We start from the raw sequence: 122,361 nt of genomic DNA, 5'->3' as shown, positions 1-122,361 counted from the left end.
ATGCCATTGGCCATGTAAAGTTTGTGACAGAACCCGTTCGCCACACCCTCCTCCTGCCACCCTCACCTTTGTGTCCTTCACTCGTATCCCTCCAAATACCACTTTCACCCTCGGACTGGGCCTGCCCCCTCGCCCTGCTCTAATCCACCTCCTCCCTCTGACTAAATGTTCCCTCCGCCAGCCGGCAACCCCTGAGATGGACACAGATGTGACCCCGGGTTTCAGCCCTCTCATTTTCTACCATGACTGAGTGTCCTCCTCACCCCCACCAGAACAGATCCAGGGAGCCAATCCCTGTCTTGTTCCATTCCTCGGAGCCCCTGAACACATTCCCACTCCCTGTTCCCCCAGCAACTCCCACTAACCCCGACTCACCCTCGCCACTTGTGAGGCTCCAGGCAAGTTGCCATTCTCCTGCTGCCCTCCCTTGTTCAACAAAGAAAAGCAGTGAACTCAGACACAACTGCACAAAGCTGGCTGATTCACATCAGCTTTCAGTAACTGTTAAAGGCCTGTCGTAGGGTTCCCATTGACTTCATCTTCAGGTGGGATTTCATTACAAAATACCTTAAACGACTGAGTCTTCTTGTCAGGCAAGTGTACCACAAATAAACTGGGGGGAGTGTTGGTGTCGTGGTAACGTCACTGGGCCAGCAATCCTATGGCCCAGGCTAACTGCTCTGTATGGCAGGTTCGAATCTCACCATGGCAGCTGGTGGAATGAAACATCGAGTCTCAGTAATAGTGGCCGTGAAGTCATTGTCATAAAAAAACAATCTGGTTCCATTGCCCTCTTTCGGGAAGAAAAGCCGCTGCCCTCCCCTGACCCTGGCCTACATGTGACTCCAGACCCACCCAGCAACGTGGCTGATGTTAAATGGCCAAGCGAGCCACTCAAATTGTTTCAAATCTGACACCAAGTAAATGAGCTGGACGGATCACCGGGCATCTGAGGGTGGCAAGGGCACAGAGTGTAGTCAATGTCCATCTCAAAGTGTGGCACGGTGGCATCAACTCTGACTGGGAGGACTAAGTTCTAAAGGACATTGTTGCGGGATTGCTGATTTCTGGCATGGAGCTGACACCCCTGGAAATCTGGGGGTCAGGAGATGCACGGAGGCCCTGGTGCCCAGTGGGGAGCCTGCTAAATGGACTTGCTTATGTCCCCCGGCCCGCTGCACTGCTCGAGCTGGGAGAATCACCCCTGATTTGTCCTCATCCTCATCAACCTGCCTGCCCCAAATTCATCTGTCCATGACAGTATCAATCGGAGTGTTAAGTCACGGGTCAATAGATTTCTGATCAATAAGGGAATTAATGGTTATGGGGAGAAAGCGGGAAAGTGGAACTGAATCACTATCAGATCAGCCGTGATCTTATTGAATGACGGGGCAGGCTGGAGGGGCTAGATGGCCGAGTCCTGCTCCTATTTCTTATGTTCTTCTGAGTGACCAGCGCACAGTCAATGTGGAGACAAAGTCCCATCTTCACACTGAGAAGATTCTCCATCCTGTTGTGTAGAGAGTGGGCCAGAGCTGGAACACACACTCAGCTCACTCACATTTTATCATCTTGATCTCAGCAACACCCATGCAGAGCACAGCAAGGGCAATGGACATGTGATCTGATATCAGCAACTCTCCAAATCTCTTCACACCCCGAATTGTGTCGAAATGCTGTTGCACTTAGTGGTGGTGACATCAAATTAGATGGATAAGAAATTGATGAGAGGAGATAACATTTCAAAGCAATATTCTTGTACTCTTGCAAAAAAAGAATTTGATTCTTCAGCAGCACTCAGAGAGACGTGAGACAATCTCACTTTACCCCTTATCTCCCATTTCTCAATCAAAGGTGTTGCCATAGGTCTGAAGGGATGGCTTGTGGATGGCTGTGTGTGTATATAATGTGGGAGTCTATCCGCCGCCGTTCAGTGGAGCTGTTCAGAGGATCACTCCAAGGTGAGTTTGTCTCACTCCTTTTTAGTGTATATTGATTAATGAGGTGGAATGTGCTTGTTTCACTCTGCTCTGTGTGTGTATACGTCCAGACAGAATGGATACAAATGCATCAGTTTTAGGATTTTGGAGAATTGGTTCAGTTTTTTTCTTTCAAATCATCAGGTGGATGAGTTTCTCCTCCTCTGTGCTATTTTGTATGAGTTATTTTCAGCATGTGTCCAGTTCTGGTAAGGCCAACGTTTCTTGCCCATCCCTAACTGCCTTGAGAAGATGGTGGGGAACCTTCTATTTAAACTGCTGCCGTCCTTGTGGTGAAGGTGCTCCCACAATACTCTGAGGTAGGAATTCCCAAGGCAATGACGAGAGAGCAGCAATATATGTCCAAGTGAGGATGGGGTGTGACTGGGAGGGGAATGTGGAGGTGAGCTTGATTCCAAGCCACTGCTGCTCTTGTCCTTCTTGCTGGTAGAGATTGTAAGGGAAGGAATAACCTTGTTAATTTGCTCCAGTACATCCTGTAGATCGCACATACTGCAGCTGCAGCGTGGTAGACAGTACAGGAGAAACTGAGTCTAATAGTAGGAGCACCAATCCAGTGAAATGCTGTATCCTGGATGGTGTTGCGTTGTTGTGGCTGCAGTTTCCAGATGAGTGGTGATTATTCCGTCACACTCCCGACTTGAAGCTTGTAGATTTTGGAGAGTTTCTGAATGGTCAGGAGGTGAGACACTTGTCTCAGAATACCCAGCCTCTGGCCTGCATGTATAACCAGAGTGTTGATAGGGCTGTTCCAGTGCAGCTCCTGTTCAATGGTGAACACTATAAATTGGCAGCAAGAGAGCATAAGAAGGGTTTTATTTTTCAACAAAGAAATCAAAGTGAAAGGTTAATGGCCAGGAAACAGAACAGCAAATTTGTAAAAAAAAAATGAAAATGGAAACTAAATTGAGGAGCACTTGGAAATGTCAAACTTCTATTCTAACCACTCTGTAGGTAAAGAGGTTTCTACAGAATTCCCCATTCAAATAGTCAGTGACAATCTTATATTTATATTTCTGTCTCAGTTATCAAACCCTTTCATAATCTTGAAGTATCTGTTAAGTCACCTCTCGGTTTTCTGTTCTCTGGAGACGAGACCCTGCAACATCTTCACTGGTTGAAACCTCTCCGTATTATCATCCAAATCAATATTTGTTGCAATTTCTCCACTCTGTCCACATTGAAACGGGTCAGATTGAGGAGAGGGATTGATAAGAAATCAAAACAAATACAAGAAAAACAAAAGAGGAGAGAGATCATCGGAAAGGATAAAGTCAGGGAGAACATTGAAAAGTGTAATTAGAATGAGGGAAGAGAAATCTGATCTGATCGTTAAACATAAAATGAGAGTTAAGTCTTTTAAAAATGAGTTAAGCTGCGGGAACAAGCACCCTCTTTAACAAATCAATCACTAAAATATGCACAGATTAGGAAGGGATAGAATTGAAACTTTGGAAAGTGAGGGGAAATCTGCATCAATCCTTTGTTAGGCTGGACTTAAAGGATGGAATAAAGTTCTGGTCACAATAAACAAAGAAACAGAGGCGGTGATGAGGGTACAGAGAGGATTTACAAGAGATACCATTGTTCCGTGGGAGCATTGAAGAGAGGCTGCGATTTGCGAGTGGAGAGCTTGTGGGTGAGTTCAGCGACTTTTTCTTTCTTTTAAAAATTAACTTTGTTTAGTGAGTTTAGTGGGGGGTTTTTTTTGATTGTTTTAAGTTTGACCCCGGAAGTAGTTGCGAGGGCACTCGGGTCACGTTTTTTTTTCACCCTACTATAAATTAGACCGGAGGGGATTCCCGATACTCTACACAGGTAGAGTATCCCAGCCCTCCCCCCTCTCCTAACCTAAAAAAGAGAGAGAGAGAGAGGCTCTGTCAGAGAGCTGCGGAGACTGTTTTTGTTTTTGTGCGTGCTGGAATGGCTTTGGCTCACAGGGCCAAGAGGTAAGGTAAGTTGTAAGTATGTTTTTTTTACTTTTTCCTCTGGGTTGCTATAAGGGGTAAGTATGGGTGTGAGACCTGTATGTTGCTGCCAATGCAACATGTGGGAGGTCTTGGAGGCTCCTGGCCTGCCAGACATCCACACCTGTGCTCGGTGTGTGGAGCTGCAGGCCCTACGAAACCAGGTTAAGGAGCTGCAAATGCAGCTCGAGGACCTTCGGCTCGTTCAGGAGAGTGAGGAGGTTATAGATAGGAGCTACCAGCAGGTAGTCACACCAGGGCAACGGGATGAGGGCACTTGGGTAACGATTAGAAAGGGGAAAACACGGGTGATGGAGAGCACTCCGGTGGATGTCCCCCTTCAAAATAAGTACTCCGGCCTGAGTACTACTGGGGGGGACAGCTCATCTGAGGGAGGAAGCGGTGGCCAGGTCTCTGGAGCTGAGCCAGTGAGCCAAAAAATCAAAAAGGGAAGCAGAAAGGTAGTGTTAATAGGGGACTCCACAGTCAGGGGCGGGGACAGGCGTTTTTGTGGACGTAGAAGGGAGTCACGGATGGTGGTTTGTCTCCCTGGGGCTGGGATCCGGGATGTCTCTGGGCGGGTCCCAGACATCCTGAAAGGGGAGGGTGAGGAACCGGAGGTAGTAGTACATATAGGTACTACTGACGTAGGTAAGAAGAGGGAGGCACTCGTGAAAAGGGACTATAGGGATCTGGGTAGGCAGCTGAGGAAGAGAAAAGCGAAGGTAGTAATCTCAGGATTGCTGCCTGTGCCACGGGAGAATGAGGGAAGAAATGAAATGAGGTGGAGGGTGAATGCGTGGCTGAGGGACTGGTGTAGAGGGCAGGGATTTCGGTTCCTAGATCACTGGGACCTCTTTAGGGGTAGGTGGGACCTGTATAGTAAGGACGGGTGGCACTTAAATACCAGGGGGACTAATATCTTGGCGGGAAGACTGGCTAAGGCTACCGGGGGGACTTTAAACTCGAAAGGATGGGGGGAGGGAACTGTGATGGGGAAACTGGGACGGAGGAGGTTCGCTCCCAGGTAGGGGAGGACCGCAGGCATTATGGGAGGGAGGTTAGACAGGCGGTGGAGATGGGAAATGCCCAGACTGAGGGGCTGAAGTGTATATATTTTAATGCAAGGAGTGTAGTGAATAAGGTAGATGAGCTTAGGACGTGGATTGCTGCTTGGGAATGTGATGTGGTGGCCATTACGGAGACTTGGATGTCTCAGGGACAGGACTGGGTACTTCAGGTGCCAGGTTTCAGATGCTTCAGGAAGGACAAGGAGGGTGGCAGAAGGGGTGGTGGAGTGGCACTGTTAATCAGGGACAGTGTCATGGCTGCAGAGAAAGAGGATGTCGTGGAGGGACTGTCTACAGAGTCTCTGTGGGTGGAAGTTACAAACAGCAAAGGGTCGAAAACTTTGCTGGGTGTATTCTATAGGCCACCCAATAGTGACAGGGAAGTTGAAGTGCAAATAGGGAAACAGATTCTGGAGAGATGTTTTAATAACAGAGTTGTCGTGATGGGAGACTTCAATTTCCCAAACATCGACTGGAATATCCCTAAGGTAAGGGGTTTGGATGGGGAGGAGTTTGTTAGGTGTGTTCAGGAAGGTTTCCTGACACAGTATGTGGATAAGCCTATGAGGGGAGAGGCTGTACTTGACCTGGTACTGGCGAATGAACCAGGGCAGGTGATGGATCTTTCGGTAGGAGAGCATCTTGGAAATGGTGACCATAATTCTATCTCCTTCACAATTGCATTGGAACGAGATAGGATCAGGCAGGCTAGGAAGGCGTTTGTCTGGGGTAAGGGGAGATACGAAGAAGTCAGGAAGTTACTTGGACAAATAAACTGGAAGGAGGCGTTCTTAGGGAAAAGTACCGAAGGAAGGTGGCAGATATTCAAGGAATGTGTGTCTGGAGCTCTGAATGACAACGTTCCGATGAGACAAGGGGGTTTTGGTGGGTCGCGGGAACCGTGGTGCACAAAGGCTGTGTTGAACCTCGTCAGGAGGAAAAGGAAGGTGTACAAGAGGTTCAGGGAATTAGGAGAGGTTAAAGATTTTGAGGAGTATAAGGACTGTAGGAAGGAACTTAAAAGGGAAATTAGGAGAGCCAGAAGGGGTCATGAGAAGACCTTGGCGGGTAAGATTAAGGAGAATCCCAAGGCCTTCTATAAATATGTGAAAGGTAAAAGGATAAGAAGAGAAGAGATAGGACCTATAAAAGGTGAGGGGGGAAAGGTTTGTGTGGAACCAGAAGAAATGGCAGAGGTGCTTAACGAGTACTTCGCCTCAGTATTCACAGTGGAAGCCGATCTGGGAGATTTTGTTATGGATTTGCAGCAGATGGAAAAGATTGAGTACGTGAATATTAAGGAGGAGGATGTGTTGGAACTTTTGAATTCTATCAAGGTAGATAAGTCACCGGGACCAGATAGGATGTACCCCAGGATACTGTGGGAGGCGAGGGAAGTGATTGCAGAGCCCCTGGCGATGATCTTTGCGTCGTCAATGGAGACGGGAGAGGTTCCGGAGGATTGGAGGATTGCGGATGTAGTTCCTATTTTCAAGAAAGGGAACAGAGATAGCCCGGGAAATTACCGACCGGTGAGTCTGACCTCAGTAGTTGGTAAGCTGATGGAGAGGCTTCTGAGGGACAAGATTTAGGAGCATTTGGAGAGGTTTGACATGATCAGGAATAGTCAGCATGGATTTGTCAAGGGCAGGTCGTGCCTTACAAGCCTAGTTGAGTTCTTCGATAATGTGACTGAACACATTGACGAAGGAAGTGCCATGGACGTAGTGTACATGGACTTCAGCAAGGCGTTTGATAAGGTCCCCCATGCAAGACTTCTTGAGAAGGTGAGAGGGCATGGGATCCGAGGGCCTTTGGCCTTGTGGATCCAGAACTGGCTTGCCTGCAGAAGGCAGAGAGTGGTTGTGGATGGGGCTTTTTCTGAATGGAGGTCAGTCACCAGCGGAGTGCCTCAAGGAACTGTTCTGGGACCCTTGCTGTTTATCATTTTCATAAATGACCTGGATGAGGAAGTGGAGGGATGGGTTAGTAAGTTCACTGATGACACGAAGGTCGGTGGTGTTGTGGATGGTCTGGAAGGATGGCAAAAGTTGCAGCAGGACATAGATAGGATGCAGGACTGGGCGGAGAAGTGGCAGATGGACTTCAACGCGGATAAATGTGTAGTCGTCCATTTTGGCAGAACCAACGGGATGAACGAGTACACTATCAAGGGCAGAAGTCTGAGTAGTGTTGAAGAGCAGAAGGATCTTGGGGTCCGGGTCCACAGGACTCTTAAATCGGCCTCGCAGGTGGAGGAGGTGGTCAAGAAGGCGTATGGTGTACTGGCCTTCATTAATCGAGGGATTGAGTTTAGGAGTCGGGAGGTAATGCTGCAACCTTATAAGACCCTTGTCAGGCCTCATTTAGAGTATTGTGCGCAGTTCTGGTCGCCTCACTATAGGAAAGATGTAGAAGCTATTGAGAGGGTACAGAGGAGATTTACAAGGATGTTGCCTGGACTGGGAGGCATGCCTTATGAAGTTAGGTTGAGGGAGCTGGGACTCTTCTCCCTGGAGAGACGAAGGTTGAGAGGCGACCTGATAGAAGTTTACAAAATGTTGAGAGGAATAGATAGGGTGGACTCTCAGAGGCTATTTCCCCGGGTTGAAATGGTTGCTACGAGAGGACACAGATTTAAGGTGCGGGGAGGGAAGTTCAGAAGTGATGTTAGGGGTAAGTTTTTCACTCAGAGGGTGGTGAGTGAATGGAATCAGCTGCCATCAGTGGTGGTGGAGGCGAACTCGCTGGGGTCTTTTAAAAGACTTCTGGATGAGTATATGGGCTTTAATGAGATTGAGGGTTATAGATAGGTCTGTAGGTTGGTAGGTGTTGATGTGATCGGCGCAACTCGTGGGCCGAAGGGCCTGTTTGTGCTGTAGTGTTCTATGTTCTATGTTCTATACCAGAAATGCGAGGGTATGTCAGGGAAAAATAAATTGGCTCTACTCTGAAAGAAAGAAGGATGATCAAAAGGAGATGTTTAAAATGATTCAAGTTTTTGACACAGCGATAGAGAGAATGTTTCCCCTTATGGGGAAGAGGAAAACTAGGCGCCAGATAAGAATGTCATCAAGAAATCCAATCGAGGATTCTGATAAAACTTCTGTATTCAAAGATTGGTGAGGGTATGGAGCTCACTACCCCATGGATTGGTTGAAGTGAATTGTCTCACAATGTATAAGGAGAAATGAGACAAAGATATAAGGGAGAAGGAATCGAGAGTTGAATTGATAGATTTAGATGAAGAAAGATGGGAGGAGACTGGAGTTGAAGATGAACACTAGATTGGGTTGGATGTGATGAATGGCCTGTTTCTGAGTTGTATGTTCGATGTTATCCAATGGAATCTGATGTCATCCTTTTAATGATGTGGATTTCAGAACTCCAAGTGTGGGTTATCCAAGGTTTTATCCAATTTTAACAACTCAGTTTCTCAGTTCTCGCCTTGTTGAAATGAACACTTGGCTTTTTTTGAAACCCCATTCACCCAAACTCCAACCTTTTGTATAAAAGCAAAATCCTGCCGATGCTGGCAATCTGAAATAAAAACGGAAAATGCTGGAAACACTCAGCGGGTCGGGCAGTGTCTGTGAAGAGAGAAACAGAGTTAATGTTTCAGCTGAATGACCTTTCATCAGAACTGGGGAAAGTCAGAGGTGTAACAGGATTTAAACAAGGGACAAGTTGGACCAGGACAAAAGGCAGGTCTGTGATAGGCTGGAAGGCAGGTGAGATTGAATGATATCTCACCAGATCTTTTGTTCATTTCTTTTGCTGCCCAGTCACCTTTCCCTTTGGCTGTGTGAGACTAACCCCCACTGTCACTCTGTGCACAGTGAGTGTAATTATTGTTTAGAATGTGTGTGTGTGTGTGTGTGTGTGTGTGTGTGTGTGTGTGTGTGTGTGTGTGTGTGTGTGTGTGTGTGTGTGTGTGTGTGTGTGTGTGTGTGTGTGTGTGTCAGTCTGTGTGAAAATGACAACAATCAGCATTGCCTAATTGTGATACATTTACCATGAAATATCACAGTCTAGTTCTCAGAGGCTGATGTTCCCTTCTGCTGTTTCCTGGAGCTGTGATGGGGAGGGAGAGGAGGTCTTTGTTCCCAGTGATTACCAATATAAGAAGATCCTGAGAGGCAGGATTTATGAACATTTGGAGAGGGATAATATGATTAAGGATAGTCAGCACGCCTTTGTCAAAGGCAGATCACGCCTTACCAAACTGATTGAATTTTTTGAAGATGTGACTCAACACACTGATGAAGGAAGAGCAGTAGATGGAGTATATATGGACTTCAGCAAGGCATTTGATAAGGTGCCCCATGCAAGGCTTATTGAGAAAGTAAGGGGGCATGGGTTCCAAGGGGACATTGCTTTGTGGATCCAGAACTGGCTTGCACACAGAAGGCAAAGGGCGGTTATAGATGGGTCATATTCTGCATGGAGGTCGGTCACCAGTGGAGTGCCTCAGGGATCTGTCCTGGAACCCTTACTCTTTGTGATCTTTATAAATGACCTGGATGAGGAAGTGGAGGGCTGGGTTGGTAACTTTGCTGATGACACAAAGGTTGGAGGTGTTGTGGATAGTGTGGAGGGATGTCAGAAGTTGCAGCGAGACATTGATAGGATGTAAGACTGGGCGGAGAAGTGGCAGATGGATTTCAACCCAGATAAGTTGAAGTGGTTCATTTTGGCAGGTCAGATAGGATGGCAGAATATAATATTAATGGTAGGACTCTTGGCAGTGTGGAAGATCAGGAAGATCTTGGGGTCCGAGTTCAGAGGACGCTCAAAGCAGCTGTACAGGTTGAAGCTGTGGTTAGGAAGGCGTATGGTGTACTGGCCTTCAGCAATCGAGGAATTGAGTTTAGGAATCGAGAGATAATGTTGCAACTATATAGGACCCTGGTCAGACCCCACTTGGAGTACTGTGATCAGTTCTGGTCGCCTCATTACAGGAAGGACGTGGAAGCCATAGAAAGGGTGCAGAGGAGATTTACAAGGATGTTGCCTGGATTGGGTGGCATGCCTTCTGAGGACAGGTTGAGGGAGCTCGGTCTTTTCTCCTTGGAAAGACGAAGAATGAGGGATGAGCTGATAGAGGTGTATCAGATGTTGAGAAGTATTGATCAAGTGGAGAGTCAGAGGCTTTTTCCCAGGGCTGAAATGGTTGCCACAAGAGGACACAGGTTTAAGGTGCTGGGGAGTAGGTACAGAGGAGATGTCAGGGGTAAATCTTTCACCCAGAGGGTGGTGGGTGTGCGAGGAATGGGCTGCCTGCAATGGTGGTGGAGGTGGATTCGATAGGGCTTTTTAAGAGACTTTTAATGAAGTACATGGAACTTAGTAAGATAGAGGGTTATAGGTAAGCCTAGTAATCTGTAAGGTAGGGACATGTTCGGCACAACTTTATGGGCCGAAGGGCCTGTATTGTGCTGTAGTTTTTCTATGTTCCTAATACTTATTTGGATGTTAACTCCATGTTCAGAGAACGCTATTCTCTGCTCTGGTGGGGGCCTTTTCAATTTTATTGTTGGAATGTAGCTGTTGCTGATAAGGCAGCCGTTTCTTCCCCTCCCCCAGTTTCTCTCATCCAGCAGAGAGGCTGAAGGGGCAACTCAGAGGGTAATTAATAAACCACCAGACTGTGGACGGGAGTCACATATAGACGAGACTCAGATGGTTGCTGAGATAAGAAAGGACATTTAGGGAAAGTGACAGTTTGATTTTCGTAACAATCCAACAGAGTTTTGGTTACTTGAATGTCTATGTTTGATCGTTTGTGTTAATGTGTCAAGACAATTCAATAAACTTCTTTGCAGGAATATTCCAATCCACAGATTATCACCATGAAATATCTTTCTCTGCTCAGTGAGGCTAAAATGTAAAACAGTGAGAGCAATTGGAAGTTGATTGTGGAGGATAATATTTGTACATTGGCAGAATAATTTTCCCAAACAGCTATTTTCCCATCAGTGTGTGAATATTGTCCACTCCATGTCTAATGCCATTGGTTTTGCTCCATTAGATTGTCCAGCATAAAGCTCTCTCTGTTTCTGGGCTGTGCGCTGCTGTCTATTCTGGTTGCAGCCTCAGGCCACACATTTGATTCAAGACTGGATGAAGACTGGAAGACGTGGAAATCACAACATGAGAAGCAGTACACCGAGGTAAAAGGGGGATTTGTTCCATTCTGGAACCTATTCCAAACATTCAGCTCACTCTCAAGGGGAAAGGGATTCCACACAACTGGTAAATTATTGAGAATTTTTACTTGGAGTCAAGGTGGGAGAGATGAGTTCACAGTTGGGTGGAATGAGTGTGTGAAGTGAAATTGAAAAGATATTGGACCTGAAATTCCATGGGAATTCTCCCAGTCTCTAACTCCAGTCGAGGCTGCATCAACTCTCAGTGAAACAGCAGAGAGTTTGGTTCCACTGGATTCCTGCTTTAGTTACCATAGATACATAAGAATATAAGAAATAAGATTATAAGAAATAGGAGCAGGAGTTGGCCATCTAGCCCTTCGGGCCTGCCCCGCCATTCAATAAAATCATGGCTGATCTGAAGTGGATCAGTTCCACTTTCCCGCTTTCTCCCCATAACCCTTAATTCCCTTGTCTGTCAAAAATCTATCTACCCGTGACTTAAATATATTTAGCGAGGTCGCCTCCACCACTTCAATGGGCAGAGAATTCCAGAGATTCACCACCCTTTGAGTGAAGAAGTTCCTCCTCAACTCCGTTCTAAACTGCCCCCCACTTATCTTGAGGCTGTGCCCTCTAGTCCTGCTATCCTTTCTGAGCGGGAAGAATCTCTCTACCTCTACCCTATCCATCCCTTTCGTTATCTTATACGTCTCTATAAGATCCCCCCTCATCCTTCTAAACTCCAACGAGTACAGACCCAGTCTATTTAGTCTCTCTTCATAGTCCAACCCCCCCATCTCCGGAGAAGATGACTACAGCTTGAGAAATTGAGGATCATTATTTTTAAATATATTGAGATTGTCCTCACACACACCAATCAGAATACATCTCCAAAATCATAGAGGCGACAAATCCCATCTGTAAACTATATGAGCTTTATTGTTCCCCTATTATCCAACTTTCTGTTGACAATCCAATATCCAGAATAAAAATATTGTTCTTGTTCAGCTCTTTATTCTTCTGTTATTTCCCTCTGTTTCCCAGTACAGGTATTCAATCTGGTTTTTTTATGTGTGTGTGAAGATGGATGAGTAACTTGTCCAGTAAGGATGAGAGGATAGAAACATTATTGCATTTCTTTTTCTTCATTCATGTGATGTGGGCATCACTGAGTATAGATCAGCAATTACTGCCCAAACCCCAATTGTCCACATCCATGTCATTGTGTTCCCATGTCCCTGCTGCTCTTATCCTTCTAGATGGCAGCAGTCGTGGGTTTGGAAGATGCTAAGAAGCCTTGGTGAGTTCCTCCAGTGTGTGCTGTAGATGGTACACTCTGTGTGTCAATGATGTTTGTGGATGAGGTGCCAATCAAGCGGGGCTGCTTTGTGCTGGATGGTGTCAACATTCTTGAGTGTTTTTGGAGCTCCACTCATTCAGGCAAGGGGAGGGTATTCCATCATACCCGTGACTTGTGCCTTGTAGATCGTGGACAGGCATTGCAGAGTCAGAGATGCCACAAGATTCCAAGTCTCTGGCTTGCTCTTACAGCCACAGAATTAAGATATCTAATTTAGTTGAGTTGATTTTCTGGTCAATGGTAACTCCAGGACGTTGATCAGGGGACATTCAGTGCCATTGCATGTCAAGGAGTGACGGTCAGATTCCCTCTTGTGGGAGACGGTCATTTCCTGGCATTTTGCATCTCGTGAATTTTACTCCAGCGTTTGTACCAGGTTTTTAAAACTATTGTATAATTTTACTCATGAAAGATGTGAGAATCTGACTGAATAAATGTCTTTACTCAGGAAGAAGAGATCCACAGGAGAAAGATATGGGAGGACAATGTGAGATACATCGAACAGCACAACCTGGAGTACTCAATGGGGAAACACACATTTACTATGGGAACGAATCAGTTTTCAGACCTGGTGTGTATAAGATGTCTAGTCTGGGATCTCAATTAAATATTATTTATAGAACATAGAACATTACAGTGCAACACAGGCCCTTCGCCCCTCGATGTTGTACTGACCTGTGAAACCAATCTAAAGCCCATCTAACCTACACTCTTCCAATATCATCCATATGTTTATCCAATGACCATTTAAATGCACTTAATGTTGATGAATCCACTCCTGTTGCAGGCAGGGCATTTCACGCCCTTTCTACTCTCTGAGTAAAGAACCTACCTCTGACATCTGTCCGATATCTATCACCCCTTAATTTAAAGCTTTGTCCCCTCGTGTTAGCCATCTCCATCCGAGGAAAAAGGCTCTCGCTGTCCACCCTATCTAATCCTCTGATCATCTTGTATGCCTCTATTAAGTCACCTCTTAACTTTCTTCTCTCTAACGAAAACAGCCTCAAGTCCCTCAGCCTTTCCTCATAAAACCTTCGAACAAAACCAGGCAACATCCTGGTAAACCTCCTCTGCACCCTTTCCAATGCTTCCATATCAATGCTCCTTATAATGTGGTGACCAGAACTGTACGCAATACTCCAAGTGCAACTGCACCAGAGTGTTTTACAGCTGCAACATGTCCTCACGGCTCATAAACTCAATCCCTCTACCAATAAAAGCTAACACACCGTACGCCTTCTTAACAACCCTATCAACCTGGGTGCCAACTTTCAGGGATCTATGCACATGGACACCGAGATCTCTCTGCTTATGCACACTACCAAGTAACTTACCATTAGTCCAGTACTCTATTCCTGTTATCCTTCCAAAGTGTATCTCTTCATACTTTTCCATATTAAACTCCATTTGCCACCTCTCAGCCCAGCTCTGCAGCTTATCTATGTCCCTCTGTAACCTGCAACATCCTTCCGCACTGTTCATAACTCCACCAACTTTATTGTCATTGCAAATTTACTAACCCACCCTTCTACACCCTCATCCAGGTCATTTATGAAAATGACAAACGGCAGTGGCCCCAAAACAGATCCCTGCGGTATACCACTAGTAACTGAACTCCAGGATGGACATTTCCCATCAACCACCACCCTCCGTCTTCTTACAGCTAGCCAATTCCTGATCCAAACCTCTATATCACCCTCAATCCCACGTTTCCGTATCTTCTGCAATAGCTTACCGTGGGGAATCTTATCAAACGCTTTACTGAAATCCATGTACACCACATCAACTGCTTTACCCTCATCCACCTGTTGGTCACCTTCTCAAAGAATTCAATAACGTTTGTGAGGCATGACCTACCCTTCACAAAACTGTACTGACTATCCCTAATCAAATTATTCCTTTCTAAATGATTATAAATCCTATCTCTTATAATCCTTTCCAAAACTTTGTCCACAACAGAAGTAAGGCTCACTAGTCTATAATTACCAGGGTTGTCTCTACTCCCCTTCTTGAACAAGGGGACAACATTTGCTATCCTCCAGTCTTCTGGCACCATTCCTGTAGCACCAAACCAAGTGACAATTTAAACGTGTTGGGATAGTGTTGAGTGTTTGACACACCAGCTGCATTAATCTCCCCTTGGCCCTAACCTTCCCGCAGGGATGGACTGAAACCCAACACTGGGACCAATGGCAATTTCAACTCCAATGTCAGATCTTGTCATCGAAATCATTGGGAAATTGATGAGACAAATTGGATTGTGAATGTGAAACAATAAAGTCTGAAGGTGAAATGTTGGATCCCAGTTCAAAATCGCACCTTCCCCACTCCCAAAAAAGACAATAACTGATCGGAGATCAGGTTTTCTCAGGTTTGATGTCAAACTCAACAATTCCTGTGGACAGGATATTCGACCACGGGGAGCATCAAAACCAAATCTGATCTTTGGGTAACAGCTACTTCCCCATCGATAACAGAAATGGGAATGCTGCCCAACTTTCTCCCCGAAATCCAAGGGTCCTGAGGCCAATTCTGTACCAACTGCAGCCTGTGTTTTGAGCAGGAATTAAGACCAGGTTGGTGATGGGATGTGAGAGCTTCCTGATGTGGATGGTTCAGTTAAACATCAATAGATTCAATCATCATGGGCGAGCTTTGTTTGTGGTGCCCTAGACCAGAGAGATACTTTATCACCTTCAGACTCTGCACCCACCTTTATCCTGGAACGTACAGAAATGGACAACCCATTTTCCTGTGGTTATTTGAGTCAAACATTAGACATGTCAGCAATGCTTGTTAGTTTGATCTCTCTTTTTGCTAACATCAGTGAGAATGTGGCCATGTAATGTTATCCACTCTCCTCCTACACATTCTCCATTTAAAACCAATCACTTCATTCATCAATATCTCTGTGTTTGACTTTCTAGACCGACAAAGAGTTCAGTGAACGCATGACTGGATCCCTCCCATTCGAAGCTGTTAAATCAACTGAAGAAGCCATTGATGAAGATATTGAATTTGATGAAGATAAAGGAAATGATGATGATCTGAGTAACGCACCTGTCGATTGGCGTACCAAAGGCGCGGTTACTCCAGTAAAGGACCAGGTAAAAATTCAGCAGGCCCCTCCGTGTTGTAGAGGTCACAGACGTTCCCGCCTCCACCTGATGTACGTTATCAGATGGGTCGTGCTCACCCAGAAGCCTCACCACTAACTGGTCCCATTGAGGTGATAGTGTCTGGGATGGTGAACCAAAGGTTAAAGTTTATTTATTAGTGTCACAAGTCGGCTTACATTAACACTGCACTGAAGTGACTGTGAAAATCCCCTAGTTGCCACCCTCCAGTCCCTGTTCAGGTACACTTGAGGGAGAATTTAGCATGGCCAGTGCACTGAACCCCCACATCTTTGGAGTGTGGGAGGAAACCGGAGCACCCGGAGGAAACCCACGCAGGGAGAACGTGCAAACTCCACACAGGCGGTGGCCCAAGCCGGGAATCGACCCCAGGTCCCTGGCGCTGTGAGGCAGCAGTGCTAACCACTGTGCCACCGTGCCACCTGAACGGTGATGTGGAAGCCTGTGTCGAGAAACTGGCGCCGGCCTCGGAGGTTTCCTCCCGCTCTTCCTCCGAGGAGACTTCAGTGCTGTCTCGGGGAGTTTTGGCGTGAGAAAGGAGGTGGGCAGTGGTGATGCCAGAGGGCCCGGTGAGTCTGGGTCCTTTCCTGCAACACAGGACAGAAGGTTGAGTGCAAGGGAGGGACAGGAATCTGGGCTCCATTCGGAATATTGGCAGATGCTCACGGCAGCCCAGCCTGGCTGTCACTCACAATGCGGTTCATATCCTCGCCCGCTAGATCGCGTGCCCATTCCTCAAACGGTGCTGGTAATCTGAGACTGGGCACACCACCCCCTGCCTTTCGCCGCTCCTCTTTATTATGGGCATTCTCCTCTTGTGGGGAAGGAGGCAGGAGCAGGCTGGGTGGCAGGAAGCACGCAGGATGTCAGAGGGCAGGGGCTGTGTGGAGACTCGGGGCAGGGGGGGAGAGGGTTGGTGGAAGGTGCGAGGGGTTCAGGGGCTGCAAGCGTGCAGGGTATCGGGGAGGGTGGGGAAGGGCGTCACAGGGCGACGATGCCCGACAGGATGTGCTCGTACCCATGCTGCCTGAATGAGATCATTCAGCTCCTCCCTGCGTTGGTGGCCTTATTCCCCGTGCCAGTGACTGTCCTCCTGGCAGCCACCTTGCTGCTCTGCCTGGCTGTCTGTCCGTCCTTGGGGTTTATCTCCAGCTCTCCCTTGTGACAACAGTTCAGCTGCAGGCAGTTTGGGCGAGTCACACTCCCTTTTAGGGCGTTCCAGCAAGATTCCGGGCAGTTTGCTTTGTTGTATTGAGAGGGAAGGCAAGGCAACACTTGTAGGTGTGCAGTTGGGGGTGGGGGTGGGGGGACAGCTGGTGAATGGGGGGTGGGGGGGACTGGGTTGCTGAGCTGTGGGGGATGGTGACACAGAGACTTCGCAAATGGAGGGGGGGGTGTGAATGCGATTGGGGACATGGGGGTGAGGGACACTCTGTGATTGGGGACATGGGGGTGAGGGACACTCTGTGATTGGGGACATGGGGGTGAGGGACACTCTGTGATTGGGGACATGGGGGTGAGGGACACTCTGTGATTGGGGACATGGGGGGGTGAGGGACACTCTGTGATTGGGGACATGGGGGGGTGAGGGACACTCTGTGATTGGGGACATGGGGGGGTGAGGGGGTGAGGGATACTCTGCGATTGGGGACATGGGGGTGAGGGACACTCTGTGATTGGGGACATGGGGGTGAGGGGGTGAGGGACACTCTGCGATTGGGGAGGGGAGGATGAGAGGGAGAGCGTGCGAGGGTGGGGTCTGTGGGAAGGGAGTCAAGACTGTGGGGGAGGGTCTTCGATGTCCGTGGAGGGTAAGGGGAGGCTGTATCCCTGGTGGGGGGGTGGAGTGAGGGGGTAGGAGAGCTGCTGTGTCTAAGCTTCCTGAGTGCATGCACATTTGGGGCCTCCGACCTGAGCTGCTGGCTCTTGGGCAACTTTAGCCCGGCTCAGTCCCCATCCCCCTCCAGGCGAGGATCAGTTTGTGCTGGTTTTTATCTCTGAGTGGGGAAGTTTGGGGATTTGAATGCACCCAAACACCAGTCAGAAATTTGCCTATTTTAACTCCCGCCCTGGACTCAGAATTTTTTCTTCTTCACCCAACACCCCCAACACCCCCCCCGCCAAACCCCCCCCCAACACCCTCTACTCCCCACTTCCCCCACTCTCCCCACACCTACCCCCCCAACCACCCTACACCCCCAATCCCTCCACCACCCGACCCCCTTCCCTCCCACCACCCCCAACCCCCCCCCACACACCTCCACTCCCCACACCACCCACCCCCCCAACCTCCCCACACTGCCCCACACCCCCCACCGCCCCAATTCCCCCATCCTCCCCCATCCTCCCCAATCCCCCCAACCCTCACACACCCCGTCCCCACACAGCCCACCGCCCCCACTCCACCCAACGCCCCCGCCCCCACCACCCCCTGACACTCCCATTCCCCATTCCCCCCCATCCCCCAACCTCCTCACACTGCCCCATCCCCACAAACCCCCCCACCCCCACTGCCCCTAACTCCCCCACCCCCACCACCCCCCTGACACTCCCATTCCCCATTTCCCCCAACCCCACCCACACCCCCCACACTTCCCACCCCCCCAACCCCACCCACACCCCCCAAACTCCCAACCCCCCCAACCCCACCCACACCCCCCACACTCCCAACCCCCCCAACCCCACCCACACCCCCCACACTCCCAACCCCCCCAACCCCACCCACACCCCCCACACTCCCAACCCACCCAACCCCACCCACACCCCCCACACTCCCAACCCCCCCAATCCCACCCACACCCCCCACACTCCCAACCCCCCCAACCCCACCCACACCCCCCACACTGCCAACCCCCCCAACCCCACCCACACCCCCCACACTCCCAACCCCCCCAACCCCACCCACACCCCCCACACTCCCAACCCCCCCAACCCCACCCACACGCCCCCCCACTCCCAACCCCCCCCACCCCACCCACACCCCCCTTACTCCCAACAGCCCCCAACCCCACCCACACGCCCCACACTCCCAACCCCCCCACCCCACCCACACCCCCGTTACTCCCAACAGCCCCCAACCCCACCCACACCCCCCACACTCCCAAACCCCCCCAATCGCACCCACACCCCCCACACTCCCAACCACCCCCAACCTCACCCATACCCCCCACACTCTCAACCCCCCCAACCCCACCCACACACCCCACACTCCCAACCCCCCCAACCCCACCCACACCCCCCACACTCCCCACCCCCCAACCCCACCCATACCCCCCACACTCCCCACCCCCCCAATCCCACCCACACCCCCCACACTCCCCACCCCCCCAATCCCACCCACACCCCCCACACTCCCCACCCCCCCAACCTCACCCATACCCCCCACACTCCCCACCCCCCCAACCCCCCCCACATCCCCCACACTCCCAACCCCCCCACAGCCCCCACACTCCCAACCCCCCAACCCCACCCACACCCCCCTCACTCCCAACATCCCGAACCCCACCCACAACCCCCACACTCCGAACCCCCCCAACTCCACCCACACCCCCCACACTCCCAACCCCCCAACCCCACCCACACCCCCCACACTCCCAACCTCCCCAACCCCACCCACATCCCCCACACTCCTAACCCCCCCAACCCCACCCACACCCCCCATACTGCCAACCCCCCCAACCCCACCCACACCCCCTACACTCTCACCCCCCAACACCACCCACACCCCCCACACTCCCAACCCCCCCAACCCCACCCACACCCCCCACACTCCCAACTGCCCCAACCCCACCCACACCCCCCACACTCCCAACCCCCCCAACCCCACCCACACCCCCCACACTCCCAACCCCCCCAACCCCACCCACACACCCCACACTCCCAACCCCCCAACCCCACCCACACCCCACACACTCCCAACCCCCCCCACACCCCCGCACTCCCAATCCCCCCAACCCCACCCACACCCCCCACACTCCCAACCCCCCCAACCCCACCCACACACCCCACCCCCCCACCCCACCCACACCCCCCACACTCCCAACCCCCCAACCCCACCCACAACCCCCACACTCCGAACCCCCCCAACCCCACCCACACCCCGTACACTCTCACCCCCCAACACCACCCACAACCCCCACACTCCCAACCCCCCCAGCCCCACCCACACCCCCCACACTCCCAACCTCCCCAACCCCACCCACACCCCCCACACTCCTAACCCCCCCAACCCCACCCACACCCCCCATACTGCCAACCCCCCCAACCCCACCCACATCCCCTACACTCTCACCCCCCAACACCACCCACAACCCCCACACTCCCAACCCCCCCAACCCCACCCACACCCCCCACACTCCCAACTGCCCCAACCCCACCCACACCCCCCACACTCCCAACCTCCCCAACCCCACCCACACCCCCCACACTCCCAACCCCCCCAACCCCACCCACACCCCCCACCCCCCTTTTTATTTCTGTAATCAGGGTCCAGATTGTGGTTCGTGTTGGGCTTTCAGTGCGACCGGGGCCATCGAAGGACAGTGGAAACTGAAACACGGAAAGCTGGTTTCTCTGAGTGAACAGAACCTGGTTGATTGTGATCCACAGAGCCACGGATGTAAGTCTGGAAATCCAATCGATGCCTTTCAATACGTGATCAAGAAGAAAGGCACTGAATCTGAACAATCTTATCCATACACTGCAGTGGTAAGTCTCATTTTGATGTTTTAGTGGGGAATTTTCGATGGGATCTCTTAGGAAAAAATTAAATATTCTTTTGAAATTAAATCTCACAAAGGCAAATTCTCAGCTTGAAGCGTACTAAAACTTACTTAAACATATCGAAGATACAAAAAGACAAAAGCATTAACCTACGGCCCAGGAGAGACCTTCAGATTGCCAAGCGGGACAGAGAGCCTCAAAGCCTTTCCAAAGACCTCAAACTGTGTGCCAAAATTCAATACAATTATACCTTTTCTTCTCTAAGTTTTTCCTACTCATTTGCTGAATACAATTCCATTTCTTATTAATGTGTCAATCCTTATTGTGACGGATTACCTCAGCCAATTGCACCACCTGATAGAGTGACATTCTTTTCACCTATTTCAAAACCGGATCTCCACCTGTTTGGCAGAACCCATTCCTTTGGGTTTCTAAGGATACCATTCCTTGTCTACCTTATCACCGGCAAATTGCCAAATCATTGATAGGACCAATCTTGGGCCCAAAGTTTGATACCATTTTACGCCTGGACAACAAAAGCCTTACTGTTATTAATATAATATGTTTCACCAACTGTTTCCAATTTAAAACATTTATATTTCTCTGCTGACTACATAGAACATAGAACATTACAGCACAGAACAGGCCCTTCGGCCCACGATGTTGCACCGACCAGTTAAAAAACAATGACCACTAACCTAAACCAATCCCTTTTCGTCCATAAACCTATCCACGGATCTCTTAAACGCCCCCAAACTAGGTGCAGTTACAACTGCAGCAGGCAGGGCATTCCAATCCCTCACCACCCTCTGGGTAAAGAACCTACCCCTGACATCCGTCCTATAACTACCCCCCCTTAATTTAAAGCCATGCCCCCTCGTGCTAGCTTTCTCCATCCGAGGAAAAAGGCTATCACTGTCCACCCTATCTAAACCTCTAATCATCTTATATGTTTCAATAAGATCCCCTCTTAGCCGCCTTCTTTCCAGCGAAAACAACCCCAAATCCCTCAGTCTCTCCTCATAGGACCTCCCCTCCATACCAGGCAACATCCTGGTAAACCTCCTCTGCACCCTCTCCAAAGCCTCCACATCCTTCCTGTAATGTGGGGACCAGAACTGCACACAATACTCCAAGTGCGGCCGCACCAGAGTTGTGTACAGTTGTAACATGATGCTGCGACTCCTAAATTCAATCCCCCTACCAATAAACGCCAAGACACCGTATGCCTTCTTAACAACCTTATCTACTTGATTCCCAACTTTCAGGGATGCATCTCCATACAATACCCCCAGTCCCACGCGCTTTGATTTCCCATGCAAACCCCTAATATGGGACTTTGTTGAAAGCCTTCTGAAAGTCTAAATAAACCACATCCACTGGCTCCCCCTCATCAAGGCTAATCATTCTATTCTGGGAGAATTCCAGGAGCAGCAGCTCCATCCCAGTCTCCAGACTCATTGAGACCTGGAGGGTGATGACAGTGAAGGGACATTAAGGCCCACAAACTAACCCCTCCACCCCCCCATTCTGCCCCCACCCCAGCAAAATGCTGAAACTCAACCACATCCCCCTGCTCGGAATCCCACTTATCGGGGTCTCCCTTCAGATAAGGAAGTTTCAGTTTGGGGTGTGACCGATACACAGTTGGGTGGGAAAGCTCAAAGTTGCTTTGCAAACTATTTGAAAGGCCAGCGTTTGTGTAAATCAGCTGATTTGGTCAGAGAGGTGTTTACTCTTTGGGGATACACTTAAAGCAGCAATTTGATGGTTTGAAGTTTTGAATATTGGGCTGTGATTAAGAAGCGAGTTGGTTTGGAAATGTTCTCTGGTGAATATTTGTGTGAACTGTCTTTCGTGCTGCCGTTGTTTCTCCTCCTATCTTCCCGATACCTGCAGCTCCGGCCAGGCTCTGAATAAGTTTGAGCCTTTCCACATCTCCCACCCCGTGCCTCTCTCCATCAACCGCAAACAACCCTGCTTGTCATGCTCCCAAAATGGCAAATCCTCCAAACCGAACACTGGGTTAAGACAGGATTCCCACTCAGCACCCACCCCACCCCCCAACTCCTGCTCAATGAATAACCCAGCACCAAACACACCACTGGGGAGGGCATTAAACCCCACCCTGTGTTCCTGCAGCTCCTCTAACTGCAGCATCGATGAGAAGGTAACTGAGGAACACACCGACCCAAATCTTCCCACCAATAGACAAGGAGATTCTTCTCCAGTTACCACATTTATAATTCTCCCATTTTCATTTAAACAGGGGAACGATGGTTGTGTTTACAACGCCTGAGACACAGAATCATTTTTAGTATCCAAGGAGCTGTTCAAGATCCTGTAAAGGTATCACTGGAACTTTGTAAATCATCACACTGCATTAATCAACCTTAACTTTTCACATTTTCTTCAAAACTTAGGAAGGCAACTGCAGATTTCAGAGACGGAATGTTGCTGCCACAATCAGGAGCTTCAGAAGGGTCCAAGCGAATGAAGCAGCTTTAGAACGGGCTGTGAGAGATATCGGACCAATATCTGTTTCTGTTGATACAAAACCGATCTCTTTCCAGCGTTATAAAAAAGGTAAGAGACAGAAGCTGTGGATGATCTGTAACAATCAGTCTATTAACCAATTCTCTACAACACATTAACACATTCTTCCCGTTAGCTGTTTTTATTATTAATTCTTTTTCAATATTTCTAATGGAAACGACCATTTCCCTTCACCTTGTTTATGTTTTACTCCCTGCCCCAGTGCTACACACTCTCCAGTGCTGTCTGCAGCACGGGGTTAATATTGGGTCAGGCTGCTAATGGAGTGTGGGAATCGTAATGGACAATTTAGCCGCACCCATTCGTAATGATACAGGCAGCTCACAGACTCTGCGCTGCCCACTAATTTAACCGCTAGTGATGTGCAGCTCAGTGCTGACATGTTGCAAAGTGACTGCACACCTCAGCAGGGACCAAGGATAGTGTGAGATCAGCGCCGTTTAATGGGAGTCTGTGCGACTTTAATCCAACCTGTAGCTCTTAAAGGAGCAGGATCTGGGATTCAGGCAGAGACTCTGAGCTGAACGGGAAGTGGAAATGGTACAACAGGCCAGGCAGCCGAGATTGTCTGGTACAGCACTGGAGGCCTTGGTGCAGGGGGTGGGCAGGGGGAAGAGAGAGCCCCTTCCCCCAGGAGACCAGGAGAGCCCCCAGGCTGACATTGAGAAGGCGGTGGGAGCAGAAAGTGTCTCAGTCAATGCCAGGAATCTGGTTCCGAGGGTCTAGAGACAGTGCTGTAAAAAAAGGTCAATGACCTCAGGGTCAAGGTGAGTGAACGCATCTTCACAAAGTGTATCCTTCCAAAATCTCTGTGATGTAGGAATAGAGCACACGGGATAGACAAACATTCCAGCTCAGTGCCCATTTATTCCACCAGCACCAAACACTTTACCCGGAACTTTATGCCCCACCCACCACGGGAATTGGAACGATGGAGGGGCGGAGCACGGGAAGGTGTGTTCACCTCGGGCGGGATTTTACCGTTTCGGGATGAGCGACGTTATAAAGTCCCGCCCTTTAATTCAAATTTTCAACCTTTGATCCCACCATTTCTGAGCCAGCCCACCATCAGTTCCCACAATCCCTGCTCTGCCCCCACAATCCCAAAGAAACCCTCTCCAATCCCACGGGAATCCCAGACACACAAACTCTATCTACCTCGCGCCCTCCACTGCTACCACCAAGATCCAGCGGCACAGCGTCTGAACGGTGGGGTAAGCGTCCAGGCCACACAGGAGCCCGGCGTTGGAAGTCGGGAATCAGCGCACCTCCCACGCGACGGCACCACTCGCCTCACACCCTGTGTCCCATCCACCAGAGCCACTCCACTCACTCTCCAACAATGTCTATCACACAACACCCAGCCCTCACATTCACAGATTCACCTCACCCTCAAACATCAACATCAACATCATTTCTACAAACATCAAACCCGTATCACACAGAGAACACCCACAGCCAGCTATTCAACCGTGAAAGCCACAACAGCCAAGCACGTTGCACCAAACTCTGTGAGCCCCCTCCCTCCCTCTGGCAGGACAACACAAACAGATACAGCAGCACCAGACCAGCAGGGATGGGCACTATGGACGGCTCAATACCCGTAATCATTGGCGTAGCCACAACTGAGCTTCTGAATAGCATCAAGATAGATAAGTCACCAGGACCAGATGGAATGTACCCCAGATTACTGTGGGAGGCGAGGGAAAAGATTGCAGAGCCTCTGGCGATGATGTTTGCGTCATCAATGGAGACGGGAGAGGTTCCGGAGGATTGGAGGATTGCGGATGTGGTTCCTATATTCAAGAAAGGGAATAGAGATAGCCCAGGAAATTATAGACTGGTGAGTCCAACCTCAGTGGTTGGTAAGTTGATGGAAAAGATCCTGAGAGACAGGATTTATGAACATTTAGAGAAGTCTAGTATGATCAAAACATAAGAACATAAGAAATAGGAGCAGGAGTAGGCCATCTAGCCCCTCGAGCCTGCCCCGCCATTCAATAAGATCATGGCTGATCTGTCGTGGCTCAGTTCCACATTCCCGCCCTCTCCCCATAACCCTTAATCCCCTCTCTTATCAAAAACCTATCAACCCGCGTCTTAAAAATATTTAGTGAGGCAGCCTCCACCACTTCAACGGGCAGAGAATTCCAGAGATTCACCACCCTTTGAGTGAAGAAGTTCCTCCTCAACTCCGTTCTAAAACCTCCCCCTTTATCTTGAGGCTGTGCCCCCTAGTCCTACTGACCTTTCTGAGCGGGAAGAGTCTCTCCACCTCTATCCTATCCATCCCATTCATCATCTTATACGTCTCAATGAGATCTCCCCTCATTCTTCTAAACTCTAACGAGTACAAGCCTAGTTTATTCAGCCTCTCCTCATAGCTCAACCCCCTCAACTCTGGTATCAGTCTAGTAAACCTCCTCTGCACTCCCTCCAAGGCCAAAATATCCTTGCGTAAGTGCGGCGACCAAAACTGCACACAGTACTCCAGCTGTGACCTCACCAGTGCCCTATACAGCTGCAGCAAGACCTCCCTACTTTTATATTCAATCCCCCTCGCTATGAAGGCCAGCATCCTATTCGCCTTCCTGACCACCTGCTGCACCTGCAGGCTGGGTTTTTGCGACTCATGCACAAGGACCCCCAGGTCCCTCTGCACCGTCGCCTGCTGCAGCTTTTCGCCACGTAAGTAATAGTCCTTCCTACCATTATTCCTACCAAAGTGGACAACCTCACACTTGCCGACATTAAATTCCATTTGCCAGTTAGCCTATCTAGATCCTTCTGCAGACTTTCCACACCCTCCGCACAATTTGCCGTTCCCCCAATCTTGGTGTCATCAGCAAATTTCGACACCATACACTTGGTTCCCTCCTCCAGATCATCTATATAAATGGTAAATAGCTGAGGCCCCAGCACCGACCCCTGGGGCACTCCACTAGTCACCAATCGCCAATCTGAATAGCACCCATTGACCCCCACTCTCTGCCTCTTATTTGACAGCCAATCCGCTATCCATGCTAACACCCTACCCCCAACTCCATGCCCCCTTACCTTCTGCAATAACCTCTTGTGCGGCACCTTATCAAACGCCTTCTGAAAATCAAGAAACACCACATCCACCGGCTCTCCTCTATCCACCGCCCTAGACACATCCTCATAGAACTCCAATAAATTCGTCAGACACGACTTCCCCTTAACAAAATCGTGCTGCGCCTGCTCTATCAAACAATTCTCTTCAAGATGCCTCGCTATTTTCAAGTAATCAGCGTGTCTTTGTCAAAGGCAGATCGTGCTTTACGAGCCTGGTTGAGTTTCTCGAAAATGTGACTAAACACATTGATGAAGGAAGAGCGGTGGATGTGGTTTATATGGACTTCAGCAAGGCGTTCGATGAGGTCCCCCATGCAAGGCCTATTGAGAAAGCGAGGGGGCATGGGATTCAAGGGGACGTTGCTTTGTGGATCCAGAAGTGGCTTGCCCGCAGAAGGCAGAGAGTGGTTGTGGATGGGTCTTTTCCTGCATGGAGGTCGGTCACCAGTGGAGTGCCCCAGGGATCTGTTCTGGGACCCTTACTGTTTGTGATTTTTATAAACCTGGATGAGGAAGTGGAGGGATGGGTTGGTAAGTTTGCCGATGACACAAAAGTTGGAGGTGTTATGGATAGTCTGGAGGGATGTCAGAAGTTGCAGCGTGACATTGATAGGATGCAAGACTGGGCGGAGAAGTGGCAGATGGACTACAACCCGGATAAATGTGTAGTGGTACATTTTGGCAGGTCCAATGGGATGAAGGAGTATAATATCAAGGGTAAGAGTCTTAGCAGTGTAGAGGATCAGAAGGATCTTGGGGTCTGTGTTCATAGGACTCTCAAATCGGCTTCGCAGGTAGAGGATGTGGTTAAGAAGGCGTATGGTGCACTGGCCTTCATTAATCGAGGAATTGAGTTTAGGAGTCGGGAGATAATGCTGCAGCTTTATAAGACCCTGGTCAGACCGTACCTGGAGTACTGTGCGCAGTTCTGGTCGCCTCACTACAGGAAGGATGTGAAAGCCATTGAAAGGATGCAGAGGAGATTTACAAGGATGTTGCCTGGATTGGGTGGCATGCCTTATGAGGATAGGTTGAGGGAGCTCAGTCTTTTCTCCTTGGAGAGACGAAGGATGAGAGGTGACCTGATAGAGGTGTATCAGATGTTGAGATGAATAGGTGGATTCTCAGAGGCTATTTCCCAGGGCTGAAATGGCTCCCACAAGAGGACACAGGTTTAAGGTGCTGGGGAGCAGGTACAGAGGAGATGTCAGGGGTAAGTTTTTCACTCAGAGGGTGGTGGGTGAGTGGAACCGGCTGCCGTCGGTGGTGGTGGAGGCAAATTCGATGGGATCTTTAAAGAGACTTCTGGATGAGTACATGGGATTTAATGGGATTGAGGGTTAGAGGTAAGCCGAGTAGGTAGGGATATGATCAGCGCAACTTGTGGGCCGAAGGGCCTGTTTGTGCTGTAGTTTTTCTATGATCCTAAGATTCTATAACTGAGGCTGTGGCTCGTGGTGGGGTTTAAACAGCAGAGGATGATAACTTGTTGCTCCTGAATCCACCTTCTCAAATCCCGCTACCCCCAAACCCCACAATTTCTCTGGTTCACAAGCAGCAGATGGTGTAAGTTTGTACCTCTCAATTTTCTCCACTTCCTTCTGACCCAATGCTAATGCCCTCAGCAAGATGCTATTTTATTTTCCAAACTGTCCTCCCCACATTGAGCTGAAACTCCAGCCAGTCCAGAGCCCAATTTTGCTGCTCCAAACTCCATCCCAGTTTTCACAGTCCCAAAACCTTCCAGTAGGTGTCAGTACCGCCTCCTCCCCCACAACCCAAACAACAGGCTGAGTGACCCTGTTCACATTCTAGAGCGTATGTAGCTTACACAACCCAAAAACACCAAACTATAGCTCAAAAGATAAAAAAAAAGTTTGTTTATTCTCATCTGAATTGTCAATTACTCACTCTTACCTCCAGATCACAAGGTTCAGGATTCATGGCCCAGTCCAGGATCTGAGAACAAGAATCACAGAGTGACAGGATTGCTTCAGTGCAGAAAGAGGCCATTTGTGTCTGGACTGGCTCTCTGAATAAACAACTCACCCAGTTCCATTCCTCGCCATCTCCCTCCGACTCTGCGCGCTTATTCTTCTCAAATAATTGTTTAATTCTGTTTTAAATGCTTTGAAAACAGCCTCCACCACAGTATGCCAGTGCATTCAGATCCTAAACACTCACTGTTTGAAAGAACTTTTCCCGATATCACTATTACCTCAATCCGTTCACCATTGTTCTCCATCGTTTGACCAGTGGGAAGAGTTTCTCCCAATCTATCTGACCCGACCCCTCATGGGGGAACATGTCAGACCCCCTCTCAGCTTTCTCATCTCCAAGGAACACAGTCCCAACTTCTCCAATCTTTTTGATTTTGATTTGATTTATTATTGTCACATGTATTAGCATACAGTGAAAAGTATTGTTTCTTGCGCGCTATACAGAGAAAACACACTCTTCAGAGAGAAGGAAACGAGACAGTGCAGAATGTATTGTTACAGTCATAGCTAGGGCGCAGAGAAAGATCAGCTTAATGCGAGGTAGGTCCATTCAAAAGTCTGACAGCAGCAGGAAAGAAGCTGTTCTTGAGTCGGTTGGTACTTCTTCCCCAACGGAAGAAGGTGGAAGAGAGAATGTCTGGGGTGCATCAGGTCCTTAATTATGCTGGTTGCTTTGCAGTGGGAAGTGTAGACAGAGTCAATGGATCAGAGGTTGGTTTGTATGATGGATTGGGCTACATTCACAACCTTCAGAACTGAAGTTTCTCATCCCAAGAATCATTCCCATGAATCTCCTCTACACTCTCTCCAACGCCTTCACATCCTTTCGAAAGTGCAGCCCCCAGAACTGGACACAATACTTCAGGTGACTTGTAGAAATTCAATTTAAAATCATAGAATCCTGACAGGGAAGAAGGAGGCCATTCAGCCCATCAAGATTGTACCAACCACAATCCCACCCAGCCCTATCCCCATAACCCCACATATTTATCCTGCTAATCTCCCTGACACTAAGGGGTAATTTAGCACGGCCAATCAACCTAATCTGCACATCCTTGGATTGTGGGAGGAAACTAGAGCGCCCGGAGAAACCCATGCAGTCACGGGGAGAATGTGCAAACTCCACACAGATAGTGACCCAAGTTGAGAATTGAACCCAGATCCCTGGCACTGTGAGGCAACAGTGCTAACCACTGTGCCACAATGTTGTTCCAACTCTTTGCTTTTCTAACCGATCCCTCTATTAACAAAGCCCAGGATACTGTATACTTTTTGTTATAGCACGAGACCAGAACCCCAACTTATATTATGAAACCAGACTGGGCCTCAACAATTTTTTTATGTTGACATTAATTTCAGGAAAGGATATTTCCTTCCAGGAATGATTCCACTGATAGATTAGGGATATTTTATAGTAAAAAAACTTATATTTAAACTGTGTTATTAAATAAACTCAAACAAATGAAGCAGCTTAACTGTTCACAGTTGAATATTATTTAAAAATGAAAGGTAGCAACTTTCTAGCTTGTCACTGTTTCAGTTCCAAATAAGCAACGTTTCTCTTAGAGAATTAACTGACACTTTAAATACAGCTAGCAACTAGAAATGTGCTTGCTATAAATGGTGATAACTCTCTTGAAGCTTTCAGAGAGAAACTGAGCATTAGAGCACCTTGCAAATTGGCATTGTGATCATGCAGCTTGATGGGCCAAATGGCCTCCTTCTGCACTGTAGGGATTCTATGTTTCTATGATTATCACACAACTTTGTCAATCAACTGTAATCAGAAATCCAAGAGGAAATTCTTCGACAAACAGAAGTCCATTAGCTCTATCTAAGTAATACATTTTGAGCTGAAAATGAGTTATTAACTTGCTTTCACACCCTCGAGCGAAATGTTTTACAGAAATACCTGTTGCCAGCAGACTAAATCTGAAATTGTAAAGGTTCCCCTTTAAAAATTATATATATTTATTTAATTGCACATGTATCATCCTGCGGTTGTTAATGACTTGTATACAAATATACTATGGTCCCTCCACACTTGCACTGCCTTTAGAGATGCCCAGGGGTTAAAGTTGTACAATAATAAATCAAAGCTGACACTCCAGTGCCATTCTGAGGATGCACTGCACTGTTGGAGGTGTCAGCTTTCAGATAAGACATTAAACTGAGACCACGCGGGTAGCTGTACAAGATCCCATACATGCTTTTAAAAGAGAGCAGGGAACCTATCCCCAATGCTGTGGCAAATATTTATCAACAACAATATCACAAAAAAACAGATTATATGGTCATTGTCATGTTGCTGTATGTGGGATCTTGCTGTGCACATGTTGGCTGCTGTGTTTCCTACATTACAACATTGATTAGACACCAAATACTTCATTAGTTGCAAAGCACTTTGAGATGCCCGGTGGTTGTGTGAGGTGCTATGTAAATGCAAGTCTGTCTTTGCTTTTTGAATTGAGAGGAACTGCGTGCTCGAATTTTAACAGGTTTCCAGTACATTGCCCCCAGTGCTGCCCCCAGTCAGTCGATGAATATAATACAGACAATGGAGCTGGGAGACTCAGAGAGAGTGACCCCACAGAAACACTCAGTGATCAGAGCCCACTGTTACATTGTGCTGTGTGACAGCAAAACTGAATGGGAAATGTGGGCAATGAGAAACATTGAGACAAAAACATGAACAAACATGAGAGCAACTGGAAATGTGGAACCGAGATTCTTAATTACATATCAGTTGATGCAAATGGCTGAATTTGGTAGGAAGCGAGGCTAAAATTTACAGAATAAAACCAGAAAATGCTGCAAGTGCTCAGCAGGTCAGGCAGTGTTTGTGAAGTTAACATTTCAGATCAATGATCAGAACTGGAAAAATTAGAGGTGAGACCGGTTTTGTACAAGTGGAAAGAGGGAGTGTGGAGAAAGGCAAAGAGGAAAGGTCTGTGACAGAGTGGAAGAAACAAGACGAAATGAGTAAAGAGTTTGGTGGCGCAGGGTGAGAGGGTACGATAATGGGACAAGTCAAAAAACAAAAGATGAGCCAAAGGAGGTGTGAACGACAGGATGTGGATATGGGGAAATGGATCAAAGTTACAAATGGGTAACGGTACTTTTGGTTTTGGAAAGAGGTTTGTAGAGCGGGAGATTAATTGGAGAGGAAAAGATGAGAAAGAGGAAATATTTACAGAATAATAATAGTTATATTTTACAATTCTATCACAACAATATGTGTCTGATTACAGGAATCTACTATGATAGTGCTCCCAAGAAAACCATAATCCATGCAATGCTGGTGGTTGGATATGGAGCTGAGAAGAACACGAATTATTGGCTGGTTAAAAACAGGTATGTACTTTCTAAACACAACAAATAACTGATCACAGCCAAGGCCAACTGACACTGCCAGGGTACCTGGTGACCACTGCCGGCCTGCCAGAGTGCTGGCTTTCCACTGCTGGAGTGTTTTGTGGGCACTGACAGTGTGCGAGGTGGGCACTGCCCATCCATGCCCCCAACCACTTTGGGGATTAGAATGGCCTCTGAGCCCCCAGTGTGACCATTGTGCCTGGTAAGAGTGGGAATATTTGGAAATCGGTTGTTAGGATAGAATATCCTTGGGGGGCAGGATGTGTGTGTACAATAATGGACAGGCACAGGGCAACCTACACACACCCTCACCTCACCCCCCACAATGTCCTGTGGGAGACAATATTCGGATAATATGGATAAAAACTCTGGGAAGTTCTTTTCTCCCATAAGACAAGTGGGCAATCTCCAGGAGAGCAGAGTAACTGATCTCATTCATTCCTCCCCCCTCCACCGAGCTGCCATAGCTTGAGATGTCCCCCCGGTGTCTCCAGTCACTCTATTTTGAAGCTTGTGGTGAATCCACTCTCACCGTATGGACTGGCAACTGATGTCAGAGGTCACACGGAAGTACTTCCTGGCACCTTACCCAACTTCATGTCTCACAACTTATCCTGCTGGAGTCTGGGTCCACTCAGTGATCACCATAGAAATCATAGAACAGTACAGCACAGTACAGGCCCTCGATGTTGTGCCGAACTTTGTCTGAACCCATGATCACGCTATCCCATCCCTATCATTCTGGTGTGCTCCATGTGCCTATCCAATAACCGCTTGAAAGTTCCTAAAGTGTCCGACTCCACTATCACAGCAGGCAGTGCATTCCACACCCCAACCACTCCCTGAGTAAAGAATCTACCTCGGACATCCCTCCTATATCTCCCACCATGAACCTTATAGTTATGCCCCCTACTAACAGCTACATCCATCCGGGGAAATAGTCTCTGAACATCCATTCTATCTATTCCCTCATCATCTTATAAACTTCTATTAAGTCATTTCTCATCCTCCTCCGCTCTAAAGAGAAAAGCTTCAGTTCCCTCAACCTTTCCTTAAAAGACCTACCCTCCAAACCAGGCAGCATCCTGGTAAATCTCCTCTGCACTCTCTCCAATGATTCCACATCCTTCTTATAGTGAGGTGACCAGAACTGCACACAATATTCCAAATGTGGTCTCACCAAGGTCCGGTATAGTTGCAGCATAACCCCACGACTCTTAAACTCAAAGCCCCTGTTAATAAACGCTAACACGCTATAAACCTTCTTCACAGCTCTATCCACTTGAGTGGCAACCTTCAGAAATTTGTTGATATGAACCCCAAGATCTCTCTGTTCCTCCACATTCCTCAGAACCCTGCCATTGACCCTGTAATCCACATTCAAGTTTGTCGCACTTATCAGGGTTAAACTCCATCTGCTACTTTTCAGCCCAGCTCTGCATCCTATCAATGTCTCTTTGCAGCCTACAAGAGCCCTCCACCTCATCCACTACTCTGCCAATCTTGGTGTCATCAGTAAATTTACTAACCCACCCTTCAGCCCTCTCTTCCAAGTCATTGATAAAAATCACAAATAGCAGAGGACCCAGCACTGATCCCTGTGGCACACCACTGGTATCTGGCCTCAAGTCTGAAAATTTTCCCTCCACCTCCACCCTCTGTCTTCTAGAAGATAGCCATTTACTTATCCAATTGGCCAAATTTCCTTCTATCTTACACCTCCTTATTTTCTTCATGAGCCTACAATGGGGAACCTTATCAAACACCTTACTAAAATCCATGTGTACAACATCAACTGCTCTACCTTTGTCTACACACTTAGTTACCTCCTCAAAGAATTCAATCAAATTTGTGAGGCAGGATTTACCCCTCACAAAACGGTGCTGACTATCCCGGATTAAGCTGCATCTTTCCAAATGGTCATACATCCTATCTCTCAGGACCCTTTCCATTAACTTACTGACCACCGAACTAAGACTAACTGGCTTATATTTAATTGGGTCATTCCTATTTCCTTTCTTGAAGAGAGGAACAACATTCACCACTCTCCTGTCCTCTGGCACAATCCCCGTGGATAGTGAGGACCCAAAGATCAAAGCTAAAGCTCCGCAATCTCATCCCTTGCCTCCCACAGTATCCTAGGATGTATCCCATCTGGCCCAGGGGACTTATCAACCCTTAGGTTTTTCTAAGTTGCTAATACACCTTCCCTCAGAACATCTACCTCCTCCATCCTATCAGCCTGTATCTCGCACATCCTCAAAAACATGGCCCCTCTCCTTAGTGAGCACTGAAGAAAAGTATTCATTCAACGCCTCTCCTATCCCTTCTGATTCCGTGCACAAGTTCCCACAACTATCCTTGACTGGCCCTAACCTCACCCTGGTCATTCTTTTATTTCTCACATAAAAGTAAAAAACCTTGGGGTTTTCCTTTATCTGGCTTGCTAAGAGGAGTCAGAGAGTAGTTGTGGAGGGGTCTTTTTCTAGCTGGAGGTCTGTCACTAGTGGTGTGCCGCAGGGCTCGGTACTGGGACCTCTTCTCTTTGTAGTGTATATAAATGATTTGGAAGAGGGAGTAGGTGGTGTGATCAACAAATTTGCTGATGACACCAAGATGGCTGGATTGGCGGGCAGTGAGGAGCAGTGTCTGGCAATACAACGGGATATTGATAGGCTGGTTGATTGGGCAGATACATGGCAAATGGAGTTTAATCCGGATAAATGTGAGGTGATGCATTTTGGCCGGAATAATGTAGGGGGAAGTTATATGATAAAGGGTAAGCCCGTAAGGAGTATAGAGTCGCAGTGAGACCTAGGGGTGCAAGTGCACAAGTCTTTGAAGGTGGCAGTGCAAGTGGAGAGTGTGGTGAAGAAAGCCTATGGTATGTTAGCCTTTATAGGAAGGGGTATAGAATACAAGAGCTGGAGTCTAATGTTGCAGTTGTACAGAACGTTGGTTAGGCTGCATTTAGAGTACTGCGTCCAGTTCTGGTCACCTTACTACCAGAAGGACGTGGAGACTCTGGAGAGAGTGCAGAGGAGGTTTACCAGGATGTTGCCTGGTATGGAAGGACAGGGGTATGAGGAAAGATTGAAGAAATTGGGGCTCTTTTCCCTTGAAAGACGCCGACTGAGGGGGGATCTAATAGAGGTATATAAGATTATGAAGGGTATAGATAGAGTAAACAGAGGTAAGCTATTTCCTATAATAGAGACACGAAGGACAAGGGGCCATGGACTTGAGGTGAGGGAGGAGAGGTACAACACAGATATTAGAGGGAGGTTTTTCACACAGAGGGTAGTGGGGGTATGGAATGCTCTGCCAAGTAAGGTGGTGGAGGCAAACACGCTAGAGTCCTTTAAGAGTAACTTAGACAGGCACATGACTGAGTTGGAGATGGGTGGATATAGGAGAACCTTTAATTAAGGGTCATTAGCATTGGGGCGTCCCTGGTAAGGTAAATGGGTATAGTATGATAATAATGTTTTTTCTCTTTTCATTCACAGGTTTTAAGTCGGTCCACCTCGTGTCCAATGAGGGACATACACACGATGGGTCGTACTGGGGCTGCTCTTGGTTGTTCGAGATTGGCCTAGTGCTTCATGTCGTTAGTGTGTGCCTAAACTGGACCAGACACTGGGCAAGACGACAGCTCAGTGACTATCGCTGATTGCTGTGCAGACACATGGATTTGGGCCGGTGTCTGTGGGAGTTTGCGCATTCTCCCCGTGCTTGCGTGGGTTTTCTCCGGGTGCTCCGGTTTCCTCCCACACCCCAAAGATGTGCTGTTAGGCTGATTGGCAGGAATAAATTGTCCCTAAATCAGTTTCCCTCAGTCTAGATGGCCATAAAACATTAGATAGGGGTCATGGGTAGAGAGGTGGTGTTGAGATGGCAGTGCGGGCTCGTTGGGCCGAAGGGCCTGTTTCCCGGGCTGATTTTGTTCTTTGTTCTTTGACCCGCCAAGGACTTCTCATGCCCCCTCCAGCTCTCCTAAGCCCTTTTTTTAACTCATTCTTAGTTGCCCAACTAAACCTTGTTTTCTCATCCTTACATACGCTTCCTTTTTCCTCTTGACAAGACATTCAACCTCCTTTGTGAGCCATGGTTCCCTCACTCGGCCATTTCCTCCCTGCCTGACAGGGACATACCTACCAAGGACACGCAGTTTTTGTTCCTTGAACAAGCTCCACTTTTCATTTGTGCTCTTATCTGACAGTTTGATCTGACTCAAATAACCCAAATGCTTGGACACAATCGAACCTCTCAATTATTTTTAAGATCTCAATCACATTCCCGCAGTACCATTGAATTTCCAGTGTTAAAAGCATCAGTTCTCCAATCCAGTTTGGGGATGTGATGGCCCAGTGGGATAATCGCTAGACTATTAAACTAGAAACTCAGCTAATGTTCTGGGGACCCGGGTTCGAATCCCGCCACGTGGATGGTGGAATTTGAATTCAATAAAAAATATCTGGAATTAAGAATCTACTGATGACCATGAAACTCATGTTAATTGTTGGGAAAACCCATCTGGTTCACTGATGTCCTTGAAGGAAGAAAATCTGCCATCCTTACCTGGTTAAAAATCCTGCCAATTGAACAGAACTGTGACGTCAATGTCATTCTTTACCTTATTTTCCAGTTGGGGAACAAACTGGGGTGAAAACGGTTACATCAGAATGTCAAAGGACAGGGGGAATAACTGTGAAATTGCTTCTCATGCATTTTATCCAATCGTGTAAGGAGGCCGGCGTTAAACCAGAGATTCATCAAACTCCCTCTGAAAGAATGATGGAACATTGCTGCCGCTGTTTACCCCTTTCTACACCATTGCTTTAACTTCCTGCTGCAATCTTAAAACATGGAATAATAACAGTTTCTGCACATTCTTATAGCTTCACGTAAAGAGCAATCCCATTGTGTATTTAATGTATGAACCACATCATCCAACCTGTGTAGGGACAATGGGCTGCATGTACTGGTGATGTCGAGAAATATAATAAACGCTGTCAGCAATCACTTTGAGAGTCTTCCTGTTCCAAATCAACAAGATGATCTTTTCCTTCCACGAATTTAGTTTCATTTGAAGTGATCGGTTCCTTCAAATAATGTGCCCAAATGCACAAAACATTGATGCCAGCGCAATGAAGGAATGAATGGACTGACTCTGACCAATAGCCGGCAGTTAGACTTCACCAACTCACTGATTCATACCGGTCAGTTTGCAAATCGGGTTCTTAAGCAATAAAAGTGGACGTTAATTGTCAGTGTAATGTTTCAGGAAGCCTGACTGGAAAGGGACGTAGTTTATTACAGAATGCAAAGTAAAACCCACTCCCGTGCTGTACGCACACTACTGTCCGCCTGGGACTGCAGGTCAGCAGGCCCAGTCCTGGGCCTGCCTTATAAAAGACTCAGGTAATGAGTTCCAGCTGGCCAGGCCACTGCCTGTTACCAGGGGAACTCACACTCAACCAGCCTCACAGGGAGGTCAATCAGTGATTCCCCCATGGACCTTGTGAAAAGGAACCTTGCTATTGCAGTGAAGTGGGACAGGGACAATCTCGTTTCTGTTTTTGAATCTCACGGGAATTTGCCTTCTTGAACCCACATTTGCACAAACGGCCGTAACATTCCGGCCTCTGGAACCATTAAGGGTGTTTTTTTTAATTCCATTGACTTATTTACAATTAACTGAAGAAAACAAAGAAACAAGAACTTTTATACTTACTTTTTCGAACTGATGGTGTCAACACTGCAGGATTGATCCTGGCTGATATCACTGATATCGTTCGAGGAAGATTGAACACCGTTCTGAGTTTATCCAGAACTCGTTACTCAGCCCTCTAATCATCCGGAAGTGTCAAATCTCCAGTACTGATTCCCCATTGATCCTGTTTTCCCTGTAAGTGGGCTGAGAAGTCACTCTGTGGGAAATGCTAAAATACAGGTGGAATATAAAAGTGAGGAGGTCTTGCTGCAACTGTACAGGGCACTGGTGAGGCCGCAGCTGGAGTACTGTGTGCAGTTTTGGTCGCCGCACTTGCGAAAGGATATATTGGCCTTGGAGGGAGTGCAGAGGGGGTTCACTAGGCTGGCACCGGAGATAAGGGGGTTGGACTATGAAGAGTGACTAAATAGACTGGGTCTGTACTCGTTGGAGTTTAGAAGGCTGAGGGGGGATCTTATAGAGACGTATAAGATAATGAAGGGGATGGATAGGGTAGAGGTAGAGAGATTCTTCCCGCTTAGAAAGGATAGCAGGACTAGAGGGCACAGCCTCAAGATAAGGAGGGGTGCAGTTTAGATCAGAGTTGAGGAGGAACTTCTTCACTCAAAGGGTGGTGAATCTCTGGAATTCTCTGCCGTTGAAGTGGTGGAGGCTACGTCGCTGAATATATTTTAGTCACGGGTAGATAGATTTCTGATAGACAGGGGAATTAAGGGTTATGGGGAGAAAGCGGGAAAGTGGAACTGATCCACTTCAGATCAGCCATGATCTTATTGAATGGCGGGGCAGGCTCGAGGGGCTGGATGGCCGACTCCTGCTCCTATTTCTTATGTTCTTATGTACAAGTGGCTTTCTCCACATGTTCGTCCCATCTGAAATTAAAATGAGACTAAAGTTAGCACACCGTGCTAACAATGAGTTAAACTGTAAGGGTTGAGGATTAGAGAATTACCCTGATATTTACCGTTCCTTTTGTAAAGTTTATTTATTAGTGTCACAAGTGGGCTAATATTTACACTGCAATGAAGTTACTGTGAAAATCTCCGACTCGCCATCTTCCAGTGCCTGCTTGGGTACCTGAGGGACACTTTAGCACGGCCAATGCACCTAACCGGCACGTCTTTCAGACTGTGAGAGGATAGTGGAGCACCCAGAGGAAACCCACGCAGACATGGGGAGAATGTGCAGACTCCACACAGACAGTGACCCAAGCTGGGAATCACACCCTGGTCCCTGGCACTCTGAGGCAGCAGTGCTAACCACTGTGCCACCGTGCCACCCTGGATAATAAAATAAAGTACAGATTATGCGCATTGGGAAAGGAGCGTTGGCCAATTATGACTTGATATTTTTCTTTGGCATTCTTACAAATCAGTGCTGTCGATGGATTTTTACAACGTATGCCCAGTGGCACAGTGGGTTAGCACTGCTGCTTCACAGCTCCAGGGACCTGGGTTCAATTCCCAGCTCGGGTCACTGTCTGTGTGGAGTTTGCACATTCTCCTCGTGTCTGTGTGGGTTTTCTCTGGGTGCTCCGGTTTCCTCCCACAGTCCAAAGATGTGTGGGAGTAAATAAAGATAATAGAGAGAATAAAAAATAACAGAGAGAAATAAATTGATTAGGGAAAGTCAACACGGTTTTGTGAAGGGTAGGTCGTGCCTCACAAACCTTATCGAGTTCTTTGAAAAGGTGACCAAAGAGGTGGATAAGGGTAAAGCAGTTGACGTGGTGTATATGGATTTTAGCAAAGCCTTTGATAAGGTTCCCATGGTAGGCAAATGCAGAAAATGCAGATGCATGGGATTGGGGGTGATTTAGCAGTTTGGATCAGGAATTGGCTCGCTGATAGAAGGCAGAGGGTCGTAGTTGATGGGAAATATTCAACCTGGAGTTCAGTTACAAGTGGCGTACCTCAAGGATCTGTTTTGGGGCCACTGCTGTTTGTCATTTTTATAAATGACCTGGATGAGGGTGTAGAAGGATGGGTTAGTTAATTTGCTGATGACACCAAAGTCGGAGGAGTTGTAGACAGTGAGGATGGATGTTACAGTTTGCAGAGGGACATAGATAAGCTGCAGAGCTGGGCCGAGAGGTGGCAAATGGCGTTTAATGCGGAAAAGTGTGAGGTGATTCACTTTGGTAAGAGTAACAGGAGTACAGAATATAGGGCTATTGGAAGGACTCTTGGTAGTGTTGACGAGCAGAGGGATCTCGGGGTACATGTGCAGAGCTCCCTGAAAGTTGGCACCCAGGTTGATAAGGTTGTTAAGAAGGCGTACGGTGTGTTAGCTTTTATTGGTAGAGGGATTGAATTTCAGAGCCGTGAGGTCATGTTACAACTGTACAAAACTCTGGTGCGGCCGCACTTGGAGTATTGCGTACAGTTCTGGTCACCGCATTATAAGAAAGATGTGGAGGCATTGGAAAGGGTGCAGAGGAGGTTTACCAGGATGTTGCCTGGTATGGTGGGAAGGTCTTATGAGGAACAGCTGAGGGACTTGAGGTTATTTTCATTAGAGAGAAGAAGGTTGAGAGGTGACCTAATTGAGGCATACAAGATGATCAGAGGGTTAGATAGGGTGGATAGTGAGAGCCTTTTTCCTCGGATGGTGACGACTAACACGAGGGGGCATAGCTTTAAATTGAGGGGTGGTAATTATAGGACGGATGTCAGAGGTAGGTTCTTTACTCAGAGGGTAGTAAGGGCGTGGAATGCCCTGCCTGCAGCAGTTGTGGATTCGCCAACTTTAAGGGCGTTCAAATGGTCAGTGGATAGGCATATGGATAACATTGGAATAGTTTAGGTTAGAGGGTCATGAGATTGTTTCCACCAGTCGGCGCAACATCGAGGGCCAAAGGACCTGTACTGCGCTGGAATGTTCTATGTTCTATGGGTTAGGTTGATTGTCCATGCTAAGAAATTGCCCCTTAGTGTCCTGGGATGCGTAGGTTAGCGGGATTAGTGGGTATAGTATGTAGGGAGATGGGGGTAGGGCCTGGGTGGGATTGTGTTCGGTGCAGACCCGATGGGCCGAAGGGCCTCTTTCTGCACTGTAGGATTTTCTGATCTATGACCGTCATAGGCTGGCCTTTTCTCTGCAACCGGTTCCAAACTGACGGCTGCACTGGACTTAGTTTCTCCGCAACTTGATTCCTTCATGAGATAAAATTGATGAAATTCTCCTCACACAGACAAACCTGGCCCACAGTTAAGACGAGGGAGGAACTCAAACATCTACGTCTGTGCTTTTGGATGGATTAGACGGGGGGGGGAAGGTCATCAAACTCGATTGAATCTGAGAAAAATGCGCTTGTGGAGGTGCACTGGAATTTTAGTCATATCAACAGCCCATCAGGGAGTCAGAAAGTCCCACGGGTCAGGCTCCAGGCCTAGAATTTGATCAATCAGTCCTGGTGATTTTATCTCCAGCCCGCCTTAGAAAGAAAGAATGTAAAATATCCCGAAAGATTTCAGAATGCTCGAGTATTTGTTTCTAAGTGTGGTTAGCCCAGCTCCCCCATTCAAACCCGTTCTAAAAACATGTTTTCATTCAGCACCAATGAGGAACATTCTCCGAATGGAAAGGAGTTGAGGAAAGGGTGACTTGGATGATTCCTGGGATGAAGGGGCTTAATCTCATGAGGGAATATTGGGCAGGATGGGCCTAGATCTGCTGGGGTTTAGAAGATGCTCTTATTGAAACAAAGAAGATCCAGAGAGGATTGACAGGGTAAATACTCAGAGAAACCCTTTTCAAAGACTTTAATGAGAAGAAATGAGGGATCTCCAGTTTAAGCTGGTGATGCGGAGATTTCTTTTCTCTCTCAGTGAGTGAATACTCTCTCTTTCCCATCGAAAGCTGAGTTAGATTTTTAAAATTCATTCAGGGGATGTCGGCAATGCCAGCATTTATTGCCCATCCCTAATTGCCCACGAACTGAGTGTATTTCAGAGGGCAACTTAAGAGACAACCACATTGCAGTGAGGCTGGAGTCACGTGTTGGTCAGACCAGGTAAGGGTGGCAGACTTCCTTCCCTGAAGGACGTTAGTGAACCCAAATAGGTTTTTACAACAACCATCATTAGACTTTTTAACTCCAGATTTTCTTTAGCTGAATTCAAATTTCACCATCTGCCGTGGTGGGATTCGAACCCAGGTCCCCAGAGCGTTAACCTGGGTCTTTTAATTACTCGTCCAGTGACAAAACCACCATGCCACCATTCTCCCACCCCCCAGCTTCTGGATTGAGAAAGGAAATGAAGAGGCAGATCGGAAAGCAGAGTTGAGGCCACAATCAGATCAAATGAGTCGGTTCGAGGGACTGAATGGCCTCCTCCTGTTCCGAATTCAGACATTCTAACACTGCTACCTCCATTTCTGTTTATGGCCCACGCTCAGTCTGTTTTACATTCACGCGATTCAATCATACAAACTGTGTCGCTCACATCAAAAAATTCAATCAGTTCAGAGGTAGACTCGGTAATCAAGTTCAAAACAGAGAAATATAACAATGACGGAACAATCAAAATGGACAAACCAATTCAAAGATTAGCCAGGTGTTTAACAGTGAGGTGGGGTGTCTTGGGCTACGTGAAATGGGTATGAATTTTTGGTAAAATCGGACCCCATATCCCCCAAACCGGACAACATCCTGATAAATCTCTTCTGCGTCCTTCCCAACGCATCAACATCCTTCCGGTTGTGTGGGGTGTGTTGGGATACAGTGACACATACTATTTCTTGTGGGCTATCCAGATAAAACATACCATTTATGGAACACAGAGGAGAAGGAAAGGAGAGGGTGCAGAATAGAGTGTTTCAGTTACAGATAGGGTGAAGACTAAGATCGTTTTAATATAAGGTAAGTCCATTCAAAAATCTGATGGTAGCAGAGAAGAAGCTGTTTTTGAGTCAGTTGGTGCGTGATCTCAGACTTTTGTATCTTTTTCCCCGACAGAAGGAGGTGGAAGAGAGAATGACGGTGTGTGTGGAGTCCTTAATTATGCTGGCTCTTTGCTGAAGCAGTGGGAAGTGTAGACAGAGTCAATGGGTGGGGGAGTTGTTTGCGTGATGGATTGGGTTACATTCAGAACTTTTTGTAGCTCCTTGCAGTCTTGGATAGAGCAGGAGCCCATACCAAACTGTGATACAGCCAGAAAGAATGCTTTCTATGGTGCATCTGTGAACGTTGGTGAGAGACGTAGTGGACACGTGAATTTCCCAAGCCTCCTGAGGAAGTAGAGGCATTGGTGGGCTTTCTTAACTATAGCACCGGCTTGGAGGGACCAGGACAGGTTGTTGGTGATCTGGATATCTAGAAGATTGAAGCTCTCGATCATTTCCACTTCATCACCTTTGATGTAGACAGGAGCGTGTCCTCCATTATGTTTCCTGAAGTCGATGACAGTCTCCTTCATTTTACTGACATTGAAGGAGAGATTATTAAGAGTATTCTTGGTCCACTTCAACTTAATACTGCAATGAAGTTACTGTGAAATGTTTAATGCAGACAAGTGTGAGGTGTTGCACTTTGGATCTTACAGCCATTCACACCGGTGGGACTTTCTGCTCTCGCTGCAGTAAACAGAGATTTGGCCGAGCACCAAGTTCTCCATCCTCGCTACAGCAGGCGTGACCGATCGGTAAGATCACGCCCTGAGTCTCTTCATTCTCAGTCAGCACGCAATCGTGTTTGTTAGACGGATGGGAAATGTATGGGGTTAGGATAGGGGAGAAGGCCTGTCAGGGAGTCAGTACAGACTCAACCGGCTGAATGGCCTCTCCTGCACTGTAAGGACTCTCTGATTCCATGCAGTGTGTGCACCCAATGGGTGAAACAGTCAGGTGTCGAGCTTCCTCCACCGTTGTGCCAATGGGTAGCTGAGTCTCTGAGGTATTTGGTTTCACCACAACAGGTGCAGGAAATAATCACAAAGGGACTGGAATGGTGGTCTGTCTAACAAGTGGACTAGAATTCAGGGTGCAGGAGGCGTGTGTCAGTTAAAGAAGGTCTCAGTTAGAACATCCCTGGAATATTGTGAGTGGTTCTAGGGACCACACATTAGGATATAGGCCTTGGAGTGAGTGGGCTGGAGATTGAGCAGAGTCACACGTGGTCACCAAGGATTACTGTGTGCGATTGTTTTGCTGAAACAATTCTCACCAAAGTTTTGAAGATGGGGAACAGGTCAAGAGCTGGAGAAAAGCCAGTTCCTTTGGGTCGGGAGTTGAGACCACGGCCCATCATTTAAATTTAGATTCAGATGTTTCAGGAGTGTAATTTTGAAATCCTTTGCCACACAAAGTGTGCTGGAACTTTGCACTCTCTTCCTCAAACAGCCATTAATGTGAAATAAATTGTTCATTTTAAATCTGGGTTTGATGGATTTTTATCATCTGAAGATCTCAACTAATGGGCTGATTCCACCCCCCTCCCCCATGACATGTTTCCCGGTGGAGGGAAGCGTCCCACCAGTGTCGATGGGCTTTCCCGTTGAATCCGTCCCACACTGCCGGCATTTTGAAAAGGCATTGGATTTTGGTCACAGATCAGCCACAGTCTCGCGAAATGGGCTGGCACAGTGGCACAATGGTTAACACCGCTGCCTCCCAACACCAGAGACCCAGTTCATGACTGGCCTCGGGTCACTGTCTGTGTGGAGTTTGTACATTCTCCTCATGTCTGCATGGGTTTTGGCTGGGGGCTCCGGTTTCCTCCCACAGTCCAAAGATGTGCGGGTTAGGTGGATTGGCCAGGATAAATTGCCCCTTTGTTTGCCAAGATGTGTTGGTTAGGGGGATGAATGGAGTCAATATGTGGGGTTACAGGGATAGGCTGAGATAAGATGCTGTGTCAGAGAGTCAGTGACAAAGGCCTCCTTCTGCACTGTAGGGATTCTATAACTTCCTCCTGTTCCCATGTTCCTACACAGACAACGAAGGATCCATGGAATGAATGATTGGTTAGAGAGGAGGATGACACACTGGAATCATTTCACAAACAATTCTGGCTGCGTTAACTAGGGAGAACCGAACACACTTCCTGATGTGAAAAGATAAGGTGAGCTAAAATTATATTTTCACAAGCAGCAACCTCATTTCTTTTTCAGAGCAATTATCAGTTTTACTGTCACCATTATTTTTGGTAAAATGTTCCATGCTCTCTCCATCATTATTTTGGCAATGATTATGAACATGAACCAAACTTTCTCCACTTTATTGCATCTATCAATGTCCAATGACAACATTCTGTTCCCATCCCAACCTAATCTGTCAATTCACTGAGTCCCAACAGGAAACTTGGATTTCTGACTCTCTATTCCTTCATCTCAGTCATTTATCAATGGAATGAAAAGCTGAGGCCCCAATACAGATCCCTGGGAGAAACCACGAGCCACATTCTGCCAATTGGAGCACAGACTGATTATCCCCACCGTCTGCCTCCTACTCCCTCACTCATTCCTCACTCAAATCAATAGATTGTCTCCATTTCTGTGTGGAGTTTGGGTCACTGGAGTGTGGGCTTGGGTGACTATCTGTGTGGAGTTTGTACATTCTCCTCGTGTCTGCGTGGGTTTCCTCTGGGTACTCCGGTTTCCTCCCACAGTCCAAAGATGTGCGGGTTAGGTTGATTGGCCATGCTAAAAGTTACCCTTAGTGTCCTGAGATGCGTAGATCAGTGGGTAAATATGTAGGGATATGGGAGTAGGGCCTGGGTGGGATTGTGGTTGGTACAGACTAGATGGGCCAAATGGCCACTTTCCGTACTGTAGAGTTTCTATGATTTCTATGAATTCCCTTGACCCTGTTTGTACTGATGAAGTCTCCAAGTCTTTTCTCAGAACTAAATCCTCTCATCCCTTCACACAAGTGGGAATCATTTCCTCAGGCTCTCTCCCGCTCCAGCACCATTACATTACTGATTCCACTGGGAGAAACTCCAGGGAATTTTACCCCAAACGGGGAATGGGCAGAAAGTGTAACAGTTATAGAAAGATCAGAAGAATAGAAATAGAGAACTGGCAGTAGAAATGGAGAAATTTTGGTTACCGGTTATAACAAACTCAGTGAACTAATGTTCAGAATGTTGCGAAGTTGCCTGAATTGTAAAACTTGATTTCTCCAGGTCTTGCAGCAGCAGTTTTGTTGCAGAATCAGAATTCTCTAAGGCATGTTCATGTTGATGTTCTCAATGTGCAGAGAGCAAACAAGTCATTCCATCTTCCTCACAATTTTTGCCTGGAGCAAGTGACCTGTTCTTTCAATGGTTGTTCTTTGAATATTTGTAACTACGTCAGGAACCTTATCCCCAAATTTGGAAGAACTCTGTAAGGACACAGAGAAGGAAAATACAATTAGGTTTGACTCTCGTCAGCTTTGCTGGGATTGAATGTGTGTTACTGTAGAGAGCACAAAACCCAGTCCATTCTGTTCAAACGTGATAAATCAACATTGCCACAAATTGTCTCTTTTTAATCTCATTGAGCCAGACCAGGTGCTAGACTTGGAAGTTGGTGTGCATTTCGGTGATAGTGACCACAATTCGGTTACGTTCACCTTAGTGATGGAAAGGGATAGGCACGAACCTTGGGTCAGTAGTTTTAGCTGGGGGAAGGGTAATTATGAGGCTATTAGGAGAGAATTAGGAAGCATAGGTTGGACTAGGAGACTACAGGGACTGGGAACGTCCAAAATGTGGAGTTTTTTCAAGGAGCAGCTACTGTGTTGTTCATTTTGGTAGCAATATTAGGAAGGCAGGTCATTATTTGAATGGGTGTAAATTGAGAGAGGTGATACTCAGCGATACCTTGCTGCCCTTCTGCATCAGTCGCTGAAAGTAAGTGTGCAGATACAGCCGGCAGTAAAGAAGACAAATAATCTGTTGGCCTTCATAGCGAGAGGATTTGAATTAAAGGAACAGGGATGTTTTACTGCAATTATATAGGATGTTAGTAAGGCCACAGCTACTAGGGTCCTGAATATCAGTAAAGGGAACTAAGATAGTATGAGATATGATGGACTTGGAAACATTACTGAAAGGGAGGACATGGGACAGGCAATGGCAGGCATTTAAAGAACAAACAGGTGAACTCCACAAGGTGTTTTTTCCTATTCTTTGAGGATGTAACGAGTCGAGTTGAACTGGTGGATGTGATTTCTTTAGATTTTCAGGAGGCTTTCGACAAGGTCTCACATCGTAGACCACCATGTAAAGTTAAAGCACGTGGGATTTTGTGTAGTGCCCTGAGATGGATAGAAATCTGGTTACCAGACAGGAAGCAAAGAGTTACAATAAATGGGTCTTTTTCTGATGGGCAGTCAGTGACCAGTGGGGTTCTGCAGGGATCTGTGCCAGGACCACAACTGTTCACATTATACATTAATGATTTGGAACAGGGAACTGAATGCATTATCTCCAAATTTGCAGATGATACAAAGTTGGGTGGGAGGGGGAGCTGTGAGGTGAATGATCAAATTATAGAATTCCTACAGACCAAAATGCACCAACAACAATCCCATTCAGAATGGAATGTACAGTTTTGGTGTCCTTATCTAAGGAAAGGTGTTCTTGCTATGGAGGGAGTGCAGTGTGGGTTTGCCAGGATGTTTCCTGGGATAGCAGGAATCCTGGAATTCCTATGATGTCTTCCCTGGGTAGGTTCATCCTGACCAGGCTCCTCCTGTGGTGCTGCCTGTTGCTGGCTCTGAGGCCTCTGTGTGTTGAACAGCGAGAGGCTGCCTTTGTCACTCCCTCTCCTCCTGCTCCTGATTGGAACATAGGAATTAGGAGCAGAAGTTGGCTCTGATCCTGCTCTGTGGGTCAATCCTAAATCGTGGCTGATCTCTTCCCACCTCTCTTTCGCTGCAGGGATATTGGTTGTCTGAGACACAGAGCTATTCCAGCAATTAAACCGTGTGATGGAGGCAGACAGTGAGATGATGAGTGTCCATGGCTTTCACCCACACAACCGATGAATATTTTCAACTCCTTTTGTTGTCCTGAACTGAAACTCTGCCCACCACACCCTGAGCTCCTCCCACTTCAACCTCCAATCCCGGCACCTCACGTGCTTTTGGAGACATTGTGAAATGCCATTGGCCATGTAAAGTTTGTGACAGAACCCGTTCGCCTCACCCTCCTCCTGCCACCCTCACCTTTGTGTCCTTCACTCGTATCCCTCCAAATACCACTTTCACCCTCGGACTGGGCCTGCCCCCTCGCCCTGCTCTAATCCACCTCCTCCCTCTGACTAAATGTTCCCTCCGCCAGCCGGCAACCCCTGAGATGGACACAGATGTGACCCCGGGTTTCAGCCCTCTCATTTTCTACCATGACTGAGTGTCCTCCTCACCCCCACCAGAACAGATCCAGGGAGCCAATCCCTGTCTTGTTCCATTCCTCGGAGCCCCTGAACACATTCCCACTCCCTGTTCCCCCAGCAACTCCCACTAACCCCGACTCACCCTCGCCACTTGTGAGGCTCCAGGCAAGTTGCCATTCTCCTGCTGCCCTCCCTTGTTCAACAAAGAAAAGCAGTGAACTCAGACACAACTGCACAAAGCTGGCTGATTCACATCAGCTTTCAGTAACTGTTAAAGGCCTGTCGTAGGGTTCCCATTGACTTCATCTTCAGGTGGGATTTCATTACAAAATACCTTAAACGACTGAGTCTTCTTGTCAGGCAAGTGTACCACAAATAAACTGGGGGGAGTGTTGGTGTCGTGGTAACGTCACTGGGCCAGCAATCCTATGGCCCAGGCTAACTGCTCTGTGTGGCAGGTTCGAATCTCACCATGGCAGCTGGTGGAATGAAACATCGAGTCTCAGTAATAGTGGCCGTGAAGTCATTGTCATAAAAAAACAATCTGGTTCCATTGCCCTCTTTCGGGAAGAAAAGCCGCTGCCCTCCCCTGACCCTGGCCTACATGTGACTCCAGACCCACCCAGCAACGTGGCTGATGTTAAATGGCCAAGCGAGCCACTCAAATTGCATCAAATCTGACACCAAGTAAATGAGCTGGACGGATCACCGGGCATCTGAGGGTGGCAAGGGCACAGAGTGTAGTCAATGTCCATCTCAAAGTGTGGCACGGTGGCATCAACTCTGACTGGGAGGACTAAGTTCTAAAGGACATTGTTGCGGGATTGCTGATTTCTGGCATGGAGCTGACACCCCTGGAAATCTGGGGGTCAGGAGATGCACGGAGGCCCTGGTGCCCAGTGGGGAGCCTGCTAAATGGACTTGCTTATGTCCCCCGGCCCGCTGCACAGCTCGAGCTGGGAGAATCACCCCTGATTTGTCCTCATCCTCATCAACCTGCCTCCCCCAAATTCATCTGTCCATGACAGTATCAATCGGAGTGTTAAGTCACGGGTCAATAGATTTCTGATCAATAAGGGAATTAATGGTTAGATGGCCGACTCCTGCTCCTATTTCTTATATTCTTCTGAGTGACCAGCGCACAGTCAATGTGGAGACAAAGTCCCATCTTCACACTGAGAAGATTCTCCATCCTGTTGTGTAGAGAGTGGGCCAGAGCTGGAACACACACTCAGCTCACTCACATTTTATCATCTTCATCTCAGCAACATCCATGCAGAGCACAGCAAGGGCAATGGACATGTGATCTGATATCAGCAACTCTTCACATCTCTTCATACCCCGAATTGTGTCGAAATGCTGTTGCACTTACTGGTGGTGACATCAACTTAAATGGATAAGAAATTGATGAGAGGAGATAACATTTCAAAACAATATTCTTGTACTCTTGCAAAAAAAGAATTTGATTCTTCAGCAGCACTCAGAGAGATCTGAGACAATCTCACTTTACCCCTTATCTCCCATTTCTCAATCAAAGGTGTTGCCATAGGTCTGAAGGGATGGCTTGTGGAAGGCTGTGTGTGTATATAATGTGGGAGTCTATCCACCGCCGTTCAGTGGAGCTGTTCAGAGGATCACTCCAAGGTGAGTTTGTCTCACTCCTTTTTAGTGTATATTGATTAATGAGGTGGAATGTGCTTGTTTCACTCTGCTCTGTGTGTGTATACGTCCAGACAGAATGGATACAAATGCATCAGTTTTAGGATTTTGGAGAATTGGTTCAGTTTTTTTCTTTCAAATCATCAGGTGGATGAGTTTCTCCTCCTCTGTGCTATTTTGTATGAGTTATTTTCAGGATGTGTCCAATTCTGGTAAGGCCAACGTTTCTTGCCCATCCCTAACTGCCTTGAGAAGATGGTGGGGAACCTTCTATTTAAACTGCTGCCGTCCTTGTGGTGAAGGTGCTCCCACAATACTCTGAGGTAGGAATTCCCAAGGCAATGACGAGAGAGCAGCAATATATGTCCAAGTGAGGATGGGGTGTGACTGGGAGGGGAATGTGGAGGTGAGCTTGATTCCAAGCCACTGCTGCTCTTGTCCTTCTTGCTGGTAGAGATTGTAAGGGAAGGAATAACCTTGTTAATTTGCTCCAGTACATCCTGTAGATTGCACATACTGCAGCTGCAGCGTGGTAGACAGTACAGGAGAAACTGAGTCTAATAGTAGGAGCACCAATCCAGTGAAATGCTGTATCCTGGATGGTGTTGTGTTGTTGTGGCTGCAGTTTCCAGATGAGTGGTGATTATTCCGTCACACTCCTGACTTGAAGCTTGTAGATTTTGGAGAGTTTCTGAATAGTCAGGAGGTGAGACACTTGTCTCAGAATACCCAGCCTCTGGCCTGCATGTATAACCAGAGTGTTGATAGGGCTGTTCCAGTGCAGCTCCTGTTCAATGGTGAACACTATAAATTGGCAGCAAGAGAGCATAAGAAGGGTTTTATTTTTCAGCAAAGAAATCAAAGTGAAAGGTTAATGGCCAGGAAACAGAACAGCAAATTTGTAAAAAATAAATGAAAATGGAAACTAAATTGAGGAGCACTTGGAAATGTCAAACTTCTATTCTAACCACTCTGTAGGTAAAGAGGTTTCTACAGAATTCCCCATTCAAATAGTCAGTGACAATCTTATATTTATATTTCTGTCTCAGTTATCAAACCCTTTCATAATCTTGAAGTATCTGTTAAGTCACCTCTCGGTTTTCTGTTCTCTGGAGACGAGACCCTGCAACATCTTCACTGGTTGTAACCTCTCCGTATTATCATCCAAATCGATATTCATTGCAATTTCTCCACTCTGTCCACATTGAAACGGGTCAGATTGAGGAGAGGGATTGATAAGAAATCAAAACAAATACAATAAAAACAAAAGAGGAGAGAGATCATCGGAAAGGATAAAGTCAGGGAGAACATTGAAAAGTGTAATTGGAATGAGGGAAGAGAAATCTAAAATGATCGTTAAACATAAAATGAGAGTTAAGTCTTTTAAAAATGAGTTAAGCTGCGGGAACAAGCACCCTCTTTAACAAATCAATCACTAAAATATGCACAGATTAGGAAGGGAGAGAATTGAAATTTTGGAAAGTGAGGGGAAATCTGCATCAATCCTTTGTTAGGCTGGACTTTAAGGATGGAATAAAGTTCTGGTCACAATAAACAAAGAAACAGAGGCGGTGATGAGGGTACAGAGAAGATTTACAAAAGATACCAGAAATGCGAGGGTATGTCAGGGAAAAATAAATTGGCTCTACTCTGAAAGAAAGAAGGATGATCAAAAGGAGATGTTTAAAATGATTCAAGTTTTTGACACAGCGATAGAGAGAATGTTTCCCCTTATGGGGAAGAGGAAAACTAGGCGCCAGATAAGAATGTCATCAAGAAATCCAATCGAGGATTCTGATAAAACTTCTGTATTCAAAGATTGGTGAGGGTATGGAGCTCACTACCCCATGGATTGGTTGAAGTGAATTGTCTCACAATGTATAAGGAGAAATGAGACAAAGATATAAGGGAGAAGGAATCGAGAGTTGAATTGATAGATTTAGATGAAGAAAGATGGGAGGAGACTGGAGTTGAAGATGAACACTAGATTGGGTTGGATGTGATGAATGGCCTGTTTCTGAGTTGTATGTTCGATGTTATCCAATGGAATCTGGTGTCATCCTTTTAATGATGTGGATTTCAGAACTCCAAGTGTGGGTTATCCAAGGTTTTATCCAATTTTAACAACTCAGTTTCTCAGTTCTCGCCTTGTTGAAATGAACACTTGGCTTTTTTTGAAACCTCATTCACCCAAACTCCAACCTTTTGTATAAAAGCAAAATCCTGCCGATGCTGGCAATCTGAAATAAAAACGGAAAATGCTGGAAACACTCAGCGGGTCGGGCAGTGTCTGTGAAGAGAGAAACAGAGTTAATGTTTCAGCTGAATGACCTTTCATCAGAACTGGGGAAAGTCAGAGGTGTCACAGGATTTAAACAAGGGACAAGTTGGACCAGGACAAAAGGCAGGTCTGTGATAGGCTGGAAGGCAGGTGAGATTGAATGATATCTCACCAGATCTTTTGTTCATTTCTTTTGCTGCCCAGTCACCTTTCCCTTTGGCTGTGTGAGACTAACCCCCACTGTCACTCTGTGCACAGTGAGTGTAATTATTGTTTAGAATGTGTGTGTGTGTGTGTGTGTGTGTGTGTGTGTGTGTGTCAGTCTGTATGAAAATGACAACAATCAGCATCGCCTAATTGTGATACATTTATCATGAAATATCACAGTCTAGTTCTCAGAGGCTGATGTTCCCTTCTGCTGTTCCCTGGAGCTATGATGGGGAGGGAGAGGAGGTCTTTGTTCCCAGTGATTACCAATATAAGAAGATCCTGAGAGGCAGGATTGATGAACATTTGGAGAGGTATAATATGATTAAGAATCATCAGCACGCCTTTGTCAAAGGCAGATCACGCCTTACCAAACTGATTGAATTGTTTGAAGATGTGACTCAACACATTGATGAAGGAAGAGCAGTAGATGGAGTATATATGGACTTCAGCAAGGCATTTGATAAGGTGCCCCATGCAAGGCTTATTGAGAAAGTAAGGGGGCATGGGATCCAAGGGGACATTGCTTTGTGGATCCAGAACTGGCTTGCACACAGAAGGCAAAGAGTGGTTATAGATGGGTCATATTCTGCATGGAGGTCGGTCACCAGTGGAGTGCCTCAGGGATCTATCCTGGAACCCTTACTCTTTGTGATTTTTATAAATGACCCAGATGAGGAAGTGGAGGGATGGGTTGGTAAGTTTGCTGATGACACAAAGGTTGGAGGTGTTGTGGATAGTGTGAAGGGATGTCAGAAGTTGCAGCGAGACATTGATAGGATGTAAGACTGGGCGGAGAAGTGGCGGATGGATTTCAACCCAGATAAGTTGAAGTGGTTCATTTTGGCAGGTCAGATAGGATGGCAGAATATAATATTAATGGTAGGACTCTTGGCAGTGTAGAAGATCAGAAAGATCTTGGGGTCTGAGTTCATAGGACTCTCAAAGCAGCTGCGCAAGTTGAAGCTGTGGTCAAGAAGGCGTATGGTGTACTGGCCTTCAGCAATCGAGGAATTGAGTTTAGGACTGGAGAGATAATGTTGCAGCAATATAGGACCCTGGTCAGACCCCACTTGGAGTACTGTGCTCAGTCCTGGTCGCCTCATTACAGGAAGGACGTGGAAGCCATAGAAAGGGTGCAGAGGAGATTTACAAGGATGTTGCCTGGATTGGGTGGCATGCCTTATGAGGATAGGTTGAGGGAACTCGGTCTTTTCTCCTTGGAGAGACGAAGGATGAGGGATGAGCTGATAGAGGTGTATCAGATGTTGAGAAGTATTGATCAAGTGGATAGTCAGAGGCTTTTTCCCAGGGCTGAAATGGCTGCCACAAGAGGACACAGGTTTAAGGTGCTGGGGAGTAGGTACAGAGGAGACATCAGGGGTAAATCTTTCACCCAGAGGGTGGTGGGTGTGCGTGGAATGGGCTGCCTGCAACGGTGGTGGAGGTGGATTCGATAGGGCTTTTTAAGAGACTTTTAATGAAGTACATGGAACTTAGTAAGATAGAGGGTTATAGGTAAGCCTAGTAATCTCTAAGGTAGGGACATGTTCAGCACAACTTTATGGGCCGAAGGGCCTATATTGTGCTGTAGTTTTTCTATGATCCTAATACTTATTTGGATGTTAACTCCATGTTCAGAGAACGCTATTCTCTGCTCTGGTGGGGGCCTTTTCAATTTTATTGTTGGAATGTAGCTGTTGCTGATAAGGCAGCCGTTTCTTCTCCTCCCCCAGTTTCTCTCATCCAGCAGAGCGGCTAAAGGGGCAACTCAGAGGGTAATTAATAAACCACCAGACTGTGGACAGGAGTCACATATAGACGAGACTCAGATGGTTGCTGAGATAAGAAAGGACATTTAGGGAAAGTGACAGTTTGATTTTCGTAACAATCCAACAGTGTTTTGGTCACTTGAATGTCTATGTTTGATCGTTTGTGTTAATGCGTCAAGACAATTCAATAAACTTCTTTGCAGGAATATTCCAATCCACAGATTATCACCATGAAATATCTTTCTCTGCTCAGTGAGGCTAAAATGTGAAACAGTGAGAGCAATTGGAAGTTGATTGTGGAGGATAATATTTGTACATTTGCAGAATAATTTTCCCAAACAGCTATTTTCCCATCAGTGTGTGAATATTGTCCACTCCATGTCTAATGCCATTGGTTTTGCTCCATTAGATTGTCCAGCATGAAGGTCTCTCTGTTTCTGGGCTGTGTGCTGCTGTCTATTCTGGTTGCAGCCTCACGCCACACATTTGATTCAAAACTGGATGAAGACTGGAAGACCTGGAAATCGCAACATGAGAAGCAGTACGCCGAGGTAAAAGGGGGATTTGTTCCAGTCTGGAACCTATTCCAAACATTCAGCTCACTCTCAAGGGGAAAGGGATTCCACACAACTGGTAAATTATTGAGAATTTTTACTTGGAGTCAAGGTGGGAGAGATGAGTTCACAGTTGGGTGGATTGAGTGTGTGAAGCGAAATTGAAAAGATATTGGTCCTGAAATTCCATGGGAATTCTCCCAGTCTCTAACTCCAGTCGAGGACTGCATGAACTTACAGTGAAACAGCAGAGAGTTGGTGTAACTCAGAATTCTTGGGTTTCACTGGATTCCTGCTTTAGTTACCATAGATACAGAAGAATAAAAGAAATAAGAACATAAGAAATAGGAGCAGGAGTAGGCCATCTCGCCCTTCGAGCCTGCCCCGCCATTCAATAAGATCATGGCTGATCTGAAGTGGATCAGTTCCACTTTCCCGCTTTCTCCCCATAACCCTTAATTCCCTTGTCTGTCAAAAATCTATCTACCCGTGACTTAAATATATTTAGCGAGGTCGCCTCCACCACTTCAATGGGCAGAGAATTCCAGAGATTCACCACCCTTTGAGTGAAGAAGTTCCTCCTCAACTCCGTTCTAAACTGCCCCCCACTTATCTTGAGGCTGTGCCCTCTAGTCCTGCTATCCTTTCTGAGCGGGAAGAATCTCTCTACCTCTACCCTATCCATCCCTTTCGTTATCTTATACGTCTCTATAAGATCCCCCTTCATCCTTCTAAACTCCAACGAGTACAGACCCAGTCTATTTAGTCTCTCTTCATATTCCAACCCCCTCATCTCCGGAGAAGATGATTACAGCTTGAGAAATTGAGGATCATTATTTTTAAATATATTGAGATTGTCCTCACACACACCAATCAGAATACATCTCCAAAATCATAGAGGCGACAAATCCCATCTGTAAACTATATGAGCTTTATTGTTCCCCAATTATCCAACTTTCTGTTGACAATCCAATATCCAGAATAAAAATATTGTTCTTGTTCAGCTCTTTATTCTTCTGTTATTTCCCTCTGTTTCCCAGTACAGGTATTCAATCTGGTTTTTTTATGTGTGCGTGAAGATGGATGAGTAACTTGTCCAGTAAGGATGAGAGGATAGAAACATTATTGCATTTCTTTTTCTTCATTCATGTGATGTGGGCATCACTGAGTATAGATCAGCAATTACTGCCCAAACCCCAATTGTCCACATCCATGTCGTTGTGTTCCCATGTCCCTGCTGCTCTTATCCTTCTAGATGGCAGCAGTCGTGGGTTTGGAAGATGCTAAGAAGCCTTGGTGAGTTCCTCCAGTGTGTGCTGTAGATGGTACACTCTGTGTGTCAATGATGTTTGTGGATGTGGTGCCAATCAAGCGGGGCTGCTTTGTGCTGGATGGTGTCAACATTCTTGAGTGTTTTTGGAACTCCACTCATTCAGGCAAGGGGAGGGTATTCCATCATACCCGTGACTTGTGCCTTGTAGATCGTGGACAGGCATTGCAGAGTCAGAGATGCCACAAGATTCTAAGTCTCTGGCTTGCTCTTACAGCCACAGAATTAAGATATCTAATTTAGTTGAGTCGAATTTCTGGTCAATGGTAACTCCAGGACGTTGATCAGGGGACATTCAGTGCCATTGCATGTCAAGGAGTGACGGTCAGACTCCCTCTTGTGGGAGACGGTCATTTCCTGGCACTTTGCGTCTCGTGAATTTTACTCCAGCGTTTGTACCAGGTTTTTAAAGCTATTGTATAATTTTACTCATGAAAGATGTGAGAATCTGACTGAATAAATGTCTTTACTCAGGAAGAAGAGATCCACAGGAGAAAGATATGGGAGGACAATGTGAGATACATCGAACAGCACAACCTGGAGTACTCAATGGGGAAACACACATTTACTATGGGAATGAATCAGTTTTCAGACCGGGTGTGTATAAGATGTCTAGTCTGGGATCTCAATTAAATATTATTTATAGAACATAGAACATTACAGTGCAACACAGACCCTTCGCCCCTCGATGTTGTACTGACCTGTGAAACCAATCTAAAGCCCATCTAACCTACACTCTTCCAATATCATCCATATGTTTATCCAATGACCATTTAAATGCACTTAATGTTGATGAATCCACTCCTGTTGCAGGCAGGGCATTTCACGCCCTTACTACTCTCTGAGTAAAGAACCTACCTCTGACATCTGTCCGATATCTATCACCCCTTAATTTAAAGCTTTGTCCCCTCGTGTTAGCCATCTCCATCCGAGGAAAAAGGCTCTCGCTGTCTACCCTATCCAATCCTCTGATCATCTTGTATGCCTCTATTAAGTCACCTCTTAACCTTCTTCTCTCTAACCAAAACAGCCTCAAGTCCCTCAGCCTTTCCTCATAATACCTTCTCACCAAACCAGGCAACATCCTGGTAAACCTCCTTTGTACCCTTTCCAATGCTTCCATATCAATGCTCCTTATAATGTGGTGACCAGAACTGTACGCAATACTCCAAGTGCGACTGCACCAGAGTGTTTTACAGCTGCAACATGTCCTCACGGCTCCTAAACTCAATCCCTCTACCAATAAAAGCTAACACACCGTACGCCTTCTTAAAAACCCTATCAACCTGGGTGCCAACTTTCAGGGATCTATGCACATGGACACCGAGATCTCTCTGCTTATCCACACTACCAAGTAACTTACCATTAGTCCAGTACTCTATTCCTGTTACTCCTTCCAAAGTGTATCTCTTCACACTTTTCCGCATAAAACTCCATTTGCCACCTCTCAGCCCAGCTCTGCAGCTTATCTATGTCCCTCTGTAACCTGCAACATCCTTCCACACTGTCCACAACTCCACCAACTTTACTGTCATTGCAAATTTACTAACCCATCCTTCTACACCCTCATCCAGGTCATTTATGAAAATGACAAACGGCAGTGGCCCCAAAACAGATCCCTGTGGTATACCACTAGTAACTGAACTCCAGGATGGACATTTCCCATCAACCACCACCCTCTGTCTTCTTACAGCTAGCCAATTCCTGATCCAAACCTCTATATCACCCTCAATCCCACGTCTCCGTATCTTCTGCAATAGCTTACCGTGGGGAATCTTATCAAACGCTTTACTGAAATCCATGTACACCACATCAACTGCTTTACCCTCATCCACCTGTCGGTCACCTTCTCAAAGAATTCAATAACGTTTGTGAGGCATGACCTACCCTTCACAAAACTGTACTGACTATCCCTAATCAAATTATTCCTTTCTAGATGATTATAAATCCTGTCTCTTGTAATCATTTCCAAAACTTTGTCCACAACAGAAGTAAGGCTCACTAGTCTAGAATTACCAGGGTTGTCTCTACTCCCCTTCTTGAACAAGGGGACAACATTTGCTATCCTCCAGTCTTCTGGCACCATTCCTGTAGACAATGATGGCCTAAAGATCAAAGCCAAAGGCTCTGCAATCTCCTCCCTAGCCGCCCAGTGAATCCTAGGATAAATCCTAGGATAAGCCCAGGCGACTTATCTATTTTCATACTTTCCAGAATGGCTAACACCTCCTCCTTATGAACCCCAATCCCGTCTAGTCTAATAGTCTGTATCTCAGTATTCTCCTCAACTACATTGTCTTTTCCCTGTGTGAATACTGACAAAAAATATTCATTTAACGTCCCTCCTATTTCTTTGGACTCCACGCACAACTTCCCACTACTGTCCTTGACTAACCCTAATCTTACCCTAATCATTCTTTTATTCCTGACATTCCTATAGAAAGCTTTAGGATTTTCCTTGATCCTACCTGCCAAGTACCCTCCTGGCTCTTCTTAGCTCTCTCTTTAGGTCCTTCCTGGCTAACTTGTAACTCTCCAGTGCCCTAACTGAGCCTTCACGTCTCATCTTGACAGAAGTCTCCTTCTTCCTCTTCACAAGAGATTCAACTTCTTTAGTAAACCACGGTTCCCTCGCTCGACCACTTCCTCCCTGTCTGACAGGTACATACTTATCAAGAACATGCAGTGGCTGTTCCTTGAACAAGCTCCACATTTCAATTGTGCCCATCCCCTGCAGTTTCCTTCCACATCCTATGCATCCTAAATCTCACCTAATCGCATCATCATTTCCTTTTCCCCAGCTATAATTCTTGCCCTCTTTCTATCGCTAATGTAAACGTAACTGAATTGTGGTCACTATCACCAAAGTACTCACCTACCTGCAAATCTCACACCTGGCCTGGTCCATTCCCCAGTACCAAATCCAATGTAGCCTCACCTCTTGTCCTATCCACACACTGTGTCAGGAAACCCTCTTGCAGACATTGGACAAAAATTGACCCCTCTAAAGTATTCAAACTATAGCTTTTCCAGTCAATATTTGTAAAGTTAAAATCCCCCATAACAACTACCCTGTTACTTCCACTTCTATCCAAAACCATCTTTGCAATCCTTTCCTCTACATCTCTGGAACTTTTCGGAGGCCGATAGAAAACTCCCAACAGGGTGACCTCTCCTTTCCTGTTTCTAACCTCAGCCCAAACTACCTCAGTAGACGGGTCCTCATCAAACGTCCTTTCTGCCACTGTAATACTGTCCTTGACTAACAATGCCACGCCTCCCCCTCTTTTACCACCTTCCCTGATCTTACTGAAACATCTAAACCTCGGAACTTGCAACAATCATTCCTGTCCCTACTCTATCCATGTCTCCGAAATGGCCACAACATCAAAATCCCAGTTACCAACCTACGCTGCAAGTTATTATGGCGCTATTACTGGATGAGCTGTGATTGGTTAGTGATATCCCAATGCCTCATCCTAATAAACAACCTCCCTCACCAAGGTATGTTTTGTTAAAATCGATTCTCCTTTCCATTTTAATATCTAAATTCATTATTTTTCCTCTTGTCAGATGGACAGCACCATGGGCTGGGACACCGCTCATGTGTCTGCTGTACTTTCTGAATAAAAAGCAAGGGATGGGTTCACCTGCACCAAACCAAGTGACAATTTAAGCGTGTTGGGATAGTGTTGAGTGTTCGACACACCAGCTGCATTAATCTCCCCTTGGCCCTAACCTTCCCACAGGGATGGACTAAAACCCAACACTAGGACCAATGGCAATTCCAACTCCAATGTCAGATCTTGTCATCAAAATCATTGGGAAATTGATGAGACAAATTGGATTGTGAATGTGAAATAATAAAGTCTGAAGGTGAAATGTTGGATCCCAGTTCAAAATCGCACCTTCCCCACTCCCAAAAAAGACAATAACTGATCGGAGATCAGGTTTTCTCAGGTTTGATGTCAAACTCAACAATTCCTGCGGACAGGATATTCGACCACGGGGAGCATCAAAACCAAATCTGATCTTTGGGTAACAGCTACTTCCCCATCGATAACAGAAATGGGAATGCTGCCCAACTTTCTCCCCGAAATCCAAGGGTCCTGAGGCCAATTCTGGACCAACTGCAGCCTGTGTTTTGAGCAGGAATTAAGACCAGGTTGGTGATGGGATGTGAGAGCTTCCTGATGTGGATGGTTCAGTTAAACATCAATAGATTCAATCATCATGGGCGAGCTTTGTTTGTGGTGCCCTAGACCAGAGAGATACTTTATCACCTTCAGACTCTCCACCCACCTTTATACTGGGACGTACAGAAATGGACAAACCATTTTCCTGCGGTTATTTGAGTCAAACATTAGACATGTCAGCAATGCTTGTTAGTTTGATCTCTCTTTTTGCTAACATCAGTGAGAATGTGGCCATGTAATGTTATCCACTCTCCTCCTACACATTCTCCATTTAAAACCAATCACTTCATTCATCAATATCTCTGTGTTTGACTTTCTAGACCAACAAAGAGTTCAATGAACGCATGACTGGATCCCTCCCATTCGAAGCTGTTAAATCAGCTGAAGAAGCCATTGCTGAAGATATTGAATTTGTTGAAGATAAAGGAAATAATGATGATCTGAGTAACGCACCTGTCGATTGGCGTACCAAAGGCGCGGTTACTTCAGTAAAGGACCAGGTAAAAATTCGGCAGGCCCCTCCGTGTTGTAGAGGTCACAGACGTTCCCGCCTCCACCTGATGTACGTTATCAGATGGGTCGTGCTCACCCAGAAGCCTCACCACTAACTGGTCCCATTGAGGTGATAGTGTCTGGGATGGTGAACCAAAGGTTAAAGTTTATTTATTAGTGTCACAAGTCGGCTTACATTAACACTGCACTGAAGTGACTGTGAAAATCCCCTAGTTGTCACCCTCCAGTCCCTGTTCAGGTACACTTGAGGGAGAATTTAGCATGGCCAGTGCACCGAACCCCCACATCTTTGGAGTGTGGGAGGAAACCGGAGCACCCGGAGGAAACCCACGCAGGGAGAACGTGCAAACTCCACACAGGCGGTGGCCCAAGCCGGGAATCGAACCCAGGTCCCTGGCGCTGTGAGGCAGCAGTGCTAACCACTGTGTCACCGTGCCGCCTGAACGGTGATGTGGAAGCCTGTGTCGAGAAACTGGCGCCGGCCTCGGAGGTTTCCTCCCGCTCTTCCTCCGAGGAGACTTCAGTGCTGTCTCGGGGAGTTTTGGCGTGAGAAAGGAGGTGGGCAGTGGTGATGCCAGAGGGCCCGGTGAGTCTGGGTCCTTTCCTGCAACACAGGACAGAAGGTTGAGTGCAAGGGAGGGACAGGAATCTGGGCTCCATTCGGAATATTGGCAGATGCTCACGGCAGCCCAGCCTGGCTGTCACTCACAATGCGGTTCATATCCTCGCCCGCTAGATCGCGTGCCCATTCCTCAAAGGGTGCTGGTAATCTGAGACTGGGCACACCACCCCCTGCCTTTCGCCGCTCCTCTTTATTATGGGCATTCTCCTCTTGTGGGGAAGGAGGCAGGAGCAGGCTGGGTGGCAGGAAGCACGCAGGATGTCAGAGGGCAGGGGCTGTGTGGAGACTCGGGGCAGGGGGGGAGAGGGTTGGTGGAAGGTGCGAGGGGTTCAGGGGCTGCAAGCGTGCAGGGTATCGGGGAGGGTGGGGAAGGGCGTCACAGGGCGACGATGCCCGACAGGATGTGCTCGTACCCATGCTGCCTGAATGAGATCATTCAGCTCCTCCCTGCGTTGGTGGCCTTATTCCCCGTGCCAGTGACTGTCCTCCTGGCAGCCACCTTGCTGCTCTGCCTGGCTGTCTGTCCGTCCTTGGGGTTTATCTCCAGCTCTCCCTTGTGACAACAGTTCAGCTGCAGGCAGTTTGGGCGAGTCACACTCCCTTTTAGGGCGTTCCAGCAAGATTCCGGGCAGTTTGCTTTGTTGTATTGAGAGGGAAGGCAAGGCAACACTTGTAGGTGTGCAGTTGGGGGTGGGGGTGGGGGGACAGCTGGTGAATGGGGGGGTGGGGGGGACTGGGTTGCTGAGCTGTGGGGGATGGTGACACAGAGACTTCGCAAATGGAGGGGGGGGTGTGAATGCGATTGGGGACATGGGGGTGAGGGACACTCTGTGATTGGGGACATGGGGGTGAGGGGGTGAGGGACACTCTGTGATTGGGGAGGGGAGGATGAGAGGGAGAGCGTGCGAGGGTGGGGTCTGTGGGAAGGGAGTCAAGACTGTGGGGGAGGGTCTTCGATGTCCGTGGAGGGTAAGGGGAGGCTGTATCCCTGGTGGGGGGGTGGAGTGAGGGGGTAGGAGAGCTGCTGTGTCTAAGCTTCCTGAGTGCATGCACATTTGGGGCCTCCGACCTGAGCTGCTGGCTCTTGGGCAACTTTAGCCCGGCTCAGTCCCCGTCCCCCTCCAGGCGAGGATCAGTTTGTGCTGGTTTTTATCTCTGAGTGGGGAAGTTTGGGGATTTGAATGCACCCAAACACCAGTCAGAAATTTGCCTATTTTAACTCCCGTCCTGGACTCAGAATTTTTTCTTCTTCACCCAACACCCCCAACACCCCCCCCACAACCCCCCCCCAACACCCTCTACTCCCCACTTCCCCCACTCTCCCCACACCTACCCCCCCAACCACCCTACACCCCCAATCCCTCCACCACCCGACCCCCTTCCCTCCCACCACCCCCAACCCCCCCCCACACACCTCCACTCCCCACACCACCCACCCCCCCAACCTCCCCACACTGCCCCACACCCCCCACCGCCCCAATTCCCCCATCCTCCCCCATCTTCCCTCATCCTCCCCAATCTCCCCAACCCCTCACACACACCATCCCCACCACCCCACTACCCCCACCACCCCAATGCCCCCACCCCCACCACCCCCCTGACACTCCCGTTCCCCATTCCCCCCATCCCCCAACCCCCCCACACTGCCCCACACCCCCCACCGTCCCAATTCCCCCCATCCTCCCCCATCTTGCCCCATCCTCCCCAATCCCCACAACCCCTCACACTCCCCATCCCCACACCCCCCCGCCCCCACTCCCCCCAACTCCCCCACCCCCACCACCCCCTGACACTCCCATTCCCCATTTCCCCCAACCCCACCCACACCCCCCACACTTCTCACCCCCCCAACCCCACTCTCACCCCCCACACTCCTAACCCACCCACACCCCTCACACTCTCAACCCCCCCGACCCCACCCACACCCACCACACTCTCAACCCCCCAACCCCACCCACACCCCCCACACTCCCAACCTCCCCAACCCCACCCACACCCCCCACACTCCCAACCTCCCCAACCCCACCCACACCCCCCACACTCCCAACCCCCCCAACCCCACCCACACCCTCCACACTCCCAACCCCCCCAACCCCACCCACACCCACCACACTCCCAACCCCCCCAACCCCACCCACAACCCCCACACTCCCAACCCCCCCAACCCCACCCACACCCCCCACACTCCCAACCCCCCCAACCCCACCCACACCCCCCACACTCCCAACCTCCCCAACCCCACCCACACCCCCACACTCCCAATCCCCCCACCCACCCCCGTTTTTATTTCTGTGATTAACAGGGAGCCTGTAATTCGTGTTGGGCTTTCAGTGTGACCGGGGCCATCGAAGGACAGTGGAAACTGAAACACGGAAATCTGGTTTCTCTGAGTGAACAGAACCTGGTTGATTGTGACGGAAAGAGCTACGGGTGTGTCAAAGGAAGAACAACCTCTGCCTTTCAATATGTGATCGCGAACAATGGCATTGAATCTGAACAATCTTATCCATACACTGCAGTGGTAAGTCTCTTTTTGATGTTTTAGTGGGGAATTTTCGATGGGATCTCTTCGGAAAAAATTAAATATTCTTTTGAAATTAATCTCACAAAGGCAAATTCTCAGCTTAAAGCGTACTAAAACTTACTTAAACATATCGAAGATACAAAAAGACAAGAGCATTAACCTACGGCCCAAGAGAGACCTTCAGATTGCCAAGTGGGACAGAGAGCCTCAAAGCCTCAAAGACCTCAAACTGTGTGCCAAAATTCAATACAATTATACCTTTTCTTCTCTAAGTTTTTCCTACTCATTTGCTGAATACAATTCCATTTCTTATTAATGTGTCAATCCTTATTGTGACGGATTACCTCAGCCAATTGCACCACCTGATAGAGTGACATTCTTTTCACCTATTTCAAAACCGGATCTCCACCTGTTTGGCAGAACCCATTCCTTTGGGTTTCTAAGGATACCATTCCTTGTCTACCTTATCACCGGCAAATTGCCAAATCATTGATAGGACCAATCTTGGGCCCAAAGTTTGATACCATTTTACGCCTGGACAACAAAAGCCTTACTGTTATTAATATAATATGTTTCACCAACTATTTCCAATTTAAAACATTTATATTTCTCTGCTGACTAAGGGCCCTATTTTATCATTCTGATTCTATGTGTTGGGCAGACTTGAAACTGGGAGTTTTTTGGTCCGACTTTTAGACCCATTCTCCAGCAGCCCCATTTGCACTCTGCCTGACAAAAATATCACCAATTCTGAGCTGTGCTGCACAGGCCTGTGACAGGGCTTAACATGGCAGCTTTGCTCGGAGTCTTCAACTGTGCAGGCGCAGTAAAAGAAACAGAAAAACCCTCCCTGCCACATTGTTCCCGGGCCGGATAATGCCCCCCCCCCGACCCCACAGACATTGCTCCACCCCCACAACATAACCGACACCCCCCCCCCCAACTTCATCCCCACTGATCACACGCAGAGTGGCAACAGACCCCCTTTTCCCCCCCCTAATGATGACACACAGAGTAGCAGCGGACCCCCTCCCTTCCTCCCCACTGATCACACGCAGAGTGGCAGCGGACCCCCTCCCTTACCCCATCCCCCCACCGATCACACACAGAATAGCAGCGGACCCCCTCCCTTACCCCATCCCCCCACCGATCACACACAGAATAGCAGCGGACCCCCTCGAATCGGACGGTTGCGGACCATGTCTGTTTCGTGCTAAATCTGGAGGCACGAAGGCAGTGGTAAAGGGGGGAAGTGCCAGTCAGTTTGGGCCTGCAGCCCATTGAATCAATTTAAATACATGCAAATATATGCAAATGTATGCAAATAAACTGCTTTCTGTGGTCGTAAATTTCACAGACTCACCACTTTCTGAATGAAGAAATTTCTCCCCATCTCAGTGTGGGTGGCACAGTGACACAGTGGTTAACACTGGTGCCTCACCCTGCCAGGGACCTGAGTTCAATCCGGCTTGGGTCACTGTCTGCAGTTCTTCCCATGTCTGCGTGGGTTTCGTCCTGGGGGCTCCGGTTTCCTCCCACAAGCCCAAGGTAGGTGCATTGGCCATGCTAAATTTCCCCTCAGTGTAACCCAAACAGGCACCAGGGTGTGGCAACTAGGGGATTTTCACAGTAACTTCATTGCAGTGTTAATGTAAGCCTGCCTGTGACACTAAAAAGTAAACTTAAAAAAGTATTGGTTTATCCTGTATCTTTAAATTGTGAATCCCGGTTCTGGACACCCCCACTATTGGTGACATCCTTCCTGCATATGTCCTGTTAGAATTCAATGAGATCTCCTCTCATTCTTCCAAACTCCAACAAATATAATCCTAACTGACTCAATCTCTCCTCACACGTCAGACCTGCTATCCCAGGAATCAGTCTGGTAAACTGTCTCTGCATTTCTTCCAAAGCAAGAACACCTTCCTCAGATACAGAGACCAAATCTGCACACAATATTCCAGCTGTGGCCTCACCAGGGCCCCTGGATAATTGCAGCGAGACATCATTGTTCGTGAATTTGCCATTTGTCTTCTTTGCCGCCTGCTGCACCTGCACGCTTACCTTCAGCAACTGGTGTACGAGGCCACCCAGGTCTCGTTACACATTCCCTGCTCTCAATTTGTAGCCATCCAAATAATCTTTCTTCCTGTTTTTACCACCAAAGTGGATAGCCTCACATTTGCCCACGTGATATGGATCTGCCGTGCATTTGTCCATGCCTGTCCAAATCACACTCAGGTATCTCTGTATCTTCCTCAGAGCTGACCCATCCACCCAGCTTTGTGTCTTCTGCAAATTTGGAGATATTACATTTCCTTCCCTTATCTACATCAGTAATACATATTGTGAATAGCTGGAGCCTCTGCACTGATCCCTGTGTTACCCCATTAGTCACTGCCTACCAGTTGGAAAATAATAACTTATTCTGAATCTTTATTTCCTGTCTGCCAACCAGTTTTCGATGCATCTCCATACAATACCCCAAGTCCCACGCGCTTTGATTTCCCATGCAAACCCCTAATATGGGACTTTGTTGAAAGCCTTCTGAAAGTCTAAATAAACCACATCCACTGGCTCCCCCTCATCAAGGCTAATCATTCTATTCTGGGAGAATTCCAGGAGCAGCAGCTCCATCCCAGTCTCCAGACTCATTGAGACCTGGAGGGTGATGACAGTGAAGGGACATTAAGGCCCACAAGCTAACCCCTCCACCCCCCTTCCCCGCACCCCGCAGCTCCAAACTCCATCCCAGTTTTCACAGTCCCAAAACCTGCCAGTAGGTGTCAGTATCGCTGCCTCCCCCACCACCCAAACAACAGGCTGAGTGACCCTGTTCACATTCTGGAGTGTATGTAGAACAGTTACCACATTTATAATTCTCCCATTTTCATTTAAAAATGGGAACGATGGTCATGTTTACAATGCCTGAGACACAGAATCATTTTTAATATCCAAGGAGCTGTTCAAGATCCTGTAAAGGTATCACTGGAACTTTGTAAATCATCACACTGCATTAATCAACCTTAACTTTTCACATTTTCTTCAAAACTTAGAAAGGAAACTGCAGATTTCAGATACAGGATGTTGCTGCCACAATCAGGAGCTACACAAGGGTCGAAGCGACTGAAGCAGCTTTAGAAGAGGCTGTGCAAAATATCGGACCAATATCTGTTACTATTATTGCAAGTGATAGTTTCCGGCAGTATAAACAAGGTAAGAGACAGAAGCTGTGGATGATCTGTAACAATCAGTCTATTAACCAATTCTCTACAACACATTAACACATTCTTCCTGTGAGCTATTTTTATTATTAATTCTTTTTCAATATTTCTAATGGAAACGACCATTTCCCTTCACCTTGTTTATGTTTTACCCCCTGCCCCAGTGCTACACACTCTCCAGTGCTGTCTGCAGCACGGGGTTAATATTGGGTCAGGCTGCTAATGGCGTGTGGGAATCGTAATGGACAATTTAGCCGCACCCATTCGTAATGATCCAGGCATCTCACAAACTCTGCGCTGCCCACTAATTTAACCGCTAGTGATGTGCAGCTCAGTGCTGACATGTTGCAAAGTGACTGCACACCTCAGCAGGGACCAAGGATAGTGTGAGATCAGCGCCGTTTAATGGGAGTCTGTGTGACTTTAATCCAACCTGTAGCTCTTAAAGGAGCAGGATCTGGGATTCAGGCAGAGACTCTGATATCTGCCCAGACCCCTCATGGGGGAACATCTCAGTCAGACCCCCTCTGAGCTTTCTCATCTCCAAGGAACACAGTCCCAACTTCTCCAATCTTTTTGATTTTGATTTGATTTATTATTGTCACATGTATTAGCATACAGTGAAAAGTATTGTTTCTTGCGCGCTGTACAGAGAAAGCACACTCTTCAGAGAGAAGGAAACGAGACAGTGCAGAATGTATTGTTACAGTCATAGCTAGGGCGCAGAGAAAGATCAGTTTAATGCGAGGTAGGTCCATTCAAAAGTCTGACAGCAGCAGGAAAGAAGCTGTTCTTGAGTCGGTTGGTACTTTTTCCCCAACGGAAGAAGGTGGAAGAGAGAATGTCTGGGGTGCATCGGGTCCTTAATTATGCTGGTTGCTTTGCAGTGGGAAGTGTGGACAGAGTCAATGGATCAGAGGTTGGTTTGTATGATGGATTGGGCTACATTCACAACCTTCAGAACTGAAGTTTCTCATCCCAAGAATCATTCCCATGAACCTCCTCTACACTCTCTCCAACGCCTTCACATCCTTTCTAAAGTGCAGCCCCCAGAACTGGACACAATACTTCAGGTGACTTGTAGAACTTCAATTTAAAATCATAGAATCCTGACAGGGAAGAAGGAGGCCATTCAGCCCATCAAGATTGTACCAACCACAATCCCACCCAGCTCTATCCCCATAACCCCACATATTTATCCTGCTAATCTCCCTGACACTAAGGGGTAATTTAGCTTGGCCAATCAACCTAATCTGCACATCCTTGGATTGTGGGAGGAAACTAGAGCGCCCGGAGAAACTCATGCAGTCACGGGGAGAATGTGCAAACTCCACACAGATAGTGACCCAAGTTGGGAATTGAACCCGGATCCCTGGCACTGTGAGGCAACAGTGCTAACCACTGTGCCACAATGTTGTTCCAACTCTTTGCTTTTCTAACCTATCCCCCTATTAACAAAGACCAGGATACTGTATACTTTTTGTTAAAGCACGAGACCAGAACCCCAACTTATATTACGAAACCAGACTGGGCCTCAACAATTTTTCTATGTTGACATTAATTTCAGGAAAGGATATTTCCTTCCAGGAATGATTCCACTGATAGATTAGGGATATTTTATAGTAAAACAAATTTTATTTAATAACACAGTTTAAATATAACTCGAACAAATGAAGCAGCTTAACTGTTCACAGTTGAATATTATTTAAAAATGAAAGGTAGCAACTTTACTTTCTAGCTTGTCACTGTTTCAGTTCCAAATAAGCAACATTTCTCTTAGAGAATTAACTGACACTTTAAATACAGCTAGCAACTAGAAATGTGCTTGCTATAAATGGTGATAACTCTCTTGAAGCTTTCAGAGAGAAACTGAGCATTAGAGCACCTTGCACATTGGGATTGTGATCATGCAGCTTGATGGGCCAAATGGCCTCCTTCTGCACTGTAGGGATTCTATGTTTCTATGATTATCACACAACCTTGTCAATCAACTGTAATCAGAAATCCCAGAGGAAATTCTTCGACAAACAAAAGTCCATTAGCTCTATCTAAGTAATACATTTTGAGCTGAAGATGAGTTATTAACTTGCTTTCACACCCTCGAGCCAAATGTTTTACAGAAATACCTGCTGCTGGCAGACTAAATCTGAAATTGTAAAGGTTCCCCTTTAAAAATTATATATATTTATTTAATTGCACATGTATCATCCTGCGGTTGTTAATGACTTGTATACAAATATACCATGGTCCCTCCACGCTTGCACTGCCTTTAGAGATGCCCAGGGGTTAAAGTTGTACAATAATAAATCAAGGCTGACACTCCAGTGCCATTCTGAGGATGCACTGCACTGTTGGAGGTGTCAGCTTTCAGATAAGACATTAAACTGAGACCACGCGGGTAGCTGTACAAGATCCCATACATGCTTTTAAAAAAGAGCAGGGAACCTATCCCCAATGTTGTGGCAAATATTTATCAACAACAATATCACAAAGAAACAGATTATTTGGTCATTGTCATGTTGCTGTATGTGGGATCTTGCTGTGCACATGTTGGCTGCTGTGTTTCCTACATTACAACAGTGATTAGACACCAAATACTTCATTAGTTGCAAAGCACTTTGAGATGTCTGGTGGTTGTGTGAGATGCTATATAAATGCAAGTCTGTCTTTCCTTTTTGAATTGAAAGGAACTGCATGCTAGAATTTTAACAGGTTTCCAGTACATTGCCCCCAGTGCTGCCCCCAGTCAGTCGATGAATATAATACAGACAATGGAGCTGGGAGACTCAGAGAGAGTGACCCCAGAAACACTCAGTGATCAGAGCCCACTGTTACATTGTGCTGTGTGACAGCAAAACTGAATGGGAAATGTGGGCAATGAGAAACATTGAGACAAAAACATGAACAAACATGAGAGCAACTGGAAATGTGGAACCGAGATTCTTAATTACATATCAGTCGATGCAAATGGCTGAATTTGGTCGAAAGAGAGGCTAAAATTTACAGAATAAAACCAGAAAATGCTGCAAGTGCTCAGCAGGTCAGGCAGTGTTTGTGAAGTTAACATTTCAGATCAATGATCAGAACTGGAAAAATTAGAGGTGAGACCGGTTTTGTACAAGTGGAAAGAGGGAGTGTGGAGAAAGGCAAAGAGGAAAGGTCTGTGATAGAGTGGAAGAAACAAGACGAAATGAGTAAAGAGTTTGGTGGCGCAGGGTGAGAGGGTACGATAATGGGACAAGTCAAAAAACAAAAGATGAGCCAAAGGAGGTGTGAACGACAGGATGTGGATATGGGGAAATGGATCAAAGTTACAAATGAGTAACGGTACTTTTGGTTTTGGAAAGAGGTTTGTAGAGCGGGAGATTAATTGGAGAGGAAAAGATGAGAAAGAGGAAATATTTACAGAATAACAATAGTTATATTTTACAATTCTATCACACCAATATGTGTCTGATTACAGGAATCTTCTATGATAGTGCTCCCAAGAAAACCATAGTCCATGCAATGCTGGTGGTTGGATATGGAGTTGAGAGCAACACGAATTATTGGCTGGTTAAAAACAGGTATGTACTTTCTAAACACAACAAATAACTGATCACAGCCAAGGCCAACTGACACTGCCAGGGTACCTGGTGACCACTGCCGGCCTGCCAGAGTGCTGGCTTTCCACTGCTGGAGTGCTTTGTGGGCACTGACAGTGTGCGAGGTGGGCACTGCCCATCCATGCCCCCAACCACTTTGGGGATTAGAATGGCCTCTGAGCCCCCAGTGTGACCATTGTGCCTGGTAAGAGTGGGAATATTTGGAAATCGGTTGTTAGGATGGAATATCCTTGGGGGGCAGGATGTGTGTGTACAATAATGGACAGGCACAGGGCAACCTACACACACCCTCACCTCACCCCCCACAATGTCCTGTGGGAGCCAATATTCGGATAATATGGATAAAAACTTAGTGATTATTTACCAAACTTCGCTGGATACCGGGGAAGTGCCGGAAGATTGGAAAACGGCTTATGTTACGCCGCTGTTTAAAAAGGTAGCAGGCAAAAGGCAGGGAATGATAGGCCAGTTAGTTTAACGTCTGTTGTTGGAAAAATGCTCGAATCCGTCATCAAAGAAGAAATAGCAAGGCACCCAGAGAAGAATTGTTTGATAGAGCAGACACAGCACGGATTCGTTAAGGGGAAGTCGTGTTTGACAAATTTATTGGAATTCTATGAGGATGTGTCGAGTGCGGTAGACAGAGGGGAACCGGTGGATGTGGTGTTTCTCGATTTTCAGAAGGCGTTTGATAAGGTGCCGCACAAAAGGTTGCTTCAGAAGGTTAGGGGGCATGGAGTTGGGGGTAAGGTGTTAGTGTGGATAGAGGATTGGTTGTCTTATAGGAGGCAGAGAGTAGGTGTCAATGGGTGCTATTCTGATTGGCGGTTGGTAATGAGTGGAGAGCCGCAGGGGTCGGTGCTGGGGCCTCAGCTATTTACCATTTATATAGATGATCTGGAGGAGGGGGCTGAGTGTAGGGTGACGAAATTTGCTGATGACACAAAGATGAGTGGAAAAGCAAGTTGTGCAGAGGGTGTAGAAAGTCTGCAGAGGGATCTGGATTGGCTGAGCGAGTGGGCGAGGACCTGGCAGATGGAGTACAATGTTAGCAAGTGTGAGGTTATCCACTTTGGCAGAAATAATAGTAGGAGGGATTACTATTTAAAGGGCGAAAAGCTGCAGCATGCTATGGTGCAGAGGGACCTGGGGTCCTTGTGCATGAGTCGCAAAAACCCAGTCTACAGGTGCAGCAGGTGATCAAGAAGGCAAATGGGATGCTGGCCTTTATAGCGAGGGGGATAGAATATAAAAGCAGGGAGGTCTTGCTGCAACTGTACAGGGCACTGGTGAGGCCGCAGCTGGAGTACTGTGTGCAGTTTTGGTCGCCGCACTTGCGCAAGGATATTTTGGCCTTGGAGGGAGTGCAGAGGAGGTTCACTAGGCTGATACCGGAGATGAGGGGGTTGGACTATGAAGAGAGGCTGAATAGACTGGGTCTGTACTCACTGGAGTTTAGAAGGATGAGGGGGGGTCTTATAGAGACGTATAAGATAATGAAGGGGATGGATAGGGTAGAGGTAGAGAGATTCTTCCTGCTAAGAAAGGACAACAGACTAGAGGACACAGCCTCATGATAAAGGGGGGGCAGTTTAGATCAGAGTTGAGGAGGACCTTCTTCACTCGAAGGGTGGTGAATCTCTGGAATTCTCTGCCCGTTGAAGTACAAACAAAGAACAAAGAACAAAAATCAGCCTGGGAAACAGGCCCTTCGGCCCAACGAGCCCACGCTGCCATCTCAACACCACCTCTCTACCCATGACCCCTATCTAATGTTTTATGGCCATCCAGATTGAGGGAAAACTGATTTAGGGACAATTTATTCCTGCCAATCAGCCTAACAGCACATCTTTGGGGTGTGGGAGGAAACCGGAGCACCCGGAGAAAACCCCCGCAAGCATGGGGAGAATGCGCAAACTCCCACAGACACCGGCCCAAATCCATGTGTCTGCACAGCAATCAGCGATAGTCACTGAGCTGTCGTCTTGCCCAGTATCTTGTCCAGTTTAAGCACACACTAACGACATGAAGCACTAGGCCAATCTCGAACAACCAAGAGCAGCCCCAGTACGCCCCATCGCGTGTATGCCCCTTGTTCGACACGAGGTGGACCGACTTAAAACCTGTGAATGAAAAGAGAAAAAACATTATCATACTATACCCATTTACATTTCTAGGGACACCCCAATGCTAATGACCCTTAATTAAAGGTTCTCCTATATCCACCCATCTCCAACTCAGTCATATGCCTGTCTAAGTGACTCTTCAAGGACTCTAGCATGTTTGCTCCCACCACCTTACTTGGCAGAGCATTCCATACCCCCACTACCCTCTGTGGGAAAAACCTCCCTCTAATATCTGTGTTGTACCTCTCCCCCCTCACCTTAAGTCCATGGCCCCTTGTCCTTCGTGTCTCTATTATAGGAAATAGCTTACCTCTGTTTACTCTATCTATACCCTTCATAATCTTATATACCTCTATTAGATCCCCCCCTCAGTCAGCGTCTTTCAAGGGAAAAGAGCCCCAATTTCTTCAATCTTTCCTCATACCCCAGTCCTTCCATACCAGGCAACATCCTGGTAAACCTCCTCTGCACTCTCTCCAGAGTCTCCACGTCCTTCTGGTAGTAAGGCGACCAGAACTGTACGCAGTACTCCAAATGCGGCCTAACCAACGTTCTGTACAACTGCAACATTAGACTCCAGCTCTTGTATTCTGTACCCCTTCCTATAAAGGCTAACATACCATAGGCTTTCTTCACCACACTCTCCACTTGCACTGCCACCTTCAAAGACTTGTGCACTTGCATTCCCAGGTCTCGCTGCGACTCTATACCCCTTACAGGCTTACCCTTTATCATATAACTTCCCCCTACATTATTCCGGCCAAAATGCATCACCTCACATTTATCCGGATTAAACTCCATTTGCCACGTATCTGCCCAATCAACCAGCCTATCAATATCCTGCTGTATTGCCAGACACTGCTCCTCACTGCCCGCCAATCCAGCCATCTTGGTGTCATCAGCAAATTTGCTGATCACACCACCTACTCCCTCTTCCAAATCATTTATATACACTACAAAGAGAAGAGGTCCCAGTACCGAGCCCTGCGGCACGCCACTAGTGACAGACCTCCAGCTAGAAAAAGACCCCTCCACTACTACTCTCTGACTCCTCTTAGCAAGCCAGTTCTCTACCCATCTAGATACCTGACCACATATCCCATGAGCTTTAATCTTCTGTACCAACCTACCATGAGGGACTTTGTCAAACGCCTTACTGAAATCCATATAGACGACATCAACGGCTCGTCCTTCGTCAACCGTTTTTGTCACCCCCTGAAAGAATTCTACTAGATTCGTAAGACAAGACTTCCCCTTGACAAAGCCATGCTGCGTATCCTTAACCAGATCGCAACGCTCCAAGTGCGCATACATCCTATCCCTAAGAATCCTCTCCATCAACTTACCTACCACTGACGTTAAGCTCACCGGCCTATAGTTACCCGGGCTATCCCTCCTACCCTTTTTAAACAATGGTACCACGTTTGCTATCCTCCAGTCCTCTGGGACCTCACCTGTGTCCAAAGAAGAGACAAAGATTCGTGTCAGAGGCCCAGCAATCTCATCCCTCGCCTCTCTAAGCAGCCTAGGATAAATGCAATCAGGCCCTGGAGATTTATCGGTTTTAATGCCCTCTAAAAGCCCTAACACTTCTTCCCTCGTAATCAATAGATCTTTCAATCGGTCTACCGCTCCCTCAATGACCGTACTAGACATCAAGCCCCTCTCCTTCCTGAATACCGACGCAAAGTATTCATTCAGGATCTCCCCCATTCCCTCTGCCTCTAAACACAATTCCCCACGTCTGTCCCTGAGAGGACCGATTTTACCCCTAGCCACCCTTTTGTTCTTAAGATAGGAGTAAAACGCCTTTGGATTCTCCTTAACCCTCCCTGCCAAAGCCATCTCATGCCCCTCTTTGCTCTCCTAACTCCCCGTTTGAGATCCCTCCTACTCTCTCTGTATTCCTCCAACACTCTCTCCGTTCCCAGCTGTTTAGACCTGACATACGCCTCTCGTTTCTTCCTAATCAGGTCTTCTATATCTCTAGTAATCCACTGTTCCCTAATCCTACCTTTCCCATCCTTTCTCCTAACCGGCACATGCCTTTCCTGCACCCTTTGCAGTTTTCCCTTGAAAGACTCCCACATGCCTAACGTAGTCTTGCCTTCCAACAGCCTATCCCAGTCTGTATCCCTAAGCTCCTGCCTAATCCGGCTGTATCTAGCCTTCCCCCAATTTCGCACCCTCCCCTTAGGACAGCTCTCATCTTTTTCCATTCGTATCCTAAAGTAGACGGAGTTGTGGCCACTGTTAGCCACATGTTCACCTACCGCAACCTCAACCACCTGACCCGGCTCATTTCCCAGAGCTAAATCCAGTATCGCCCCCTCTCTAGTCGGGCTATCTACATACTGTTGCAAGGATCCTTCCAATACACATCTTACGTATTCCTCCCCATCAGACCTCCCAGCTCTAGGCACCTTCCAATCCACCCCAGGGAGATTAAAATCTCCCACTACAACAACCCTGTTCTTCCTACACTTATCCAAAATGTCCCTACATATACCCTCTTCCACTGCCCGCGGGCTATCGGGCGGCCTATAGTACACTCCTAGCATAGTAATGGCCCCCTTCCTATTCCTCAATTCCACCCACAAAAACTCAATGTCCAACCCCTCCATGTTATCCTCCCTCTGCACTGCTGTGATCTGCTCCCTAACTCAGAGCGCCACTCCCCCTCCTTTTCAGCCTTCCCCTATCACACCTAAAACACTTATACCCTGGAATATTTAGCTGCCAGTCCTGCCCCTCCTTTAACCACGTCTCTGTCACTGCCACCACATCTAAATTCCTCGCGAACATCAAGGCCCTAAGTTCATCCGACTTTCCCGTCACACGTCTCGCATTAAAACAGATGCACCTAAGACCCTCAGGCCCTCTCAGATCCTCCTTCTCCTGGGGGATTTCCCTATCAACTAGACTTCCCCTGACCTCCAACTCACTCCCAGTGCCTGAGCTGTCTCTCTCCTCCCCACCCCCCCTCCATACTAGTTTAAACCCTGCCTAAACACTCCAGCCAACCTCCCAGCTAAAATATGTGTCCCCTTCCCATTTAAGTGTTCCCTATCCCTCTTATACAAGTGCCCTTCCTTTGCAAAGACTTCCCAATGGCCAACAAAACTAAAACCCTCTGTCCTGCACCAATCCCTCAGCCATGCATTCAGCTGCAGGGTCTCATTATTCTTACCCCTGCTATTGCTGGGCACTGGGCCCAGTGGTGGAGGCTATCTCGGTAAATATATTTAAGACACGGGTAGATAGGTTTCTGATAGACAGGGGAATTAAGGGTTATGGGGAGAAAGTGGGAAAATGGAACTGATCCACTTCAGATCAGCCACGATCTTATTGAATGGCGGGGCAGGCTCGAAGGGCTAGATGGCCGACTCCTGCTCCTATTTCTTATGTTCTTATGTTCTTAAACTCTGGGAAGTTCTTTTTTTCTCCCATAAGACAAGTGGGCAATCTCCAGGAGAGCAGAGTAACTGATCTCATTCATTCTCCTCCCCACCACCGAGCTGCCATAGCTTGAGATGTGCCCCCGGTGTCTCCAGTCACTCTATTTTGAAGCTTGTGGTGAATCCACTCTCACCGTACGGACTGGCAACTGATGTCAGAGGTCACACGGAAGTACTTCCTGGCACCTTACCCAACTTCATGTCTCACAACTTATCCTGCTAGAGTCTGGGTCCACTCAGTGATCACCATAGAAACCATAGAACATTACAGCACAGCACAGGCCCTTTGGCCCTCGATGTTGTGCTGAGCTTTGTCCGAACCCAAGATCAAGCTATCCCACCCCTATCATTCTGGTGTGCTCCATGTGCCTATCCAATAACCGCTTGAAAGTTCCTAAAGTGTCCAACTCCACTATCACAGTAGGCAGTGCATTCCACACCCCAATCACTCTCTGAGTAAAGAATCTACCTCGGACATCCCTCCTATATCTCCCACCATGAATCTTATAGTTATGCCCCCTACTAACAGCTACATCCACCCGGGGAAATAGTCTCTGAACGTCCATTCTATCTATCCCCTCATCATCTTATAAACTTCTATTAAGTCACCTCTCATTCTCCTCCGCTCTAAAGAGAAAAGCTTCAGTTCCCTCAACCTTTCCTCATAAGACCTACCCTCCAAACCAGGCAGCATCCTGGTAAATCTCCTCTGCACTCTCTCCAATGATTCCACATCCCTCTTATGGTGAGGTGACCAGAACTGCACACAATATTCCAAATGTGGTCTCACCAAGGTCCGGTATAGTTGCAGCATAACCCCACAGCTCTTAAACTCAAAACCCCTGTTAATAAACGCTAACACACGAGAAGCCTTCTTCACGGCTCTATCCACTTGAGCGGCAACCTTCAGAGATCTGTGGATACGAACCCCAAGATCTCTCTGTTCCTCCACATTCCTCAGAACCCTACCGTTGACCCTGTAATCTGCATTCAAGTTTGTCCTTTCAAAATTAATCACCTCGCACTTATCAGGGTTAAACTCCATCTGCCACTTTTCAGCCCAGCTCTGCATCCTATCAATGTCTCTTTGCAGCCTACAAGAGCCCTCCACCTCATCCACTACTCTGCCAATCTTGGTGTCATCAGCAAATTTACTAACCCACCCTTTAGCCCCCTCTCCCAAGTCATTGATAAAAATCACAAATAGCAGAGGACCCAGCACTGATCCCTGTGGTACACCACTGGTATCTGGCCTCAAGTCTGAAGATTTTCCCTCCACCTCCACCCTCTGTCTTCTAGAAGATAGCCATTTACTTATCCAATCGGCTAAATTTCCTTCTGTCTCACACCTCCTCACTTTCTTCATGAGCCTACCATGGGGAACCTTATCAAACACCTTATTAAAATCCATGTATACGACATCAACTGCTCTACCTTTGTCTACACACTTAGTTACCTCCTCAAAGGATTCAATCAAATTTGTGAGGCAGGACTTACCCCTCACAAAACCGTGCTGACTATCCCGGATTAAGCTGCATCTTTCCAAATGGTCATAAATCGTATCTCTCAGGACCCTTTCCATTAACTTACCGACCACCGAAGTAAGACTAACTGGCTTATAATTAATTGGGTCATTCCTATTTCCTTTCTTGAAGAGAGGAACAACATTCACCACTCTCCAGTCCTCTGGCACAATCCCCGTGGATAGTGAGGACCTAAAGATCAAAGCTAAAGCTCTGCAATCTCATCCCTTGCCTCCCAAAGTATCCTAGGATGTATCCCATCTGGCCCAGGGGACTTATCAACCCTCTGGTTTCTCAAAATTGCTTCTTCCCTCAGAACATCTACCTCCTCCATCCTATCAGCCTGTATCACACTCTCCTCCTCAAAAACATGGCCCCTCTCCTTAGTGAGCACTGAAGAAAAGTATTCATTCAACGCCTCTCCTATCCCTTCTGATTCCGTGCACAAGTTCCCATTACTACCTTTGACTGGCCCTAACCTCACCCTGATCATTCTTTTATTTCTCACATAAGGGTAAAAATCCTTGGGGTTTTCCTTTATCCGACCTGCCAAGGACTTCTCATGCCCCCTCCAGCTCTCCTGAGCCCTTTTTCTAACTCATTCTTAGTTGCCCAACTAAACCTTGTTTTCTCATCCTTACATACGCTTCTTTTTTCCTCTTGACAAGACATTCAACCTCCTTTGTGAGCCATGGTTCCCTCACTCAGCCATTTCCTCCCTGCCTGACAGGGACATACCAACCAAGGACACGCAGTTTTTGTTCCTTGAACAAGCTCCACTTTTCATTTGTGTTTTTATCTGACAGTTTGATCTGACTCAAATAACCCAAATGCTTGGACACAATCGAACCTCTCAATTATTTTTAAGATCTCAATCACATTCCCGCAGTACCATTGAATTTCCAGTGTTAAAAGCATCAGTTCTCCAATCCAGTTTGGGGATGCGGTGGCCCAGTGGGATTATCGCTAGACTATTAAATCAGAAACTCAGCTAATGTTCTGGGGACCCGGGTTCGAATCCCGCCACGTGGATGGTGGAATTTGAATTCAATAAAAAATATCTGGAATTAAGAATCTACTGATGACCATGAAACTCATGTTAATTGTTGGGAAAACCCATCTGGTTCACTGATGTCCTTTAAGGAAGAAAATCTGCCGTCCTTACCTGGTTAAAAATCCTGCCAATTGAACAGAACTGTGACGTCAATGTCATTCTTTACCTTATTTTCCAGTTGGGGAACAAACTGGGGTGAAAACGGTTACATCAGAATGTCAAAGGACAGGGGGAATAACTGTGAAATTGCTACTTATGCAATTTATCCAACCGTGTGAGGAGGCCAGCGTTAAACCAGAGATTCATCAAACTCCCTCTGAAAGAATGATGGAACATTGCTGCCGCTGTTTACCCCTTTCTACACCATTGCTTTAACTCCCTGCTGCAATCTTAAAACATGGAATAATAACAGTTTCTGCACATTCTTATAGCTTCACGTAAAGAGCAATCCCATTGTGTATTTAATGTATGAACCACATCATCCAACCCGTGTAGGGACAATGGGCTGCATGTACTGGTGATGTCGAGAAATATAATAAACGCTGTCAGCAATCACTTTGAGAGTCTTCCTGTTCCAAATCAACAAGATGATCTTTTCCTTCCATGAATTTAGTTTCATTTGAAGTGATCGGTTCCTTCAAATAATGTGCCCAAATGCACAAAACATTGATGCCAGCGCAATGAAGGAATGAATGGACTGACTCTGACCAATAGCCGGCAGTTAGACTTCACCAACGCACTGATTCATACTGGTCAGTTTGCAAATCGGGTTCTTAAGCAATAAAAGTGGACGTTAATTGTCAGTGTAATGTTTCAGGAAGCCTGACTGGAAAGGGACGTAGTTTATTACAGAATGCAAAGTAAAACCCACTCCCGTGCTATACACTCACTACTGTCTGCCTGGGACTGCAGGTCAGCAGGCCCAGTCCTGGGCCTGCCTTATAAAAGACTCAGGTAATGTGTTCCAGCTGGCCAGGCCACTGCCTGTTACCAGGGGAACTCACACTCAACCAGCCTCACAGGGAGGTCGATCAGTGATTCCCCCATGGACCTTGTGAAAAGGAACCTTGCTATTGCAGTGAAGTGGGACAGGGACAATCTCGTTTCTGTTTTTGAATCTCACGGGAATTTGCCTTCTTGAACCCACATTTGCACAAACGGCCGTAACATTCCAGCCTCTGGAACCATTAAGGGTGTTTTTTTTAATTCCATTGACTTATTTACAATTAACTGAAGAAAACAAAGAAACAAGAACTTTTATACTTACTTTTTCGAACTGATGGTGTCAACACTGCAGGATTGATCCCGGCTGATATCACTGATATCGTTTGAGGAAGATTGAACACCGTTCTGAGTTTATCCAGAACTCGTTACTCAGCCCTCTAATCATCCGGAAGTGTCAAATCTCCAGTACTGATTTCCCATTGATCCTGTTTTCCCTGTAAGTGGGCTGAGAAGTCACTCTGTGGGAAATGCTAAAATACAGGTGGAATATAAAAGTGAGGAGGTCTTGCTGCAACTGTACAGGGCACTGGTGAGGCTGCAGCTGGAGTACTGTGTGCAGTTTTGGTCGCCGCACTTGCGAAAGGATATATTGGCCTTGGAGGGAGTGCAGAGGGGGTTCACTAGGCTGATACTGGAGATGAGGGGGTTGGACTATGAAGAGAGACTAAGTAGACTGGGTCTGTACTCGTTGGAGTTTAGAAGGCTGAGGGGGGATCTTATCGAGACGTATAAGATAATGAAGGGGATGGATAGGGTAGAGGTAGAGAGATTCTTCCTGCTTAGAAAAGATAGCAGGACTCGAGGACACAGCCTCAAGATAAGGAGGGGCGCAGTTTAGATCAGAATTGAGGAGGAACTTCTTCACTCAAAGGGTGGTGAATCTCTGGAATTCTCTGCCCGTTGAAGTGGTGGAGGCTACCTCGCTAAATATATTTTAGTCACGGGTAGATAGGTTTCTGATAGACAAGGGAATTAAGGGTTATGGGGAGAAAGCGGGAAAGTGGAACTGATCCACTTCAGATCAGCCATGATCTTATTGAATGGCGGGGCAGGCTCGAGGGGCTAGATGGCCGACTCCTGCTCCTATTTCTTATGTTCTTATGTACAAGTGGCTTTCTCCACATGTTCGTCCCATCTGAAATTAAAATGAGACTAAAGTTAGCGCACCGTGCTAACAATGAGTTAAAATGTAAGGGTTGAGGATCAGAGAATTACCCTGATATTTACTGTTCCTTTTGTAAAGTTTATTTATTAGTGTCACAAGTGGGCTAATATTAACACTGCAATGAAGTTACTGTGAAAATCTCCGACTCGCCATATTCCGGTGCCTGTTTGGATACACTGAGGGACACTTTAGCACGGCCAATGCACCTAACCGGCACGTCTTTCTGACTGTGAGAGGGAAGTGGAGCACCGGAGGAAACCCACGCAGACATGGGGAGAATGTGCAGACTCCACACAGACAGTGACCCAAGCTGGGAATCACACCCTGGTCCCAGGCACTCTGAGGCAGCAGTGCTAACCACTGTGCCACTGTGCCACCCTGGATAATAAAATAAAGTACAGATTATGCGCATTGGGAAAGGAGCGTTGGCCAATTATGACTTGATTTTTTTCTTTGGCATTCTTACAAATCAGTGCTGTCGATGGATTCTTATAAGGTATGCCCGGTAGCACAGTGGGTTAGCACTGCTGCTTCAGAGCTCCAGGTACCTGGGTTCAATTCCCAGCTCGGGTCACTGTCTGTGTGGAGTTTGCACATTCTCCTCGTGTCTGTGTGGGTTTTCTCCGGGTGCTCCGGTTTCCTCCCACAGTCCAAAGATGTGTGGGAGTAAATAAAGATAATAGAGAGAATAAAAAATAACAGAGAGAAATAAGTTGCTTAGGGAAAGTCAACACGGTTTTGTGAAGGGTAGGTCGTGCCTCACAAACCTTATCGAGTTCTTTGAAAAGGTGACCAAAGAGGTGGATAAGGGTAAAGCAGTTGACGTGGTGTATATGGATTTTAGCAAAGCTTTTGATAAGGTTCCCATGGTAGGCAAATGCAGAAAATGCAGATGCATGGGATTGAGAGTGATTTAGCAGTTTGGATCAGGAATTGGCTCGCTGATAGAAGGCAGAGGGTGGTGGTTGATGGGAAATATTCAACCTGGAGTTCAGTTACAAGTGGCGTACCTCAAGGATCTGTTTTGGGGCCACTGCTGTTTGTCATTTTTATAAATGACCTAGATGAGGGTGTAGAAGGATGGGTTAGTTAATTTGCTGATGACACCAAAGTCGGAGGAGTTGCAGACAGTGAGGATGGATGTTGCAGTTTGCAGAGGGACATAGATAAGCTGCAGAGCTGGGCCGAGAGGTGGCAAATGGAGTTTAATGCAGAAAAGTGTGAGGTGATTCACTTTGGTAAGAGTAACAGGAGTACAGAATATAGGGCTATTGGAAGGACTCTTGGTAGTGTTGACGAGCAGAGGGATCTTGGGGTACCTGTGCATAGCTCCCTGAAAGTTGGCACCCAGGTTGATAAGGTTGTTAAGAAGGCATACGGTGTGTTAGCTTTTATTGGTAGAGGGATTGAATTTCAGAGCCGTGAGGTCATGTTACAACTGTACAAAACTCTGGTGCGGCCGCACTTGGAGTATTGCGTACACTTCTGGTCGCCGCATTATAAGAAAGATGTTGTAAAGGGTGCAGAGGAGGTTTACCAGGATGTTGCCTGGTATGGTGGGAAGGTCTTATGAGGAAAGGCTGAGGGACTTGAGGTTATTTTCATTAGAGAGAAGAAGGTTGAGAGGTGACCTAATTGAGGCATACAAGATGATCAGAGGATTAGACAGGGTGGATAGTGAGAGCCTTTTTCCTCGGATGGTGACGACTAACACGAGGGGACATAGCTTTAAATTAAGGGGTGGTAATTATAGGACGGATGTCAGAGGTAGGTTCTTTACTCAGAGGGTAGTAAGGGCGTGGAATGCCCTGCCTGCAGCAGTTGTGGATTCGCCAACTTTAAGGACATTCAAATGGTCAGTGGATAGGCATATGGATAACATTGGAATAGTTTAGGTTAGAGGGTCATTAGATTGGTTCCACCAGTTGGTGCAACATCGAGGGCCGAAGGGCCTGTACTGCGCTGGAATGTTCTATGGGTTAGGTTGATTGTCCATGCTAAGAAATTGCCCCTTAGTGTCCTGGGATGCGTAGGTTAGCGGGATTAGTGGGTATAGTATGTAGGGAGATGGGGGTAGGGCCTGGGTGGGATTGTGTTCGGTGCAGACCCGATGGGCTGAAGGGCCTCTTTCTGCACTGTAGGATTTTCTGATCTATGACCATCATAGGCTGGCCTTTTCTCTGCAACCGGTTCCAAACTGACGGCTGCACTGGACTTAGTTTCTCCGCAACTTGATTCCTTCATGAGATAAAATTGATGAAATTCTCCTCACACAGACAAACCTGGCCCACAGTTAAGACGAGGGAGGAACTCAAACATCTACGTCTGTGCTTTTGGATGGATTAGACGGGGGGGGGGAAGGTCATCAAACTCGATTGAATCTGAGAAAAATGCGCTTGTGGAGGTGCACTGGAATTTTAGTCATATCAACAGCCCATCAGGGAGTCAGAAAGTCCCACGGGTCAGGCTCCAGGCCTAGAATTTGATCAATCAGTCCTGGTGATTTTATCTCCAGCCCGCCTTAGAAAGAAAGAATGTAAAATATCCCGAAAGAAGTCAGAATGCTCGAGTATTTGTTTCTAAGTGTGGTTAGCCCAGCTCCCCCATTCAAACCCGTTCTAAAAACATGTTTTCATTCAGCACCAATGAGGAACATTCTCCGAATGGAAAGGAGTTGAGGAAAGGGTGACTTGGATGATTCCTGGGATGAAGGGGCTTAATCTCATGAGGGAATATTGGGCAGGATGGGCCTAGATCTGCTGGGGTTTAGAAGATGCTCTTATTGAAACAAAGAAGATCCAGAGAGGATTGACAGGGTAAATACTCAGAGAAACCCTTTTCAAAGACTTTAATGAGAAGAAATGAGGGATCTCCAGTTTAAGCTGGTGATGCGGAGATTTCTTTTCTCTCTCAGTGAGTGAATACTCTCTCTTTCCCATCGAAAGCTGAGTTTGATTTTTAAAATTCATTCAGGGGATGTCGGCAATGCCAGCATTTATTGCCCATCCCTAATTGCCCACGAACTGAGTGTATTTCAGAGGGCAACTTAAGAGACAACCACATTGCAGTGAGGCTGGAGTCACGTGTTGGTCAGACCAGGTAAGGGTGGCAGACTTCCTTCCCTGAAGGACGTTAGTGAACCCAAATAGGTTTTTACAACAACCATCATAAGACTTTTTAACTCCAGATTTTCTTTCGCTGAATTCAAATTTCACCATCTGCCGTGGTGGGATTCGAACCCAGGTCCCCAGAGCGTTAACCTGGGTCTTTTAATTACTCGTTCAGTGACAAAACCACCATGCCACCATTCTCCCACCCCCCAGCTTCTGGATTGAGAAAGGAAATGAAGAGGCAGATCGGAAAGCAGAGTTGAGGCCACAATCAGATCAAATGAGTCGGTTCGAGGGGCTGAATGGCCTCCTCCTGTTCCGAATTCAGACATTCTAACACTGCTACCTCCATTTCTGTTTATTGCCCACGCTCAGTCTGTTTTACATTCACGCGATTCAATCATACAAACTGTGTCGCTCACATCAAAAAATTCAATCAGTTCAGAGGTAGACTCGGTAATCAAGTTCAAAACAGAGAAATATAACAATGACGGAACAATCAAAATGGACAAACCAATTCAAAGATTAGCCAGGTGTTTAACAGTGAGGTGGGGTGTCTTGGGCTACGTGAAGATATAGACGGAACGGCCAAATGGGCAAGAAAGTGGCAGATGGAATTTAGCCCTGAAAAGTGTGAGGTGATGCACTTTGGAAGGAGTAATTTGACCAGGAAGTATTCAATGAATGGTCGGACACTGGGAAGTTCTGTGGAACAAAGGGGGCCCTTGGTGTGTTTGTCCACAGATCTCTGAAAGAAGAAAGGGATGTTAGCAGGATGGTGAAAAAGGGTCACTCACCTTCATCAATTGAGGCACAGATTACAAAAGCAGAGAACTCATGTAGGAGTTGTATCGAACTTTGGTGAGGCCACAGCTGGAGCACTGTGTACAGTTCTGGTCACCACAGGAGGGGGTGCAGAGGAGATTCACCAGGACGTTGCCCGGGGTGGGACATTTAAGTTTTGAAGAGGGGTTCAATAGGCTTGGGTTGTCTCCATTGGAGCAGAAAAGACCGAGGGAGGGGGGTGACCTGATCGAGGTGGACAAGATTATGAGGGACACGGACAGAGTGGATAAGGAGAAGCTGTTTCCCCTTTCGTTGAAGGATCAGTCACGAGGGAATATAGATTCAAGGTGAGGGACGGGAGGTTTAGGGGGAGGGGGGAATGTGAGGAAAAACCTTTTCACCCAGAGGGTGGTGAGGGTCTGGAATGTGCTGCCTGGGAGGGTGGTGGGGGAGGGAGGCCTCACATCCTTTAACAAGTATCCGGATGAGCCCTTGGCCCATTGTAACACTCAGGGCTGTGGGCTGAGTGCTGGCAGATGGGATTAGGTGGGAGTTCAGGTCTTTCTAATACGTCAGGGTGGGCTCGATGGGCCAAAGGGCCTCTTCTGCATTGTATGATTCAGCGGGTAACAGAAATGGCGGCCAGGATATTAGGGAAGGAATATTGAATTAAAATTATATTGAAATTGGAAACCAATAACCATTTCGACATTATAGACGTTGAAATCCTTGTAGATTTCATCATTTAAGTACTTCCTTTGGCCATGTGAGGAAACGGCGACATCTGTCGGAAAAGATCCAGCTGCTGTTTCCCTCTCCCTCCCCTCCCGCTCGCTGCCTCTCCTGACCCATCCACTCACTATTTCTCTCCTCCAGCACCTTCACTCGGTGGTTCCCTCCCTGGCCCTCCCTCTTGTCGCTCCTGTCCTGAGGCCAAGTTGGGCCGCAGGGCCTGTTTCCCTGCTGGAAACCTCTCGGAGCCTCCTGCTCCTCCCCGCTCCCCACTTCGCCCTCCCGACAGCCCGCTGCGTCCCAGGCCAGCCCCTCGCTCGCCTCTCCCCTCCTGAGCGAGAGGCCCGGACAGAGGCAGCACAGAGCAAGCGGGAGGGTGAGGGAGGATTGGAGGGGGGGGGGGGGGGGGGAGTCGGTGGGGGGGGGGGGATTGAGACAAGTGACAGGAAGCAGAGGGCAGGACAGGTGGTGAGCTGGAAGGCAGAAGCAGTGAACGGATTTATTATTGTCACGTATAAAGAACAAAGCAGGACAGGAACAGGCCCTTCGGCCCACCAAGTCTGTGCTGACACACGTGCCTCTCTAATCTAATATTTTCTTGCCTCTACATGGTCCGTGTCCCTCTATCCCTGCCTATCCCTGTATCTATCCAGCTGCCTCTTAAACATTGTGATAGAATCTGCTTCCTCCACCTCCTCCGGCAGTGGGTTCCAGGCACTCACCACCCTCTGTGTGAAAAACTTACCCCTTCCCTCTCTTTTAAACTCTTCCCCACCCCCCCCCCTCACTCTCAACCTGTGGCCCCCGAGTAATCGCCCCTCCGGCCCCGGGGAAAAGCCTCTGACTGCCCACTCTATCCAAGCCTGTCACAGCCTTGTAAACCTCGATCGGGGATCCCCCCACCCCCCTCACCCCTCACCCCCCACCCCTCACCCCTCACCCCTCACCCTCCGACGCTCCGACTAAAACAATCCAAATCTGTTCCAGCTTTTCTCGCCGTTCCGTTGGGCCCGATTTTACCAACGGGAGGCTCGGGGGGCCGGATCCGGACGTAAAACGGATCCGAGCCCGGAATCCCCGTTCCGGCGCTCCCATCCGCTTCTTGCCGACTCCGGCTCCGGTTCCGGTTCTGGCTCCGGTCCGCGCTGCGGGAACGATCCCCCCACCCCCACCACTGAATTGTTACCCCTCCCAGGAGGCAGCCGCCTCCGCCCCCCCCCACCCCCCACCCCCACCACCGCCTATGATCCATCCCCCTAGTAGGCAGTCGCCCCTGACAGAACACCCCCCCGCCCCCACATGCTCAGACCCCCCCCCCCTTAGGAGGCAGCTCCCCCTCACCTGCGTTAGACCCCCCCTCCCTCGGGAGGCAGTCCCCCCCCCCCCCCGCCGCGATCAGACACACCCCCGGGAGGCAAGCCTCCCCCCCCGCCCAAAACCCCCCGCGATCAGACCCCCCCCCCGGGAGGCAGGCCTCCCCCTCGGCAGAGCAGACCCCCAACCTACCTGGATTGCTGTTGTCCCTCCGCCATCCTTCTGACCCGCACTCGTTGATGTGGAGAGGCCGGCGTTGGACTGGGGTCAACACAGTCAGGAGTCTCACAACACCAGGTTGAAGTCCAGTTGGACTGGCGTTGTGAGACTTCTTAGTGCACTCATTGGAGAGCCCACAGCCCCTTCCTGGCCTTCCAATGGCATCTGCCGGATGAGGGGGTCAGGCTCAGATGGATCTCTGGTTTGGGGTGGGGGTCAGGCTCAGATGGATCTCTGGTTTGGGGTGGGGGTCAGGCTCAGATGGATCTCTGGTTTGGGGTGGGGGTCAGGCTCAGATGGATCTCTGGTTTGGGGTGGAGGTCAGGCTCAGATGGATCTCTGGTTTGGGGTGGGGGTCAGGCTCAGATGGATCTCTGGTTTGGGGTGGGGGTCAGGCTCAGATGGATCTCTGGTTTGGGGTGGGGGTCAGGCTCAGATGGATCTCTGGTTTGGGGTGGGGGTCAGGCTCAGATGGATCTCTGGTTTGGGGTGGGGGTCAGGCTCAGATGGATCTCTGGTTTGGGGTGGGGGTCAGGCTCAGATGGATCTCTGGTTTGGGGTTGGTTGGGGGGGGGGGCAGACTCAGGCGGATCTCGGGTGGTGGAGGATGGGGGGAGGATGGACTTGGGAGAATCTCCACCACCCCAACCAGGCTTGGGGGGGTGGAGGGGGGGTGGTGGTGGGGGGGAGTTTGATCACAGGGGTGGTAGCTGCCTCTCGGGGGGGGGTGGATCACAGGGGGTTGTGCTGTGCCGAGGGGGGGCTGATCGCGGGGCGGGGCGGGGGGGTGGGGTCTGTCGGGGTGGTTAGTTGGGGGGGTCTGTGAAGGGTGTTTGAGGAGGATGGGTTTCGGAGGTTCCCCCGCAGAACAGGAATCCGCTTCGGGTTTTTATTCTGCAGGTTGGCGACCGCGCGGATCCGGAACGGATCCGAAGACGGAGAAGTGGGATTTGACAGTAGGGTTGGGGGCAGAGTTCGTTGAGTCGATTTAAATGCATGTTAATGTATTTAAATCATCAGGCCACCTGATTGGGGGGCAGATCCAGGGTGTCGGTAAAGGTACGATCTGCTCGGTTTCGGGTGCAGATCGTGATCCAGGCCCCACGCCCAAATTTACCGCGATTTCACCCCCAAAAATGGGTATGAATTTTTGGTAAAATCGGGCCCCATATCCCCCAAACCGGACAACATCCTGATAAATCTCTTCTGCGTCCTTCCCAACGCATCAACATCCTTCCGGTTGTGTGGGGTGTGTTGGGATACAGTGACACATACTATTTCTTGTGGGCTATCCAGATAAAACATACCATTTATGGAACACAGAGGAGAAGGAAAGGAGAGGGTGCAGAATAGAGTGTTTCAGTTACAGATAGGGTGAAGACTAAGATCGTTTTAATATAAGGTAAGTCCATTCAAAAATCTGATGGTAGCAGGGAAGAAGCTGTTTTTGAGTCAGTTGGTGCGTGATCTCAGACTTTTGTATCTTTTTCCCCGACAGAAGGAGGTGGAAGAGAGAATGACGGTGTGTGTGGAGTCCTTAATTATGCTGGCTCTTTGCTGAAGCAGTGGGAAGTGTAGACAGAGTCAATGGATGGGGGACTGCGTGATGGATTGGGTTACATTCAGAACTTTTTGTAGCTCCTTGCAGTCTTGGATAGAGCAGGAGCCCATACCAAACTGTGATACAGCCAGAAAGAATGCTTTCTATGGTGCATCTGTGAACGTTGGTGAGAGACGTAGTGGACACGTGAATTTCCCAAGCCTCCTGAGGAAGTAGAGGCATTGCTGGGCTTTCTTAACTATAGCACCGGCTTGGAGGGACCAGGACAGTTTGTTGGTGATCTGGATATCTAGAAGATTGAAGCTCTCGATCATTCCCACTTCATCACCTTTGATGTAGACAGGAGCGTGTCCTCCATTATGTTTCCTGAAGTCGATGACAATCTCCTTCATTTTACTGACATTGAAGGAGAGATTATTAAGAGGATTCTTGGTCCATTTCAACATAAAATGGCCTTTTAATGTGAAGTTACAGGTCGGAAATGTTCACACTCACATGTTATCTTATTTCATTTGGTACATTTTCATTTAACACGTTGCTGTTTGGGAAGACATGAGGAATGTTAAATCCGGGATAGACCTGGAAATGGTCTGGTTCAATACATTGAAAAGAGTGGCAAGTTCCTCCAAAATGAGATCGATCGGAAAGGAATGTCAGGATTCCGACTGGAACACCTTCATTACGGGTGGAGTGCTTTTGACCTGTGCATTCTCACAGAGGTTGTGACCTTCCGGTGTTTACTGTTCTTCTCTGGAACAAAACTGCTTAGTGAGCGGAACAAAGCCTCTACATCGCAGTCACACATCTGTGTGAAGAGTTTGTAAACCAAAAGGGACGGCACTCTCTCTGAAATCCATGTTTCATGGCCCAGCACCCGACATGGAGAGGATATGGATACTGGAGATGCCCCGAGCTTGTGACACTGGCAGCGAGCTCACAGTGAATCAAAACAGCAAAGATGATCCTGAAATATTTCAAATAGGCAACTGGACAATGTCCAGGATTGGGATCACCGGTGGGACATTCGCATCATCTCATTTGCCTGGCATCTCCAACACGAGTTCAAGTTTATTTATTAATCACAACTTACATCAGTCACAGGTCACATTAACACTGCAATGAAGTTACTGTGAAATGTTTAATGCAGACAAGTGTGAGGTGTTGCACTTTGGAAGGACAAGCCAAGGTAGAACATACAAGGTAAATGGTCGGACACTGAAGAGTGCAGTAGAACAGAGGGATTTGGGAATACAGATACATAATTCCCTAAAGGTGGCATCACAGGTAGATAGGGTCATAAAGAGTGCTTTTGGTACACTGGCCTTTATAAATCAGAGTATTGAGTATAAGAGTTGGAATGTTATGGTGAGGTTGTACAAGACATTGGTGAGGCCGAGTTTAGAATATTGTGTGCAGTTTTGGTCACCAAATTACAAGAAAGATATTAATAAGGTTGAAAGAGTGCAGAGAAGGTTCACAAGGATGTTGCCAGGACTTGAGAAACTGAGTTACAGAGAAAGGTTGACTAGGTTAGGACTTTATTCCCTGGAGCGTAGAAAAATTAGGGAGATTTGATAGAGGTATATAAGATTATGATGGGTGTAGATAGAGTGAATGCAAGCAGGCTTTTTCCACTGAGGCTAGGGGAGAAAAAAACCAGAGGGCATGGGTTAAGGGTGAAAGGGGGGAAAGTTTAAAGGGAATATTAGGGGGGTTTCTTCACACAGAGAGCGGTGGGAGTGTGGAATGAGCTGCCGGATAAATGCGGGGTCACTTTTAACATTTAAGAAAAACTTAGAGGGGTTCATGGATGAGAGGGGTGTGGAGGGAAATGGTCCAGGTACAGGTCAGTGGGACTAGGCAAAAAATGGTTCAGCACAGACAAGAAGGGCCAAAAGGCCTGTTTCTGTGTTGTGATGTTCTATGGTCCTAAACTCCCCTAGTTGCCACACTCCGGCCCCTGTTCGGGTCAATGCACCCTACTCAGCATGTCTTTCAGGATGTGGGAGGAAATCAGAGCAGACATGGGGAGAATGTGCAAACTCCACACAGACCACGCCAGGATTTGAACCCAGGTACCTACTTTAGAATCGTCACATTGTGCTTTCATCTGACTTGGCCCCACTTGTTTTGCAGCCTTGGGCCCAATTAGATTCCCCATTGACTTATTTTGGGTTTCCAAACAATGCTTTAACACACGGTTCGAGGCAGTTGTCTAAGAATGCGATTACTGATGATTGACGGGGAACACACAACAGAATCTCGGGTCATCTTAGTTCAGTGGGCAGACAAATTTACATTAATGTGTGCCCTCAGGGTGTAGCAGCTAAATAAACTGTGTGAGAAAGCGCAAACCCTTCTGTTTTACAGTTATATAAACCCTACCCTCAGCCAGGACAATCTAAGAGGGAAGAAGCTGCCTAAACCAGGTGAGATTGCTGTCATTTCCTTCATTCACATTTATTGGAAGTTAATGATGTCTATAAACTGTTTAAAATCAGCAGCTTGTATTAAGGTTTCCTGTTTCAATCTGTTTTCAACCTCAATCACAAATTTCTTCATTTAAATCTCAATGTTAAGTCTTCATTTTACTCCATACAATAAGCCCCTCTTTATAATTCTCTCTAATCTATAATACAGACTGAAGTGAGTTAACAAACTTACTGCAATATTCAGGTGATTGAGGTTAAGCTGCGGCCTAGCCACTTGTGTTTTTGTTTAAAAGTTTATTTATTCGTCGCAAGTAGGCTTACATTAACACTGCAATGAAGTTACTGTGAAAATCCCCGAGTCGCCCACACTCCGGCACCTGTTCGGGTCAGTGCACCCTAACCAGCACGTCTTTCAGATTGTGGGAGGGAACCCACGCAGACCCGAGAAGGTGCAGGCACTGACCCAAGCCAGGAATCGAACCAAAGTCCCTGGGAAACCCAAAATAAGTCAATGGGGAGATTACGCTTAAACTGGACCAGATGCTGGGCAACACGACAGCTCAGTGACTATCACTGTTTGCTGTGCAGACACGTGGATTTGGGCCGGTGTCTGTGGGAGTTTGCGCATTCTCCCCGTGCTTGCGTGGGTTTTCTCCGGGTGCTCCGGTTTCCTCCCACACCCCAAAGATGTGCTCTTAGGCTGATTGGAGGTAATAAATTGTCCCTAAATTAGTCTTCCCTCAATGCGGATTGCCATAAACAATAGATAAGGGTCATGGGTGGAGGGGGGGCTGGTAGTGTTAAAATGGCGGCGCGGGCTCATTGGGCCAAAGGGCCTGTTTCCCGGGCTGTTTTTGTTCTTTGACTAATTGGGCCCAAGGCTGCAAAACAAGTGAGGCCTCGTCAGAACTCGTGCTGAAGAAAGCACAATGTGAGGATTCTGAAGGAGGTACCCGGGTTCGAATCCTGGCTTGGTCTGTGTGGAGCTTACACATTCTCCCCATGTTTAGAAAGGATAGCAGGACTCGAGGGAAAAGCCTCAAAATAAGTGGGGGGGGTGGTTGCAGTTTAGATCGGAGTTGAGGAGGAACTTCTTCACTCAAAGGGTAGTGAATCTCTGGAATTCTCTGCCTGTTGAAGTGGTAGAGGCTACCTCGCTGAACATATTTAAGTCATGGGTAGATAGGTTTCTGATAGACAAGAGAATTAAGGGTTATGGGGAGCAGGCAGGAAAGTGGAACTGATCCACTTCTGATCAGTTATTGGATGGCGGGGCAGGCTCGAAGGGCTAGATGGCCTACTCCTGCTCCTATTTCTTATGTTCTTATGTCTGCCCTGATATCCTGCCACATTCTGAAAGGCGTGCTGGTTAGGGTGCATTGACCCGAACAGGCACTGGAGTGTGGCAACTAGGGAAATTTAGAACCATAGAACACTCTAGCACAGAAACAGGCCTTTTGTCTGTGCCGAACCATTTTTCTGCCTAGTCCCACTGACCTGCACCTGGACCATATCCCTCCACACCCCTCTTATCCATGAACCTGTCCAAGTTTTTCTTAAATGTTAAAAGTGAGCCTGCATTCCCCACCGTGTTGCCCCATGGGTTCATGTGCTGTGATAAACAGGCTGTTTCGTCACTGCAACACTATGACTTAAAGGGCTGTTCCAATCGTGTATTTTGCTCTCCTAACTCCTACTTTGAGACTCCATTTCGAAGTATTGGGTTGCCAAAGTGAAGGGTCAAGTTCACAAGCGCAACGCTTACCCAAATGCTCCAAATGGGTTAAAAGTGGCACATTTGCACTGAGCTCCTCTGGCAACGGAAATGTTTTATGTTTTCTGTACAATCTGGGCAGCTCCTGTGAAAGGTGTGGGACTGTGTACGCGGTGGGGACTATCTCTCAGATAAATGATCATAACATAAGAACATAAGAAATAGGAGCAGGAGTAGGCCATCTAGCCCTTCGAGCCTGCCCCGCCATTCAATAAGATCATGGCTGATCTGAAGTGGATCAGTTCCACTTTCCCGCTTTCTCCCCAGAATTCCCTTGTCTATCAGAAATCTATCTACCCGTGACTTAAATATATTCAGCGAGGCAGCCTCCACCACTTCAACGGGCAGAGAATTCCAGAGATTCACCACCCTTTGAGTGAAGAAGTTCCTCCTCAACTCCGATCTAAACTGCCCCTCCCTTATTTTGAGACTGTGCCCTCTAGTCCTGTTTTCCTTTCTAAGCGGAAAGAATCTCTCTACCTCCACGTTATCTAGCTCCTTCATTATCTTATATGTCTCGATAAGATCCCCCCTCACCCTTCTGAACTCCAACGAGTACAGACCCAGTCTATTCAATCTCCCCTCATAAGCTAACCCGCTCATCTCCGGTATCAGCCTGGTGAAACTTCTCTGTACTTCCTCCAAGGCCAATATATCCTTCCACAAATAAGGGGGCTAAAACTGGGCAAAAACAGTAGTTATCTTACACGCAGTGAGCTCCTAGAAATAACTGAGCTGTTCATTGGCGTGTCTGTTGCTGGAGGAATGGTGTCCAAAATGTCAGGTGTACTCATCGTTCCCTTACAGGGAATCCATGTGTCAAAATCGGCTTTTAAACAGGCCGTTTGATGTAAACAGTTCCTATCTGAGGGATGGCACAGTGGTTAGCGCTGTTGCCTCACAGCACCAGGGACCTGGGTTCGATTCCCGGCTCGGGTCACCGTCTGTGTGGAGTTTGCACATTCTCCTCGTGTCTGCGTGGGTTTCCTCTGGGTACTCCGGTTTCCTCCCACAGTCCAAAGATGTGCGGGTTAGGTTGATTGGCCATGCTAAAATTGCCCCTTAGTGTCAGGGAGACTTGGAGGGTAAATGCATTAGGTTACGGAAATAGGGCCTGGAGTGGGATTGTGATCGGTGCAGACTCGATGGGCCAAATGGCCTCCTTCTACATTGTAGGATTCTATGATCAGTACTTGAAACCACAGAGTAAATACGCACATCTACCCATCCTGATCTCCATGACGTGGAGTTGCCAGCGTAAGACTAGAGTAGGCACGGTAAACAGTCTCACAACACCAGATTGGAGTCCAATAGGTTTATTTGGTAGCACGAGCTTTCGGGGCTTTGTCCCTTCATTAGGTGATCAACGCTCCGAAAGCTAACAAATAAACCTGTTGGACTTTAACCTGGTGTTGTGAGAATACTTACTGTGCTTGCCCCAGTCCAACACCGGCAGTTCCACAGCCTGACCTCATCTGCCTTGGTCCAGCTATCCATTCTAATAGTCCCTGATCCAATAAACAACTTTGAAAATCAGTCTAGAGCCTGACGCGTCTCCCTCAAGATGCAGCCATTCATGGCCTGCTTTCAACATGTGGCCAGTTATAAGAATTGTTCAAATCTCAGCTTTTCCTTGGATTGTTCCCCAGTGGAATTCACAAATAAGGTCGCTGACCGATCTCAATCTTTCCCCTTTCTCTTGACCTTATTTCACCATTTTGTCTGAAGGATTATGGGCCTGGAATCTCCAAACTCGCCTGGGGCTGGGATTTCTGATAGACAGGGGAATTAAGGGTTATGGGGAGAGGGCGGGAAAGTGGAACTGAATCACTATCAGATCAGCCATGATCTTATTGAATGGCGGGGCAGGCTCGAGGGGCGAGATGGCCTACTCCTGCTCCTATTTCTGATGTTCTTATGGGATGCTCCAGTCCCGCTGCAGTGAACGGAGGTTCTTTGTGAGGCGTACGGGACTGGAGAATTCCGGCAAAGCTTTTAAAATTTGGCCCGAGTAGAAGTCTAAAATATAGCCATAGACGGAATTTTCCCTTCCCACCCCCACCACAGGAATCGTAGCGGGAGGGACACGGACTGTGCAAAGGTCCGTTGACCTCGACGGAATTTTCCAGTCTTGAGGCGAGCGTGGCTGGAAAATCCGACCCCATGAGTTTTCGTTCAAATTTTGGAGAAGTCAGTAACTATTTTAAACACCAATTATAAAACGGTAAGGTTGTCATAGTCCCAGATGACTATCGGCTGCTGTCCCCTTTGAGAGGGAGGACTCAGGGAATGTTGTTGGGCTGTTAAACCTTTCATTGCACATTCTCTCAATCAATTACATAGAACATAGAACATTACAGCGCAGAACAGGCCCTTCGGCCCACGATGTTGCGCAGACCAGTTAAAACAATGACCCACTAACCTAAACCAATCCCTTTTCGTCCATAAACCTATCCACGGATCTCTTAAACGCCCCCAAACTAGGCGCATTTACAACTGCAGCAGGCAGGGCATTCCAATCCCTCACCACTCTCTGGGTAAAGAACCTACCCCTGACATCCGTCCTATAACTACCACCCCTTAATTTAAAGCCATGCCCCCTCGTGCTAGCTTTCTCCATCCGAGGAAAAAGGCTATCACTGTCCACCCTATCTAAACCTCTAATCATCTTATATGTTTCAATAAGATCCCCTCTTAGCCGCCTTCTTTCCAGCGAAAACAACCCCAAATCCCTCAGTCTCTCCTCATAGGACCTCCCCTCCATACCAGGCAACATCCTGGTAAACCTCCTCTGCACCCTCTCCAAAGCCTCAACGTCCTTCCTGTAATGTGGGGACCAGAACTGCACACAGTACTCCAAGTGCGGCCGCACCAGAGTTGTGTACAGTTGCAACATGATGCTGCAACTCCTAAATTCAATCCCCCTACCAATAAACGCCAAGACACCGTATGCCTTCTTAACAACCCTATCTACTTGATTCCCAACTTTCAGGGATCTATGTACACATACACCTAGATCCCTCTGTTCATCCACACTCTTCAAAGTCCTCCCGTTAGCCCTATACTCAACACATCTGTTATTCCTACCAAAGTGAATTACCTCACACTTCTCCGCATTAAACTCCATCCGCCACCTCTCGGCCCAGCTCTGCAACCTGTCCAAGTCTTCCTGCAAACTATGACACCCTTCCTCACAATCTACCACACCTCTGACTTTGGTGTCATCAGCAAATTTACTAATCCACCCAACTATACCCTCATCCAGATCAGTAATAAAAATTACAAACAGCAGTGGCCCCAAAACAGATCCCTGAGGCACACCACTCGTAACCGAACTCCATGACGAATATTTACCATCAACCGCCACCCTCTGTCTCCTATCCGCTAGCCAATTCCTGATCCAATTTCCTAGATTACCCTCAATCCCATACATCTGCACATGGAGTCACCTCGAATTATGACAGGAATATAAAAATACAGTCCATGGTCCTGTTGAATGATGGAACATAGTCGAGGGGCCGGAGATGTTCCAGTGCTCCAAAGGATTCAGATTTGGGGAATGGAAGGCATGCACAGGAAGTGATAATATTCACACCTCCAGCTAAGCCTGGTTGCTAGTTTGGAAACGTATGAATGTGCCAGAGGCTTCAATGCCCTTGTCACAACTGGAAGGTGTGCCCTGTTTCAGTGTCGGGACGTAGGGCGGGAGAGCGACGCGTTGGTCAGTATTTTACAACCACGCTCAGGCGAGGCTCGTAAAATCCCACCCGAGGCTAACGGAGAATTCCGTTCTGTGAACCAAACCTGTCCCGATTCCTGGAAAGGGGGTAAAATTCCAGCCGTTATCTCAGGGCTTGGCACAGGCATTGAGGAATGTGTTTGACACACTTTGTTTTCTGCAAACTCGGGTTATTTTCCCTGCTGGATTATCGTACCTTAGCAACTTCCATTAAATATACCAATTTGCTCTACACCATTCTGAGGTTACTCTAGCAGAGAACGCAACATTGACTGAAACTAAAACCCCGGGGCATTCTGCAACTTAGAACAAGAATGCCTGTGTCAAACCAGAAACCTTTCTCATGCCCTCTCTTCATGCAACTCCATGTCTCCAGATAAACATAGACCTCCAATGCTACCTTTCCAACTCCAGACTTATTCCTTCTGTCTGCTTTGTTTTACTGTTTCTGCAAGTAGAAGAATGAGGGGAGATTTGATAGAGGTGTATAAGATTTTGATGGGTGTGGATAGAGTGAATGCAAGCAGGCTTCTTCCACTGAGGCTAGGGGAGAAAAAAACCAGAGGACATGGGTTAAGGGTGAAAGGGGGGAAAGTTTAAAGGGAATATTAGGGGGGGTTCTTCACACAGAGAGTGGTGGGAGTGTGGAATGAGCTGCCGGATAAATGCGGGGTCACTTTTAACATTTAAGAAAAGTTTGGACAGGTTCATGGATGTGAGGGGTGTGGAGGGATATGGTCCAAGTGCAGGTCAGTGGGACTAGGCAAAAAATGGTTCAGCACAGACAAGAAGGGCCAAAAGACCTGTTTCTGAGCTATAATTTTCTATGGTTCTAACCTTTCACACCATTGTGGCTCTGCCAGTAAGTACTGACTCTCTAAATATTGTGACAGACTGACATCAGTGCCAGAATTCTCCAACCTCGCCCACAGCTGGGATTCTCCAGCCCCGCTGCAGTGTGTGGGGTTTTGGCTGAGCGCCAAGTTCTCCATTCCCGCTGGCAGCGGTGGTGGGGCGAATAAACAAAGAACAACACAGCCCGGGAAACAGGCCCTTCGGCCCAACGAGCCTGCGCCGCCATTTTACAATGTGCTTTTCCTCTTCCACCCTTGACCCATGTCTATGCTTATGGGACCCCCATTGGAAACCAGATTAAGGGGAGAATAACTTAGGGACAATTTGTTACACCAATCAGCCTAACAGCACATCTTTGGGGTGTGGGAGGAAACCGGAGCACCCGGAGGAAACCCACACAACCACGGGGAGAATGCGCAAACTCCCACAGACACCGGCCCAAATCCATGTATCTGCACAGCAAACAGTGATAGTCACTGAGCTGTCGTGGTGCCCATCTGCTGGTCCAGTTTTAAGCGTACACTAACGATGCAAACTACTAGACTACTCTCGAAACATCCAAGAGCAGCCCACGCACGACCCACCGCGTGTATGCCCCTCGTTAGACAACAAGGTGGACCTACAGTGAAAAATATTGTTTCTTGCACGCCTATACAGGCAAAGAATATCACTCATAAAGAAGGAAATGAGAGTGCAGAATGTAGTGTTACAGTCATAGCCAGGGTGTAGAGAAAGATCATTTTAATGCAAGATAGGCCCATTCAAAAGCATGATGGCAGCAGGGAAGAAGCTGTTCTTGAGTCGGTGACCACAGACTTTTGTATCTTTTTCTCAACAGAAGAAGGTGGAAGAGGGGTGCGTGGGGTCCTTGATTACACCGGCTGTTTCTCTGAGGCAGCGGGAAGTGTAGACAGAGTCAATGGGCGGGAGATTGGTTTGAGTAATGGACTGGGCTACAACTTGGCAAAGCTCCCAAGAGCTGCCACTTCCTTGGGATTTACGGAGAGGGAAAGGAAAGTTCAGGAAATGACAGGGAAAGTTTGAACTCAGAGTCACTAACTTATAAAATGTTGCCTTTATCCTCTCATTTCAGAGCGTTCGTTAAGGGCGTCTGTACTGTTGCCATGTCAAGGCCTAGGTATTTGATGATGCAGCTATATCTGTTTGTGGCCTGTTTTCTAATCACCAATTGTACCTCCTTAACCACCCCGAGTGCAAATCAGGACTGGGAAACATGGAAGAACCTCAACGGGAAGACATACAGCAGCAAGGTAAGAAATAGGGGCAGAAATCCCAGCGGTGCAGAAAACCAATCCAAGATCAGGATATATATTCTCTTGCTTTGGATAATTACCTGGCAAGAAAAAATCCACAGGGCGGTAAACAAAATAGTAAGAAGTCTCACAACACCAGGTTAGAGTCCAACCAGTTTATTTGATTGTAATCTTACAGGCTTTTGGAAACGCTGTTCCTTTGTCAGGAGTGTGGAAGGTTCCACACTCCAACCTCGCCCACAGCTGGGATTCTCCAGTCCCGCTGCAGTGTGGGTTTCCTCCGGATGCTCCGGTTTCCTCCCACAGTCCTTCCACACCTGGTGTTGTGAGACTTCTGACTGTGAGTAAGAACTTGAGGCTGTGTCTTACAGGACTAGAGGGCACAGCCTCAAGATAAGCGGGGAGGGCAGTTTAGGTCGGAGTTGAGGAGGAACTTCTTCACTCAAAGGGTGGTGAATCTCTGGAATTCTCTGCCCGTTGAAGTGGTGGAGGCTGCCTCGCTGAATATATTTAAGTCACGGGTAGATAGGTTTTTGATAGACAGGGGAATTAAGGGTTATGGGGAGAAAGCGGGAAAGTGGAACGGATCCACTTCAGGTCAGCCATGATCTTATTGAATGGCGGGACAGGCTCGAAGGGCTAGATGGCCTACTCCTGCTCCTATTTCTTATGTTCTTAACTTATGTGTTTACCCCAATCTAACACCGGCATCTCTACATCTGTAAATAAAAGCCAGGGGTGGGGGTGATCCAAGGCAGACATGATGGGCTGAATGGCCTCCTTCTGAGTTGTTAGTGTTTTCTGATTCTGTCCAACCCTCCCACCTCCTCAAGATTGGAGTTTTGGCTGTTGTAAGTTGCGGGGTTTACATACTTACAGCGTTAACAATTTATATTTCTAAACTGCCTTTAACATCCTCAAAATATCCCGGAGCTGATTAAGTACTTGCTGAAGTTTGCCGCTGTTGTGATGGGGGATAAACAGATATTTTCCAACAAAGGCTCGGCAGACGGTGATCTGAAAAGGACTATGTTGGAGAAGTTGGCTTGTGATATTGGTCAGGACACCAGACACAATTCCCTTGCTCATCACAGACCACATTCCTTCACCTGTCCACCTTATTCACACAGGACTGGAATCCACCAACCTCAGCAGATGCTGAGTTCCAATGACTAGAATTCTGGCAGCAGAAATGAGTGTGAACGTTCAATAAAATGTCAAATTATCTTTTGTTATCTCTAACACATTTGGAACAACCGTTCCGCCGAAAGCTTATTTACGTCGCCCCCGCCCCCCCAGATAGATTCTCCTGGGAGTTCATCCCTCCAGACACCAGCTTTAGTTGAACGCGATGGACCGAATGGCCTCCTTCAACACGAGGAAATTAAATTTTATATCCTAAGAATCCTGGCATTTGGTCAGCGTTGCTGCCTCACAGCGCCAGGGACCCAGGTGCGATTCCTGGCTCGGGTTGCTGCCTGTGCGGAGTCTGCACGTCCTCCCCGTGTCTGCGTGGGTTTCCTCCGGGTGCTCCGGCTTCCTCCCACAATCCAATGATGCGTGGGTTAGGTGGATTGGCCGTGCTAAATTGCCCCTTAGTGTCAGGGGGACGAGCTAAGTATATGCATAAGGGTTATAAGGATAGGGTCTGGATGGGATTGATGTTGGTACAGACTCGATTGGGCTGAATGGCGTCCTTCTGCACTGGAAGGATTCTATGATTCTATGAGTAGGAGGATTTGTAGCTTTTTTTTAGCCTAAACTTGCTGGCAAATGACAGTAACATTAAAAGAGCGAAAAACATAAGGGGCAGCATGTTAGTACAGTGGTTGTCTCACAGCGCCAGGAGCCTGGGTTCGATTCTGGCCTTGAGTTACTACCTGCGTGGAGTTTGCACATTCTCCCCGTGTCTGCGTGGGTTTCCTCCGGATGCCCCGGTTTCCTCCCACGGTCCAAAGATGCGCAGGTTAGGTGGATTAGCCATGGTAAATGGCTAATACGGGGATACGACCTGGGTAAAATACTCTGCCAGAGAGTCGGTGCAGACTCAATGGACTGTCAGCATGGGGGCACAGTGGGTTAGCACTGCTGCCTCACAGCACCAGGGACCCGGGTTCAATTCCAGCCTTGGGTCACTGTCTGTGTGGAGTTTGCACATTCTCCCCGTGTCTGCGTGGGTTTCCTCCAGGTGCTCCAGTTTCCTCCCACAGTCCAAAGGTGTGCAGGTTAAGTGGATTGGCCAGGCTAAATTGCCCCTTATGTCCAAAAATATGTGTAAGTTAGGTGATTTCGCAAGTAAGTGCTCCGGGTTATGGAGATAAGGACAAGGGTCAGGCCTGGGTAAGAGTTGGTGCAGTATTGACGGGCCAAATGGCCTCTTTCTGCACTGTAGGGATACCATGGCTCTATTCTATGTTGAATAGCCTCCTTCAACACGATGAAATTAGACTTTATATCCCACGAATCCCGGCGTTAGTGCTGCTGAGTGTCTGTCTCAAGTAGTTACGATGTACTCCGAAAGCTTGTGGGATTACTATTAAATAAATGGACTTAAACCTGGTGTTGTGAGACTCCTTACTGTCTCAAGTAGCCCAGAGTAACACCAAAATAAACTTGGAGTACTGTGCTCAGTTCTGGTCGCCTCACTACAGGAAGGATGTGGAAGCTTTTGAGAGGATGCAGAGGAGATTTACAAGGATGTTGCCTGGATTGGGAGGCATGCCTTATGAGGATAGGTTGAGGGAGCTCGGTCTTTTCTTCTTAGAGGAGACGAAGGTTGAGAAGCGACCTGATAGAGGTTTATAAGATGTTGAGAGGTATAGATAGGGTGGATTTTCAGAGGCTATTTCCCCAGGGCTGAAATGGCTGCCACAAGAGGACACAGGTTTAAGGTGCTGGGGAGTAGGTACAGAGGAGATGTCAGGGGTAAGTTTTTCACAGGGGTGAGTGGAATCGGCTGCCGTTGGTGGTGGTGGAGGCGGATTTGCTGGGATCTTTTAAGAGACGAGGGGACACAGCTTTGAATTGGCGGGTAGTAATTATAGGACGGATGTCAGAGGTAGGTTCTTTACACAGAGGGTAGTAAGGGCGTGGAATGCCCTGCCTGCAGCAGTTGTGGACTCGCCAACTTTAAGGGCGTTCAAATGGTCAGTGGATAGGCATATGGATAACATTGGAATAGTTTAGGTTAGAGGGTCATTAGATTGGTTCCACTGGTCGGCACAACATCGAGGGCCAAAGGGCCTGTACTGCGCTGTAATGTTCTATGTCCAATGAGACTTCTGGATAAGTATGTGGGACTTAGTAAGATAGAAGGTAAGCCTAGCAGGTAGAGATATTCAGCACAACTTGTGGGCCAGAGGGCCTGTTTGTGCTGTAGTTTTTCAATGTTCTATAAACCTGTTGGACTCACCCAGACCAGCCACCATGTTTCCCTGTGCATGAGCTGTGTTTGTCTGGTGGCTTCACTTGCAGCTCTTTTGCCTCTGAGTCACAAGGTGATGGTGTTCGAAGCCAGTCCACAATTCGGACATATATATAATCCGAGTTGATACTTCCCACAGCAGTCCTGAGGAAACTCTGCACTGTCAGAGGTGCTGCCGTCCTGACAAATTGTTAAACCGGGCGCCAAATTCTGCGGTGGGTGTGAAAGACCTAATGCACTATTTTGAAAAGGAGAAGTGTTCTCCCAGGTGCCCTCGCCAATATTTACTCCTCAACCAATATTCACCCCAAGACATTATTTAGTGACGTGACTGCTTTTTGGGATCTTGCTGTGCGTACATTTCCTGCTGCTTTTTCTACATTAGAGAAGTGGCTACCCTCCCAAGGCAATTCATTGTCTGCGAAGCTCTCTTGAGAGGTGCTATTAAAATGCAAGTCTTCCTTTCTCCCTGTCCAATGTCATCTCTCACTGTTCTGCCCTCAGAAAACAGAGGCTCTCAGGAAAGGAATATGGCTGGAAAATCTGAGGAGAATTAAGGAGCACAATGACAAGGAAGGGACTTTGACGTACACCATGGGCATGAATGGTTTCGGTGACTTGGTGAGTAATTCCCTGGAGCTGTGGTAACATCAGCCACTGAACTCACAGAGGATTCCGATTCTGTCAAGGCAGCTTGGGAACTGGAATTTGCTCAAATTTAATCATTTTACCAGGCACCGGGTAGAAAAAGGACACCGGTTTTGTTGCAAAATCCCAACTGGTTCAATGAATATTCCTTTAAGGATGGAGATCTGCTACACCTCACTGGTCCGGCCTAATGTCACTCAGTCCCATGTGACGTTAAGTGACTGCTAACGCTCTCTGGACAGTTGGCAGTAGGTAATAACTGTGGCCTGGCCGGCTTTGCTTACGTCCTGAGAACAGGGGGGAATAATCCGGCCAGTCACTCCGGCGGGATTCTCTGTTCCCGTCGCAGTGAACGGAGATTTGGCTGAGATTCCCCCATCCTCAATTGCAGAGTGTTAAAGCACAAAAAATCCTGGCCCAGATATTTTGACCAAAGAACAATCCTGGTTAGATCTGATACCAATATCATCCACAGTAACTGGTAAAACCTAGTTAAAAAATAAGGGGTGGTAGTTAGCACTGCTGCCTCACAGTGCCAGGGACCTGGGTTCAATTCCAGCCTCGGGTCACTGTCTGTTTGCACATTCTCCCCGTGTCTGCGTGGGTTTTTTCCGGACGCTCCGGTTTCCATCCACAGTCCAGACATGCGTGGGTTAGGGTGATTGGCCATGCTAAAATTGACCCTAGTGTTAGGGGATTAGCAAGGTAAATATGTGGGGTTATGGGAAGAGGCCTGGGTGGGATTGTGGTCAGGGCAGACCCGATGGGCAGAATGGCCTCCTCCTGTACTGTACGGACTTATGATTTATGACCTGGGGTTTAACTAAACCAGCATTCTTTGAATCATAGAATCCCAACATGCAGAAGAGGCCATTCGGCCCATTGAGCCTGCACTGACTCTCTGATAGAGCATCTCACCCAGGCCCCCTCTGCACCACCCTATCCCCTAACACATTTACCATGGCCACTCCATCTAAGCTACGCATCTTGGGACACTAATTTAGCGTGGCCAATCCAACTAACTTGCACATCTTTGGACTGTGGGAGGGAACCGGAGCACCCGGAGGAAACCCATGCAGACATGGGGAAGACATGCAAACTTCACACAGACAGCCACCAGAGGCCAGAATTGAAGCCTGGCGCTGTGAGGCAGCAGTGCTAACCACTGTTACACTGCCCCGCTCTGCTAACTAAAGTGGTTCTTCAGTTATCTATTCACAATTGTCAACATGACCTTCAGTGGAAGTCAATGCTTTGTATAATTCTTTGGAACCCTTTACCTGGGAAGGCTGGGATTCTTAATCAGTAAGGGGAAATGAAGGCTTAAGGAGACAAGGCAGGAAAGTGGACTTAGAGAGTGTTAAATTAACAATTAACCTATTAAATGGTGGAGCAGGCTCGAGGGACTGAATGGCCTCCTCCTGCTCCCATTTCTATTAGAGTTTTATGGAGTCTGTCCAATGGGTGAATGTTAAACTGAAGCCCCTTCTTGTCCCTCAAGTGGATCATAGAACCCTACAGTGCAGGCAGAGGCCCTTCGGCCCATCGAGTCTGCGCCAACCACAATCCCACCCAGGCCCCTACCCCCATAGATTTTACCCATCAATCCCGCTAACCTAAGCATCTCAGGACACTAAGGGGCAATTTTAGCATGGCCAATCAACCTAACCCACACATCTTTGGGCCGTGGGAGGAAACCGGAGCACCCGGAGGAAACCCACGCAGACACGAGGAGAATGTGCAAACTTCACAGTGACCCGAGCCTGGAATCGAACCCAGGACCCTGGAGCTGTGAGGCAGCGGTGCTAACCCACTGTGCTACCGTGGATGTGTAATGTCGTTACAGTAAAAGATCAAGAGGTGTCTCTTGGCCGATGTTTATCTTTCAGCTGCCATCTGGTCATTTGTCACACAATTCTGTATGGGAGCTTGCTGTGCACAGATTGGCTGCCAAATTTCCGACGTTGCAATAACAAGGCGTGCCTGAGAAAAGTGTCGTGTAAAATCTGGTTCTTCTTTCCCTTCTGTTCAGACACCGCAAGAGTTTGCTCGATTATTCAACACACACAAGAGGAAGGAAGTGTTGGTGAACAACCAGACACAAGAGGGGATGAAGGCCCGACACAGCCAACACCTGCCAGAGAGTGTAGACTGGCGCACATCTGGCCACGTTACCCCACCAAAGTACCAGGTACCAATCCTTCTCTGGCATCGCCTCAGTACGTGGTAGCTGGCTCGTGTGGCTGCTGTTACATAACATAAGAACATAAGAAATAGGAGCAGGAGTAGGCCATCTAGCCCTTCGAGCCTGCCCCGCCATTCAATAAGATCATGGCTGATCTGAAGTGGATCAGGTCCACTTTCCCGCTTTCTCCCCATAACCCTTAATTCCCTTATCGATCAGAAACCTATCTACCCGTGACTAAAATATATTTAGCGAGGTAGCCTCCACTTCAATGGGCAGAGAATTCCAGAGATTCACCACCCTTTGAGTGAAGAAGTTCCTCCTCAACTCCGATCTAAACTGCCCTCCCCTTTATCTTGAGGCTGTGTCCTCTAGTCCTGCTGTCCTTTCTAAGCAGGAAGAATCTCTCTACCTCTACCCTATCCATCCCCTTCATTATCTTATACGTCTCTATAAGATCCCCCCTCACCCTTCTAAACTCCAGTGAGTACAGACTTACCCGATGGCGTGGCTCAGTCCTTATTAAAAGGTGCAGGCCACCGCTAAAACTACCGGAACAAGTCAGCAGGTCAAATTTTCCTGTCCCACCCACCACGGGTGAGGGGCAGACCATGCAAAGGTCTGGTGACCACGGCTGGGGTTTTCCAGTCTCGGGGCAAGCGCAGCTGGAAAATCCCACCCCTGCATCTCCTCGCTGTTTACAGGATATTGTTCTGGTGGAATGTTTTATGCAACTCCTGAATGAAAATTGTTCATCCAGTGATTACCTTCACTGAATGTACTGTCGTTGGCACAAAGTGATAGAAATCCCAACGCAACCTCAGCAACCGCAGTGCTAAAGGAACCCTTTTCTCCAGAAAGAGATGGGCAGCAAATGCTGGCCTTACCTGAATGAATAATGATTTGCTGATGACACCAAGATTGGGGGAAAGGCAAATTGTGCGGAGGGTGTGGAGAGTCTGCAGAAGGATCTAGATAGGCTGGGCGAATGGGCCAGGAAATGGCAAATGGAATTTAATGTTGGCAAGTGTGAGGTGGTCCACTTTGGTAGGAAGAATGGTAGGAAGGACTATGACTTACGTGGCGAAAAACTGCAGCAGGCGACGGTGCAGAGGGACCTCGGGGTCCTTGTGCATGAGTCGCAAAAACCCAGCTTGCAGGTGCAGCAGGTGGTCAGGAAGGTGAATGGGATGCTGGCCTTCATAGCGAGGGGGATTGAATATAAAAGTAGGGAGGTCTTGCTGCAGCTGTATAGGGCATTGGTGAGGCCGCAGCTGGAGTACTGTGTGCAGTTTTGGGCGCCGCACCTGCGCAAGGATATTTTGGCCCTGGAGGGAGTGCAGAGGAGGTTTACTAGGCTGATACCGGAGTTGAGGGGATTGAGCTATGAGGAGAGGCTGAATAAACTAGGCTTGTACTCGTTAGAGTTTAGAAGAATGAGGGGAGATCTCATTGAGACGTATAAGATGATGAATGGGATGGATAGGATAGAGGTGGAGAGACTCTTCCCGCTCAAAAAAGACAGTAGGACTAGGGGGCACAGCCTCAAGATAAAGGGGGGACGGTTTAGAACGGAGTTGAGGAGGAACTTCTTCACTCAAAGGGTGGTGAATCTCTGGAATTCTCTGCCCGTTGAAGTGGTGGAGGCTGCCTCGCTAAATATTTTTAAGAAGCGGGTTGATGGGTTCTTGATAAGAGAGGGGATTAAGGGTTATGGGGAGAGGGCGGGAAAGTGGAACTGAGCCACAACAGATCAGCCATGGTCTTATTGAATGGCGGGGCAGGCTCGAAGGGCTAGATGGCCTACTCCTGCTCCTATTTCTTATGTTCTTATAATGTTTTAAAAATGTAGCTCACTGAGAAAGAGCGCAAAAGAGATTTACTAGGATGCTACCGGGACTTGATGGATTGAGTTATAAGGAGAGGCTGGATAGACTGGGGCTTTTTTCTCTGGAGTGTTGAAGGCTGAGAGGTGATCTTATAGAGGTCTATAAAATAATGAGGGGCGTAATCGTGTACCTATTTACGAACGCCTTAAATGCCCCTATCCTCCCTGCCTGCACCACCACCCCCTGGCAGTGCATTCCAGACACCCACCACTCTCTGTGTAAAAAAACTTACTCCTCACATCTCCTTTGAACTTTTCCCCCTCTCAACTTAAGTGTATGCCCCTTAGTATTAGATATTTCAACTCTGGGAAAAAGGCTGTGACTCTTAGCCTGTGCCCCTCACAATTTTATAGGCTTCTATCAGGTCTCCCCTCAGCCTCGGCCACTCCACAGCCTCTCTCCCTATAGCTCATACCCTCTAATCCAGGCAGCATCCTGGTAAACCTCTTCTGCACCCTCTCCAAAGCCTCCACGTCCTTCCTGTAATGTGGCCACCAGAATTGTCTTCTTCGTTCCATTAAGACTCTCCCCTTTGTTCCCACATCTCTTATAGAATAAGAAGCTAACAAAATCTGAAACAAAAACGATATGATTGAAGAATGGCCTTAGTCGAGTTCTGAGCCCTAATAATGATTCCGTGTCAAATTTATCTGAAAACGTCCCCATGAAGCACCTCGAAATATTTTACCCTGGTGAAGGAGCTATATACAAAGAACAACACAGCACGGGAAACAGGCCCTTCGGCCCAACGAGCCCGCGCCGCCGTCCCACTGTCTCAGTGACCTATTCATGATTTTAGTCTACGCCTAATGTGCGAGGATCAGGGAGGTCCAATATAGGGACAATTTGTTACCCAATCAATCAGCCTAAAAGCACATCTTTGGGGGATGTGGGAGGAAACCGGAGCACCCGGAGGAAACCCACGCAACCACGGGGAGAACGTGCAAACTCCCACAGACACAGGCCCAAATCCATGTGTCCGCACAGCAACAGAGATAGTCCCTGAGCTGTCATGTTGCCCTCGAGATGGTCCAGTTTAAGCACACTAACGACATGAAGCAATAGGCAACTTCCGAAGCAACGTCCAAGAGCAGCCCACTACAACCTGCCGCATGCATGCCCCTTGCTGGTCAACAAGGTGGACTTAAATGCCTGTGGAGACAAAAAATTTCATTATTAAACAGGCAAAGACTGTAACATCCCTGAGGCAAAAACGTAATCCCAAGCCTACAATGTTTAGTAAGGCCTGCTATATCCCCCTATATGTAGACCGCTCATATGGCTGTCTAAGTGACTCTTAAACAACCCTAGCGTGCCTGCTTCCACCACCTTACTCGGCAGTGCATTCCACACCCCCACTACCCTTTGCGTGAAAAACTGCCCTCTAATATTTGTCTTATACCTAGCCCCCCTCACCCTAAGCCCGTGACCCCTCGTTCTATCCATTTCTAATAGCGGAAAAAGCTTACCACCATTTACTCTATCTATCCCCTTCATAAATAGGTTAAGTTTATTTATTATTAGTCACAAGTCAAGTAAGGCTTACATTGACACTGCAATGAAGTTACTGTGAAAACCCCCTATTCGCTCCACTCCGGTGCCTGTTCGGGTACACCGAGGGAAATTTAGCACGGCCAATGCACCTAACCAGCACGTCTTTCAGACTGTGGGAGGAACCAGCGCACCCGGAGGAAACCCACGCAGACACGGGGAGAATGTGCAAACTCCACACAGACAGTGACCCGAGCCAGGAATCGAACCCAGGTCCCTGATGCTGCGGAGTAGCGTTGCCAACTACTGTGCTACTGCGCCGCCCAAAATACAAGTTGTTGTTGGTGTTGAATAGTTAAGGAAGAGACCATTTTGTCTTCGAAGGGTAAACTGGATAGAACCATCTGAGGCGGGGGGGGAGTAACAGGGATGAAGGGAAAGAGTGGGGCAATAGGATTTCTCTCAGAAGGAGCTGGCCCTGTAATAATGGACTGAATGGCCTTGTTTTGTTTTGTACATGCATGTTGTTCTTCTAATTCCTGCTCCTTATCAAGTAGTGCCCGGGGATTTTTATGGTTTATTAATAGGGTGGTACCTCACAGCGCCAGAGACCCGGGTTTGATTCCAGCCTGGAGTCACAGTCTATGTGGAGTTTGCACATTACCCTGAACAGGCACAAGTATTGCTCAGGCTGTGTTCTCTCTCCCCTGATCCCACAGAGAGATGTCTCTCTCACAGCTATTTTTAAACGGATGGAATTGCGCTCACCAGAATTCCTTCATTTCGATATTATCTTGGACACTATCTTGGTCTGATACCAAGAAATACTTATTTATACTATTTATACACATATCTGCGTGGGTTTCCTCCGGGTGCTCCGGTTTCCTCCCAGAGATGTGCAGGTTGGCCGTGCTAAGTTGACCCTCAGGGGGAATGTGTGGGATTTCGGGAATAGGGTCTGGGTGGGACTCTATGACAAGAGAACATTGGTTTGATGCCTCACCCGAAGGAGGACGCTTGTGAGTACAGAATGCTCTGTCAGAGCCAAACTGGGCTGTCAGCCTGGATTCACTGCTCAAGTCCAGCAGGGAACTGAAACTCATAACCTTCCCCCCCATCTCCCCGCCAGGGGCAGTGCTACAGCTGCTGGGCATTTAGTGCCACCGGGGTGCTGGAAGGGCAGCTGTTCAAGAAGACAGGCAAACTCACCGTTTTGAGCGAACAGAACCTCATCGACTGTTCAAGGGGCCATGGAACGTTTGGATGCAACGGAGGCTGGTCATCGAGTGCCTTTGACTACATCATTGAGAACGGAGGAATTGAAGCTGAATCCACCTACGCCTACACTGCAAAGGTACATTTGTAACTGGATCTCACCGGTGACCCACACTTCCAATACATTCAGACACATAGATATATATCTATACATTCAGGCACATACATACATATATATATATATCTATTTTTATAAACTCCACCAATTAACTTGGGTGGTACGGTGGCACAGATGGTTAGCGCTGCTGCCTCTCAGCGCCAAGACACGGGTTCGATTCCCAGCTTGGGTCACTCTCTGTGCAGAGTTTCTCCTCGTGTCTGCCTGGGGGTGCTCCAGTTTCCTCCCACAGTCCAAAGATGCGCGGGTTAGGTTGATTGGCCATGCTAAGAAATTGCCCCTTAGTGTCCAGGGATGCGTAGGTTAGAGGGGTTAACGGGTAAAACATGTGTGGATATGGGGGTAGGGCCTGGATGGGATTGTGGTCGGTGCAGACTCGATGGGCCGAAGGGCCTCCTTCTGCATTGCAGAGATTCTATAATTTAAACAAAGCTCACCAACATTTTCTTGGTTAACCATGGCACATTGAGCCTCCCACTGGAATAAACATGGAACCAATTATAAATTCAGACATGTAGGAGTTCACATTTTTATGGTTCTTTATGGGAACCAATGATCTGTCATGCAGATAAATACAGACAGTCAATGGGGCACAGCAAGATTCCATACACCGCAACTACAGACCAAAGGACTGTTAACCTGGTATCTATAACCTCCTGCCTGTTCTCCTTTCGTACAGGATGGTGAATCTTGCAAATACAATGCGTCTGAGAGCGTGACTTCCGTCTCCAGCTACAAAATACTTCCATATGGAGATGAAGAAGCTTTGACGCGGGCGGTGGCTGAGATTGGACCCGTAGCGGTGGTGATTGACGCAGGACTGCCCTCTTGGCAGTTTTACAGCTCAGGTGAGGGTGCCATTGCCCCTACGGCCAAGCTCAACTCTCCAAACTCACAACCCCAGCTCTCGCTTTGCCGGAACAAAGGTGGCGAAGGATCTTGCCGGCACAGACCCGGAGACTGGGAGGGGAATTTCATCCAGGCTCTGACGCCGATACGACCCAGTAAGAAGTCTCACCACACCAGGTTAAAGTTTATTTGGTAATAAACCCCGTTGGATACCACCCTGCAGTGTTGGACTGGCGCATGCTCGGTCCAGCCAATGGAGCCTGAGCGCCACCTACTGGACTGAGACGAAAGGCGGAAAGTGCAAAAATCTTTCACTTCTAAGTCCCCGTAGTGGAGAATTGCCTGTTTATTAGCGGTTACCGTAGAAACACAGAAAATAGGAGCAGGAGGAAGCCATTTGGCCCTTCGAGCCTGCTCTGTCATTCATTATGATCATGGCTGATCATCCAATTCAATCGCCAGTTTTCACCTAACCTGAATAATCTTTGACCCCCTTCACCCCCTGTGGGCTCCATCGAACTCCTTCTTCAAAATGTACAATATTTTGGCTTCAGTTGCTTTCTAGGGTAGAGAATTCCACAGGCTCATCACTTCCTGGGTGAAGGAATCTCTCCCCATCTTAGTCCTAAATGGTTGACCCCGTATCTTCAGCCTGGTTCTGGACACCCCCACCATCAGGAACATCGTTCCTGCATCTACCCCTAAAATCCCATCCTATTGATGTCACAAGTCCGCTTACAGGAACACTGCAATGAAGTTACTGTGAAAATCCCCTGGAATGAAATCACAGAATCTCGACAGTGCTGAAGGAGACCGTTCACCCAGCGAGTCTGGACCGACACTCCGGCAAAGCATCTTACCCACTCCATCCCCATGACCCCATGCATTTACCATGTCCAATCCACCTAACCTACACATCTCTGGACACTCAGGATCAATTTAGCATGGCCAATCCACCTAATCTACGCATCTTTGGACACTCAGGATCAATTTAGCATGGCCAATCCACCTAATCTACACATTTCTGGACACTCAGGGGCAATTTAGCATGACCAATTCACCTAATCTACACATCTTTGGACACTCAGGGGCAAATTAGCATGGCTAATCCAACTAATCTACAGATCTTTGGACCCTCAGGGGCAATTTAGCATGACCAATCCACCTAATCTACACATCTTTGGACACTCAGGGGCAATTTAGCACGACCAATCCACCTAATCTCCAGGAAACCAGAGGAAACCCACGCAGACACAGGGAGAACATGCAAACTCCACACAGACATCCAAGGTTGGAATTGAACCCAGGTCCCTGACACTGTGAGGCAGCAGTGCTAACCACTGTGCCACTCTGCAACCCTGTTTAGTCCTGTTAAAATTTTATCGGTTTCTTTGAGACCCTTCCCCACCAGTTCTTCTAAACTCTAGCGAATACGATCCTAATAGACTCAATCTCTCCTCATTTGTCAGTCCTGCTATCCCAGAAATCAGCCTGGAAAACTTTCATTGCACTTCTTGACAGCAACAACATTCTTCCTCAGATAAGGAAGCTAAAACTCCACACAATATTCCAGGTGTGGCCTCACCAGGGCTCTGTGTAATTGCATCAAGACACCCTTAATCCTGCGCTTGAATCCTCTCACTATGAAGGAGAGAGTTCCAAATTTCCACTACTTGTAAAGTGAAGAAATGTTTCTCGATATCACCCCCAAAAAAGCTAGCTGCAATTTTAAGAGCAAGACCCAGTTGCTGGGACTTGAGAAGCTGAGTTACAGAGAGAGATTGAATAGGTTAGGACTTTATTCCCTGGAGCGTAGAAGAATGAGGGGAGATTTGATAGAAGTGTATAAAGTTTTGATGGGTATCGATAGAGTGAATGCAAGCAGGCTTTTTCCACTGAGGCTAGGGGGAGTAATATCTTGCTGCGCTGTCAAATCCTTTCATCTTCAGCACCGGAATGAGCTCACCCTTTTAACTCCTGTATTTGGAGAGTTTTGGCTCGATTCTTGATGTAGTTGTGTGTTTCATCTTTCAGGTGTTTTTTACGATGCCAATTGCCAGACTAATGCCTTTAACCACGCCGTGTTGGTGGTAGGATACGGAGTCCAGGCAGGAACGAAGTACTATATTGTTAAAAACAGGTATGTTGGCTGGGCTGGCACGGGGTAGGGGTTGTGCGGAACGTCGGTTGACGAGGCCTGTCTCCTCCCCACCTCTGCTGCAATCTTACCAGCCCGCTCTCCCACACTTCCCGGCTCGGGTCACTGTCTGTGTGGAGTTTGCGCATTCTCCTCGTGTCTGCGTGGGTTTCCTCCCACAGTCCAAAGATGTGTGGGTTAGGTTGATTGGCCGTGCTAAGAAATTGCCCCTTAGTGTCCAGGGATGTGTAGGTTAGAGGGATTAGTGGGAATAATGTGTAGGGATATAAGGCCTGGGTGGGATTGTGTTCGGTGCAGACTCGATGGGCCGAAGGGCCTCTTTCTGCCCTGTAGGGTTCTACGATTCTAACTTAATGGCCTCGTCTCACTGCTGCCAAGATTTCATTCTTGGGGGGGCTGTCTGCAGGCTGGGGGTGTACTCCAATATATAGAAACATAGAAGATAGGAGCAGGAAGAGGCCATTCAGCCTTTCAAGCCTGTACTGTTATTCATCACGATCATGGTTGATCATCCAATTCAGTAGCCAAATCCTGCTTTCTCCCCATAGCCTTGTTATGGTGAGGTTGTATAAGGCATTGGTGAGGCCAAACTTAGAGTATTGTGTACAGTTTTGGTCACCTAATTACAGGAAGGATGTAAATAAGGTTGAACAAGTGCAGGGAAGGTTCACAGGGATGTTGCCGGGACTTGAAGCTGAGTTACAGAGAGAGATTGAATAGGTTAGCACTTTATTCCCTGGAGAATGAGGGGAGATTTGATAGAGATGTATAAGATTTTGATGGGTGTGGATAGAGTGAATGCAAGCAGGCTTTTTCCACTGAGGCTGGGGGGAGAAAAAAACCAGAGGGCATGAGTTAAGGGTAAAGAGGAAAAGTTTAAAGGGAATATTAGGGGGGGCTTCTTCACACAGAGAGTGGTGGGAGTGTGGAATGATCTGCTGGATAAGTGCGGGGTCACTTTTAACATTTAAGAAAAACTTGGAGGGGTTCGAGAATGTGAGGGGTGTGGAGGGATATGGTCCAAGTGCAGGTCAGTGGGACGAGGCAAAAAATGATTCAGCACAGACAAGAAGGGCCAAAAGGCCTGTTTCTGAGCTGTAATTTTCTATGGTTCGAACTTTTGATCCCATTCACCCCAAGTGCTATATCCAGACACCTCTTGAATCCATTCAATGCTTTGAATCAACTACTTCCTGTGGGAATGAATTCCACAGGTTCACCGGGTGAAGAAATGTCTCCGCACCTAATGGCCTATCCCGAATCCTCGGATTGTCAACCCTGGTTCTAGAATCCCCCGGGCATCCTCTGCCACCCACTACCACCGTGCCCCCCCCCACCCCATCCCTTTTCCTACTCGTTCCCTCCACATCAGCCTTGCGATCTCGGTTCCCCCCTCCACCCCTCCCCTCACTAGGGTGTGCCAGTCTGCAGACTTCAGAAGAAATCTCTTTGCCCCAGAGAGATGTGAACCTTGCTACCAAAGAACAAAGAACAACACAGCCCGGGAAACAGGCCCTTCAGCCCAACGAGCCCGCGCCGCCATTTCAACATTGTGAGTCCCCTCTTCCACCCATGACCCTTGTCTCCGCTTATGGCACTCCACATTGGAAACCAGATTGAGGGGAGACTAATTTAGAGACAATTTGTTACACCAATCAGCCTAACAGCACATCTTTGGGGTGTGGGAGGAAACCGGAGCACCCGGAGAAAACCCACGCAAGCACGGGGAGAATGCGCAAACTCCCACAGACACCGGCCCAAATCCACGTATCTGCACAGCAAACAGTGATAGTCACTGAGCTGTCATGTTACCCAGCATCTGATCCAGTTTAAGCGTACACTAACGACGTGAAGCACTAGGCAACTCTCGAAACATCCAAGAGCAGCCCTCGCACGACCCACCGTGTGTATGCCTCCTGTTGGATGAGGTGAAGAGCTCTCCTCGATAAGCAGGAACGTTAACCCGCCATGGAGAAAAGTGGGCGAGGGGCATCAGCACCAGCATTGGAATGTTGGGCTGAATGGCCTGTCTGTGCGCGATGGGTGCGATGCAATCAAACGTAGCGATTCCACCCAGGGGTTTTCAGCAGTATTCCAGCAGGAAGTGCGAAATTCCAACTGGGAATGAATTATTCCTACTCTGAAGTTAAATCTTTATTTTCAATCCTTACATCCTTCAGTTCATTCCTTTCTTTTTTCTGTGTTTTTATTCCAGCTGGGGACAGAATTGGGGCCAATCGGGTTATATCCTGATGGCCAGGGGCAGGACGAACAATTGTGGAATTGCAAGTTTCCCCATTTACGCTCTCGTTTAAAGCTTCAGGAATCATCCAGGAGATTCCGCTGTCTCGACAGCTGTGATTCTCGCAGTCGGTGAGATTGGAAACTTTCAGCCTGTATATTTTTGTCTACACTGCTCGAACAGTTGCAAGGGTTGTTCATTTTGTGCCTGCAATCATGCTGAAGGAATCGCAGCAGGAATTAGTACGGCGGCGAGATTGTTTAGTGAGGGTTTACCTCGCGTTCAACTGTGTGGGACATCCTGAGAATTCACCCAGCTCCGCCCCTTTAACGACACAGAGACCTCACCGCCTCAGGCTAATATTCACGGATCCCAAATTACAGGATTTATTCGGAAGGTTTGAGGCCTGAGTTTTCTGGCTGTTCGCCCCAGTGGGATTTCCTGGTCGCGCTGCAGTGAACGGCGATGTGGCTGAGTATCAAATCCTCCATCCTCGCTTGCAACAGCCACAGCGCGGGAACGACGGGAGCACACAATCTTACATCCAGACTGAATACTCAGACTGAACCCCATTACCCAGACTGAACCCCTTTATCCAGACTGAACCCCTTTATCCAGACTGAACCCCTTTACCCAGCCTGAACCCCTTTACCCAGACTGAACCCCTTTATCCAGACTGAACCCCTTTATCCAGACTGAACCCCTTTATCCAGCCTGAACCCCTTTACCCAGACTGAACCCCTTTATCCAGACTGAACCCCTTTATCCAGACTGAACCCCATTATCCAGCCTGAACCCCTTTATCCAGACTGAACCCCTTTATCCAGCCTGAACCCCTTTACCCAGACTGAATCCCTTTATCCAGACTGAACCCCTTTACCCAGACTGAACCCCTTTATCCAGACTGAACCCCTTTACCCAGACTGAACCCCTTTATCCAGCCTGAACCCCTTTACCCAGACTGAACCCCTTTACCCAGACTGAACCCCTTTATCCAGACTGAACCCCTTTATCCAGCCTGAACCCCTTTACACAGACTGAACCCCTTTATCCAGACTGAACCCTTTCACCCAGACTGAACCCCTTTATCCAGACTGAACCCTTTCACCCAGACTGAACCCCTTTCACCCAGACTGAACCCCTTTATCCAGCCTGAACCCCTTTACCCAGACTGAACCCCTTTATCCAGCCTGAACCCCTTTACCCAGACTGAACACCTTTATTCAGACTGAACCCCTTTATCCAGACTGAACCCTTTCACCCAGACTGAACCCCTTTATCCAGCCTGAACCCCTTTACCCAGACTGAACCCCTTTATCCAGACTGAACCCTTTCACCCAGACTGAACCCCTTTATCCAGACTGAACCCCTTTATTCAGACTGAACCCCTTTATCCAGACTGAACCCTTTCACCCAGACTGAACCCCTTTATCCAGACTGAACCCCTTTACCCAGACTGAACCCCTTTATCCAGCCTGAACCCCTTTACCCAGACTGAACCCCTTTATCCAGACTGAACCCTTTCACCCAGACTGAACCCCTTTATCCAGACTGAACCCCTTTATTCAGACTGAACCCCTTTATCCAGACTGAACCCTTTCACCCAGACTGAACCCCTTTATCCAGACTGAACCCCTTTACCCAGACTGAACCCCTTTATCCAGCCTGAACCCCTTTACCCAGACTGAACCCCTTTATCCAGACTGAATCCCTTTACCCAGACTGAACCCCTTTACCCAGACTGAACCCCTTTATCCAGACTGAACCCCTTTACCCAGACTGAACCCCTTTATCCAGACTGAACCCCTTTACCCAGACTGAACCCCTTTATCCAGCCTGAACCCCTTTATCCAGACTGAACCCCTTTACCCAGACTGAACCCCTTTATCCAGCCTGAACTCCTTTACCCAGACTGAACCCCTTTATCCAGCCTGAACCCCTTTACCCAGACTGAACCCCTTTATCCAGCCTGAACCCCTTTACCCAGACTGAACCCCTTTATCCAGCCTGAACCCCTTTACCCAGACTGAACCCCTTTATCCAGCCTGAACCCCTTTACCCAGACTGAACCCCTTTATCCAGACTGAACCCCTTTATCCAGACTGAACCCCTTCACCCAGACTGAACCCCTTTATCCAGACTGAACCCCTTTATCCAGCCTGAACCCCTTTATCCAGACTGAACCCCTTTATCCAGCCTGAACCCCTTTACCCAGACTGAACCCCTTTATCCAGACTGAACCCCTTTATCCAGACTGAATCCCTTTACCCAGACTGAACCCCTTTACCCAGACTGAACCCCTTTACCCAGACTGAACCCCTTTACCCAGACTGAACCCCTTTATCCAGACTGAATCCCTTTATCCAGACTGAACCCCTTTACCCAGACTGAACCCCTTTATCCAGACTGAACCCCTTTGTGCAGACTGAGTTCCTTTACCCAGACTGAACCCCTTTATCCAGACCGAACCCCTTTACCCAGACTGAACCCCTTTACCCATACTGAACCCCTTTATCCAGACAGAACTCCTTTATCCAGACTGAACCCCTTTATCCAGACTGACCTCCTTATCCAGCCCCAAACTCTTCCCCAGGTTCTGAACCGTTTTAGGCTGGTCAAACCTGGCACTACTTCAGAAAGTGTTACATTTCTAACATCCTCCAGTTGTGCTGGAGGTTTGTTCAGCTGCTGCCTGACCTGTCGAGTTCCTATTTTTATCTCCGATTTGCAGTGCCCGCTGTAATTAACCTTACAACATTAAATTTGATTCCATTGCGGAAGCAGTGTCGGATTGTAGTCACAGGAATGTGTATCAATAAACATCTTGCGTGTTTACACACCCCATCCATTCTCTGTTTATTTGGTGTTTCCATTACAGATCAGTCTGTTCGCATACAGAACAAGAGGAGGCCACTCAGCCTCCCGAGTCTATCCCACCACTCAGTGACATCATGGCTGATGTGTCTCTTCGCTCCATTCACCTGCCTTGCCTCCATATCGCTTAATACTCTTGGTGAACGATGTAATACAGTTCCAGTTCCAGTCTGACAATCACCGGATAGACTTTATATCACACGGTGCACACTTGTCATGCGAGCTATCGACCGGAAGGTCATCGAACGGGCTGTGAATCTATCTCCAGCTCCTGTGTACGACCCATAGAAGCTGAGAGCGGCAGTGATCCTTCTTGCCTTAACTCCAAGGTCAGGATGTTCAGCTCCTCAAACAGAGTGGCCTGTCCCTTTAAGGCGTTTGATAAGATTCCCCACGGTAAGCTATTGCAGAAGATACGGAGGCGTGGGATTGAGGGTGATATAGAGGTTTGGATCAGGAATTGGCTAGCTGTAAGAAGACGGAGGGTGGTGGTTGATGGGAAATGTCCATCCTGGAGTTCAGTTACTAGTGGTATACCGCAGGGATCTGTTTTGGGGCCACTGCCGTTTGTCATTTTTATAAAAGACCTGGATGAGGGTGTAGAAGGATGGGTTAGTAAATTTGCGGATGGCAGTGGAGTTGTAGACAGTGTGGATGCGTGTTGCAGGTTACAGAGGGACATAGATAAGCCGCAGAGCTGGGCTGAGAGATGGCAAATGGAGTTTAATGCGGAAGAGTGTGAGGTGATTCACTTTGGAAAGAGTAGCAGGAATACAGAATACTGGGCTAATGGTGTGGATGAGCAGAGAGATCTCGGGGTACATGCGCATAGATCCCTGAAAGTTGGCACCCAGGTTGATAGGGTTGTTAAGGAGGCGTACGGTGTGTTAGCTTTTATTGGTAGAGGGATTGAGTTTAGGAGCCATGTTGCAGCTGTACAAAACTCTGGTGCGGCCGCACTTGGAGTATTGCGTACAGTTCTGGTCGCCGCATTATAAGAAAGATGTGGAAGCATTGGAAAGGGTGCAGAGGAGGTTTACCAGGATGCTGCCTGGTGTGGTGGGAAGTCTTACGAGGAAAGGCTGAGGGACTTGAGGCTGTTTTTGTTAGAGAGACGAAGGTTAAGAGATGACTTTATAGAGGCATACAAGATGATCAGAGGATTAGATAGGGTGGACAGCGAGAGCCTTTTTCCTCAGATGGGGGTGGCTACAAGGGGACATAGCTTTACGTTGAGGGGTGATAGATATAGGACAGATGTCAGAGGTAGGTTCTTTACTCAGAGAGTAGAAAGGGCGTGAAATGCCCTGCCTGCAACAGGAGTGGATTCATCAACATTAAGGGCATTTAAATGGTCATTGGATAAACATATGGATGATATTGGAATAGTGTAGGTTAGATGGGCTTTAGATTTGTTTCACTGGTCGGCGCAACATCGAGGGCCAAAGGGCCTGTACTGCGCTGTAATGTTCTATGTTACTGCGTTTGTAATGCCAGCTGTCCTAAGGTTACAGAGAGAGGATAGAGATCAAGTGTCAACCAGCACCCAGAAAAGAAGAGTCATAGTTCACCAGTTAATTCACGACCCTGCCTTTGATAAGTGTAAATCCACAACTTATTAAAGATTTCCCGAGTTACTTCACCAAACTGTCTCCTGTTGCTGAAAGGGATAACGTCTCAACTGATCACAAATAGAACTCTGAAATGTGTTATGGAGCCCACCTGGATTATTAGCTTTCCAACCGTGAATTTAGCTAGGGTAAACATGATTGGCTTCACCTCAGGTACGATTCAAGTGATCCACTAGGGAGCTTTTCTCAAAGAAAGTTTATTTAAGAATATAGTTAATATGTATGGAAAGAAAATTGGCAATAACTTTTATCAATTACAAGTAAAAGCAAAACAATCACAGTAATGTATAATCCTTAACAAAAACGCAAGCAAAAACTTCCTTTAGACACAAAAAAAAACTTTCCACAGCAAAGACTGAAGCTCATATGAAACTGGAACTGAGTCCTTTGGATGAATGCTGCAGATCTCCTGATACATTCAGAGCAGTCAAAGTCAGACCAGCTTCCTTTCACACCAGGGTAAGACTCTGGTCAAGCCATCAATAGCAGACTTCTTACTCCAGGAAGGAGCTAACAAGCAAAATTTCCCAAAACCCAGGGGGAGGGAGAAAGACTCCTTTCCAGTTTCTAAAAACTAAAAGCTGCAACTCTGAACTGGAAGTGAAAGAGTTCCTGAAACCTGACCAGCCAACCAGTCTTCCTCCTGACAATGCAGGGTCCTAAGACTAATCCCCAGTGTAAAAATGAATACAGCCTATTAAAGCCAGTTAAGGAGCAATAAAAGGAGCTCTCATAGACAGCATTAGCTGAGGCTGTGAGTTGCAGAGAACGTGATTTTAAAAAAATCTCTGAAAGCTATACTAACGTCACAACAATGTATAGAATGTAAGTGGGAATAGTGTTTACTTGAGATAGGACAGGATCTGATGTAAGAACATAAGAAATAGGAGCAGGAGTAGGCCATCTAGCCCTTCGAGCCTGCCCCGCCACTCAATAAGATCATGGCTGATCTGATAAAGAACTGGGTTCGATTCCAGGAACTGGATTCGATTCCAGCCTTGGGTCATTGTCTGTGTAGTGTCTGCACATTCTCGCCATTTCTGTGTGGGTTTCCTCTGGGTCTCTGGTCTCCTCTCACATTCCAAAGATGTGTGGGTTAGGTTGACTGGCCGTACTAAATTGTCCCTTAGTGTCAAGAGGATTAGCAGGCTAAATGCTTGGGGTTACGGGCATAGGGCCTGGGTGGGATTATTGTTGGTGCAGACTCAATGGGTCAAATGGGATTCTAAGATTCTTTGGATGTCTAATTGATCTGGAGAAACCCAAAATAGGTGTTTCATAGAATCCTACAGTACAGAAAGAGACCCTTCGAGTCTGCACCAAACACAGTCCTACCCAGACCCTAACCCCATATATTTTACCCACTAACCTATGCATCTCAGGACACTAAGGGGCAATTTAGCATGGCCAATCAACCTAACCCACACATCTTTGGACTGTGGGACGAAACCAGAGCACCCGGAGGAAACCCACGCAGGCACGAGGAGAATGTGCAAACTCCACACAGACAGTGACCCGAGCCAGGAATTGAACCCAGGTCCCTGGAGCTGTGAAGCAGCAGCGCTAACCACTGCGCTACCGTGCCGCCCCAATGTGTATTTGTTATGAATGTGTATTTTGTTTGATCTGTCAGTGATTGGTATAAGTCAAATAAACTTACAGAATAGTTTTGTAAATTTACAAAGCTACAGAAGTTACACAAAGACTAAATAAAGTACTTATCAAAGAACAAAGAACAAAACAGCCCGGGAAACAGGCCCTTTGGCCCAATGAGCCCGCGCCGCCATTTTAACATTATGAGTCCCCTCTCCACCCATGACCCTTGTCTATGCTTATGGCATTCCGCATTGAGGGAAGACTAATTTAGGGACAATTTGTTACACCAATCAGCCTAAGAGCACATCTTTGGGGTGTGGGAGGAAACCGGAGCACCCGGAGAAAACCCACGCAAGCACGGGGAGAATGCGCAAACTCCCACAGACACCGGCCCAAATCCATGTGTCTGCACAGCAATCAGCGATAGTCACTGAGCTGATCTGCAGAACATAACACAGTACATTCAGCTAACAGATATTAACATTGAAAAGAACTACAGAGTTACAAAAGCTACTTAATTCTCAACTTACAAAATCAAATGTGGTTTCGCAGTGTGAAATAAAAAGACTTCTCTAAAACATCACAAGCTGAACTGTGCTGATATAATACACAAAGCTGATTGTGTTAATACTTATGGTTCCTGTGAATTGAGAATGGAGCTGATAACTCTAATTGTGAGGGGATTGGATAGTTCCATACCAGTAATCATTACATCTTACATCAGCACCTTAAGGCCACATGTTCATTGGCCCTTGTGAACTGTGAGCATGATTCTAAGACCAAGGTTATGAGATAAGCTTGGGTCCCAGAATTCAACATAAAACCATATTGGGTTTGGGTGTGTGTAAACTAAATTCAAACTAAGCATTCAACCCCAATTTCCCGACACATTTTTTGCGCTGTTGTTTGGTAATGGCGTTTTAGTCAACCCTCCCTCTACATTCCTGCTCCTTCAATGGAATTAGTTTATGGATATAAGCGTAATGTTAGCAGAAGCAGCTTCGATTTCAGGGAGGATGGCGCGCGGGCACTTTAAGCTCAGTTGGACCACAGTCGTGCAGAGACGGGCGGACTCCAGTCACTGGGTACACCGTTGTCAATAAAATCCTCTGCTGCCACTTGCACAAAGTATAAAGCTCTGGATCGTAGCCCACTCAGGGTGTAGCTGGTTCGGTCAATGTTCTCGATCTGGGGGTGGGGGGGGTGCAGAAAAGAAAGAAGAAGTCAAGTTATCCAAAGCCTAAAGGAAACCGTCAAAATGGAGAAATGTGTTTTCCAAACTGGACACGTAAATTTTAGACTAGCATATTTACTTCATTTGTGACAATACTGTGTTTTTGATTTATTTTATGTTTGAGAGGGACTGCTTTAAGATTCAGTGTTTTTCTACAAGCACTCAGTTTGTCTGGTAGAAATTCAGCAGATGCTGGAAAGCAGGATAATTCCTCATTTAAGCCCTGGAGGTGTTTATTTTGCAGAAGGCTTAATGAGGTTTAGTTTACCAAAGAAAAGAACGCTTTTTCTTTTAATTACAACAATGGAGGCTGAATTAGGGATACAGGCTCATACAGTCATGAGATACTAGAAATGGGGGGAGCTAGGTTTGTATTGGCATACCTGTAAAATCAGGGTTCTGTTGAGTTAGACCCCTCCCATTGCAGTAAAAAATAGAGCAAAGGTTTTTAATGTGGATGAGAGAAGAACAAGGACGATATACCCTGCGAGAGAACATGCTCTTGGGCATTGTTAATGAAAGGGTCAGCTAGAATCCATGATAGCATCGATTGTAGTTTGGAACTGGTCAAATGACTCATTCCTCAAACTTTATTTTTAAACTCTGATAAAAGTAATATCATAGAATCATAGA

General features: G+C 47.6%; 4 protein-coding genes across 4 annotated transcripts in view; 3 read left to right on the top strand and 1 right to left on the bottom strand.

The window, feature by feature from the left end:
* The first annotated feature begins 1,887 nt into the window (after positions 1-1,887).
* On the top strand, positions 1,888-36,463 carry LOC145358670 (cathepsin K-like). Its single transcript, XM_080212892.1, has 9 exons — positions 1,888-1,961; positions 3,607-3,639; positions 11,069-11,210; positions 12,998-13,120; positions 15,480-15,659; positions 20,151-20,396; positions 22,835-22,997; positions 31,315-31,417; positions 36,087-36,463. Exons 1-9 carry the CDS (start codon positions 1,888-1,890, stop codon positions 36,184-36,186), a joined length of 1,164 nt encoding a protein of 387 aa, XP_080069018.1. The 3' UTR covers positions 36,187-36,463.
* A 17,366-nt stretch (positions 36,464-53,829) lies between these two features.
* LOC145358762 (cathepsin S-like) lies at positions 53,830-78,482 on the top strand. The gene is made up of 7 exons (XM_080213024.1): positions 53,830-53,970; positions 55,778-55,900; positions 59,820-59,999; positions 62,937-63,155; positions 66,215-66,374; positions 69,846-69,948; positions 78,327-78,482. Exons 1-7 carry the CDS (start codon positions 53,839-53,841, stop codon positions 78,424-78,426), a joined length of 1,017 nt encoding a protein of 338 aa, XP_080069150.1. The 5' UTR covers positions 53,830-53,838; the 3' UTR covers positions 78,427-78,482.
* Positions 78,483-97,964: 19,482 nt separating this feature from the next.
* Positions 97,965-114,466, top strand: LOC145358761 (cathepsin K-like). Its single transcript, XM_080213023.1, has 7 exons — positions 97,965-98,111; positions 102,043-102,159; positions 104,219-104,377; positions 108,881-109,105; positions 109,824-109,992; positions 112,028-112,133; positions 114,367-114,466. Exons 1-7 carry the CDS (start codon positions 97,965-97,967, stop codon positions 114,464-114,466), a joined length of 1,023 nt encoding a protein of 340 aa, XP_080069149.1.
* A 7,066-nt stretch (positions 114,467-121,532) lies between these two features.
* The window catches only part of ebi3 (Epstein-Barr virus induced 3), a 15,542-nt gene continuing 14,713 nt past the window's right edge, over positions 121,533-122,361 (bottom strand). Inside the window, exon 6 of the mRNA XM_080213133.1 lies at positions 121,533-121,682. Coding sequence (XP_080069259.1) covers positions 121,533-121,682 — 150 coding nt within the window. The remainder of the gene's footprint in view (positions 121,683-122,361) is intronic.

Source organism: Carcharhinus amblyrhynchos, chromosome 26, assembly GCF_965287045.1.
Source record: "Carcharhinus amblyrhynchos chromosome 26, sCarAmb.v2.hapA, whole genome shotgun sequence".
Taxonomy (NCBI): domain Eukaryota; kingdom Metazoa; phylum Chordata; class Chondrichthyes; order Carcharhiniformes; family Carcharhinidae; genus Carcharhinus; species Carcharhinus amblyrhynchos.
Note: the sequence above shows the minus strand (reverse complement) of the source record. Positions and strands in the feature narration are given on the sequence as shown.

Bases quoted from the DNA above. Each gene is read 5' to 3' on its own strand.
- LOC145358670 (XM_080212892.1), top strand. From the start codon at position 1,888: ATGGCTGTGTGTGTATATAATGTGGGAGTCTATCCGCCGCCGTTCAGT. The intron at 1,962-3,606 runs GTGAGTTTGTCT...GGAGCATTGAAG, and splicing joins GTTCAGAGGATCACTCCAAG to AGAGGCTGCGATTTGCGAGT. The intron at 31,418-36,086 runs GTATGTACTTTC...CTTATTTTCCAG, and splicing joins TATTGGCTGGTTAAAAACAG to TTGGGGAACAAACTGGGGTG.
- LOC145358762 (XM_080213024.1), top strand. From the start codon at position 53,839: ATGAAGGTCTCTCTGTTTCTGGGCTGTGTGCTGCTGTCTATTCTGGTT. The intron at 55,901-59,819 runs GTGTGTATAAGA...TTGACTTTCTAG, and splicing joins TGAATCAGTTTTCAGACCGG to ACCAACAAAGAGTTCAATGA. The intron at 69,949-78,326 runs GTATGTACTTTC...CTTATTTTCCAG, and splicing joins TATTGGCTGGTTAAAAACAG to TTGGGGAACAAACTGGGGTG.
- LOC145358761 (XM_080213023.1), top strand. From the start codon at position 97,965: ATGTCAAGGCCTAGGTATTTGATGATGCAGCTATATCTGTTTGTGGCC. The intron at 102,160-104,218 runs GTGAGTAATTCC...CCTTCTGTTCAG, and splicing joins TGAATGGTTTCGGTGACTTG to ACACCGCAAGAGTTTGCTCG. The intron at 112,134-114,366 runs GTATGTTGGCTG...TTTTTATTCCAG, and splicing joins TACTATATTGTTAAAAACAG to CTGGGGACAGAATTGGGGCC.